The sequence below is a fragment of the Elephas maximus genome, chromosome 7, assembly GCF_024166365.1.
Source record: "Elephas maximus indicus isolate mEleMax1 chromosome 7, mEleMax1 primary haplotype, whole genome shotgun sequence".
NCBI classification, from domain to species: Eukaryota; Metazoa; Chordata; class Mammalia; order Proboscidea; family Elephantidae; genus Elephas; species Elephas maximus.
This window is the reverse complement of record NC_064825.1, coordinates 128,707,781-128,844,059: the sequence shown is the minus strand read 5'-3', so window position 1 is coordinate 128,844,059 and position 136,279 is coordinate 128,707,781. Positions and strand designations below refer to the sequence as shown.

The window sequence follows — 136,279 nt, the reverse complement described above, 5'->3', positions numbered from 1 at the left end:
ATGTTCTTAGCTTCAATCTTCCCCCGGTTGAGGAGCTTCTCAGGCACAGGGATGCCATGTCCAAAGGGTGCGCTCTGCTTCTGGTGCTGCTTTCTTGGTGGTATGAGGTCCCCAAATCTGCTTGCTTCCCTTCCCTTTTTATCTCTTGAGAGATAAAAGGTGGTACAGGCCACACACCAGGGAAACTCCCTTTTCATTGGCTCAGGGATGTGACCTGGGTAAGGGTGGTGTTACAATCCCACCCTAATCCTTTTGACATAAAATTACAATCACATGATGGAGCACAACCACACAATACTGGAATTTCTGGCCTAACCAAGTTGATACGCACATTTTTGGGGGGACACAATTCAATCAGTGATACCAATGTTCATTGCAGCACTAGTCACAAAAGCCAAAAGGTGGAATCAGCCTGAATGCTCATCAACAGACAAATGGATAAACAGAGTATGGTACATACATACAACAGAACACTACTCAGCCAATAGAAGAAATGAAGTCTTGATACATGCTACAATATGGATGGAGCTTGAAGGCATTATTCCGAGGGAAATAAGTCAGTCACAGAAAGACAAATATTGTATTTTTTCACTTATATAAAAAGACAAGAAAAAGCAAATATATAGAGACCAAAGTTTATTAGTGGTTACCAGGGGCAGGAGGAAGAGGGAGAGGTGGTGGTTAACAGTGATGAAAATTATCACATGGATTAAGGGTAGGGTCACACAGTCGATTATGGTAATTGCCATCAAAAGTTATGTAATAGATACATTCACAACAATGACGAAAAAAAAAGAGTAGCTGCTAAGGCTGATTATGTACAACCAAGCACCTCATGAGATTTGGTTCTTTGGTTTGGAGGTTTAGGGTCACGGTTTCATAGGCATTCCAGTTAATTGGCCTAATAATGTGTTCAGTGATTCTGTTCTACCTCCTAGTTCAATAGCGTAGTGCCTGAGGTCTTAAAAGCTTGCAAAGTGCTATCCAAGGCACAACAATTTGCCTCTATTTGCCTGGAGCAACAGAGGAAGACGGAGAGTCAGGAATAGGAGGAGGACACGGAATGTGTGGCTAATTGCCTACATGAACAACTGCCTCCTTTGCCATGATACCAGAAGAACTGGATGGTGTCCGGGTACCAGTATTGAACATTTTGACCAAAGATTCCGTAGAAGAATTCTGATCAAAAGGAGGAAAATGCAAAACAGAATTTCAAATTTTCATGGACTTTAGACTTTCTGGAGCCAAAGGGGCTGGACGAACCCCTGAAACTATTGTCCTGAAATAATCTTTAAACCTTCAACCAAAAATATCCCCTGAAGTCTTCTTAAAACGATAGTTTAGCTTAATTAGTAAAAGACATCTGCCTTGAGCATTATGCTGTTTAAGAACTGTCTACATGAAATCAAAGTGGCAACTCAAAAGATTAGATAGGAAACTTAAGGGGCAGTGAATTTATGTTAATGGAAGAGGAACAATTCAGAAAAGAAGGGTAAGAATGGTTGGACAGGAGGTGGAGCTAACACGGCACTATGGACAGAAGCACCATGCCCTCCCTCCACAGCAAAGACCTGAAAAACTAAGTAAAACAGAGACAAACAGCAATCCTGGAACCCTAAGCATAAAATGAGGAGATAAAGAACTCAACCAAGCACTGAATGGAATAAGAAACTGACAGAATACAGAAAACAACGAGAGATACAGAGTGGAGGTCCCCTAGCAGCTAACACACCATGGATTCGCCATCTTGAACTCCTCAGCCACCAAGATCTGCGGACAGGGAGTAGTGGAAGACAGCTTCAAGTAGCTCCCAGCAGGAGACAGAGCACCCAGTAACCAGTGATATGCACTTTCCCACCTCCCATCCTTCGTCCCCCCGCTTGGCCTCTGCCACTTCCCAGCAGGCCACGGTTGCTCAGCTGGGGTGGTGCTACCTCCATGCTGCTTGGATTTACTCCACCCACACTGGCCAGCTCCTTCAGTGACATTTTCTTGTTGCCATTTTTGGTTTTTTCAGCTTCTTTTGGTTTCTTCTCTCCCTCTCACCTCCTACCCTTCCTTTGTCTCCAACACCTGGCTTTGTGCACCATTTCTGCTTCTTCTTGACAAGTCACGAAGTGTTGCTTGGCTGGGAACTGCTTCCCTGGTCTGCGCCACCACACCAGTAGGATCCCTGGGGTCATTTTTTTCTTTTTTCCTTTCTGTTTTCTCCATTTCTCGGTTTCTCGTCTCTCTCTCTCTACTTTTCTTCTTTTCCTGTCTCCTGAATACCTGGTGCTGTGTTTCATCTCTACCCCTTCTACATGGGCTGTGCTGTGAAGCTTGAGAGCTGCTTCCCCAGTCCTTGCCATCAAGCCAGTGGGTTCCCCTGGGGATTTTTTTTTCTTATTTCTTGTCTCTCTCTGCCATCCTTCCCTTCTTTTCTTCTGGACACCTGGTGCTGTGTGCCATCTCTGGTCTTTCTAGATGGGCTGTGCAGTGCCATGTGGCTGAGGAACCACTTCCCCGGTCCATACCACCACATCAGAAGGCTCCTTCAGACATCTTTTCTTTCCTTTTTTTTTTCCTCTCTTCTTTTCTCAATTTCTTGTCTCCCTCTGCCTTCCTTCCTTACACTTCTCCTGAATACCTGGCACCATGTGCAATCTCTGCTGCTTCTTGATAGGCTGTGCAGTGCCATTCACCTGGGGACCCACTTCTAGTGGGCTCCCTTGGTCCGTATTTTTTTTTTCTTCTTTTTTTTTCTCTCCATTTCTTGTCTCTTTCTACCACCCTTCCTTTCCTTTCTCCCAGTGAACTGGTGTCTTTTTTTCCCTCAGTTTCTTGTCTATCTCTACATTCCTCCCATTCCTTTCTCCCAGCCACCTAGCCACATGTGTCTTTCTCCCTCCTTTTTTTAAAAAATCTAGTTTCTTATTTTTCTCCCTTCCTTCCTTTCCTTTCTCCTGCACATCTAGCTGTCCCTTCTTGATGGGCTGTGCCTCACCATCTGGCTAGAAAGCCACCAGCACACTGCTTCTGTGGGTCTGCGCCACTCCAATGGCAGGCTCCGTCAGCACTTTTTTTTTGGCTCCTGTTTCTCTTTCTCTTCTTTTCCATGTCCACTTAACTCCTCACATCACAACCTCCCCACTCCTTCTTGTCTATCTGCACCATGCATTGAACATCACACCTACAAGCAGCACAGGCACTGTCTACAGGAACCTGCCCTGCACTGATCACCGGCCCCACCCTGTCATCCCCAGTATGTGCCAAAAAAAAAAACCCATCCCAGCTCCTCCCCTTCTGCTGGACCTGCCCTGTTGAACTGTAGCTGATTGATTGGCCCTGCCCATGGAACAAGATATTGAGAAGTATTGTGCCTTTAAAAAACAAAGAACACCCAGCCCACCTGCTCAGAAATAACCAAATGAAACAAAAAAGCAGGATGAAACAAACAAATCTACAATCAGTAAATGAAGAAAATAACTACTGAATGTCCTAAAGACAGCAGACAATATCAAAACATATTTTTTTTAAAAAAAGGAGAGGCTCGTTCCAGTAGGTGTCCAAAATAAAACACCAGATATCCTTCCAGCAGAAGAAAAGGCACTGGAACTACCTGAAAAGGAATTCAGATCTATAATATTCAGAGCTATCCAAGAGATGAAGCACAAGCAGACAAAAATGAGGAAAAAATAGATAAAATCATGGAAAAGACAGACAAAATCATGGAAAAGAAAAACAAAACAAGGGAATGATTCAGGAAAATAATACAGGAACAAAATGTCAAAATAAATTCACAACTAGAAATCATACAAAAACAGCAATTAGATATCCAAAACATAAACAACAAGATTTCAGAAATAGTGTCATAGAAGGTCCGAGGAGCAGGTTTGAAACAATGGAAGACAGGATCAGCAAAATTGAAGACAAATATTTGGATACCAATTTGTGTGAGGAAAAATCAGAGAGAGGATCAAAGAAAAATGAAGAAACCCTGAGAATGATGTGGGATCCAATCAAAAGCAAAAATCTGTGACTGATCAGAGTTCCAGAATAGGGAGAGAAAATGTAAAACACAGAAGGGATCATTGAAGAATCGCTGACAGGAAGCTTCCCTAATATCATGAAAGATGAAAAGCTGACCATCCAAGAAGCTCAATGAACCCCATATAGGATAGACCCCAAAAGAAAATCACCAAAGCATATTATAATCACCCTTGCTGTCATGGGTTGAATCAGGTCCCCCCAAAATATCTATCAACTTGGTTAGGTCATGATTCCCAGTATTGTTTGATTGGTTACCATTTTGTCATCTGCTATGATTCCGCTATGTGTTGTAAATCCTATCACTATGATGTAATAAGATGGATTAGCGGCAGTCATATTGATTAGATCTACAAGATTAGATAGTATCTTAAGCCAATCTCTTTTGAGCTGGTGCTGTGAATTTGGACTTGTAGCATACTACTGTAGGGAAAAACATCAAAAAGTTTAGTAAAGCAAAATGAAAGTTTTATTCGGCATATATTCAAAAAGACAAAAGCGGGAAGCAGACAAGCATGCTGCCAGAGTTAATGTCTGCCCAAAACCAAGGAAATATTACAGAGTAAGCAAGAATGGGAAAACGGACAAGCATGCTGCCACAGCCATGTCTGCCCAAGTCCTAGAAACATTACAGAATAAATAAGAATGGGAAAACAAACAAGCATGCTGCCACAGACATGTCTGTCCAAGTCCAGGGAATATTACAGAACAAGAACGGGAAAACAGACAAGCATGGTGCCACAGCCATGTCTGCCCGAGTCCAAGGAAGGTTACAGAGTCATCAGTATGTATTAACATTACAAATAGGCAAAACCATTGAAAGCTTCACCTTTTCACAGATTGGCTGGAAACTGTCGTCCTACATTTTGAATTGTCTTTCTTAAAGATCATTGGTACAGGTTTCAGTAGCGACAGTCAGGAGGGTCTTCATTGGTCCAACAAATTTCGATTCACTAAATGTTAATAGAAAAAGACAAGAGTGGAAAGTCTTTTGTGTCCTGGTTTATGGGAAAGCTTTCCTAAAAGATATTTTCCAAGATTATTCTATCTATTGTCTTTATACCTCAGGGCCCATTTGATGTGTTCTTGTGAGTCTTGTTGAGCTCTTGCGAGTCCAACTCCAGCTGGGTTACATTCTCTATGCTCAAGGATAGGGAATAATGACTCCAATATTATTTCCTAAATCACTACTAGACAGTGAGAGAATAAATTTCTCTTTGTTAAAGCCAACCACTTGTGGTATTTCTGTTATAGAAGCAGTAGATAACTAAGACACTCACTAAAACCAAAGACAAAGAAAGAATCCTGAGGTCAGCTTGAGAAAAATGAAAAGTCATATACAGAGGGGAAACAATAAGACTAAGCTCTTGGGGGGACCTCATACCACCAAGAAATCAGCACCAAGAGCAGAGCACATCCTTTGAACCTCAGGTCCCTGGGACTGAGGAGCTCCTCAACCAGGGGAAGATTGATGACAAGGAATCATCCTCCAGAACTGACACAGAGAGAAAGCCTTTCCCTGGAGCTGACACCCTGAATTTGGACTAGTAACTTACTAGGCTGTAAGAGAATAAATTTCTCTTTGTTAAAGCCATCCACTTGTGGTATTTGTTATAGCAGCACTAGATGACTAAGACAGAATTTGGTACTGAAAGAGTGGGCTGCTGCTCTAACAGATACCTAAAAAATGTGAAAAAGTTCTGAAACTGTGAATGGATAGAGAAGCAGCAGAGACAGAGGGCCAGCAGCAGCAGAGAACCTGCAGCAGCAGAGTGGCGGCAATGACAGAGAAGCAGTAGCAGCAGAACCAGGAGACCAGCACCGGACAGAACTGGAGCTGACCCACAGAACCAGAGAGCAGAGTGCCTGTGCAGGAGGCTTCCTGGTGGAGTGGGGTGCCTCCAGGCACTTAATTGGTGGAGCTACAGAGCTTTGGAACACTTGCCCCAGCAGGGCAGATGTGGGCATGAGGCCAAGAAACCAGGAAGTAGAAGCTGAAGAGACACAGAACACAAGAAGCTGAGCTGCCTCAGTCTCAAAAGGTATGGCCATGACCTCAAGGGTTTCAAAGGGCAGAGCCATAGCCTCTAGTGTTTCTAAGGGTGGAGCTGCCACTCAGATGGACTAGGAGAATTGCGCACCTAAAGCTGAGGGAGCAGAGCTGCTGTCCCAGTGGGCCTGGAAGGTAGAGCTCAAGCCCAGGGCTTAAGGGCTTCCACACAGAATCTGGAGAGCGGTGTCCAATACCTAGAGTCTGGAGGGCAAAGCTATTGTGTAAATGGTCTCAGAGAACACAGGATTATTTTCAAAGCCCTGAGGGCTAATGTAATGGTGTTCTGCTGACCTTCTCAGTGCCTGTTATCCCTTGCTTCCTTCCAGTTCTCCTTTTGTAACGGAGATATCTAACTTGTGCCTGTTCTGCCATTGTACCTATGGAAGCAGATAACTTGTATTCTAGATTTTACAGATGAAGAGGAATTTTTGGATTTTGGACTTAGAGTTAAGACTTTTGCTACAATATGATGGGATGAATATGTTTTGCATGTTGCAAGGATATGATTTTTGGGGGGCCAAATGGTGGAATGTCACAGATTAAATTATGTCCACCCAAAAATGTGTGTTTCAATTTGGTTAGTCCATGATTCTCAGTATTGTGTGGTTGTCCTCCATTTTGTGATTGTAATTTTATGTCGAGAGGATTAGGGTGGGATTGTAACATCACTCTTACTCAGGTCACTTCCCTGAGCCAAGGTAAAGGGAGTTTCCCTGGTGTGTGGCCTGCACCACCTTTTATCTCTCAAGAGATAAAAGGAAAGGGAAGCAAGCAGAGAGTTGGGGACTTCATGCCACCAAGAAAGCTGCACCAGGATCACAGCACATCCTTTGGACCTGGGGTCCCTGTGCCTGAGGAGCTCCTTGACCAGGAGAAGATTGAGAACAAAGGAACCTTTCTCGAGAGCTGACAGAGAAAGGAAGCCTTCCCCTGGAGCTGACACCCTGAATTTGGTCTTGTAACCTACTAGACTGTGAGAGAATAAATTTCTCTTTGTTTAAAAAAAAAAAAAAAAAGACTAAACTCTGATTACTCAGCAGAAACTATGCAGGCAAGAAAGCAATGGAATGACATATATAAAACTTTGAAAGAAAAACGTCGCCAATCAAGAGTAATATATCCTGCAAAACTCTCAAATATGATGGCAAAATTAGGATGTTTCCAGAAAAAGAGAAATTAAGGGCGTATGTAAAAACCAAACCAAACTCAGAAGAATTATTAAAGGGAGTCCTTTGATTTGAGAACAAACAACATCAGATGACAGCCTGAATTTAGCATGCAAGACCGCATCAGCCAGAAACCAGTCTAGGTCATGAACTCTCAAGGATTAATCAAAACTAAAAGACTTACAACAGGGAACCAAGGAGGTTAACCTGTAAGTGACAACAGCATCAGAACAATAAAAGAGAGAATAAACAGTGTAGGTATAGAACTTTCAAATGGAGAGGAAGGCAAGGTGATACCAAGTAATAAAAGACTGGCTCAAACTTAGGAAGATAAGGGTAAAATTCAATATAACCACAAAGAAAGTTAACAAACCTACTCATCAAAATAAAGAAGGAAAACAAAGTCTCAGTAGACACAAAATCTATAAAAAACAAAAGAAAAAAAAACCCCACAAACAAAAGGAATTCAGCACAGGAAAGTAAGAGGAACAAAGAAAATGTCAGCACCACAAAAAAAAAAAAAAAGGGTACTACAAAATGACAGCAATAAACTCACACCTATCAATAATTCCACTGAACGTAAATGGCCTAAATGCACCCATACAGAGACAGAGAGTGATAGAATGGATTAAAAAAACTGGATCCATCAACATGTTGTCTACAAGAGACACAACTTAGAAACAAAGATATAAATTTACTAAAAATCAAAATATGGAAAAAAATATGTCAAGCAAACAGCTACCAAAAAAGAGCAGGAGTGGTAATACTAGCCTCAGATAAAAAAGACTTTAAAACAAAATCCACCATAAAAGACAAAGAAAGGCGTTATATAATGATTAAAGGGATGATCCATCATAAAGACATAAACATAATAAATATCTACCCACTCAATGACAGGGCTCCAAAATATATAAGACAAACTGTAAAAGCACTGAAAAGACAAATTGACAGTCCCATAATAATAATAGAATACTTCAACACACCACTGTCTGTAAAGGCCAGAACATCTAGAAAGAAACTCGACAAGGATACAGAAGACCTAAAGGCCGCAATTAGCCAACCTGACCTCACAGACATGTATAAAATACTCCACCCCAACAGCTGCAAAGTACACATTCTTTTCTAACACACATGGAATGTTCTCCAAAATAGACCACCTCTTAGGCCACAAAGCAGCCCTCAACAAAACCCAAAGCATTGAGATAATGCAAAGTATCATCTCTGATCACAACACCATCAAAGTAGAATTTAACAACAGGAAGAGCGAGGAAAAAAAAGTCAATTTCATGGAAACTGAATAACACCCTTCTTAAAAACCACTGGGTAGTAGAAGTACTCAAAGATGGAATAAAAAATTCCTAGAATGAAAACACATCATACCAAAACCTTTGGGACACAGCAAAGGCAGTGCTCAGAGGTCAATTTGGCAATCGATGCACACATTCAAAAAAAAAAAGAAAGAAAGGGACAAAATCAAAACATTAGCTACACAAGTCAAACAAATAGAAAGAGAACAGCAAAAGGAGCCTACAGCCACCAGAAGAAAGGAAATAATAAAGATCAGAGCAGAAATAAATGAAATAGAGAAGAGAAAAACAAAAGAAAGAATCAACAAAACCAAAAATTTGTTCTTTGAAAGGATCAACAAAATTGACACTCTGACAAAGGAAAAACAGGAGAGGATGCAAATAACCCAAATAAAAATGAAATGAGGACATTACAACAGACCCAACTGAAATAAAAAGGATCATAACAGAGTACTATGAAAAACTATACTCCAACAAATTTGAAAACCTAGAGGAAACAGACAAATTTCTAGAAACATACAACCTACCCAAACTAACACAAAATGATGTCGAAAATTTGAACAGACCCACGACAAGAGAAGAGACTGAAAAAGAAATTTAAAAAAAGAGAAAAAAAACTCCCAACAACAAAAAAAAAGCTCCAGCCCAGATGGCTTCACTGGAGAATTCTACCAAAAGTTCAGTGAAGAGCTCACACCTGTACTGCTCAAACTTTTTCAGAACACAGAAAAGGAAGGGATACTTCCAAATTCATTTTATGAAGACAGCATAGCCCTGATACCAAAACCAGGCAAAGACACCACAAAAAAATAAAATTACAGACCAATATCTCTCATGAATATAGATGTAAAAATTCTCAACAAAATTCTAGCCAATAGAACTCAGTGTCATATCAAAAAAAGCAAAAATACACCACAACCAAGTAGAATTCATACCAGGTATGCAAGGATGGTTCAACATTAGAAAATCAATCAGCGTAAACCACCACATAAATAAAATAATAGAATCACATGATCATCTCAGTTGACACAGGAAAGGCATTTGACAAAGTCCAACACCCATTCCTGACTTAAAAAAAAAAAAAACTCTCAATAAAATAAGTATAGAAAAGAAATACCTCAACGTAATAAAGGGCATCTTTTTTTATAGAAAACCGATAGCCAACATCGTTCTTAATGGAGAGAGGCTGAAAACATTCCCCTTGAGAATAGGAACAAGACAAGGATGCCCTTTATCACCACTCCTATTTAACATTGTGACGGAAGTCCTAGCTAGAGCAATAAGGCAAAAAGAAATACAAGGCATCCAAATTGGTAATGAAGGAGTAAAACTGTCCCCATTTGCGGATGATGTACTATACATAGAAAACCCAAAAGACTCCATGAGAGAATTACTGGAACTAATGGAAAGATTCAGCAGAGTAGTAGGATATAGGATAAAGATACAAAAATCAGTTGGATTCCTATGTACCAACAAAGAAAACTACAAAAAGAAAATCAGGAAAACAATACCACTTATAATAACCCCTAAAAAAAAAAAAAAACCTTAGGAATAAATCTAACCAGGGAAGTAAAAGATCTATACAAAGAAAACTACAAAATACTACTGCAAGAAACCAAAAGAAATTCTACACAAATGGAAAAATATACCATGGTCATGGGTAGGTAGACTCAACATTGTGAAAATGTCAATTCTACTCAAAGCAATCCACAAATACAATGCAATCCTGATCCAAACACCAAGAACATTCTTTAACAAGATGGAAAAACTAATTATTAACTTTATGTGGAAAAGGAAGAGCCCCCAGATAAGTAAACTACTATTGAAGAAGAAGAATAAAGTAGGAGGACTCGCACTACCTGACCTCAGAACCTACTGTACACCTACAGTAGTCAAAACAGCCTCGTACTGGTACAACAACAGATACATTGACCAATGGGACAGAATTGAGAACCCAGATGTAAATCCATTCACCTACGGTCACTTGATTTCAACAAGGGCCCAAAATCCATCAAATGGGGAAAAGATAGTATTTTTTAACAAATGGTGTTGGCAAAACTGGACACCTGTCTGCAAAAAAAATGAAACAGGACCCACGCCTCACTTCATACACAAAAACTAATTCAAAATGGATCAAAGATCTAAATATAAAACCAAAAGTATAAAAATCATAGAAGAAAAAATAGGATCAATGCTAGAGGCCCTAATACATGGCATTAATAGGATACAAACCGTAACTAACAATGCACAAACCCCAAAGATAACTAGGATCTTCTAAAAATCAAACTTACGCTTGTCAAAAGACTTCACTAAGAGAGTAAAAAGAGAACCTGCAGACTGGGAAAAAAATTTGGCTATGACAAATCTGACAAAGGTCTAATCTCTAAAATCTATAGGAAAATCCAACACCTCTGCAACAAAAAGATGAATAATCCAATTAAAAAATGGGCAAAGGAAATGAACAGACACTTTACTGAAGAAGACATTCAAGCAGCTAACAGACACATGAGGATATGCTCTCCATCACCAGCCTTCAAAAAAAAGAAAAAAAAACCATTGCTGTCGGGTCAATTCCAACTCATAATGACCCTATAGGACAGAGTAGGACTGCCTCATAGAGTTTCCAAGGAGCACCTGGTGGATTTGAACTGCTGACCTTTTGATTAGCAGCTGTAGTACTTAGCCACTATGCCACCAGGGTTTCCCACTAGCCATTAGAAAAATGCAAATCAAAATCACAATGAGATACCATCTTACCCCAGCATTGCTGGCACGAATCAAAAAAACAGAAAATATCAAATGTTGGAGGGGCTGCAGGGAGATTGAAACACTTATGCACTGCTGGTGGGAATGCAAAATGGTACAACCATTTTGGAAAACGATATGGCGCTTCCTTAAAAAGCTAGAAATAGAAATACCTTATGATCCAACAATCGCACTCCTAGGAATATACCCTAGAGAAATAAGAGCTATCACATGAATAGACATATGCACACCCGTGTTCATTGCAGCATTGTTCATGATATCAAAAAGATGGAAACAACCTAGATGTCCATGAACAGATGAATGATTAAACAAACTTTGGAACATACACACAAATGGAGTGCTAAGAACAATGATGAATCTTCACAACATGGGTGAATTTGGAGGGCATTATGCTGAGTGAAATAAGTCAACCATGAAAGGACAAATATTGTATGAGACCTGTCATGGATTGAATTATGTCCCCCCAAAAATGTGCGTATCAATCTGGCTGGGCCATGATTCCCGGTATTGCGTGATTTTCCTATATGTTGTAAATCCTGCCTCTATGATGTTAATGAGGGAGGATGAGTGGCAGTTGTGTTAGTGAGGCAGGACTCAACCTACCAGATTGGATTGTGTCTTGAGGCAATTTCTTAAGATATAAAAGAAAGAAGCAAGCAGAGAGACAGGGGGACCTCATAACACCAAGAAAGCAGTGCCAGGAGCAGAGCACATCCTTTGGACCCAGAGTTCCTGCGCAAAGAAGCTCCTAGTTCTGGGGAAGACTGATGAAAAGGCCGACAGAGAGAGAGAGCTTTCACCTGGAGCTGACACCCTGAATTTGGATTTTAGACCCCTGGACTGTGAGACAATAAATTTTTCTTTGTTAAAGCCATCCACTTGTGGTATTTCTGTTATAACAGCATGAAAAGGTTTACACACAATCTTTGATGGTTACGAGGGAGGGGAGGAGTGGGGAGGGAAAAACTCTTAACCAAATTTACCACTTATTAGACAATAGATAAGTGGTAACTTTGGTGAAGGGCAAGACAGTACTGTAAGACAGTAGACAATATAGGTGAAGCCAGCACAACTTGTCCAAGGCAAGGTCATGGAAGCCCCATAGACACATCCAAACTCCCTGAGGAGCCAAATTATTAGGCTGAGGGCTGTGGGGACTGTGATCTCGGGGAACATCTAGCTCAATTGGCATACCTATTTTATTAAAAAAATGTTCTACAATCTACATTGGTGAGTAGTATCTGGAGTCTTAAAAGGTTGTGAGTGGCCATCTAAAATACTCCAGTGGTCTCACCCTTTCAGGAGCAAGACTGAATGGAGAAAACCAAAGATACAAGGGAAAGATTAGTCCAAAGGACTAACGAACCACAACTACAACAGCCTTCACCAGACTGAGTCCAGCACAAAGAGATGGTGCCCAGCTACCGCCACTGACTGCTCTGACAGGGATCACAATAGAGGGTCCTGGACAGAGCTGGAGAAAAATGTAGAACAAAATTCTAACTCACAAAAAAAGACCAGACTTACCGGCCTGACAGACACTAGAGAAACCCTGAGAATATGGCCCCAGACACCCTTTTAGCTCAGTCATGAAGTCACTCCTGAGGTTCAACCTTCAGCGAAAGATTAGAGAGGCCCATAAAACAAAATGAGACTAAAGGGGTACACCAACCCAGGGGCAAGGACTAGAAGGCAGGAAGGGACGGGAAAGCTGGTAATAGGGAACCCAAGGTTGAGAAGGGAGAGTGTTAACGTGTCGTGGGTTTGGCAACCAATGTCACAATACGTGTACTAATTGTTTAATGAGAAGCTAGTTTGTTCTGTAAACCTTCACCTAAAGTGTAATTAAAAAAAAAGAATAGTTGCACAACTCAAAAAAATGTAATTAATGTTACTGAATTGTATGTGCAGAAACTGTTGAATTGCTATATGTGTTGTGTGTATTCTCAACAACAACAGAAAAACAGACCTGGAGGGCCACTATGGGTCCTTCTAGCCCCAGTGTCTGGGATATGGCTCCTGGGTCACCGGAATCTGGTAGTGTCATAAACACACCAAAACCAAACCTGCTGCTGTCAAGTCTATTCCGACTCATAGCGACCCTATAGGACAGAGGAGAACTGCCCGATAGAGTTTCCAAGGAGCACCTGGTGGATTCGAACTGCCAGCTTCTTGGTTAGCAGCTATACCTCTTAACCACTATACCACCAGGGTTTCCTGGTAGTCCTAAATTCACAAGGAGGAGAGAGAATCAAGATCAGCTGATTCCTGTGAGGTAGAGGTCAGATACACCTCCACTATCCAGCCTTTTTTCCAATTCTGACACCAGCCATCCTCTCCCTGGCACTCTCTACTTCTCCGTTGGGTTCAATAATTTGTTGCAATGGCTACACAGAACTCACAGACCATACTCATGATTTTATGAGTCTATTTTTTTTTTATCAGGGAAGTAACAAACTACAACTCAGGATAAGGATCAACTTGGAGGTAACACAAACAACTCAGGAGACAGGATACAGTTTGTCAATCAGGACAGCTTCCAGTCAACACAGTGCTCAGCTCCTCAGCTGTGCCTGAAGGTAGGCCTTACTCTCAGCCTGGTATCAACCGCCCGGCCTCACTGCTCAGGCAAATGTTAGACCCCTTTAGCTTCACTGACAAGTGCGTGGAGGCATCCCACTCTACCAGCAAGCCTCCTTGCCCAAAAGTGCTCAGCTCTCTCACACCGCAGCCATCTCACACCAGTCTCCTGGTTCCCACTGTCTCGTGCTACTGCTGTGTCATCTTTCCCCATCTCTAGCCATCTTCAGTATTACAGCTCTTTCTCTCCTGGGTCTAGGAGGTTCTCAGTGCAGGGACCCCAGATACAAAGGATGTACTCTGCTCCTGGCTTTTCTTCTTGATGGTAGTGAGGTCCCCTTCAATCTCTGCAGGATTATCTCTTTTATAAACCTACTCCTCCCACCAAGACCACGAACTGACCAATCCCCTCTGTAGGCCGCCTAATTTGCTTAGTAAACTGTTTAATCCATTTGCAAGACTGTGGTTTAGCAAATCATCTTGGCAGAACTACAAATCCAGAGCCAGGAAGGCCACATATAAAGAGAAACCCATCTCACTGCAGTCACACTGTGGTAAAAAATAAAAAACTCGGAAACCCAGTGCCGTAGAGTTGATTCCGACTCACAGTGACCCTATAGGACAGAGTAGAACTGCCCCATAGAGTTTCCAAGGAGCGCCTGGTGGATTCAAACTGCCGACTCTTTGGTTAGCAGCCATAGCACTTAACTACTATGCCACCAAGGTTTCCATAGGCAACTGCAATAGAAATGGCAGGAAAGCCTAGTAGTTAAAGGCTGGCTCTAAGTTAGAACTTGATTTAAATCCTGACTCTTCCATTAAGCTGTGTGACCTTGGGCATGTTACTCAATGTCTCTTAATCTGTGACCTCATCTGTATGTGGAGATCCCAATGGTACAACGCCTACCTCAAAGGCTGGCTGTAAACATTAGATTCAAATAATAATCCAGGTATAGTATAGTATTTAGCTTAAGATCTGACACATGGCCAGTACTCAATAAACATTAGCTATTGTTTTTATTGTTATAGTGCTGGAGATGGGCCAGAGGTGGCTGGTTCCCAGGGCCCAGTGAACTAGGACGGACACAATTAAAGAACTGAATTGGTCAGCAGCCAGAAAGTTACATTGCAATGCTTTATTTAGACACCCAAAGTGCACTTTTCTTGTTTCATTTAATTTTGATTCATACACTTCCAAATTGTGACTGGTAGGACAACACTCAGAGATGGGGAAGGTGTTTTTTGTTTTTGTTTTTAATTTTTATTGTGCTTAAAGTGAAAGGTTACAAATCAAGTCAGCCTCTCACACAAAAACCTACATACACCTTGCTAAACCAAAAATACTCCCAATTGCTCTCCCGCAAATGAGACAGCCCACTCCCTCCCTCCTCTCTCTCTTTTTGTGTCCATTTTGCCAGCTTCTAGCCCCCTCTATCCTCTCATCTCCCCTCCAGGCAGGAGATGCCAACATAGTCTCAAGTGTCTACCTGATCCAAGAAGCTCTCTCCTCACCAGCATCCTTCTCCAACCCATTGTCCAGTCCAATTCCTGTCTGAAGAGTTGGCTTTGGGAATGGTTCCTGTCCCCTGGGCCAACAGAAGGTCTGGGGACCATGACCACCGGGGTCCTTCTAGTCTCAGTCAGACCATTAAATCTGGTCTTTTTATGAGAATTTGGGGTCTGCATCCCACTGCTCTCCTGCTCCCTCAGGGGTTCTCTGTTGTGTTTCCTGTCAGGGCAGTCATCAGTTGTAGCCGGGCACCATCCAGTTCTTCTGGTCTCAGGCTGATGTAGTCTCTGGTTTATGTGGTCCTTTCTGTCTCTTGGGCTCATAATTAGCTTGTGTCTTTGGTGTTCTTCATTCTCCTTTGCTCCAGGTGGGTTGAGACCAATTGATGCACCTTAGATGGCCACTTGCTAGCAATTAAGACCCCAGACGCCACTCTCCAAAGTGGTATGCAGAATGTTTTCTTAATAGATTTTATTATGCCAATTGATTTAGATGTCACCTGAAACCATGGTCCCCAAACCCCGCCCCTGCTACGCTGGCCTTCAAAGCATTCAGGGTATTCAGTAAACTTCTTTGCCTTTAGTTTAGTCCAGTTGTGCTGACCTCACCTGTATTATGTGATGTCTTTTCCTTCACCTAAAATAATTCTTATCTACTATCTGATTAGAGAATACCCCTCTCCCTCCGGCCCCTCATAACCATCAAAGAATATTTTCTTCTCTGTTTAAACCATTTCTCGAGTTCTTATAATAGTGGTCTTATACAAAATTTGTCCTTTTTGCAGCTGCCTAATTTCACTCAGCATAATGCCTTCCAGATTCCTGCATGTTATGAAATGTTTCACGGATTCATCATTGCTCTTTATCAATGCATACTATTTCATTGTGTGAATATACCATAATTTATTTATCTATTTATCTATCCATTGATTGGCACCTGGGCTGCTTCCACCTTTTTGCTTTGTAAACAGTGGTGCAATGAACATGGGTGCGCATGTATCTGTTCCTGTAAAGGCTCTTATTTCTCTAGGATATACTCCAAGGAGTGGGATTGCTGGATCATATGGTAGTTCTATTTCTAGCTTTTTAAGGAAGTGCCATATCGATTTCCAAAGTGGTTGTACCATTTTACATTCCCACCAGCAGTGTATAAGTTCTCCAGTCTGTCCACAAACTTTCCAAAATTTATTTTTTGTTGGAGTGAGATGGTATCTCATTGTAGTTTTGATTTGCATTTCTCTAATGGCTAATGATCGTGAGCACTTCCTCATGTATCTGTTAGCTACCTGAATGTCTTCTTTAGTGAAGTGTCTATTCATATCCTTTGCCCATTTTTTAACTGGGTTATTTGTCTTTTTGTTGTTGAGTTTTTGCAGTATCATGTAGATTTCAGAGATCAGGTGCTGATAAGAAATGTCATAGCTAAAAACTTTTTCCCAGTCTGTAGGTAATCTTTTTACTCTTTTGCTGAAGTCTTTGGATTAGCACAGGTGTTTGATTTTTAGGAGCTCCCAGTTGTCTTGGGAACCCTGGTGGCATAGTGGTTAAGTGCTACGGCTGCTAACCAAACGGTCAGCAGTTCGAAGCTGCCAGGCGCTCCTTGGAAATTCTATGGGGCAGTTCTACTCTGTCCTATAGGGTCGCCATGAGTCGGAATCAACTCGATGGCACTGGGTTTGGTTTTTCCCAGTTGTCTAGTTTCTCTTCTGCATTGTTAATAATGTTTTGTATACTGTTTATGCCATGTATTAGGGCTTCTAACATCCCTATTTTTTCTTCCATGATCTTTATCATTTTAGATTTTATATTTAGGTCTTTGATCAATTTTGAGTTTGTTTTTGTGCATGGTGTGAGGTATGGATCTTGTTTCACTTTTTTGCAGTTGGATATCCAGTTATGGCAGCACCATTTGTTAAAAAGACTGTCTCACTCATCAGACATGAAAGGGACTGGACAGTGGGTAGGAGAGAGATGCTGATGAAGAGTGAGCTAATTATATCAGGGGGACGCTTGAGACTGTGTTGGCATCTCCTGTCTGGAGGGGGGATGGGAGGATAGAGAGAGTTGGAAGCTGGCAAAATTGTCACGAAAGGAGAGACTGGAAGGGCTGACTCATTAGGGGGAGAGCAAGTAGGAGTACGGAGTAAGGTGTATATAAACTTATATGTGACAGTCTGACTTGATTTGTAAACGTTCACTTGAAGCTCAATAAAAGTTAATAAAAAAAAAAACTGTCTTTTCCCCATTTAACTGATTTGGGGCCTTTGTCAAATATCAGCTGCTCACGTACGGATGGATTTATGTCTGGATTCTCAATTCTGTTCCATTGGTCTATGTATCTGTTGTTGTACCAGTACCAGGCTGTTTTGACTACTGTGGCTGTATAATAGGTTCTAAAATCAGGCAGAGTGAGGCCTCCCACTTTGTTGTTCTTTTTCAGTAATGCTTTACTTATCTGGGGCCTCTTTCCCTTCCATATGAAGTTGGTGATTTGTTTCTCCATCTCATTAAAAATGTCATTGGAATTTGAATCGGAATTGCATTGTATCTATAGATCACTTTTGGTAGACATTTTTACAATGTTAAGTCTCCCTATTCATGAGTAAGGTATGTTTTTCCACTTATGTAGGTCTCTTTTGGTTTCTCGCAGTAGTGTCTTGTCGTTTTCTTTGTATAGGTCTTTTACATCTCTGTTAAGATTTATTTCTAAGTATTTTACCTTCTTGGGGGCTACTGTAAATGGTATTGATTTGTTGATTTCCTCCTCAATATTCTTTTTGTTGGTGTAGAGGAATCCAACTGATTTTTGTATGTTTATCTTTTATCCTGGTGCTCTGCTGAACTCTTCTATTAGCTTCAGTCGTTTTCTTGAGGATTCCTTAGGGTTTTCTGTGTGTAAGATCATGTCATCTGCAAATAGAGATACTTTTACTTCTTCCTTACCAATGTGGATGCCCTTTATTTCTTTATCAGCCTAATTGCTCTGGCTAGGGCCTCCAGCACAATGGTGAATAAGAGTGGTGATAAAGGGCATCCTTGTCTGGTTCCCGTTCTCAAGGGGAATGCTTTCAGACTCTCTCCATTTAGGACGATGTTGGCTGTTGGCTTTGTATAAATGCCCTTATTATGTTGAGGAATTTTCCTTCTATTCCTATTTTGCTGAGAGTTTTTATCAAGAATGGGTGTTGAACTTTTTCAAATGCCTTTTCTGCATCAGTTGATAAGATCATGTGGTTCTTGTCTTTTGTTTTATTTATGTGGTGGATTACATTAATTGTTTTTTCTAATGTTGAACCATCCCTGCATACCTGGTAAATCCCACTTGGTCGTGGTGAATTATTTTTTGATATGTTGTTGAATTCTACTGGCTAGAATTTTGTGGAGGATTTTTGCATCTAAGTTCATGAGGGGTATAAGTCTGTAATTTTCTTTTTTGTGGAGTCTTTACCTGGTTTTGGTATCAGGGATATGCTGGCTTCATAGAATGAGTTTGGTAGTATTCCATTCTTTTCTATGCTCTGAAATACCTTTAGTAGTAGTGGTGTTAACTTTTCTCTGAAAGTTTGGTAGAACTCTGGAGTGGAGTTGTCCAGGCCAGGGGTTTTTTTTGTTGGGAGTGTTTTGATTACCTTTTCAATCTCCTCTTTTGTTATGGATCTATTTAGTTGTTCTACCTCTGTTCGTGTTAGTTTAGGTAGGTAGTGTGTTTCTAGGAATTCATCCATTTCATCTAGGTTTTCAAATTTGTTAGTGTACAATTTTTCATAGTAAATTGATATCATTCTTTGAATTTCAGTTGGGTCTGTTGTAATATCGCCTATCTCATTTCTTATTTGGGTTATTTGCTTCCTTTCCTGGTTTTCTTTCTTCAGTATGGCCAAGGATTTATCAATTTTTTCAAAGAACCAGCTTTTGGCCTTGTTAACTCTTTCAATTGTTTTTCTGTTTTCTTTTCATTTAATTCTGCTCTATTTTTTATTATTTGCTTTCTTCTGGTGCCTGAGGGTTTCTTTTGTTGCTCTCTTTCTATTTGTTCAAGTTGTAGGGATAATTCTTTGATTTGGCCCTTTCTTGTTTTTGTGTGCGTGCATTTATTGATATAAATAGACCTCTGAGCACTGCTTTCGCCATGTCCCAAAGGTTCTGGTAGGAAATGTTTTCATTCTCATTGGAGTCTAAGAATTTTTTTATTTCATCCCAGCCATTTTTGAGCAGGGTATTGTTCTGTTTCTAAGTGTTTGATTTCTTTTCCCTGCTTTTTCTGTTATTGATTTCTACTTTTATGGCCTTATGGTCACAGAAGATGCTTTGTAATATTTCGATGTTTTGGATTCTGCTAAGGCTTGCTTTATGACCTAATATGTGGTCTATCCTCGGGAATGTTCCATGTGCACTAGAAGAGAAAGTATACTTGGCTGCTGTTGGGTGGAGTGTTCTGTATATGTCTATGAGGTCAATTTGGTTGATTGTGGCATTTAGATCTCCCGTGTCTTTATTGAGCTTCTTTCTGGATGTCCTGTCTTTCACTGAAAGTGGTGTGTTGAAGTCTCCTACTGTAATTGTGGAGCTGTCTATCTCACTTTTCAATGGTGTTAGAGTTTGTTTTATGTATCTTGCAGCCCTGTCATTGGGTGCATAAATATTTAATATGGTTATATCCTTCTAGTATATTGTCCCTTTAATCATTATGTAGTGTCCTTTCTTGTCCCTTGTGGTGGATTTAACTTTAAAGTCTATTTTGTCAGAAATTAACACTGCCACTCCTGCTCTTTGATTGTTTGCTTGATATATTTTTTTCCATCCTTTAAGTTTTAGTTTGTTTGTGTCTCCAAGTCTAAGGTGTGTCTCTTGTAGGCAGCATATAGATGGATCGTGTTTTTTAATCCATTCTGCCACTCTCTGTCTCTTTATTGGTGCATTTAGTCCATTTACATTCAGCGTAATTAGAGATAGATATGAGTTTAGTGCTGTCATTTTGATGTCTTTTTTTGTGTGTTGTTGACAGTTTCTTTTTCCCACTTAGTTTTTTGTGCTGAGTTGTTTATCTTTACATATTGTCTTTTCCTCTTATTCATTGTTGTTGATTTTGTTTCTGCTAAGTCTCTATTTTTTTGTTGTATTTTATTTTGATGTGTAGGGTAGTTTGTCTCCTTTATGGTTACCTTATTATTTACCCCTATTTTTCTAAATTTAAACCTAACTTTTATTTCCTTCTATTGCCTTGTCTTCCTCTTCATATGGAAGATCTATGACTACATTTCTTAGTCCCTCTTTATTGTTTTAATGTTGTCTTCTTTTACATAATAACATCACTGTTTCCCTGTTTTGAGTGTTTTATCTTGATTTATTTTTGTGAGTTCCTTGTCTGAGTTGACTTCTGATTGCTCTGTCCACTGTTCTAGTCTTGGGTTGATACCTGATATTATTAATTTTCTAACCAAAGAACTCCCTTTAGTATTTCTTGTGGTTTTGGTTTGTTTTTTAAGAATTCCCTAAACTTCTGTTTATCTGGAAATGTCCTAATTTCACCTTCAAATTTGATAGACAGTTTTGCTGGATGTAAGATTCTTGGCTGGCAATTTTTTTCCTTCAATTTTTTTTATATAAGTCATCCCATTGCCTTCTTGCCTGCATGGTTTCTGCCGAGTAGTCTGAGCGTATTCTTACTGACTCTTCTTTGTAAGTGACTTTTTATTTATCCCTAAATAAAAATTTTTTTTATCCCTAGCTGCCCTTAAAATTCTCTATTTTTGGTTTTGGCAAGTTTGATTATAATACGTCTTGGTGACTTTCTTTTAAAATCTACCTTATGTGGAGGTTAATGAGCATTTTGGATAGATATCTTCTCATCTTTCATGGTATCAGGGAAGTTTTCTGCCAACAATTCTCTCTGTATTTTCTTTTGTCACTCCCTGTTCTGGTACTCGTAGGTTATTTCTCTTGATAGAGTCTGACATGATTCTTAGGGTTTCTTCATTTTTTTTTTTTAATTCTTTTATCTAATTTTTCTTCAAATATATTGGTGCCAAGTGCTTTATCTTCAATCTCACCAGCTCTGCCTTCCACTTGCTCAATTCTGCTCCTCTGACCTTCTATTGAGTTGTCTAATTCTGTAATTTTATTGCTAATCTTCTGAATTTCTGATTGCTCTCTCCCTATGGATTCTTGCAGCTTATTAAATTTTTCATTATATTCTTGAATAACCTTTTTAATTTCTTCAACTGCTTAATCTGTGTGTTCCTTGACTTGTTCTGCATATTGCCTGATCTCCTTCCTAATCTCGCTCGTGATGTCTTGAGGAGTTCTGTATATTAATCTTTTGTATTCCTCATCTGGCAATTCCAGGAAGGCACCTACATCCAGAAGATCCCCTGATTCTTTGTTTTGAGAGCTTGTTGAAGTGATCATGGTCTGCTTCTTTATGTGATTTGATATTTACTTTTGTCTCCAAGCCATCCGTAAGTTATTTTATTATGTATTATGTAAGTTATGTTTGCTTACTGTATCCTAGTTCTTGCTTTTTTTTTTTTTTTTGATATGCCCAAATAGGTTGCTTGAGTGAGCTAGCTTGATTATTTTCATCTTTTAAGCTCTAATGTCCTGTTACCAAGTGGCTAGAGCTGTTATCAAGTATATCAGCCTAGGAATCCATTCACTTTTTTTGAATGAATTCAGCTCAGGTGTCCAGGTAGTTGGTCATCAAGTGTGTGGTACAGGCTCTCTCTTACAGTCTTAGAGTGCAGAGGTGATTGGTATAGGTACCAGTATCTGGTTGCAGCAGGGGGGGTCACACTCTGAACAAGGCAGAGGGCGAGAACCACCCCCCGAGTGTCTGTGAGGAAAACACACCCCTGTTCCCTACGGTGCACAGGTGGGTGGATTCTGCAGATGGACCACAGGCACCCGGTGTTTTGGTTGTAAGGACTGGGAGGTACCAGTTGTCCTTGGACCCCTGTCATGGATGGCTGGGTGACCTGAGTGGAGGCATCAGTCCTTATGCCCCTGATGTGGGTAGGTGAGGACCCTGTTTAATAGGCAAAACTGGGTCAAACATCAAACAGACCCCTCTCCCCTGCACAGCTGAAACAGTTGCAGTCTGCCAACAAGGGTCTATTCTCCTGAAATAGGCCCACACAGGTCCATGCAGGGGTGAAAGGTATTCAAAATCCATGGACCATTTATGCCTGGGCAGGAGCCACTTCTGTCCTGAGCTCCTCAGGTTAGTGCAGCTGACAAATTATCTTTTCCCTCAAGTGTGAATTTATTCCTTCTCCAAGGCCAAGAGAATGGCTCGGAGCACTCAGCAGGACCTATCTCAGGCCCAGGGAAATCGACAGCCACTGAAGGGGGCTTGGAGCACAGTAAAATACACACAAGTACTTAGTTTTTGCCAAGAGCGCCATTCTTCTCTGGTTCCAGAGGTGTGAGTAGGCTGTGCAGCTGGCTGTTTCTCCCTGAGGAAACCGTGGCCAAAGGCTACCGCCAGCCCACAGCAGTTGTTCCCGGGAATGGTGCCTGGTGGATCCTGGCAATTCAGGTCTGGCAACTCCTCTCCACTTCTGAACTGTCTCTCCATCCCCTGCCACTCAGTCTGTTTTCTAACTTTGCCTTGTTGTTCAGGGCTCCTAGCTTGTCATAAGTATAATCATCTCACTTGTTTTTTCAGGTCTTTGTTGTAACAGGGATCACTGGAAGCATCTGGCTACTCTGCCACCTTGGCCCCACCTCCTAGAAGCTGCTTTTTGACGCGAGAATAGTTCTCTCCTGCAGATCACCTTTGAGTTACAACTCTATTACCAGTGCTTGTCAGAGACTCCACATGGCATCTTTATCTTGCACAGATACCTCTAGCACTATGGCATCTGTTGAGTCACAAGGCCCACGTGGCGGGGATTCTTGTATGTCGCCAGAACATGTTGTAGAGCTTTCTCTTGCTCTGGGCCCTATTCAAATCTGACAGCCTTCAAGTTGCTCAGTAAATGGGTCAGATCAGAATTTCCACGGTATGTGCTGGCACTAAGTCCCCAAAAATCTACCAGACATTGTGCTTCTTTTCCAGTGGGAGGAGATGCAAGGTACAATAACTGAGTGTAGTCCATTGCACGTCTATACCACAATGTGTTTATCCACTCTCTTGTTGATGGACATTTAGGTAATTTACACCTTTTTCATATTGTGAAAAAAGTTATAAGCATCTTTGTACTTTTGTGGACACATTTTTTTTTAATTTATCTTGAGAAATTGCTGAGCCATAGGGTGAACAGAGATTTAACTTTACAAGACAGTGCCAAACAGTTCCCCAGAGTTTGCACCATTTATGCTTTCACCTGTAAGAGTTCCAGTTGCTCCACATCCTCTTCATCCTTTGGTGCTTTAGTCTTTTTTATTCTAGTTCTATGAAGTGGCTTCTCATTATAGTTTCAATCTGTATTTCCTTAGTGACTATTGATGAATACTTTACACATGTTAAAAAAAAAAAAAGCCACTTGCCATTGAGTCAATTCTGACTCATACTGACTTCATGTGTGTATGGTAGAGCTCCACTCCACAGGGTTTTCAAAGCTGTGACCTTTTGGAAGATTGTCAGAGCTTTCTTCTGAGGCATGAGCTGGTTGGAGCCAACAACCTTTTGGTTAGTAGCAGAGAGCTTATTGTGCCACCCAGGGACTCCTTTACTGACCACTTATTTGTACAGTAAAACCTGTGAAAGCTGGAACCTGTGTAAGGCAAAAACCTGTCAGAGAAGGAAAACTCAAATATTTTCCACTAAAACAAGTGATAGAAAAGTGGTAAGACTGCACCCGGGCAAAGGAGGAAAGCTTGCCAGATCTGGAAAAACGAGACAGTCTCGTCAAGTTCTGGCTCTCACAGGTTTCACTGTGTATCTTCCTTTGTGAAGTTTATGTTAAAGTTTTTTTGTATATTTTATTGGATTATCTTTTTATTGTTGATTTGTAGCAGACCTTTATATATCCTGGATAGAGGTATTTTGTCAGATATGTGTTGTAAACATTTTTTTCTGTGGCCTATCTAATCATTTTATCCATGAGTTCCAGAAAGCATATGAAAAGCATGGAGGAGAGATAATACAGTAACAGAAAATGGATAAGAATTTTTCACAACTCACGAAAAACATCAACCCACAGATCCAGGAAACACAATTTGTCTCAAGGAAGTTAATATATATAAAAGAGGATCATGTATGGACTAATCATGGTTGTACATCATTTTGCAAAGATTTTCAATAATCCATTCTTTCGACTTGAAGTCAGCTTCCTCCAAAAAAGTGAGTAGACTTTTCTAACTAGGTCCCCAGGAGAAACTGAAATGAGTGGGAGGGATGGTAACTTGTTTTCACTTTTCTCTTCCTGTTTTTTCAGAGCCTGGGAAAGCTAATCAGAATTTCCAGTCTTTTCCAATTCCCAAATGATTTCTTAATTTAAAACGAATTCCAAGAAAACAAAACTCTCTCCATGTGGAGAAGACTCCGCACCCCACCACGGACCATCATTCTAGAAAGAGGCAGTCTGGGGTAAGGGGTTGCCCAGCTCCAGTCCGTTACCCCCACCCGGCACGCATACGCCTTGGGCTTGGGGGCGATACCGGCGCCGAGGCGTCTCTAGACGCCGCGGTTAATGAATGGAAGCGCCCCACCGATGGCTGTGGCTGGACGTTAGCTGGAGACCCTGGGGGGGGGGGTCGGGCGGGGGACGTGTCCCCGTGGGTTCGAGCGGATCCTTGCAAGACGCAGGCGCCCTGCCATCCAGACGAGGATCACAACTGTACCCCTGAGCGTCCCTTGCCACCCACTGCTTCAGTCCGGCTGCATCCCAAACCAGCCCTTTAGCGGAGAGGTTCCGAGCCCTGGTCTCACTCGACCCGGCCCGCCGGCGTCAGGGACGCGGGCCTGAGCCTCGGCCACCCCTCTTTGCGGCAAGCTCCGCGAAGCTCCACTGTCAGATGTGGGGCCAGGGCGCTCTCTTGCCCCCCAACGGCATCTGACTGAGGTGAACAGGATATTAACAAGAGCTTCTGAAGCAACTACCATCAAAAGGCACCTTTACCGATGATGACAAAACCCGGGTCGAGTGCAGCCGCCCGGCCCTCTCGGGCGCCGCCAGCCCGGGCCTTCCCCGGCGCGGGCGGGCGGCCGCAGCCCAGCGGCCCTGGCTTCGCTCCAGACGGGACCTGGGTGACATCACCAACTCCTCCGATCGGCGGGAGGGGGCCCCGAAATCCCCTAAAAATATTGTGAGTAATCGCCGGGCCCGCCTCCAGGCGGGGCCGGACCTCGGGAGCGAGCGGAGCCGCCGCGCAGCGCCGGGAGCAGCTCTAGGCGGACGGCCTTCTCGTCCGTGCGCGGCGCGCGCTCGTTCCCGGCCCCAGCGGCGCGCGAGGCCTCCTGGGCCCCCAGCAGCGCGCACTCGCTCCCGGCGGCGGCGGCGCAGCGCGCAGGCGCAGCCGGGTTCCGGGCAGTGACGCGGTGTCGGGCGCGCGCGGCGCATTTCCGCCTCTGGCGAATGGCTCGGCTGTAGCGCGCGCTGCGGGCCCAGCTGCGACCCCGGCCCCGCCCCCGGGACCCCGGCCATGGAAGGTGAGGGCGCTCTCGGATCCCGGGGGGTGGCCGCGCGGGGCCACCGAGGCCGTGGCGGGAGCCCTCGCACGCCTTCCGCCCCTTCCTGCGCTGGCGGGTGCTGCGCAGGGAGCGGCCGAGCCGGATGGTGGCGCGGGGCGGGGCAGGCGGCGAGGGGTCTGACTCAGTTTCCCCTCGGGGTGGAAGGGGACCTTGACTCAGTTTCCTCCCTGGGTGGGGGTGCGAGTCAGACCCTGACTCAGTTTCCCTCCGTGGTCCATGGGGGTAACTCTAACTTTGTTTCCCTGTTAGGGGAACGTGTGCCTGAGTCGATTTCTCCTCAGCATAGGAGATGGGGAGAAACCTCCCTCAGCTCTCTTTATGAAACTAGAGAGGGTCCTGACTCAGTTTCCCTAAGTAAAGGGAGGAAGGACACCAGATCCAGTTTTCCCGTAGGAAACAGGTGTTTCTGGCTCCGTTACCCCACCCCTTAGCTTCACTGCAGGTTTGAGGAGCAGGCCCTGATTTAGTTTCCTTTGGTGGGCGCTTGGCTCCATATTCTCTTGGCGGGGATGGGGTCCAGAGGATGGACAGTGGCTTATGCTGACTCTTGGCCCCCTCGTCTTCCAGATCTGTTCCCTCTCATCTTCCCTTCGGGTAAGTGGACTGTCCTCCGTCAGTGGCTCGGGTGGATCTCCCCACAGCTGGGGCAGTGGGGCAGCCGCTAATAAGGGCTCACCATGTCCCCTGCAGAGCCGGCCCAGGCCACCGGCCCCTATGTGGAGATCATCGAGCAGCCCAAGCAGCGGGGCATGCGTTTCCGCTACAAGTGCGAGGGCCGCTCAGCGGGCAGCATCCCAGGCGAGAGGAGCACCGATACCACCAAGACCCACCCCACCATTAAGGTCAGCACTGCGTCACCAGCTCTCAGGGGTAGGCTGGGGGTATGGAGTGGTGGGGGAGTGGCCTGTTGAGCCCTGGCAGGCTTGCCTCCAGGTCACTATGCCCTCTGTGTCTGGGAGTCGGCTTTGGAATTCTTGGGCCTCTAGGGTGTTCTCTGTACTTTGGACAGATCAATGGCTACACAGGGCCAGGGACAGTTCGCATCTCCCTCGTCACCAAGGACCCCCCTCACCGGCCTCACCCACATGAGCTCGTGGGGAAGGACTGTCGAGATGGCTTCTATGAGGCTGAGCTCTGCCCAGACCGCTGTATCCACAGGTGAGCTCCCCACAGGCCCAGGGTGGGCTGGCAGGACAGGAGGTGGGGCTAGGCACAGGAGGCAGGGCAGCTGCATCCACGTGTGAGCCCCCCACAGGCCTGGGGTGGGCTGCGGGACAGGAGGCAGGGCAGTCACAAGCTGTTACAGTGTTACTCCTTTCTGGCCACAGGGCAGAGTTCCTCACCCCTTGTCCTGGGCCCAGCTTTACAAACAGACTTCCCTAGTCTTGGAACGATCTGTTCATGGACCCCCCTCTCTAGCAGATGTGAGCTCCTTGGGGCAGGGATGGGGCCTTAATCACCTCTGGACCCCTGCACTGTGGTTGGAACGGTGAGTCCGTCAGTGCCCCATCTCTTGTGCCAAGAAAGAAAACCAAGCCAGCAGTCTCCCTTGGAGCTGACTACCTCACAGTGCTGGGCCAAGTAAATATACGGGAAAGTAAATGAGAGAATGGTGGAGTGTAATCATTTCAGTGATGAAAATAAAACCGGCTAGTAGATAGGAAGGCGCCCTGGTGGTGCAATGGTTAAGCGCTCAACTGCCAACTGAATGGTGTGTGGTTTGAACCTACCAGCCGCTCCATGGGAGAAAAACCTGGCAATCTGCCCCCGTAAAGATGTACAGCCTAGAAAACCCCATGAGGTAGTTCTACTCTGTTCTGTATGGTCACTAGGAGTCGGAATCAATTCGACGGCATACGACAACATAACAACAGTAGATTAGGAGAATAACCCAGGGCAGGGGGTCATTGCTTTGGATTGGAAGCTCCGGGAAGCCCTTGCTCAGCTACGACTTCTATGGTGAGAAATAGAGAAGCAGGGAAAGGATGTTCCAAGCGGAAAGAACAAATACAAAGGCTCAGAACTGGGAATGAGTTTAGCGTCTTAAAAAAAATCAGCTGCTTAGGAGCAGAAAAAAAGCCCATGGGGCTGGAGGAAGCTGGCAAGGGCCTGGTCATCCAGCGCTTCTCAGCCAGGGTCAGGAATCGGGGTTTCATTGCAGCCCAGTGGGGAGCCACTGGGATGGTTAAGCAGAGGGCGATGATAGGGGATGGAGAGGGAGGGAGGAAGGGCAAATTGGGCAAGGCAGGAGGGCCCAGGCTCTGCTGGAGACAGCATACTGACGCCCGGAGGCCTCAGCTTCCAGAACCTGGGGATCCAGTGTGTAAAGAAGCGGGACCTGGAGCAGGCCATCAGTCAGCGCATCCAGACCAACAACAACCCCTTCCAAGGTGAGAGGTTGGGGGGCGAAGGCCTGGCCTGCCTGGTACACCCTCATCTCTGTCACCCTCCTGAGGCCACCTTTCCTGTGTCTTCCTCATTGACCAAGAATCACAGCACAGACAGGATTCTCATTCAGTACAGACTCCCACTTACCACTGAGGAAACAGTCCCAGACAGGACACGACGTCCAGGGTCATAGGTGGAGTCTGTGATGGGTCTAGAATCTTGTCTTTTTCCTTTTTGAGGATGCCGTCTATTGTTTCCCATGTTCTCAATCAGCCTTCCCAGCCCAGCGCTCCCTGCCTGTGCCCCTGCCCCCACTCTCCTGACCGCCTGTCCATCTGGCTCTCTTGCAGTCCCCATAGAGGAGCAGCGTGGGGACTACGACCTGAATGCTGTGCGGCTCTGCTTCCAGGTGACGGTGCGCGACCCGTCAGGCAGGCCCCTCCGCCTGCCGCCTGTCCTCTCTCATCCCATCTTTGACAACCGTGAGTGGCCAGGGAGCCATAGGAAGGGAAGAGGGGTTAGCTTGGGGAGGGGAAGGGGAAGCCGGGGGCTGTGGCCTGGGAGAGGTTCTCTGGCTTCACTTCATCATCTAGCAGGTTCACTGTTTTCTCTGTGCCCAGCTCTGTGCTGGCGGGGAGACCAGGCAAAGGGGACCCAGAGTTGCCAGGCTAGCAGGGAGTCAGTGGGGGATGGGTATTTCAATGTCATGTGATGAGAGGGTGGTCAAGGAAGGCCAGGGTCTGCTACCACCCTGTATGAAAACAGGCTAGGCGTTGTGTGCCCAGAACTGAGCCAGTGACACCAGGAACTGGACTTCAGGAACAAAATGATGTCAGAGAGTCATCTCAACAATGAGCTGGACTGACAGTGGTTGACAGCATTTTTAATTAAGTGTGTAGCAGGATGGATGAAACTAGAGGCCCCTGGGCCCCCACGGGTGGTACTTGTTTTTTGCCTTATTTGATAATAACAGTCACTCAGACTTACTGAGCTCTTCCTACATGCCTTGCCCTCTTCCTGAGCTGGGGGTCAAAGTGGGCATTGCTGCCAAGGTGGGTGTGAACTGGGCCTCAAACATTACCCGTGTCAGGTGGAGGAAGAGGTGCGATCAGATTAGTTCCCCCTGGGCCGTGAGCTCCGTGAGGGCAGAGATGTTGAGGTTCTGTGCCTTGTTGTGTCTGAGCATCCACAGTGGTGCTGGGCACGTGGTAGGTGCTGGTGGACAGTTTCTGGCCTGGCTGGGGTGAGGAGCCAGTGGGGATGGTCTGACTTGGTCAGGAAGCTGTGGGCAAGCCCTTGCCTGTGGGCTGAGCAGGGCGGCAGTGGCTCCTACAGGCCAGCCCCCGGGACCTCTGGTGGTTCAAGGCTTCCTTCCTTACCACCCCCTTCAGGTGCCCCTAATACTGCTGAGCTCAAGATCTGCCGAGTGAACCGAAACTCTGGGAGCTGCCTTGGCGGGGATGAGATCTTCTTGCTGTGTGACAAGGTGCAGAAAGGTACACACCAGGGGGCAGGGCTGGGCTCTTTGGAGCAGGAGGTGGGGGAAACGTGGGGCAGAGATGGCAAGCATCACAGAACTGGCTCTAAACCCCCTACAAAACCTTGGGAGTCTCAGGGCTACCAAGTTGATATATCTCCGGAGCAAGCATCAGCATTTGGGGGACTGTCAGGGGTTTCAAGCATGCTGTCTCTCACTGCTGCCCCGTCTCCTGCAGAGGACATTGAAGTGTGTTTCACGGGACCAGGCTGGGAGGCCCGAGGCTCCTTCTCACAAGCCGATGTGCACCGGCAAGTGGCCATCGTGTTCCGGACACCACCCTATGCAGATCCCAGCCTGCAGGCTCCCGTGCGCGTCTCCATGCAGCTGCGGCGGCCTTCCGATCGGGAGCTCAGCGAGCCTATGGAATTTCAGTACCTGCCAGACACAGGTAGCCAGCTGGGAAGGGCAGCCCAGAGAGAGAGAGTGGCCAGGACTGGGTATCCAAAGCTGTAGCTGGGAGACAGAAGTAGAGTCAGATTTGGGATGTACATCATATCTAGTTTTTGCCTCGTTTAATAGTAATAACAGCAACAGCCAAGACGTATGGAACTCTTCCTACCTGCTTGGTCCTATTCCAAGCACTTCAGTGAACTACCTGCTCTTACTCTCTCAGTAGCCTTTTGTGGTAGTTTAGAGGTAAGGAAGTTGAGACACACGAGGTTGACTTGTCCAAGGTCACGTACCGACTATTAGCAAGGCCAGCATTTGAACCCGGCCATCTGGCTCCTGGGTACAGTCGTCATGTTGTGCGTCTCTCCCACACTGCCGGGGCTGGGTCAGGTGGTCAGGCGTCTGAGCGCAGTAGGAACAGCCAGAAGGATCTTCATCCACAGCCCGTCCTCCAGCCCGGGGGCGATGCGTACTCTGGGAGCAGTCTAATAGGGCTCGGATGGCAGGGTAGCAAAAAAAAAAAAAAAATAGCCATGGGTTCATTCCACAAATAACCACTGGGTGCCAAGGGCTCATGCCAGGTATTGTGAATGTAAAGATGAGTAAGACATGAGGCCTGCCCTTTGGAAGCCCAGTCAAATGAGGAAGACAGACATGCAAAACAGATCCTGAAGTTGCAAGATGACATACAAAACCGAGGGCGGTGTGTGCTGAGTGTTATGGGAGCACAGAGGCAGAGTTGGGGAGGGTGCACAGAGGAGGTGACATTGGATTTGGAGGAGGACACATAGGAGCATTGTCAGGCAGGTGGGCCAGCATCTGGAAAGGCAAGGGTGGTGGGAAGTGCAACGTTGTGGTGGGAGGGGACGTTAGGCAGTGCGCAGGCCAGGCAGAGGAGGCCTTGAATGGTAAGCTCAAGGCATTCCCCAGGGTTTCACCCAAAGACAGCGGGGAGCCATCGAGGTTTGTGACCAGATCTGGAAGCTCTCTCTGGAGGCAGTGTGTCCTAGGGTCCAAGAGGGAGAGACTTGAGGTGGGACGGCGGTTTTGGAAGACGTTGCAGTGGCAGGGTTATCCAAGAGCTGAAGTTGGTAGTTCTGAAAGCCCCGAAGTAAATTATCAAATCATCAGAGGCAGAAGTAAGTCTTTTGAATCAGACCAGTCACACCAGGAAGAGAAGAGGCAGTGTGAGCCTCGCAGTGGGAATGGTAGCGTCTCCTGCACTTTCCTCCTTGGTTCCCCTCTCCAGCCCCACTGGCCTTTTTGTGTGTAACACACACCGAGCTCAGTCACACCTCAGGACCTGCACAGGAGCAGCTCCCTCTGCTTGATACGCGTGGCCCCAGGGTTTCACATGCTGGCCCACACCAGTCCTCCCCCGACCACCTCTAAACTGGCTCCCTCTGCCTCCCTTTCGGTGCTGCTAGAACCCTGTTTACCTTCCTCAGACCTCCTCGCACATCTTGAGATCTCGTTTGTGCGTGTGGCTGTGTTCTGTTTCTACCACAAGGATACCAGCGCTTTGACGGCAGGAACCTTGCGTGCATACTCATGGCTCTGTCCCCAGTGGCTAGGATGGAGCCTGGAGCATAGTGGGTGCTTGGTAGATACGTGTCGAGTTAGTGAGCAGGACCAATGAGAGAAAGAGAGACACTAAGTATGACTTCAAGGTTTCTAGCTTTGGAGGCAGCAGATGGAGGGTGAGGGAACCCAGGAGGAGAAAACCAGGTTTTGGAGGGGAGATGATTTGAGGTTGGCTTTGGACTGATGGATTGGGGTACTCTGGGGTTATCCAAGAGCTGAGGTTGTTAGACAGTTCTGAAAGCCCCAAACTATCAAACCATCAAAGACAGGATTAAGAGTCTGTTGAATTTTTAAGCAAACCAGTCGTACCGCAGCTGCCCCAGAGTATAGACAGATCAGGGCCAGCCTGGCTTGAGGCTGGAGATGCGCTAAGACATGGCAGTACAGGTGTAAGGAGCTGGAGGCTAGGGTCTCCATGAGTCCCCTGTCCCCCAGAGCATGGCCCTGTTACCTCGAGTCACCCGTGTGGCCTTTGGATGGATAAATTCAGGCAGCAGAGGCTTTTTGAGAAAGCCAAAGGCTTTCAGACCTGCCAAGTGTCCCAGTGGCCTTGTCATTACCTGCAGAGGTTGGGAGAGGGTCTGAGGAAAGCTCTGCCCGTCACCTTCCTCCTGAGGGGCTTCAGAGGAGAGCGAGACCCACTTTTCCCTGTCACTCTCCCAGATGATCGTCACCGGATTGAGGAGAAACGCAAGAGGACATACGAGACCTTCAGGAGCATCATGAAGAAGAGTCCTTTCAATGGTGAGAGGCGGAGGTGGGAGAGCCCGAAAGAGGGGGAGCAGGCAGGGCAGGGGGCGCAGGGCATTGAGAGCTGACCCAGACCTTGCCCTGCAGGACCCACGGACCCCCGGCCTCCAGCCCGACGCATCGCTGTGCCCTCCCGCAGCTCAGCTTCCATCCCCAAGCCAGGTAAGGCTTCCTTTTGCCCCCCCGGGACTGCTAGTTTGCTAGTTCGGATCTGGTCAGCCCATGGTGTCGACACCTCTTGGAGGGAGGTAGCCAGGAACGTGGGGCCCATTTTCTCAGAGGATGAGATGAGGCCTAGATTACCTCTGAGAGTCATCTGGGGTGCGGAGAAGGTGCAGATTCCTGGGCCCTGCTGGAGACCTACTGAACCAGAGCCTTTGGAACTGCGGCCCAGGAACTAGCAGCTTCCCGGGGAGGCTGATGCACAAAACGTCTGAGAACCAAGCAGTGATTGGATAGAAATAAAAAATGGCAGTCTCTGCTCTCAGCTCTCACCTGAATCAGGCAAACAAAAAAAGTCACCTCGAAAGGGGTAAATTGTATATGCTGCTGTGTGGCTCAAAGAAGACTAACCTGGTACCCACTGGGCTCATTCCCCCTGGGGACTTGGTTTTCCAGCTGTTAAATGAGGAGGTTGGTCTCAGAAAGTATCCTTCCCTCTAAGAGCTGGAAGCGTTTTAAAATGTGAAAGGAGAGTTCTGTGGGCTGGAGTAGTCAGGGAGGGCTCCGAGGAGGAGGTGAGGCTAGAACTGGACCCTACAGGCTAGGTCAGGTTGGGTAAGAGGAAGGAGCTAGGGCGTTGGCAGTGACTTCACAGGGTGGGTTCATCCTGAGCACTGTGAAGAGGGGCTGGGGTCCAGGGGTGGGTCTCTTGGGCTTTCTCTGACCCCACTTCTTTGTCTCTCTCCTCCAGCCCCCCAGCCCTACCCCTTTACGCCATCCCTCAGCACCATCAACTTTGAGGAATTCCCCCCCATGATCTTTTCTTCTGGGCAGATCCCAAGCCAGGCCCCAGCCCCAGTCCTAGCCCCGGCACCAGCTCCTGCCCCAGCCATGGCATCAACTCTGGCCCCGGCGCCAGCTTCCACCCCAGCCATGGCATCAGCTCTGGCCCCGGCGCCAGCTCCTGCCCCAGCCATGGCATCAGCTCTAGCCCAGGCCCCAACCCCTGGCCCAGTCCTAGCCCCAAGCCCTGCTCAGGCTGTGGGCCCACCAGCCCCCAAGACCGCCCAGGCCGGGGAAGGGACACTGACAGAGGCCCTGCTACAGCTGCAGTTTGATGCTGATGAAGATCTGGGTGCCCTGCTCGGCCACAGCACAGACCCAGCTGTGTTCACAGACCTGGCATCTGTCGACAACTCCGAGTTTCAGCAGCTGCTTAACCAGGGTGTGTCTATGGCCCCCCATGCAGCCGAGCCCATGCTGATGGAGTACCCTGAGGCTATAACCCGCCTGGTGACAGGGTCCCAGAGGGCCCCTGACCCAGTTCCCGCCCCCCTGGGTGCCTCAGGGCTTGCGAACGGCCTCCTCTCAGGGGATGAAGACTTCTCCTCCATCGCAGACATGGACTTCTCAGCCCTGCTAAGTCAGATCAGCTCCTAAGGCAGTGGGGGGGCGGTGACAGTGCCCTGCCTGGAGCACTGCGGCTGCAGGGGACTGAACCCTTCCAAAGGCACTTAATGGATTCCGGGGTGCATGTTCCTACTGCCCCCAATTCCTTTGGGCGATGTCTTGGGGGAACACATTTTATTCTTTTATCAGCAGTATCTATCTGTCTCTCTTTTTGGAGGTGCTTAAGCAGAAGCATTAACTTCTCTGGAGAAAGGGGAGCTGGAAGGACTCAAACTCTTTTCCTGTCCTGATGTTCTGCTCCCTTCTCTCTGTAGAGAACTCTGGGGGCCCCATCCCCACCCTCCCGCATCTAGTACTCCCCTAGAGAGAAGGGCAGACTGGAGCTATGGCCTTTAGGGCTACAAAGTCGTCTTATCAGGTGTCTTCCTCAAACCATGGATTTCATTTACTCCTTTAGCCAAAACAATGCCCTGCACCAGCTCCTCTGTGGCGCTAGCATTGTCCTTGTCCCTAACACCAGCGTCTGAGGCCCTGGCCTTCCTGCCAGCCCTTTCCTTGCTCAATTGTGGCTAAAGGGAACTGATGGGACAGCACTGGCCCTCTCCAGGATCCAGAGGGGGTTTGGGCTGAGATGCCCTCATTCCCCGTTTCCTCAAGTGCCTTAATGGTAGGGCAAGTGGTTTGGAGGATGGGGGAGGGCAGGCTGATGGCTCTCCAGTCAAGAGGCACAGTTTATACTGAAAAATCAAAGCAGTTGGACTCTTGCTCTTTCTACTCTGAACTAATAAATTCGCTGCCAAGCTGACCAGAGCTTCGCCTTCTTTCTGCAAACACAGCGCATACCCTTTGCTGGTTGTGTCACACGATGGTGAAAGATAGATGGATATGCACACTCATGGGGAGCTTGCGGTCTGAGGGTGCTTGGAAACCCCTAGTTACCTTGCAGTGGAGGAAAGCAGGCAGCGGAGGTGGGGTCCCAGTCCTGTGGCAGTGAGACCCAGCACTCCCCGCACCTGACCCTGACGGGATGGAGTCGTTTTAGCCGACTTCACAGGGGCTGCATACATTAGCTCCAGGCCTTAAGCAGAGGGGCTAGCTGGCGTTGGGAGGTGAGCAGGGTAAGAGACTGCCTGCAAAGGTTCGCTGGGGCCAGGCTGTGAAAGAGAAAAAACGCAGGGCTCAGAGGTTTGGACTTAATTTCCTGGGTGGCCTGTGGAGAGTTGGCCTTTTCGGGGTAAGGGGACATGCCAGGAAAGGTCTACGCCCGCCCCGCCATGAGCTTTGATGCACTGCTCTGGAAGGAGCGAAGGATTCTCAAACGCACCCCGTGAGGCCTGAACAAAAACCAGGCCACAGCCCACGGAGCGAGAGCAGGGCCTACTTCCGGTTTCGTCTGGCGCACGCGCACTAAAGCAGGGTCAGGGCAAGGCCTTGGAGGGGCGGACAGCGGCTTCTCTGGCGCGCATGCGTAGTGACAACGTTCTGAGCCCGGGCGCCCAGACGCGTTTCAGAACAGAAAAGCGGTCCTGAGACTGATGGCTTGTATGTTCCGGGCTTCGCACCGTGGCGGGAGGGTGAAGGCAGGATGCTTTGCAAAATACAGCGAGTCCTCTGGGAGAGCACTCTGGGTGCAGACTCAGGTGGACGGGGCCTGCGAGGAAGATGCCAGCGGCGGCCGAGTACTGGGGACAGGAACGCTCACGGGAGTCGCGCGCTACAGCGATCTCGCTCCCTGGGTCGGGGCCACTCCGGGCGAGGCCACGCTGGACATCCACATGATGTGCGGCACCCGAGCTGGTGGCACGAGGTTAGGCCTCGGCAACCCTGCCTGGCAGCGCTTGAGGTGGGGCCAGGCCAGGGCCCCCCGTCGACGCCACGCCCAACCCTGGGGGTCTAGAGGGGACCGAGTGAGCCCAGTTCTCCAGCCCAGACGGAGTCTCGCTCTTTTGGCTGTCCTCGCGTCCTGCAGTAACCTCCCATGACCCCCGGAAGCCCTTCCCACACTCCCTGAGCTCATCCTGCTCGTGGTTTACCAGTCCCAAATTCTTGTCCCTGGCCCGGCCCACCAGGCAGCTCCACTCTGCCTCCCTCCCAAATTCACCCTGCTCCAAATGACCTCAGCCGTCCTCAGCCGGCCCCTCCTCCTCCGTCTCAGGGTTCCAGCCAGAAACCTGGCCACCAGTGTGGAGGCCACCTCTCCCCTAGTCCCTGGTGTCTGATCCTTCACCATACTCTGGCAAGTCGGCCCATTTTCCCCGTGTGCATTCTATGCCCAAGTTTCAGTCACCACCACTCCCACCACGGCTGCGGCTGCAGCCTCCATGACCTCCCTGCCTTTCCTGCAGCCAAAGGGCTCTCAAACCTGAATCTCACCCCAGCACTCTCTCTTTGGACATCTGTCAATCACATGGCCAGACCCCAGTTTTCTGCAGCTACCCAGAGAGTATGACCAGAGCCTGCCACACTGCCTCAACAGCAAGCTAGGACACTGCTACTCTAAACCGAAAAAACCGAACCCAGGGCCGTCCAGTTGGAATCGACTCATAGCAACCCTATAGGACAGAGCAGAACTGCCCCATGGAGTTTTCAAGGAGCGCCTGGTGGATTTGAACTGCCGGCCCTGGTTAGCAGCGGTAGCACGGTAGCACTTTACCATTACGCCACCAGGGTTTCCACTGCTACACTAGGGTCCCTAAAGTCCTTTCTGATCCAGCTCCAGCCTCTTGGACCCTGGGTTCTCCCATGCACCGTGACTCCAGTCCAGCAGGTCCCCAGACTGGTCCTACACTAGGTACACTTCCTCTTCACCTTTCAAAACTCAGCCCTAACGTCACCTCCTTTATGAAGTCTTCCTGATTCTCCAGCATTCTGTTTCTCAGAGCCTAGCTCGTCCTGCCAGAGCCTCAGCCAGCCTGCGGAAGGGGCTGGACTAGGCATGGATGGTGGGCAAGTCAGTGCCCTCTCTGGGCCTCAGGCCCAGAAAATAAACAGTTTGGACAAAGTCCAAGCTTGAACCTCCTGATGCTACTCATGGGAAAGGCCCTGCCTGGGAAGGAGCAGAGGGGTGGTGGGCTGGTAATAACTGGGTCAAGGGCTGACTTCCTTGGGGGCATGGAGATACCCCCTAGGTGGCTAAGCTAGGACAGAGAAGCTACCACCTCTGGGACTGGGCCTGTGGTACTCGCAGGATCTGGGTGGCTGGTCAAGGGGGTGCCAGGCCGAGTGAGCACAGAAAGAAGACATAGGTCCTGCCTGGAGCACAGGGCCTTGCAAGAGGACAGGGCCTTCCAAGGGGGCATGGTCAGGCTCTCCTTGACCCCTAAGCTCTGCCCTCCCCTGCCCTGCAGGTGCACCCTCTGCCCCTGATCCCAGCACACGAGGTGTGGTCCCAGGACAGGGGTGTGGCTGGGCCTGGCTCTGAAGACTAAGCAAGGCAGGTGTGGGGGGTAGCTCCTTCCTTCCCAGAAGAAACAAATGAATGTTTGTCAGAGAAAAGCCAAAGGTGGCCTAGCTTCAGAGACCCCTGCAGTGAGTGCCAACCCAACCCTACACCAGTGCCCCCAGGGCTTGCCCTTCAAACTGGTCCTGGGAGCCAGGCTGGGGCCCCTGGGAGCAAAGCCCCATCCCTCTTCATGTCATGAACAGTTGCACCCCCAGACACATACAAATGGCAGTGGCTACTTTACTCCCTAAGTCCCCTTGTCTTTGAAGAGTATTTACAAACAGGGGCAGGATGGGGGCAAATTTGCCACCAGATAACGGACCAGGGAGTGGGGGCAGTGCTAAACACATCCTCCGCACAGGGAGAAAGTTCCTGAGGAGGGCCGAGGGCCCGGTGTGGCCCAGGTGCCTGCCAGGGCCTGGACAGCTCTGAGCTGGACCCACGTCAGGTCAGGTCGGTGGCGGGTGCGCCCAGCTGCTTGGAGGCCATGAGCAGGCGGGTGGCTGCGCTCTCCGACTCGGCCTGCAGCCGCCGGTTGTTGTGCCGCAGGCTCCGCACCTCCTCCTCCAGGGCTGCCTTGTCAGCCTTCTCCTGGGGGTGGGGCAGGAGTCAGAGCAGTCAGCCCCTTCCAAGGGGCAGCCCTGGCTCCCACCGCTGCCCAGCCCAGCCCCTCACCTTCTGCAGGTCCTCCTGCAGCTTCCTGAGCATGGACTCCAGGTGAGAGACCTTCTCTGACAGGCTCCCTGGCTCTGGCCTGGGGACATGGAGGTCAGGACTCAGCCCCAGGGGCAGAAGCAGCATCCCAGCCCCACCTGGGTGGGAGGAGCCCAACCTGTCTTCTTAGGCTTAGGCGTATGTCAAGTGGAGCCCTGGGGCAATGCTTAACCCCAAAGGACAGGCACAAATGGTGATCACACAGGCACAGCATGGGCAGTATCAGGTGAGAAACTTACTCAGCATCAGGTTTTGAGGTTCCCTTGGGGTCTCCGCTCTCTGGGACAGGGTGTCCTGTGGGGACAGAGGGGCTGTGTGGGCAGGTGGGTAAAGGGAGAAAGTCTCAGCCAGGCTCCTACCCCCAGTGCCTGGTGGCCTCACCCTCCCGAGACAGCGACTCCAGGATGGTGTTGCACGTGGTGGCGATCTCCGAGATGGACTGCCACTCGTCCTCCAGGGTCTCGCTGCCTGCCTCCGACATGACTGCGGGCACAGGATGGGGATCAGCAGGGAGCCGGGCTGTCCCCACCTGCCCTCCTCTAGTTCCCCTTGTCCAGACTCACTCTTGCTGATGGAGTTCCGCAGAGACAAGGTTCGTGGCAGGAAGGAGGCCCTCAGCTCCGGGGCCGGGTCACCCCTGTCCTCACAGCCACTGGGACCAGCTGGCCCATCCTGGGGGCCAGTAAAGGGTGCAGATGAGGTGACACCCACTGTCACCACTGTACCCACCCTCACCTGTTGGGCCAGAGCCTTGTTTCTGCTCACCTGGGTGGGGGGTGTCTCCCGGCCAGCACTGGGTGCTGATGGCTTGGCTGTAGTGGCTAGGAGGAGGTCCGGGGTGGTGTTGGGCAGAACAGGGGCCTCATCTGACAGCGAGCTGGGGAGAGCAGGGGCAGCTCAGCACTGGCAGCTATGCACCATGGCCGGGCTGGAAGGGAGTGAGGGCCAGGAGGGTGCACCTGCAGGGCGATGGCGAGTTCTGGCTGCGTAAGAACTCAGTCCTCTCCTCAGCCAGGTCCCCGGGCCCCGCAGGGCCTGCGCCATCGGGCAGGCACAGGTGCTGGAGCTGCTTTGTGGCTGGCGGCAGGGCCACCCCGGGGGCCTCCTCAGGCACTGGCTCGGGGGCGCCCCGCCGACTGGGTTCCTGCAGAGACATCGTGTACAGCTCCGAAAAGCTCCTGGTGGAAGAAGGGCACTGTCAGGCAGGAGCCCTCCCCAGCATCCTGCAACCCCTGCCAGATCCCAGCCGCCCGAGGCTCAGCTGCAGGAGAGCTCCCAAACTCCCTGACAACCACGAAAAAATGTTTGCCTGGCTGCTGGCCATTTTTCTGGATCTAAGTTTCTATCCCAGTGCTGCCTCTGTGCATCCTGGGCAAATTCATCATCTCTGAACTGGAGATACAGTACCAACCTCATAAGTTGCTGGAAACCCTGGTGGTTTAGTGGTTAAGTGCTACAACTGCTAACCCAAAGGTTGGCAGTTCGAATCCACCAGGTGCTCCTTGGAAACCCTATGAGGCAGTTCTACCCTGTCCTATGGGTCACTATGAGTTGGAATCAACTCGACCACAGCCAGTTTAGTTTTGGGTTCATAAATTGCTGGGAGGATTTAACAGCAAGACAGATAAATGCTTAGCATAGGGATCTAGCAACTACTGCCTCGGGGTTAAATCCAGCCCGTGTCCTGTGTGTATACTGCTTCAAGCTAAGAATGGCTTTCACATTTTTAAATGCTGGAAAAAAAAAGAAAATCAAAAGAATATTTCAAGACTCGTGAAAATTATAACACCCAAATCTCAGTCTCTACAAATAATATTTTGCTGGAACACTTCCATGTTCCTTCATCTCATATTGTCTACGGCTGTTTTGTGCTACAGGGACGGTGTAGCTGCCACAGAGACCAGACGACTAGAAAAGCCTAAAATATTTACTATCTGGCCCTTGATGGAAAAGTCTGCCAACTCCTGGCACAGTGAGTAATCAATAGCGTGTGTCTGGGGCAGGGAGAACTTAAAAAAGGAGAGTGATTGCGATCGATTCTATCTTCTGAGCAGGGAAGGCTGCGCGCTGAATTGGCCGCTCCATTTTCCAGCTGCGGTTAATGCGGCTCACTGAGACTGAGACGTCTAAGCCGCTACCGGGATTCCCGAGAGCACTCTATGGCGGTAGGGAAGGCCCAGACCCCACAGTGGCCAGAGGCACGGTTCCCTCTCCGAGTCCCAGCACCTGACCTGCGCGGCCGGCCGCTGTCGTCCGGGGGCAGCACGGTGACGCAGACCTTGGGCGCCGTGCGCAGCAGGTGGGCGGTGGCGCTGGGTCCGAGGCAAGGCAGCGTCTGGCCGCACACCCGCAGGAGACGCGCCCTGGGCCGCAGCCCGGCCGTCTCGGCAAATGTGAAGCGCTCCACGTGAGTGACGATGCCCTCGGCGTCCGCCTCGAAGCCCAGGCGGCCTTGGCCGTCTCGGGGCAGCGCCAGCTCGCGGGTCTCACAGCCACGGCTCACCAGCTGCAGGGGCGGGGCGGGATGTAGGTGTCTCGGTGAAGAGGCTCCAGGCCCTGCCTCCAGGGACCCCAACCCCAGGCCACACCGAGCTGTCCAGCCCCAGAGCAGAGCATAGCAACCCATTGGACAGATGGAGACCAGAGGCTCAGCGACCAGAGTCACTGGCCCGAGGACCCCAAGTTCCAACTCTGCCAAACACATGCTGGGTTTTCTCCCCCATATGCCCCCACCCCCACGTCCTCTTCGACAGGATAGAGGGATTGGAAAGTAGGCTTGGTCCGCAGAACCCTGGCGGGCAGCCGGCGCCCTTCCACCCCACCTGACCCCGGGCCTCAGTGGCCCACACGGGCTTACCTGCAGGCGTGCCACGATCTCGCCCACGGCCTGGCCGGGGGATCCGTCGAGCCGCAGGGTGATGGCCTCCCCGCGACCATGGTACAGGTCGAGTTGCTGCTCGGAAAAGGTCCAAGCCAGCACGTCACGACAGGCGCAGTTGAAGACTACACGTCCGTCACGCGGTGCCACCAGCACCAGCGCCTCTGCCGAGATGCCCAGCAGGCAGGGCACCTCAGAGCCATCGAGGCCACTCGCCTCACCCCCGGCAGCGCCCCGCGCTCCAGGTGCCGCGCGCACGCCCCACACCAGCGCACCCACAGCCTGCAGCTCTGCGCCAGGGCCTCGAGGGGGTGCCCGCCGCCTCCCGCCCAGTGAGGGCAGGCCGAAGCGCGAGGCGGAGTCCAGCGACGTCGTGGTCACCTCGTTGGTGGCCAGGTCCTGCAGGTACTGCTGGCGTGTGCGTGTGGCCATGGCGTGAAACTGGCGTGCATGGCTCGCTGCCTGCTCGCCATTGAGTGCCTTGGCTAGCAAGAAGGCCCGAAAGTCGGCGTTGGCCTGGAAAGGTCCTCCGCCGGGGGGCAGAGCTGGCCCAAAGGCCGGGGTGTCCTGGGTGCGGCTCACGGCCACCCTGAAGTGAGGCACCAGCGGTCAGGGGTAGGAAGGAGGGTCCAAGACCCCTGCCCATGAGAGACCTGGGGCCCCTGGGATGAGTACCTACCTGTAGGAGGTGTGTAGGGTGCAGGGTGCATGCACCTGAACCACCAGGAAGACATGCTGGAAGTGGGAGCGGATGGTGGTGGGGCAGAAGGGCTTGCTGCCTGGTTCCTGGAACACGATGGTCACTATGTTGTTGCCAATGTGACGCTTCCTCAAGAGCTGGGGGTTAGATGGTAGGGGGTGAGGGGAGGCTGTCTCCCCCCAAATACCTCCTCCTTCAGGCAGGGGAGAGCCTGGGCCGCCTGGCTCCCCACCTGCTCCTGGTGAAGCCCTCAGCGTTTGTCTTTGGGGAGGGAGCCATCAATGGGGAGGGTTGTTGGGGGTCAACAGAGCTCAGTCCCTCCATGGCTGCCCAGAAGCTCCTGGCCACCCCCAGCCCCTCTCACACCTGCTGCTGGTTATTGGGGGTGTAGGGCAGCATCGTGGACACGTGGAACATGATTTCATGGTCCTGGTACGTGGTGTAGAGGGAATGTGTGCCAGTGGAGTCCGCTGCAGCCAGGAGGGAGGCACAGGAGGAAAACAGGGGAATCTGAGGGGTTTGAACCTCCATCCTGGTCCACGCTCAGGAACCTGTGTCCTCCCACCCCCCAGAGCAGAGACCTCCCGACCACAGGTGGACAACCCCATGATGGTGCCACCACTCCCTCCAGCCTCCAGCCCCACACCAGGGCAAAGGGATGGGGCACTGAGATAGAATGAAGGCAGCAATGAGCTATGGTCTGCTAGGAGGGATCTGCTAAGCTGGTGTCTAGGAGAGGCCAGATGGTTGACCCAGGCATAAGCAGTCATATGAACACCAGAGGAGGGGAAGGCAGGCGGGAGATGCTCGATAAAAACCCCTCCCAGGGGCCCTGGGGTCATTCCACCACAGAAGCAGGGCTCCTGAAGAGGTGGGGCTGGTGGCATATGATGGAGGGGATGGTACCCCAAAATCCCCCCTGCCCCAGCTCAAGCAGTGGGGTACCAGGGCCTTGGGGGACAGTCTCAGCCCCTCCTCCCAGCCCATAGCTGGGCCTTCTGCAGCCCCCAGCCCACATCCTAGGCCTATCCAAAGAAGTTCCCTGCCTTAGCCCATGGACAATAGCGGACAGAGGAGTGAAAAGGTTCTCTCCAAGAAAGCCCACCCCTCAGCATGGGTCTGCCCTCCACCAGGCCCCTGGGCCTTACTTTTGGTGTCCAGCTGGGCCCGGTAGTTCTCAAAGCCTTTGAGCCGCACGACGTTGCCCAGCAGTTTGATGAACTGCGTGAAGGCTGGCCCCGCGTCCTGGTTGTTGTACATCTCCTCCTCAGAGCCCTGGCCTGCCCGGCAGTACAGGATGCCCACCTTTCGCTGGAAGCTCAGCTGGGGGGGGCGGCAGGCAAAGGCACAGGCTTCAGTCCATCCTCCCCCCACACTGTGCCTTGGGGAATGGACAGGACACTGGCCTGGGGGCTGGGCGGCCTCATGTGTGGGCCTGAGCACCAGCCCTACCTGAGACCTCTGTGTCCTTGCCTACCAGGTGGGTGTGCAATCTTTCCTGTTCCCAGCGCCCAGAGGGGTAGAGGAGGGTGGGAAGGGGCCAGGAGAGGGTTGGTTCTCCTGATTCACAGAGGACCCTACACATGGTGCGCTCGCTCGCTCCTAATAAATGTCCCATTGTCATTCTTCCCAGCACCCAGCCCAGCCTCTGGAGACCTTAAGCTGTACTCCAGCCCCGCTCACTCTCCCCTGCTTCTCTGTCTGGTTTACCCAGCACAGCCCCAGGCACTCTGACCTGGTTAAAACAAGCGGATTCCCCTCCAGCACCCGCCTTCCTTCTTCACTCGTTTGTCCACACCTACAGCCCGGTTTCACCTTCATTCTTCCCAACCTACTCACTCTCGACCTCAGCTCCTACTGCAGCCCATCAGCGTGGCCTCGTCCTGGCATCCTCTTGGCCATGGCTGGCACTGGGGACCGCTCACTTCTGTGCCTGGGGGCCTCAGGGACCCCTTACTCTTGTGCCTGGGCCTCTTCTCCACACATGCTTCTCACCCTCAGTGGCTGCAGGGATTACCTTCACAGGGTGACACCCACATCTCTGCCTCCAGCCCAGACTCTGCTCTGAGCTCAGGCGCATTTATTTCTCCAGCTGCTGAAGTCACCCTCTACCAGGATCCCTGGCTCCATAAAATCCAACCCCCAGGGGCCAAGAAGCCAGGGAATCTCACAGTGCCCTCTACCTTTCCATCAGTCACAAGGCTTCCCATTCCACCCTGCACTGTCATGTCTTACCCACCGCCATCTTCAACACTATAACTGGCCTGGATTACTGCGAAAGCCTCTCCAGTCTAGCCCACCCCCGCCGTGCTGCAGCCAGAAAATAGCTCTACTCTCAGATCTGCTTCGAATCCTTCCATGGCTCCTTTGTGTCCTCAGCACCAAATGCAAACCTTTCTCCACTCTCTTCCCACAAGCCCTACTCCAGCCACGCTGAACTACCTACAGGACTCCAAATGCCACCTGCTTTCAGTCTCTAAGCCTGTGCGCGAGCTGTTGCTTCTGCCAGAAAGCCCTGCTCAACCCTGTCTGCCCAGAAAATGCCTGCCCATCCAGGCTGAGGCGCTTGCATTTCCTCCATGATGCTAAGCCCTGGCTAAGGACTGAGCCCTCACCATTCCCTTCTGCTACCCTGTTCCTGTATCTCAGTGATCTGCTTGTGAGTCTGTTTCCCCCGCCAGCTGTGAGCTACTCAAAGACAGTCCCTGATCTGCACATGTCCCCAGGATTTGGGGCCTGGCACCGAGAAAGTGGGAGAAAAGTTTGTTGAATGACTGATGGATTGAATGGCAGCAAGGAGTACCAAGGCCAGTGGGCAGCTTTCAGCACAGGTTAGGAAAGGACTTCCAGTTCCACAGTAGAAAGGGCAACCCCAGGGAGGAGTGAGCACCCTATATTGGGAAGAGAGCAAGCAGGGGCTGGAGCTCAAATTGGCAGGAATGATGAGGAGATTGGAGGGGGGCAGTCAGAACAGTGTTTCCCAGACTGTGACGTGCACGTGAATCACTTTGGCGGCTCCTTAACGCACAGACTCTGATTCATTCACGTGCAACCTGAGAATGTGCGTATCTGTCTAGCTCCCAAGTGATATGGATGCTGCTCGTCCACAGACCTTACTTTGATCTCTTATGCCCTGTCTGAAAAGTTAGCTCTGCTGAAACCGCTGGGCCCAGGATCAAGGTCAGAGGCTAAGTGCTTGGGACCTGGACCGGCTGGTTGGGACAGGATCTAGCTGTAGGAGGCATCCTGGCCACTCACCACTTGCTCGTCCAGCGTGAGCAGCGTGCGCGGAACCTTGGGGGAGGCTGAGCCCAGGCGCAGGCAGGTCGGACTCAGCCGCGGCGCCACATGCTCCAGCAGCTTCCTTGGGGACAGGCCCCGCTGGGACCCCGGTGGGAGCGCATCCTCTGAGATGGTGCCGCGGAGAGTCCGGAGCTGAGGAGGGGGTGTAGGGGCTCTCAGAATCTGTACGGGGTGTGGGGAAGGCGACCCGCGGCCGGACCCCACGATCCCAGCCCACCTGCGTGGTCCGCACAATGATGCGGTAGCTGTGCAGGGTGCCCCCTCCGCTGCCCTCCTTCTCCTCCCGCCGCAGGCTCACGGCCACCGGGCCCAGCACTTCATCCAGGCCGAAGAAGTTCTGATGTTCTGAGGGGAGGGACGGCCATGGGCTCTAGGTCCGGTTCCCATCCACTACAGCCCCGCTCTCGGTCGACAATGTCCATTACAAGCCCCGCCCCCAGACCGGGACTAAGTCCCTCCTCCACTGAAGCCCCGCCCACACTACCTGGCTAAGTTCCTGACTTAGGCCTGTGCCCATAAACCTTACCCTATGCACCACCCCCTCCGTATTTCCGCCCTACCGCGGCCCCAGACCCAAGGGGTCTGCTCCCACGCCTAGATCCTGCCCTGGCCCCGCCCACCAGACCCATATTTTTTTTCTTCTCAAGGTTCTGGAGTCCTCTCTTCTGGGCGATGGTGGGGAACAACAGTTTCCCCTACATCAGAGGGGTATGAGGATGACTCAGACGGCGGCAGAAGGGCAGCCCTGGCTGTTGGTGGACGCCAGGGGTTGGTCCTCCTGAGGCAGTTAAAGCTGGCCCAGCAGGGTGGCTTCGCCTGGGAGGCAGAGGCTGACATTTTGCCCTGGCTCAGCGCCTGATCCTTCCTATGACCAGGGCCTTACAGGGAGCCCTACTGTGTCCACTGCATGTGACAAGAACCTCTGCCCCCAGGCCCCCTCTAGCACCTCCCTGGCAGGCTGCGGTCTCCCTGGGCCTGCCTTACCCTCACCTTTGCCATAGAAGTACTTTCGGTAGTAGCCGGCACCCAGGTCTGCATGCTCCAGGCTGTAGGCCGAGGTTCGGTTCTGTGGCTCCTCCAGCACAGAGACCGCAGCGTTGGGTAGCGCGGGGAGCACAGGTGGGGACACCGGTCCTCCCAGGCCTAGCTCGCCCTCACCCCCGAGCTCGCTTATGAAGCCAGGCGCTCCAAGCAGCAGGTCCGAGCCGGCGGCCTGGTTCTCACTGGGGGCCAGAGTACCAGGGACAGCCTCTGCGTGGCCCCCCAGCCTTGGCGCCCAGTCAAAGAGCAGGCTCTGCACGTCGTAGTGGGCGAACCAGCGGGGCTCGGGCACAGACGGGAAGGCCGCCTCTGGCTTCTCTGCCGGCAACCCCAGCAGCGCCAGTGGGTCCATGAAGAGCCGGGTGGGGGCTGCAGCAGGGCGGCTGGCCTCCTCGTGGCTGTGGGCCCGGGCCCGGGGGCTGGCTGGAGTGGAGGGCCGGGACTCGCCCGCATCACTGCCGCTGCGCAGGAGCGGGCCCCGGGCCGGCCTCGGCTCAAAGGTGTGGGGGGTTAGTGGGGGCCGGGCTGGCTGGCGCAGCTTGCGGGCGAAGAGGTCATCTGTGGGCGTCGGGACTGGGCCCCGACGAGGGCTCCCCGCGCCGCCGGCCCACATGGGCGTGCCGCGGGCCTGGCTCTCCGGGGGCCGGGCCGCATTGGCGGTGCGGGTGCTTGGTGCCCAGCTGGCGGGCCGAGGTGGTAGCAGCGGTTCCTGCCCTGAGGAAGATGGGGGCTGCTCACAGGGGCCTGGGGCGAAAACAGGAACCCAGGCCCCCAGCCTGGTCCTCCACCACCCGGGTTGACTTCCGGCCCCCTCCACGACCATCAAAGCCTGCTTCCGCTTTCCTGGCCACTTCCTTGTCTGCCTGGGGCTGAGGTTCCCAGCCCCCTCCCCCAGCTGAGCGCTGGCAGCGCCATGGGCTGCGCTGCTGGGCCCTTGGCCCTGAGAGTCCTGGAGCCCTGGGCTGCCATGGTCCCATGTTCACACTCACACACCTTGCCTTTGGCCTGGGCCCAGGATGAAGGTCCCACCAAAACCGAGCTGGAGAAAGGACTGTTTTGACTCGGCTGGGAAACCCATGGGGCTGCTGGGGTCTGGGTTCTGCCTGCTTGACAAAGGGAGGACGTCCTGTCCCCAGAGACTTTCCTCCCTGCCCCTCCCATTTCCTCCAGGGTCCCTGAGGAGCTGGACACCTAGAGGTAGGGTCTCAATACTCTGGCCTTCATGGCCTCGATACCTCAGCACCTCAAGGGTGCCAGCAGGGATGGACAAGTACTTCCTTCAGCGCAGGAAATGGCCCCAACTCTGGGCCCAGTCCCCGACCTGGCCCCACATCCTGAGGAAGGTGCTGGGGTCACAGCAGCTCAGTCATGGAACCCAAGTCACCCTGGCCTCAAGGACAGGCTCAAGCCTGCCCCTGGGAGGCCACTGTGGCCACATCTAGGGGCAGGGGAGGGGGCTGTGCTAGCTGGGCCTCTTTGCAGGACAGGGACCATGGAGACTTCTATCTTGCTCACTGATGCTGATGGGGAGATTTGAACCCCTTGACAGATGTTCAAACTGAGGTCCAGGGGAGGGGGTCTCTTCCTGAAGCAATTCCACATCAGTGCTGGGATTTGAACCTGGGTCTCTCAATCCCCAGGGCCTGCACAGTGCTGTACCTATCCCTGTGTGTGTTGGTGTGGTAGGTAGGGGATTGGGCTGAGGCTCAAGGTTTCACAGGATGTAAGACTGAGACACCCAAGACACCAGGGACCTGCTAAGTGCGGAAATGTGGTGAGGCCAGAGGCAGGTGCAAAGGTAGTGTGAGAACATGTGGGGAGCCACCTCCAGTCAAACCCAGGATGGAGCAGGCAGCTGGGGCAGGGCCATGAGACCCTCCACTGGGGGTGCAATTATGTGATACAGGCTATTGTGTGGGGCTGAGCCAGTGAGCCAAGAAGGGGTGGGGGCAAGGGGCAGGTCTCCAAAGCTCAGGGAACTTTCTCCCTTGGCTGCTCCTAAGACAAGCTCTGACCCTGACCCCGAAACTCGGTTTTCTCATCTCTAAGATGGGGTTGATGATTCCTATTTCCTCTAAGGCTGTTGGGAGATTGAAGAGGGTGAAATGAGTAACTCCAGCCATGTGTTAAGCATGTGTGGTGGATGCAGGCTGGCTCCCTCCATGTGCCAAGCTCTGTGTGCATGTAGGCTGGGCCTGGGCTGGGGTGTACTGGGTGTATGATGGGGAGCACGAGGGGGTGCTCTGGCTGGCCCCTGCTCCGTGTGGGCTGAGCTCTGTATACACCAGTGAGTTCTGTGTGTGTCAACCCCTGGCTGCCTATTTATTGCTCTGGCTTCGTGCCGGGCTCTGGCCCTGCCTTGGGGGTGTTCTTGAGCTCTGCCCCCCACCCCGCAGCTTCACACAGGGCCCATTGAGGCCGGGACATTCCTCCAGGCCTGTGTCACCGAGGAGGAGGGGGTCGGCCCCGCCCCCACAGATCCGGAAGGGCTTTCGCCCCAGGGGGAGGCACTGGACACTTCCCAGCACATCTGGAGGTCATGACCCCGTTTCTGCTGCCAGGGGGCGCGACAGATGTTTCCTCCCAGGCCAGGCCGGGACTCCGGGGCGGTGTGCAAAGGCTGAGGAGGAGGCCGCCCGGGAGGAGGGGAGCCCCAGAACAGGGGGAGCCCCAAGACAGGGGAAGCCCCGCACACCCCGGCAGTGGGGGCAGCCGAAAGCGCCTCCGGGAGGAGCCACCGCGTCCACTCACCCGCACACCAGCCCCCCTGGGCCGTCACGCCGAGGAGGGAGTGGAGGCCGCCAGCCGGAGGCAGGGGACTGGAAGTGCTGGCTCGAGACTGGAGTTGGGACCCCCAGGGAGAGCGCAGGCGGCGTATGCGGCAAGACTCCCTCTCCCACCCCACAGCACCCGGCCCACCGCCAGGCCGCCTTCACCTCTGTCCAGCCCGGCCGCGATGCCTCCGGTCCCCCGCTCCCGCCGGTACCTCCGCCGCTCCCGCCGGCCGCCGCCTCCCGCGCTGGGAACCCCCCGCTGCCCGCTCTCCCGCGGCTGCTCAGGGCGCCGGATCCGCCTGGGGGCGGGGCCTGCAGGGGGCGGGGCCGCGACGGGGGGCGGGGCCAGGCCGGCGGGAAGCTCCGCGAGCCGGGACGCAGGGACCCAGGCCTGGCGGAAGGCAGTCGCGGGGCGTGAAAACGATTTACTGGACACCCTACTCAGAGCGCCCCACTGGAGCTGCGCCAGCCGAGACGAGCTGTATGGCCTTCCGCGGCTGTGCCGACTCACGGGCAGTTTCCTCGTCTGGGCAGCGGAACAAGTATACTTGTACCTCCTTCCAGGCCAGCGGGGAGGGCTAGCTGAGGCCACCTAGCGTCCATCCCTGCACCGCGTAGGTTAACGGCAGATGCTAGGGAGCACTTGCCAGGCGCTGGGCCCTGGGGACACTGCCACACACACACTGCCTCATTTATTAGCAGAACACCTTAAGCCCGTGTCATCTCTTTCCAGTTGCGGAAAGTGAGGCTCAGCGAAAGGCTTTGGCCAAGGTCAAGACTCTAAGTGTAGGAACGACTGAAACTGGAAGTCTCTGAACATACAACCTAGCGACCCTGAACATATAACAGGTAGAAAACTGAGCATAAACCACCTTTAGGGAAGGTCTGAGAAAGGGAATGGGCTTTGGGGAAGTGGACCCAGGCCTACCTGAACCTCATTCTCTGTCTGACCTTGATCTCCATGGTACCCCAGAGCCTGTCCTTTATTCCCCTCTGTGCTCATCCCCCGACAGCTACCTCTTCTTCCCTCCTCCAAACCACTCCCAGATAGAAGAAACTGCCAACCAAAATCAAAAATAGTGTTATTAATTCTGGTGTCTCCGAAGCACAAGAAAAAAAAAAAAAAAAGAAAAAAATGACCAAAAAAAAGAAACCACCCTTCCCACATTTCAGGCCCAGGCCCAGGCCCAGGCCCAGGGGGCCGAGCCTGCAGCACTGCAGGCCCAGGGGCCAAGTCGGTCCTGGCCACGGGCTCCAAGCAGGACTGGCCCATGGGTTTGGCTCTTAGGGCCTGGCTGAGATGCTGACTGCCTCAGTCTGAGGAGCCCAGGCCCTGGACTAGGCATGAGACCAGGAGTCAATGTCAGAGGTCAGGGCCACTGAGTTCTAGAGCTCTGGCCAAGGCAGCCAGAGGTCAGGGTTCAGACATGGAAGCCAAAGCCATTGAGCTCTGTGGTCCAGCAGAGAGGGCTGGAGGCCAGGGTCAGTCACTGAGTCTTGGGATAGGGTCCAGCAGGTGCCGGATACTCAGTACTGGTGCTCCAACAAGGGCTGGGCAGCAGGGCTCTCGCGTTCCTCGGTGGCGGCAAGCCAGTCGCCCAGGGCCCCCGTAGGGGTGTCATTCTCAGGGGCAATGCTGTCCAAGCAGGGAATGTCCTGGGATGCTCTGGGGGGTGAGGTGTCGGTGCTGACATCCGGGGATAGGCTGAGGTCCAGGGGCGCCTGGCATAGGGGAGATAGGTTGGCAGGACGGCAGACCTGAGCCACCCAGGACCCTGCTTCCCACAAGCCCCCTTACCTGAGATTTGGGGGTGCCTCCTTTGGGGCTCCCTGAGGCTGGCTCCCCCTCAGATCCCCCCAACCCCTTCCGACCCCCCAGGCTCCACTTCCCACTGAGGCCCTCAGAACTGAGGAGACCAGGGATGGGGGGCCGTGAGGGCCGGGGACCCTCGGTTGGGGCAGGGGAGGCAGGGGGCGGTCCAGGGAGCCGAGGGGGTGGCCACTGCAGCAGAGGAGGTGGCCGCCCATCACCAGAGCCGGTCAGGGAAGGCCGTGGCCCCCAACCAGGGCCCGGTGGGAAAGGTTGATCACCACTGCCTGTGGGAGACAGATAAGGGCAAAGACCTCAACTGGGCCGTCCTCCTCACCCACGGGTTCGGCCCAGCTATGCCTGCTCACCTGCAGTGTTCTCAGGCATGGGGTGTGCCAAGGGGGGGTTATTGCTGAAGGAGGTCAAGCCGCCGCCGCTGCCCCCACCACAGTCCGAGTCGTCCACATTCCCACCACTATTGCAACCCGCGCCACAGCCCTTATGAAGCCTGGGGGTGGGGAGGCAAAGTAGAGTTCAGAGAGGGAACGTGGCTGAGGCCAGAGGCCTCACAGGCACAAGTCCCCAACCCCAGAATGAGCCAGCTCGTATCTCTGAGCCCCAGGGTCTCGTCTCTCAGGATTCTGCTCCCTACATCGCACAGCTTTTGAGGGAGGCATCATCACAGTCACACCGCAGATAAAGGTTAAAATCCCGACTTCTGGCACTTCCTCCCTCTGAGACCCAGGAGGGAGCCACTCCACCTCTGTGAGCCCCGGCTTCCTCCTCTGTGAACCCAGCACACCTTCAGCTGGCCTCACGAGCTAGGGGCCAGTGGTCAGGGCTCACCTCTCCCAGCTGCGCAGGAGCCAGTGGGCGATGGCGCCCAGGCTGACGGGGCCACCCCACAGGGCCCGCAGCTGGGGGTGGCTGCCGGCCAGGGAGGTGGTCAGGGGTGACACGTAGATGGGGTAGCCCAGAGGCTGGTCACAGGAGGAGTTGATCATGTTGCGGAGCGCCTGCTTGGCATTCTGGATGCTGCCACGCTCAGGGTTGCGGTTGCGCAGGAACACCAGCTCCTGCTGCTGCCCAGCCCACAGGCCGCGCACACACTCACGGTTCACCTGCAGGCGCCATACACAAAGGTCAGGATGACAGCACCAGGAAGAGGGCCTGGGTCAGCATGGGTGGGGCCAAGCCCACCTTGATCACCCGGAAGCTGAGGTGGCGCCGGTTGAGCATGATGATCTTGTACTCGTCGGAGGCGTCGTCCATGACGTGGCGCAGAGCCAGCAGGGAGGGCGTGTTGCTGAGGATGGCGCTGCGCCAGGCTGGGTCGCCCTCGTGAGAGATGACGAGCCGCTCCTCGTTTGCCGCGATGGCATCATACAGGGCGGCGGGCTCCTCATACTCATCTGGGGATGTGAAGTGGTCCTGGTGGGATAGTGGAAGAGCCAGGTCAGCGGTCCCTGCCCTGGTAGAAGTGCTTCATCCCCCACCTGCCCACCCTGCCTGGGCTCTCCTTTCCCACCTGGTGTAGCTTGAGTGCCATGCGAACCCCAGGTGCCACCACACGGTGAAGCAGGTCCATATCGGCGAAGACCCACTCGTCACGTGGAGAAGTGATGCGGAAGTCCCCCTTGAACAGGGCATGCAGGCCATAGAGGAAGGGTTCCAGGCTGGCGAGGAAGGAATGGGAGGTGAGAAGAGGTGGGGGTGAGGAGAGGTGGGAAGGGGTGAGGGGGGGTAAGGAGTGGTGGGGGGAGAGGTGAGAAGAGATGGGGGTGAGGTGAGGGGAGGTGGGGGATGGTGAGGAGAGGAGGGGGAAGAAGTGAGGAGAGGTGGGGGAAAAATGAGGTGAGATAGGTGAGGTGAGAGGTGGGGGGAGGTGAGGTGAGGGGCCAAGAGGTGCAGAGAGGTGGGGGCGAGGTGAGGAGAAGTGGGGGGAGAGAAGGATAGATGGGGGTGAGGTGAAGAGAGGTGGGGGAAGGTGGGGAGAGGTGAAGAGGGGGGAGGCGCGAGGAGAGGTGGAAGAGATGAAGAGAGATGAGGAGAGGTGGGAAAAGGAGATGGGGAAGAGGTAAGGAGAGGTGGGAAGAGAGGTGGAGGAGAGGTGAAGGGAGGTGAAGAGAGGTAGGGGAGAGATGGGGGAGAGGTGAGGAAAGGTGGGGGAAGAAGTGAGGAGAGGTGGGGAAGAAATGAGGAGAGGTGGGGGGAAAGATGAGAAGTCGGAGGAGAGGTGAGGAGAGGTGGGAGGAGAAAAGTGAGGTAAAAAGAAGGAAGTGAGGAGAAGTAGAGGAGGCCAGGGTGCAGGGCTCCAGGCTGGGAGGGAAAGCCCACAGCTCCTCACGGAGCGGGGAGGGGAGAGCACCAGGCCTGGCTGGACCTGTGGGCACTCACCTGGCAGACATACTGTGCGAGGCTGTCCCCAGGGCCCGGCGGCCCAGCACACACAGACCAAAACACAGCGTGACCAGCGGCGAGTTCCAGTCCTGGTCCATGGGCTGCAGCACAAGGACCCCGCCCCCAGAGCCTGGCTCAGACCTAGGGCAGGGAACTGGGGGTGGCAGCTGGGGCCCAAGCCAGGGGAGGCTCAGGATGAGGGACGCCCACCCGGGGAGGGACGAGGAGTGGAGGGAGATGAACCCAGGTCTCTGGAACTGGTTGGGCAGTCCCAGGAGTGGTGGCAGACCTGGCCACGCCGAGAGGCGCAGTGCTGGATCCACTCAAGGTGCACCGCACAGAAGGAGGGCAGTGAGAGGCCCGAGAGTCGAAGGTCATAGTCCTCGTCCACGCTCAGTGAGAAGGTGGGGTCTGAGTCAGCATAGCCAGGTGCCCGCACGGGCCGAAGAGCCGCTGCAATGCCCTCATGGCTCAGCCACGCCTCCAGCTTCGGAGAGCGGCTCACGTAATAGATGATGCTCTGGAGGGGATGGCAGGCATCAGGGCTAGGGACAGCACTGGGCCCTGGGGCTGACAGTGCTTCTCGTCAATCCTGGCCACTGGAGCAGACAGCTTCAGGGTAGAGGCTTCTCCCCTAGATGGTGCTGAGGGAGGCTTCCTAGGACACCTACCCCTGTCAGTCCCACTTCAGCTCCCTGAAGCCACAGGGCACGTCCTCCCCAGCCTGAAGGCCACATCCACAGAGGGCTCTGGCCTGTGGCACAGGCTTCATGCTGCTCACACCACCCAGGAAGGTTTCCATCATTAGTGGACACTGAGGCTTAGACGGACAACAGACCTGCCCGAGTCACACAGCAGAACAGTGGGGCTCAGGCCCTGAGACCACAAGCACCATGACTCCGTGGGCTTCAGACCTCCAGGGCCTGGAAGAGTTGGCTGAGGGAACAGGACTGCCTGCAGGCCAGCATCCCTTCAGTGCCCCTGGGTCCCTTGCTAAGAGCCCCTTTGGTTTCTAAGCAGGATCTGGGAAAGTGGAGAGGTGCGTTTGGAAGATGGGGAGCTGGTGCAGCCAGGATGGACAGATGTGCAGGACTGGCAGCTGGTGGCCAACAAGGTGACTGGGATCCCGTATGCCACCCCAGGATGGAGCAGAGGGGCTGGCTTTCTGCCTCGGTAAGAGGTGGGGTAGCCCTGGCGTGGGGAGGGAGCGCAGCTCACAACAAGGGGCACCCAGGATCAGAGTGCCCAGCAGGGGGGTGGAGGTACCAAGAGCCTGGACAAAATGACCAGAGTGCAAGCTACTGGAAAGAACGGGGCTGGGGGAGCTCAAATAGCTCCTGGGGGCCATGGAGGGATGGCTGCAAGACGGGCCTCACCAGTCCCAACATGTAGGGGCTTGCCTGGCAGCCCCAGCCCCAGCTTGGCCATGGGCAGGTGGGTGCCCAGCCTGGGGAGGGGAGGGCTAGGCCACCTCTTACCAAGAGGCAGAGGATCCAGGGGCATAGTAGGTGAGTAGAACAGGATGGCCACAGGGCAGCTCCAGCCTGACCTTCTTGTCCAGGTACCATCACAGCCCCCAAGACCCAGAAAAGCTGAGGGGCAGGGGGAGCTAGCATAGCACACATTCAGTACTTGATAAGCTTTGGCCAGCGCCATCATTCTGAGGTGGGTTATCCTGGGACAGCGTGGCAGGCAGTTTCCCAGGAGGGAAACACAGACTCGGCCACAGCTGACAGCAGCTCTGTTCGGAGGCGGTTCACAGAGCTGGGCTCTGTTCAGATGGTCCCGTGCAGAGAGCTCTGGTTCCGCCCCACACCCACCCTCTGAGAGAGTTTCCCCAACTCGCAAGTGAGGCAATGGAGGCTCGGAAGCCAGATGGCTACCCGAAGCTCCCTGAGGGCAGACAGCAAAGCCACTATCCACTCTCCTCTGGCAGTCAACGTCCTCTCCCCCAAGATGCGGGGGAGTTTTGTGGGCTCAACAGTGCCTACAGGAGGAAGGGGATGTGCCAGGCAGAGGCTGGGGCAGAAGATGGACCCAGAATTCCAGCATCAGCCCAGGCTTGGTGGCGCCTCGTTCTGTCTCATCCACACCTGACTGCAGGGGCGGGGCTATGAGCCTCAGTTTCCCCAGCTGTACAAGGGGCCAGTGACATGGCCCTGCCTCTTCCAAGGGCTAGAGAGAGGATCAACATGGTAAGGACCACGCCTGGGCTGGGGAAAGTTGGGGGGGATGCCACGAGTGCCAAGGCCTGGCTGCGGGCGCAAGTCGAGGCCAGCGTCTCTGTGACGGGATTGAGTCTAATCCAACTGTGCTTAGTGACTCCTGGGGAGATGACAAGGTACAAAGGAGGCCTGGCAAGGGCGTGAGGCTGCCCACCTGGAAGGAGCACACACACCCCTCTATGACACTGCCCCGGGTCCACAGCGCTCCCACACACACCTCCCCAAGCTCCACCTCACAGCCCCAACCTGTCCTTCCAAACTTCACCCCACACTCCGTGTCTTCACCCATAGGTGTCCAGCCCTCACCCTCGCCCACGTCCCAGTCTACCTCCCCACGGGACAATAGCCTGGCTGGGGCGGGAGCTCACCTCGGCCTCCCCCCTGCCTGGCTGGGCACCTGGGGCCCGGCGATGAGGGGATGCTGGCCTGGAGCAGGGCTCATGGCAAGCAGGGTAACCTGGGCAAGAGAACACCTCTCTCAAGATGATGGGGGGGTGGGGGCGGGCAGGCAATGACCCCTGAGTGACCAGGGGGGGTCCCTCTCTGACCACAGCCATCTTTGTGGTGAAGTATGAGTGGGGGGATCACAAGCCCCCCTAGGAGTGGTTGACAGAGGAACAAGGGAGCAATTACTGTGTGACATGGATGGGATGTCCTCTGGAGCTAAAATCACAGCCGGAGGGTATGTAGGATGGTCCCAGAGAGGCCCAAGCAGGTGGGCTCACCTGAGCCCCAACAGGTCACCCCTCCAGGCCTCACATGGGGAGCCCCAAGGCGATGATAAAGCCCACAGTGCTCTCACCCTAGGGGCACCAAGCCTCACTGGTCCTGCCATCTCAGAATGCAACCATCCCCATTTTTCGGGGGGGGGTAAACTGAGGCTCAGCAAGGGGAGTACCATCACAGGCTGCCCCACTGGGGAAAAAAGCCCCCAGTCCAAGGCTCCTTCTGGGCCTCCCACTGCACCTCATCAACCCTACCCACTAAGAGATCTGAGACCCTCAAGCTGGCTTAGATCCCCAGGTTGAGGGAGAAAGCCCAGTGGCTGAGTTGGTGGGCCTAGGTTCAAGGCTGACTCTGCCACTTCCTCCTGGTTTAGAGCCTCAGGCAAATCCTTCCACCTGTGGAGGAACTAAGGCGCACCTGACCCAAGTCACGGTCTTTTCAATGATCTTATATACATGTGAAAGCTGAACAAGGAAAAACGAAGACAAAGGAAAAATTGCTGCGTTTGAATTATGGTGTTGGCAAAAATTATTGAACTTACCATGGACTGCCAAGAAAATGAACAAATCTGTCTTGGAAGAATACGCAAAGTGTTCCTTAAAATCAAGAATAGCAGGACGTCATTCATCTCACCTACTCTGGACATGTTATCAGGGGAGACCAGTCCCTGAAGAAGGACATCATGCTTGCCAAAGCAGACAGTCAGTGAAAAAGGGGAAGACCCACAACAAGATGAACACAGTGGCTACAACAATGGACTCAAACATAGCAACGATTACGAGAATGCCACAGGACTGGGCAATGTTTTGTTCTACTGCACACAGATTCACTACGAGTCAGAACTGACTCCATGGCACCTAACAACAACAACTGCAAGCCAGCCTCCTCCACACCTGGGACAGGCGGGGCCTCTGGGAGGTCAGGAGGGGGCTTAGCCCATAGCACACCAGATGGCAAGCACCAGGGGTTCACAGATACTCCTACGATCGCTGTTAACACTGTCATTGTCACCGTTATCATCATCCGTCTGGGCAATGCTGGGTGGGGCATGGGTGGTCTCTGGATGGCTAGCCTCAACAGCTGCTCTCCTGGACCAGCACCCTGGCCAAGGGACCACACACGCAATGCCACCTGCGCCCAGTGCTCATTGCCCCAGGAAAGCCTCCCGGAGGGGGTGATGGGAGCCCGACTCTAGGCACCCCATCGTCAGAGCACATGAGCCACCGGGGCCCCTGTGGCCGGTTGGAAGGGGGCACCTTGGAGGACATTTAAACTCTGAGGCCTCCACTTTCCTTGGGCCAAACAGAACGCGCGGGTGGATGGGTGAACACCCGCTGCCCTACCTTGACATAGTAGGTGATGAGGATCTTGCGGAGGTCGAAGACCTGAAGCATGGAAGCGGCATTGTTGTCACTGATGCTGTACCCCTCCAGCACGTATTTGCTGGCCGTCACCTCCCAGGCCAGCCAGCGCTGCCCAAAGGCAGCATTGAAGGACAGGACCCGAGGCAGGTGGCCTGGCTCACAGCAGCAGCAGCCTTCGTCCTCCTCCACACCCTCTGTGATGGCCTCCACCTCACGCTGCTGGCAGTACGTGCCTGGGTGGGGGGCAGGGGTGTTCAGTCAGGGGCCACGAGGAGACTCCTGACTGCTCCTCCCTGGCAGGTACCACAGGGTGGCATTCCAGGCCTCCTGCCATCCACACTATACCCCAAGACGCCGTGTGAATTGGGCCAAGCAGCTTAACCTTCTGGACCCTTCCCCAGGAGAACTCTGAGGGTCTCCCTCCTCCAGGGCTCCCAGGCAGGAGAGCAGAGGGGACAAGCATGTCCTCCAGCCAGGCTCTCTGGGCTCCAGCCTCAGGTCTGGCTCTTGGTTTTGCACTGTGTGATCCTGGAGAAGCTACATGACCTCTCTAAACCTCGGCGTCCTCATTTGCAAAATGGGAGTGTCGTTAGGTATCCCCTCCAAGGTCATGGTGAGGATTAATTGAGATGGCATGACGTTAAATACTTGACCTACTGTGCCTGGCCTGTGGTACTCAATGACGCTGGCAGCTAGCCCAGCCCTGTTTCCATGGCACAACCCCACTCCCACTTCCATCTCTTCAGCCTCAGGCCCCGGGTTAGGCCCCAGGGGACACGTGGCTTGCCTCGCCTGGCCCCAGGAAGCCAAACCCTGCTTGCATCACCAGGGCTCCCACCCTCTGGCCCCTATAACACCCATGCTTCCCTGAGGTGGAGACTCATCCCTATTCCCAAAGCTCCCCTCTCCTTAAGAGGCACTCAAAGCCCAGCTCTTCCTTAGGCCCACCGCCTGCCCCCCGGGCTCCCAGCCCTGTGAGGCACAGGCCCAGCCCAGCCCAGCCCTCTAGCCTCACCTCTCACCACGCTCCTCCTCCCAGTCTCTGTTCCCTGTTTCCCCTGCCCCAGGGCCCGTCCACATGCTGTTTCCTCGGCAGGAAGGCTGTCCTCCCTCCCTGGCTCAGCCTTTAGCTCAAGTATCAACTCTTCAAAGAAGCTCTCCTGGTGCCCCCAACAAGGTCAAATCTCTTCTCGGGGACTCTGAGTGCTGGGCACCTCTCCTCTGCACCTGCCATCATGGCAACCTGATATTTTTCTGTGGAATCCTTACTAACATAAGTCTTTCCACTAGGCTGTGAGCTCCCTTCCTCCGCTCCTGTTCCCGGTGCTGAGCTCGAGCTCAGCCAGATCAGGTGGGCAGTGAACATAACTCAATGACTGGATAAACACATGAGTCAACAAGCAGCCACGCAGCAGAGGTGGTGATCTGGTCGTCTGTAAAGGTTGAGACTAAAGCTCAAAGACGGGAAGTGACTTGCTCAAAGTCACAGAGCTCATGCGCTGTGCCCAGAGACCCCTGCCCTTTCAGAAGTGGGCACCTGACACGTATGTCTTCCTGAGGGCAGGGCACTAGCTCACACACCGGCGGTTGTGCCTGAGCAGAGAGCAGACCAGTGGGGGCTGGCATGAGACTTCAGAGCTCCAGACCATGGCAACCTGGGCAGTCATGACAGATTCAAGTCAGGGCAGGGTCAGGACTCAGCCAAGAGCCCCCACCTCACTGTTCAGACTGGGAATCCGGGGTGGAGGATGCTTTGCCCTAGGCCACTGGCAGGCCAGAGCCAACTGGACAAGACCCCAGCATCATGCACCATGACATTGAGCCTGCACAGGGCCCCTGCCCCACCTGCCACCCGAGATTGGCCCTGTGCTCACCCCGGAACTCCAGGCCACGCAGCTGGAAGGTGACCAGCCCGTTGCCGACCTCGATGAGGTGAACCAGGGCGTTGAGGTAGTCGGAGGCCAGGACGAAGCAGTCGCCGGGGCTGTAGTTGCCCCAGCGTCCCAGCACCAGGTCCCCACACAGTGTGTGCTGCAGCGAGCGTGTCAAGTGCTCGTAGAAGATGGAGTTCAGGTTGTTGTCGTCTGCGCCTGGAGCCCAGGATAGACAAGGACAGATGGACAAGGTGACGAGTGAGGCTGTCTCCCCAGGAAGGCCCCGCCCAGAGTCCCCTGGATGACTGAGTACCCACCAGGGTTCCGGTCCAGCTGTGTGACCAGACGGGTGTTGGAATGATCCACACGTTTAGTGCTGTTCAGAGAGGCACAGCATGGTTGGCCAAGAGGGTGAAGCTGCCAGAGGTCAAGTGACAGTCCCACCACCCTGACCCCACTTCCTCTCTGCCCCTGCTCTACCCAAGTCCTCTCCAGCCCACTGCCCATGCTGTGAGGCAGCTGCCAGAATAGCCCATTACCCAAACGGGAAGGCCAAGACCCCAAGAAGCACACACCAGGCCTCACTGCCTACAGGGTGAGCCCAAGGCTCGGGACTGGCTCTGGGTTTGCCCTCTGGGATCCCTCCATCTTAGCAGCCCCACCACACCGGCACCTCACACACCCACCACTGGCCCCTTCCAGGGCCCTGTCCAGCCTGAATTCCCTTCCTCCTGCACCCCTCCCGCCTGGCAGCCCCGCTCCACACAGGGTGCGGTGCCCACCGTCCCTAGGAGACTCACTTGTAGTCACGTTCCCAGAACTTGAGGGGCCGCGCATAGGACATGATGAAAACGGCGCTGCCCAGCAGGGGGTTGAGAGGAGTGGAGAAGAGCGCCGAGAGCAGGGCCTGGACAAACAGCATAGCCGAGTCTGGGCACAAGTCAAGGAGGCAGCTGGCACGCAGGACCTTCCCCAGCCACCCCCCGTACCTTTGACCCCTGCCTGTCCCCTGCCCCATCCTGCCCACCCTCCCTAGACCACTGCCCTCCCTGCATCCCAGCCCTGACAGCAGGAGTGGGCTGGGTACGTGGCACAGCGAAGGGCTGGGCAAAAGCATGGAAGGCTGAGCCCCAGGTGATCTGCCAGGGTGCGATGTAGGTAAGCACGAAACGCAGCTTGTACAGCAGGTCCCACAGCTGGCGGAGAGGAGGAGATAAAGACACCAGGTCACTCTTGGAGACGGGCTCTGCCAAGTCCCGATGCCAGGCCCATTTAGAGTCACCCATTCAGAGCCTTGGGGACCACACAAAGCCCTGCTACCAGCCTTCCCACTGGCCGCCCCCAACACCCAGCCCTCTTTCTCCAGACCTGGCTCCAAAAACCCAGTACCATTAACGACTGCAAACTGAACAACCCTCTACTCAACACTGGCCATTTAATCTGTACCACCAACCCTGGGAGGGTCCTACTGTGCCCATTTCACAGACGGCAAAGTTGAAATTCAGAGGATATAGAAAAGGTAAATGGTTTTCCTAGGTCATACCAGTCAGTCAGTAGTACTGAACATCAAGAGATAATCCTAGGCCCTGGCCTAGAGGGAAGAGAGTTGAGTCTCCACCCTCCTGGGCCAATCAGAAAACGAGAAAAGAAAGCCCACCTGAGTGAGCGAAAGGCCCCAGCACCACTCTGTGCCTCCAGAAGTGTGGGTCATAGACCTTTGACCAAAGTGGACCCCAGCCTCAATCAGGGAACCCCACAGCCTGCAGGTGGGCAGAGCCTGTGAGGGCCTTCTGACACTAACTCTCAACTGGCATCCAGGGCCATGATGGCAGGGGCAGAGCTCAGAGGCTGGTGCCCAGGAGACAAGGCCCATGCTGTTTTAACAACTGACAAGGAAGGTGGTTGGTGTAGCGATCCAGAGAGACGGCTCTGGGGTCAGACAGGCCTGGGCTCACATCTCTGGAGGCCTGAGGCAGGTCACTGAGCCTCTGCAAGCCTCTGCGTCCTCTGAGAGGATGGGGGCCGTCTACTCAAGGAGCTGCTGTGTGGGCCCAGGTGGGGCTGATACAAGCAGCCACCGCCAGGCCACAGGGCCTGGGGAGGGTCTCCCCCACCACACAAGGGCAGAACAGCTCTGCTCCAGTCCCACAGTCAAGGGCCTTGGCCGCGGCCACCGCTTACCTTGCTGCAGAGCAGGGACATGAGGAAGTAGTCAAGCAAAAAGCCCTGGGAGAGGCGCGGGTAGTCGAAGTGGAAGAGCAGGACAGTGAAGGCCAAGGTCAGGTACTGCTGGGGTGGGCAGCAGAAGGCAGAGCGCAGCAGCTTCAGCCCAGCCACAGTCATCAGCAGTGCCCGGCAGCTGCAGGTGAAAGTCAGGTGTTAGGAGTCCCACAGAGGAAGGTACGGGAGGCAGGGGGGTGGGTGCCCTACTCCTTGACTGCCCGGGCCCGACAGCAACCCCACCTGGGCTCTGCTGGGCTGGCCCCTACTCTTGGGCCAGTAACTCCCCATCTCTCCCCTCCCCAGAAGATGGTGGCAGGCACATTCACTTTTAAAGAAGCAACCGCTTCAATAAATAGTGTCAGGACCCTGAAGAATCCTCAAGAAAACTACTGAAACTAATACGAGAGTTCAACAGAGTATCAGGATACAAAATAAACATACAAAAATCAGTTGGGCTCCTCTACACCAACAAAAAGAATATGGAAGAGGAAATCACCAAATCAATACCATTTACAGTAATCCCCAAGAAAACAAAATACTTAAGAATGAATTTTACCAGAGATATAAAAGACCTATACAAAGAAAACTATAAAACGGTTCTGCAAGAAACGAAAAAAGACCTATATAAGTAGAAAAACATATCTTGCTCATGAGAAGAAAGGCTTAACATTGTAAAAACATCTATTCCACCAAAAGCAACCTATAGTTACAATGCAGTTCCGTTCCAAATCCCAATGACATTCTTTAATGAGACGGAAAAACAAATCACCAACTTCACATGGAAGGCAAAGAGGCCCGGATAAATAAAGCATTACTGAAAAAGAAGAACGAAGTGGAAGGCCTCACTCTACCTGGTTTTAGAACGTATCATACCACCACAGTAGTCAAAACAGCCTGAGACTGGTAAAACAACAGATACATGGACCAGTGGAACAGAATTGAGAATCCAAACATAAATCCATCCATATATAAACAGTTGATACTTGACAAAGGCCCCAAATCAGTTAAATGGGGAAAAGACAGTCTTTTTAACAAATGGTGCTGCCATAACTGGATATTCAATTGCAAAAAAGTGAAACAAGACTCGTACCTCACACCATGCACAAAAACTAACTCAAAATGGATCAAAGACCTAAATATAAAGCCTGAAACGATAAAGATCATGGAAAAAAAATAGGGATGTTAAAAGCCCTAATATCCAGCATAAACAATATACAAGACATTACTAACAATACAGAAAAAAAACTAGATAATTAACCAAAAAAAAAAAAACCCAGTGCCATTGAGTCGATTCCAACTCACAGCGACCTTATAGGGCAGAGTAGAACTGCCCCACAGAGTTTGCAAGGAGCACCTGGTGGATTCGAACTGCCGACCCTTTGGTTAGCAGCCGTAGCACTTAACCACTACGCCACCAGGGTTTCCTACTAGATAACTAGGAGCTCCTAAAAATCAAACATCTATGCTCATCCAAAAACTTGACCAAAAGAATAAAAAGATTACCTACAGACTGGAAAAAAGTTTCTAGCTATGACATTTCTGATCAATGCCTAACTTCTAAAATCTACTTCATGCTGCAAAAACTCAACTACAAAAAAACAACCCAATAAAAAAAATGGGCAAGGGATATGAACAGGCACTTCACTAGAGAAGACATTCAGATTGCTAACAGATATATGAGAAAATGCTCACAATTATTAGCCATCAGAAAAATGCAAATCAAAACTACAATCAGATTCCACCTCACTCCAACAAGGCTGGCACTAATCCAAAAAACACAAAATCATCAATGTTGGAGAGGCTGCGGAGAGACTGGAACACTTATACACTGCTGGTGGGAATATCAAATGGTACAAACACTTTGGAAATTGATTTGGCGCTTCCTTAAAAAGATAGAAATAGAACTACCATACGACCTAGGAATACCACTCCTTGGAATACATTCTAGAGAAATAAGAGCTCTTATATAAACAGATATGTGTACACCCAAGTTCATCGCAGCACTGTTTACAAGAGCAAAAAGATGGAAGCAACCAAAGTGCCCATCGATGGATGAATGAGTAAATAAATTATCGTATATTCACACAACGGAATACTACATATCGATAAAGAACAGTGATGAATCTGTAAAACATTTCACAAGAGGGGGAAGAGAGGGATGGAGGAAGAGGAATATTCACTAATTAGATTAAAAAAAATGTAGATAAATACTTTAGGTGAAGGGAAAGACAACACACGATACAGGCGGCGTCAGCACAACTGGACAAAACCAAAAGCAAAGCAGTTTCCTGAATAAACTGAATGCTTCGAAGGCCAGTATAGCAGGAGCAGATATTTGGGGACCACAGTTTCAGGCGACACCTAAGTCAATTGGCATAATAAAATCTATAAAGAAAACATTCTGCATACCACTTTGGAGAGTGGCATCTGGGGTCTTAAACACTAGCAAGTGGCCATCTAAGATGCATCAATTGGTCTCAACCGATCTGGAGCAAAGGAGAATGAAGAACACCAAGGACACAAGGTAATTATGAGCCCAAGAGGCAGAAGGGACCACATAAACCAGAGACTATATCGGCCTGAGACCAGAAGAGCTAGATGGTGCCCGGCTTCAAGTGATGACCGCCCTGACAGGGAACACAACAGAGAACCCCTGAGGGAGCAGGAGAGCAGTGGGATGCAGAACCCAAATTCTCATAAAAAGACCAGACTTAATGGTCTGACTGAGACTAGAAGGACCCCAGTGGTCACGGCCCCCAGACCTTCTGTTGGCCCAAGACAGGAACCATTCCCAAAGCCAACTCTTCAGACAGGGATTGGACTGGACAATGGGCTAGAAAAAGGTGCTGGTGAAGAATGAGCTTCTTGGATCAAGTAGACACTTGAGACTATGTTGGCATCTCCTACCTGGAGGGGAGATGAGAGGGCAGAGGGGGTCAGAAGCTGGTGCAATGGACACAAAGACAGCGGAGGGAAGATGCAGGCTGTCTCATTGGGGGGAGAACAATTAGGACTATATACCAAGATGTATATAACTTTTTGTATGACAGACTAACTTGATTTGTAAACTTTCACTTATAGCACAATAAAAATAAAATTAAAAAAAAAAATGTCAGGAGCCTGGGGTCCTACTTTAGCTTGCTGGGCAAACTTAGGCAGGCCTCATGTCCTCTGGTCCTCAGTTTCCCTGTGTCTCAGTGCCCTGAGGGCTAGTAAAGGTGGGGCAGGAGGGGGACTGGGGGCAGAGGCAGTTCTCACTAGAGGCAGAACTTGTCCGGGTGGCTGACAACAGTGTGGGCGTCCACTGTGAGGGCGTTGAGCACCACGGCGGGGTAGATGAGGTACTTCTCCACGCACTGCAGGCCAGCATACAGCTTCTCAAACCACATCACCTCTGCAGCACCTGCAAGGAGAAGGCTAGAGTGTGGCCAGTGCCTGGCCTTCCACACTACCCTCTGGGGCCAGGATGGATGCGCTCTCATGAGGGACCTAGGAGGGTGATCAAGCCACAGGCTGCGCTGTTCTGGGTCCCTAGGCTTTGGGGGCAAGGGTGCTGCTCTTTGGTGATGTGCCCCAGGCAGGGGCAGGGGCTCTGCATGCCAGTGAGGCCTCTGCTACTTATCTGGCAGGCGTTCTGGGCGAGGGCTTTTTGCCCCGTTTTGCTGGCTGTGAAAAAAAAGGCTGACAGGGAAACCTGAAATGCCCACAGGGGCCAGAGCCACGTAACACTGGACCAGGACACAGGAACGAAGTTGCAGGGCCCTCCTGAAGGGGCCACTGCCACTGGGCTCCAGCTGGTTGCTGCCCTGTGAGGAGGCTGGCCCAGGGGAGACAATCTGTCAATTGTTGGGAAAAAAAGGAAAGGGGACCTTCCCGTGACAGACCTAGACGTCAAATGTGGGCTCACAGTTTATCTACTGCACAGCCGAAAAGAAGACATGTGCGGGGCAGATTCTGTCTACAGGAAACCCATTTGCTATTTCAGACAAAAGATCCCTTTAACAACTGCGACTGTACAGAAAACAACAGATCTGTGCCATGAGGTTTCCAAGGCTGTAATCTTCACTAGAACAGACTGCCATCTCTTTCTCCTGTGGAACAGCTGGTGGGTTCAAACCATCAACCTTTTGGTTAGCAGCTGAGCACTTAACCACTGTGCCACCAGGGCTCCTCAGAAGTCCCTTTTTTGTTGTTGTCACGTCTGCTCGAGTCGCTTCCGACTCATAGCGACCCTACATACGACAGAAATCCCTTCAGAGTACTGGAGTTCCACTTCTTCCATCTCCTCAGAGATGACAACGAGAAGAGAAAAAGGGCAGAGCACGCCATTTACTAGCAGAGCAGGGCTGAATGGGGGCACACCAAGGGCTGCTCAGGGGCCACAAGGGCTGGTGGGTCAGCACCCATGCCTACAGGGTAGTATGGGCATTCCTCAGGCCACCATCTCCTCAGCCCGGCTCCAGCCTGGAGGCCTGGCGGAGCAGGAGTGCGGGGTGTGGAGGCTGTCGGCCCAGAGCGGACACTCACCGCGTACTTCGTACTGGCTGTACTCCAGTGGCTTCAGCACAGGCTGCGAGAGGCAGAACCAGGGCAGCTGTTTGCGGAGCTGTGGCAGCAGGTAATGTGTGAAGAAGCCCACGGCCCCAGCCAGTGCGTACAGCACAAATCCCAGCACCGACTGTGAGAGGGAGAGGGAGGCCAGGCACTCAGCCAAAGGGTGCAGGCCCCAGACCCTGGGGCCACCTGGGTTCAAGCAGGCACCTGCAAAGTCCGTGGTGGGGGGTAACCACACCAACCTTCAGGGCGATGAAGACAGTGCTGGCACTGATGGCAAAGGTGAGCACAGCGATCACCACACACATCACCAGGTCCGAGTGCAAGACCTCACGCTGCAGGGCCAGGACAGACAGCTTGGTGCCCACCAGCTCAGGGCTACACCCCCAGCTCTTGCACTGCCACCCAACTGAAACCCCACACTCCAGCCCCCTTACCACTGACTGGCGCATCTTGTCTGGCAGTGGGTCTGGGGGCTCAGCCCGGGCTGTCTCCAAGCTCCGCTCCTCCAGCTCAGGGAAGAGCTTGCTCCGGATCAGGGACCTAGGGGTGGGTGACACAGGGTGATGGGTCTGGGCCCAGGAGGCCTCTCCTTCTCCCACGGGCCCCAGGGTCCACTGGTCACAGGCACATGCACAGACCCAGACCGCCCCCCAGAGCACGCACACACGTGTGCGCACGGACAGGCACATGCAGACACCGACCAGAGCACGGTGGGGTCGCTGCTCTGCCGGCTCAGGTGGTAGGACAGCGCCACCAGGAGGCCACAGAAGACTGAGAAGAGGACGGGGACGTGCTGCTCCGGCCAAGGAGTCTGGGGAGACAACCCATGCTGGTCGGGCAGGTGAGGGTAAGCGCGGGGGCAGGAGGGGCCCCCAGGTGAAAAGCAACAGCTGAGCTCAACTCAACAGCCCTGCTCCACCACTCCCACGGGCCCCAGCACACCCCTATACCCCAGCCCCCCTACCTTGATGGCCCCAAGGCAGAAGCCATAGAGCAGGGCGGCAGCCAGTAAACTGCGGGAGAGGCTGAAGACTGCGGTGAGTGGGCTGGTAGCAGCTGCATAGTGGAATAGGGTAGGTAAAGGGCAACTCTTAACTGTGCTTACCTGCTAGCATACCCCTTTACCCCTGCCCTGCCACCACCTCACCTCCCAGAGGCTAAGTGTCCCTGGACACCACCCGCAGCCCAGCGCTCTCTGCTTTCCCAGCCCTACTTCCCCGGCCCTTTCAGAGCTTCTAGCATTCTCAGACTTAAACCACTTGCCAGGGCAGGTAGGGGCTCGAGTCCCTAGAACAGATGGGAACAGCTCATCAAGGGCTGGAGCCACAGACCCAACCTATGGTCCCACCAAGCCCCACACTGGCCCGGCTCCCAGGCCTCTGTGGGCTTAATACCTGTGCCCCCAAAGCCGTGCATATCTATCTGCTCCAGCAGGTACATAAGGCAGGTGTTGACCTGGGGCAGGAGACCCAGGAGGAAGACAAGCGGGAAGCACAGGGTGAACACTGTTGGGGAGAAGGCAAGGCCTAGTCAGCCTGCCGCCTTCTCCTGGTCCATTGTGGGGTCTCACTCCCATGCTGCCCCAGCCCTGCCTGGCCTCACCAGTGGCCACGTCTCGGGCGCAGAAGAAGAAGGAGGCAGAGAAGAGTGTGAGGCCATAGAGGGAGACGGGCGGGAAGGGCTGGGCTGAACCCAGGGCATCCAGCAGCCAGATGAGCAGGCAGCAGATGCAGAAGTAGACAGGCCGGCTGTATGCGATCACCCAATTGTGGCCCTGGGGAGCCGGGCCGTGAGGAGCCAGATCCCCAGTGCCCCCACAGGCATGTGCAAACACCCAGATGTGCACATGTCCCACAACTCCCGCCAGTCCCGGGGTCCAAGATGGGGACAAAGCCCAGCAGGGCGGGAGCAATGAAGGGTAAGAAGACCTGCCCTTCTCCTGGCCTCCCCAGGGCCCGAGCCTCCTGATGAGAGCTGACCCATGGGTACTCACATGCATGGGAGATGCGGCGTCAGGCTGGACGCTCTGGAAGACACAGGAGCCATGTTGGCAAAGAGCCCAAGGCCACAGGAGAGTCAGGGGCCCCAGGACCTGCTCACTGCTACCACTGGCAGGCTGAGTGACTAGGGCAGGATCTGAACTATCGTAGGCCTCAATTCTCTCATCTAGAAAATAGGCAGTTTGCTAGAAGACCTTAAGCATCTTACGCTTTCTAGCTTACATGCCTCAAAACTGGGGGAGTGGGAAGGGGTGTCTGTAAACAAGCAGGAGGAGCAAGAGACGGGGCAGCCTGACCTTGAGCAGGGAGTACTGGCAGGAAGCAATGACCAGGCAGAACTGGAAGACCCAGATGTCCGTGAAGAAGCCCTTGAGCAGCAACAGGTAGCCCAGGAAGGCAACAAGGCTGCTCAGCCCGACACCAAAGACGTTCTCCACCATCCCCCGTGTCCTGTGGAGACACCTGAGTCAGGCGGCATACCACCCCATGAGTGGTGCAAGGGATGATGGCAGAACAGGGAGACAGGGTCCTGCCATAAAGGCCCACTGCCAGGCATCTGCCCGTGCCAGCCTCTCAGCCTCTGAGTATCAAACCTACGCCCCGTCAGAGACAAGCCCAGCATGCACGCACTCCAGGAAGCCATCCCAGTTGCTCCCCTGCCTCCCAATCTTTGCCCCCTCTACACACTAAGGCCCCAGGCGCCAATGCTCATAGAACTTCCCAGCTCCAACTCAGCCTGACAAATTACTGCAAACGTGGTGGCATCATGCACACTACAGTGGGACAACAACTCACATAGCTAGCACCCAGCTGGCCAGGGCACACGCAGCCACCACCTGGCCAGCTGGGGCACACGCAGCTGGCACCCGACCGACCAGGGTACACACACAGGCAAAGCCCAACCGAGACCGGGGCACACACAGCTGGCACCTGACACCAGAGCACACACACAGCCGGCACCCGACTGACACCAGGACACACACAGCTGGCACCTAATTGACACCAGTTCATACACACAGCCGGTACCCGACCAACACCAAGTCACGGGGCTAACAGGAAGTTGGGACGTGAGCTTGAGGCCCAAGTCCTCCATAACAGACCTCAAAAGTCATCTGACTTCTCTGGGCCTGTTTTCCCTCTGAGAAACGGGAAAAGCGAGATGAACGATTTGTGACCTTTTTTAGAGTCCAGGACTTGGTTTTCAAACCCAGTCTAATACAGAAGCAAATGGAAGCAACAAACTAAGCAGGAAGCCTTGGTTTTGAGTGGAGCTTGGGGGCGGGGGGTTTCTTGAGTACCACCTACTTGCCACCCTTTGTCCCCAAAAGAACCTAGAGCAACCCCCCTGAAGACACCAGACCCCGATACACCCTCAGCTTCCTACGGTCCGCTTCTGAGGCGCTGATGCCTCCTCAGGCTCTGGGAATCCCGAAAGCCGGGGGCTGAGGCCCAGCGGGACACTCACCGGTCCAGCAGGGCCAGCAGGGCAAGCCTCTCATAGCGCACGGAGGTCCAGCGGCCAGGAAGAAGCCAGTACTTGTAGCTGTGCTGGGCACGGGGCGGCGCCTCCTCCATCAGCGTCTGCTCCTGGGATTCGTGCAGGGAGTCCTGGTCCGGCAGGTCAAACTGCAGCCCCCACAGCCACGTCCATCAGCCCTGCCACCCCCAGTGCGCACTGGCCTAGCCGGCCATTTTCCTTCAGCACAGAAAGCCCTCTGCCCAGCAGCTAGTGACCCTCTGACCTGCCCAACGTCCATCACAAGGACCAGCTTCTTTCTCGGGATCCCACGCCACAGCATGGTGGCCACCAGGTGCCAGTTACTACTTCTGTGTCTGTCTGCCCCGTTCAGACAGAACCTCCTGCCTCTTCCTGGACTAGGTAAAGTCCACTTTAGGCTTTGGGACTCTGGGCAGATGCTGCCCAAGTGCCCCAGACTGAGCCAGCTGCCATCACTCTGACCACTCCACAGGCCAGGGTGCCAATGCCAACACTGAGGCCTTGGCCGGCTCGGGGCTTTTTGTTTCTTCACTCCACAGATATTTAGGGGACACACTGTGGGCCTGACTCAGTGCTGGGCTCTCAGGATGCAATGAAGAGCCAAAGAACGCCCTGCCTCTGAAGTTACCATCAGCTGTGTAACGAGAACAACGCTGCCACTCGTTTGTCACAATCAAGGAAAAATGGACCAGGAAGGGGCATGTGAGGCTTCGGTGTGCTGCCTACAGTCTATCTATGGGCTCGTTAGCAGCGTGGGTGCTCCCGTTGTTGTTACCCCTTTAAGTTCTAAGTGTGGGCTTCCCGCAGTCTCAGTGCTTGTACCGTTACCAGGCTGACCACAGAACGACGGCCGGACAGCACACTTCCAGAGTGAGAGGCAGGCTATCTGCTTGTACCCAGGCAATCAGCACAAACCCCGAGCTCATGCAACGCTCAGCAGACACCTATTGTTCAGTAACCTTAACTACCATCTTTGTAGATGTCGTCACTAACACCCGTTGCTCCCTAGTCAACTGTGGCTCCTCCGAGTAAAGGAGGGACTCCACACACATCTGTCGAATGAGCCTGTCACCACCGGCCTCCTACCAAAGGTCAGGGCAGACACCTCCTGCCCAGCAGCCCTCACTCAAAGCAGCGGACACTGCTCCTCCCAAGCGCCTGGGTGAGTTCCTGCCCCCACCGTGACCCCCAGTCCTCACCTCTGGGATCTCCAGCGGCACCCGCCGCACCTGCATGCCCTGCACCACCACAGGCCGCGGCTGCAGTAGGTTCAGGCCGCCTGCTGCCTCGGGGACATCAGTCGAATGGAAGCTGGAGGAGTGTGAGTGGCGGTCCCTGTGGGAGCGGCAGCCATGAGCACCAGGGCCACAGGGGAACCTGGGACCAGAGCTGAGGCGTGGGACTGTCCTGTGATCGGGGGTCCAGGCGGCTGTCCCAAATGCCCACAAGGAACACTGGGGTCAGGAACAGGCACGTGGTAGAAGCGCCTCCCCCCCAGGCCCAGCCTGCCTCCCACTCCTATGCCTTCCTCACACTGGAAGTGTCCTGGAACGAGGAACTCAAGGGACTCCTGCGGGCCTACCCTGCATTGCTCCTACCCTTTCCTTTTCAAAGCTTTTGAGCTGTCCTGGTCCCAACACAGTTCAGGAAAACAACTCCAGATTTGTGATGCTCCCTGAAAATGGCAGTGCCCTGAGCCACTGGCCAGAAGAGATCAAGTTTGGTGACTCACCAGGCTCCATTGGCTGCCTGCTCCCCCTGCTGCACTACAGGGTTCTCGTAGCCCCCTCCAGCCAGACCAAAGGTATATGACCGTCGCACACCTGGGCAGGGGTGGGGAGAAAACACAGCATGTCAGGAACAGGAGCACCGAGGCCAGAGCCGCATGGTCATCAGAGCCAGTAAGTAAAAACTCTGTGCTCCATGTGCCTGGGGTGGCAGCCCAGCTCCCAGGGGGCCTAGAGCTGCAGAGGGCAGGCCTGGGGGGGTCAGGGTTCAGCCCTGTAGTCAGCTCGCCTTGGGTTTCAGCACATCAGAAGAGCGCCCTGCCCAGGCGCACCTCCTTCTCCTAGTGAACAGAACGAGGATGAGAAAGAAGCCAGGTCCCAAAGAAACTGCAAGGTGGATGCTCGGCAGCACGGGGAAGGCAAGGTCTCACCACAGGACCCAGGAGCTGTCGGTGCTCAGGAAGTGAGCACCAGGCCCGCTGGGATGGAGGAGGCTCCAGCCAGCCAGCCAGGGTCAGATGCTCACCGCTCTCATCGTAGAAGTAGTGTACGGCCCCCTCAGAGGTGTCATCGAAAGTGCACGCCTCGTGCACGTTGGCGCCGGCGCGGGTGAGCAGCAGCGAGGAGGCGAAGTGCAGGGCGGAGGGCAGTGTCAGTGCCCGTGAATGGGAGGCTGCCCGGCCCCGCTGAGCCTCCTGTAGGCTGCTAAAGGGGGCAGCGTGGTCAGTACCACTGCGAGTCAGGTGCCTGACCCCTCAGACCTGCTGGCTAGGTGCTCACCTGGGCGGCGAGCCCATGACAGAGGCTGGGGGTGTGGGGTTGCTGCCTGCGTTGTGGCGCCTGCGGATTGCCTGGGTCCGCCTCACGCTGCTCGAGCGGTCCCGCTTGCCTGTCTCCTCAGCTGCTGCCCAGAAAGACACCCCGGTGTGAGGGCAGAGGTTCGGGGTCAAGTGGCAGGCTCTCCTGCACGGGGCTACAGGTCAGGCTTCTCCCAACCACGCCCCAAACCATTCTCAGCTTTGGTTTCCTTATCTGGAAACCCAGACGATACTCAACCCCCCAACGCATTGAGTGTCGGGAAAATAACTGGATTCCGAGAGTTCTTCACGGCCCATGATCAGGTGCCCTACCTGCGAGACCTAGTACTGTGTGCCTGCGCTCTCAACCTCAGTCTCCCCATCGCTGCAGCCCTACTGATCTGACAGGACGGACAAACGCCCCTCAGCCACCTGCTGCCTGAGACCAGCCAACCAGGCTCCAACTGGTTCCACTCGAGCGTCCTCTGCCCAAACCCAATCCTCCACCGCGTGCCTCCTCCACCCCCAGGGCCAGCACTCACCTCCCCCCACAGCTCCTTCCTCCTGCAGCTCCCCCCGCCAGCCAGGCTGGTTGGCAGCAGGTCCCCTGCGGGCCTCAGCAGGCAGCACAGTGGGCTCCCCAGCAGCTAGCTCCACCCCTGCCTGGGCCTCCAGCTCAGCCTTGGAGCCAGCCAGGGGGGCCCTGAGGACGTCACCCCCCGCCCCATCCATGCTCAGCACCCGGGCATGCGTTTTGGCGCTGGCAGTGCTGGGAGTCCGCTGCGTCCCATAGGGCCGCTTGGGGGGCACGGCAGCCCCATCCTCAGCCCCATGGGGGGCCCGTCGCTTCCGGGGCCCCCCCGCTGCGCCCCGGGAGCTCTCTGGGGAGTAGCAGGAGGTAGACGAGGAACTGTCGGTGCTATAGCGGTGCTGCGAGCGCAGGCTGGAGGCTGGACTCAGCTCGCTCCCCTCACTGGTGTCCTCATCCTCAAAGAACCCCCCACCCTCGAGCAGAGGCCGCTGAGGGACACGGCTGGGTGGGGAATGTCTCCGCATGGGGGGTCGCCTCTTACTGGGCCGCAGGAGGGCCAAGTCCTTGGGCCTAACAACAAGAAGTGGCTCAGCCGGGCCCGGTGGCGTCCCAGCCCCGATGACTGTGTCAAAGGAGCGCAAGGTGTCATCTGAGGGGACCCCAGCATCGGGGGAGGCTGGCAGCTCAGCCTCCGAGGGCGGGTCTGTGTCGCTGCCCTCCGGAGCTGGCCCACTTGGAGGACTATCCAGTTGAGTAGAGTTGGTCTTTTCACTCTTGAAGCTGCTCAGCGTCTCCCTGTCAGTGCCGCTGAAGCAGGAATCCGAAGAGCCAGCTTTCTGGGGCATGGCTTCACCCGAGCCCCGCCGGTCCAGGGGCTGGTAGCCACCCGCGCCCCGTCGTTGTTCCCGCCGACTGCTGGTCCTCACCAGGGCCCGGTCAGGTCGGGTCAGGGTCAAGAAGCTCTTGCTCAGCTCCTGGCTGAGACTGCCCTTCAGCAAGGGGCTCATTGGCGTGTCAGCCACACTGCTCCCACTCCAAGGGACTCCGTCACCAGCCAGTGGGGACCGTTCTGAAGAGTCCGTGCTCGGGAGGGAGGGGTCCAGGGCAGCCCCTGGAGGTGTCTGGGGAAGGTCTCCAACTGTCCAAAAAAAAAAAAAAAAAAACCGGATGGAAAATGAAATAAAAGCAGTCTGCGACAAGAGCAAGAGCTAAAAGAGCAGGAGACTGAAAAGGCTCCATCCAGGAGCACACAAAGACCCCCAGAATGAAGAAGTTTGGACAACTGAAAGATGGCTGGCTCCCCCCAAGCCCTGGCCACAGAAGCCCACTCACTCAGTTTCTCCTGCGAACCAAGCTTCAGCATCTCCCGGTCGGCTGACGTCACGATCACGTTGTTGCTGCCCTGCTCCCGTACCAGCTCCTTAATGTCTGCAATTGTGGTCCCAAACACATCAGCAGGAGGACCCCAGGGCAGCCGCATGCCATCTCATTCCACAGCCCCGAGCAGCAGCCACCTACCTCTGAGGGGCCCAGAGTCTTCTATCCGGGGCAGCAACTCCTGAGTGGATAGAGAGAATCGTGAGAAAGCAAGCACACCAAAAAATAGGCTTAGGACGTACCGGAGGCAGGGTCCACTCCCAGGAGACGGGGAGGACGGAGGGCTGAGGGCCACTCACCGAGACCTGATTGAAGCCAAACACGGAATGCTGGGAGCTGCAGCGTACCGGGGGTGTGGAACTCACTTTCCGAAACACTGTCATCTCCACTCCTGGGTCCCTGGAGATAAAGAGCAGCAGTTCTAACCTAAATCCCCTTCTTTATCTACAATATGCTCCACCTTCACAGATCGTACCTTCTCAAACTGGCCCTTACAATCCTATGACCAACCATAAGAAAACTGCCCAAACTCAACCAGGGAGCCAACGTTCTGGAAGATCCTCCACCATGCTCCAATGCTCCAGCCCAGGGACCAATCCAGCACTGGCTCCACCCACCTGGGCGGACTGCTGTCCCCATGGGCAGGGTCTTCCTCAGGGTCTCCCATGGTAGAGTTTCGTTTCTCCACAATCTCACCCTGGTCGAACATTACATGTAGCCGATAGTTCACAGTCTTGATGGTTGCAAAGATGACAGCCACCACGAGGCAGTACACTCCAGCCACCAGCAAGCTGGGGGGCAGGACCTGGAGGTAGGCAGCAAGTCAGGCCCCTTCCTGCACAGCCTCTGCCACCGTGGATACGCCAAACACCACTGTTAAGTCTACAAACTAACAGCGAAACCTTGACACCCATTGCGTAGTTACTACAAAAACCCTAACACAGCACTGTATCTTCTACTTCACTAGAAACTAAAAAATTAAACGAGAAACTCAAGGTCACCCCACCCAGCTCAGGAGAGAAAAGAATTAGCCTTGTCTCCACACATCTCCAAACCTCGTCGCGACTCTTCCCACACCCCACTGCCCCAGGCACAGCCCTGAAGGTTGCCAGGCTGCCCTCTCCCATGCTATCTTGCCCTCCCTTCCCGGGCGACAGCTCCAGGCAGCGGCGGCGTCTCACCATGTACAGCAAGAAGGGAAAGGTGAGCAGGAAAATCCAGACATAGAGATGGAAGCAGTTGGAGAATGTGCTCTGGTGCGGGTCGAAGAACCAACCGCCGGTGAGCGAGGCCCACACCCCCTGGCGCAGGATCTGCAACACCTGCGACCCCATGGCCCCGCCGCTGAAGCGCGCGCCCCCCTCCCGGGACCCTCATGGGGGCGGCCCCTGGCCCATGCCCCGCCTGGCGCGCGAGGGCCCCGGGGCCCGGCCCCGCGCTCACGCCATGGCCTCCCCGGACGGGGGCGGGTGGTCAGTGGGACTGGGGTGCGGACAGGGGGCGGGGCCGGGACCGGCCTGGCAGTCAGCGGCGCAGGGCCTGGGCGCGGGGGTGGGGCCGCATCAGGGGCGGGTCCGGGCCCCTACCCCCCGCCCCAAAACTACTCCGAGAAGCCGAGCCGGCAGGCGGGCGGAGGGCACGGGCCGGGCACGGGCCGGCGGCATCCAGAGGTGGGCGTGGGGTGGGTACTCCTGAGGCGCAGGCGACGGCTCCCGAGGCTCCGGCCCGGGGAGAACCTCGGGACCCCGAGGTCCACTTCCGGGGTCACAGGTCCCTCTCCTCCGGCTCCGTGCTCGCCCCGCTGCGGCCGGTGCCGGCCCAAGGAGAGGCCGGAAGAAGGAGCCGCGAGCCGCCAGCCTGCAATGGCGCATGCGCTGACGGGCCCAGTTGGGACCCGGAAAAGGAAAGCCTGACGGCATGAATGCGCAAGCGCAGGAAAGTGATGAAAAGGTGAGAAGCGGGGAGAGCCCTTGGGGCGGAGTCTAAGGGATGCGACGGTCTCAAAACTGGAAGGGATTGGGCGCATGCGCTTACCCAGGCGTTGCCAAGCTAGCGAAGTCCACTGGGTGGAACCAAAGGAATAGTTAGATGGCCATTGGGTAACGACGGAGTAATTGGCTTAAAACTCTTCCAATGAGTTACAGGGGGCGGGGAAAAGTTTGCAGGCGTGGACTCCCCAGGGCCACAGCGAGAATTCTGCGCCCCTGCAGCACGCCCCTCTCGGCCCGCCCCTTTTAGTACTGGGCCAGTAAAGTTACACTGTCTCAGGCTCCCCGCAGGCTCTACTTCCGAGTCGGAGTTCAGACATAGTGTGTAGAGAGCGATCCTCTGGCACAGACAGGAAGAGTCAAAATAGGATCGCGTCGTCTTTCTTAAAGTGGCAGGCTCAAGGCAATTAGGGTCAACCCTAGCCAACGGTAGTGAGGGGCCTGCTCGGCTATTCTGAATCCAGTCGCTGGGCAGGATTCGGAACAACAGTGCCCGGCTTCCGCCCGCTAGGGAAAAGCCTTGGGAAGTGGATTGTTTCCCAGGTGAGGGAGAAGACGAGAGCCTTAGACAACCCCATTCCAAGAGCTTGAGTTGCAGCAAGTTCTGTCTCTCCTCCAGCCCACCCCCCAAATCCCCGCGGCAAGCCGAGCTTCTTGTCCCCATTTCAGAGATGGAAAGAATGAGGCTCAGAGAGAATCGGGCACACAACCCTGCAACCTGGTAGCCAAGACCAGACTCTGGTTCACCCTGCTCCCAAATCCGGTACTTCATTCCGCTCTGCGGATGCAGAAGGCCGGGGACAACCTGTCCTTGGCAGAGACCAGTCTCCACCGCAGGCAGGGGCGCAGCCAGCCTGGGGCTTTTCTTCCCAGACCCCCAAAGGCTGCTGAGATGGGCGTCCGGGGCTGCCCCACCCCTCCCTCTGCTCCCTCCTTGCCCGCCTGCTCGGGAACTTCCCCGGCCCTGCCGCCCAGAGCCTCCGGGAGGGGAGCGGTGCTGCCGTCCGCGTCATCTGATGCTGTTTCCTGAAGGAGGGAGAAGAGCGGAAAAAAGTGAAACTCCACCCTCCACCTCTGCCTCCCGCCCCCGGGGCCAAAGTACAAAGGGAGGAGGAAGAAGGGAACGGGGTCGGAGCCGTCGGGCCGAGGGATCCAGGCCGGGAAGAGGTAGCCTCGGTCGGGTTAGGGACGCTCCTGCCACCACTGCGCAGAAGGACGCAGCCGGAGCTCAGGCGCTGCCCCTTGTGGGCTCCACTTTACACTTGGCGGGCGCCGGAGCCAGGCTTCGAGGACTGCTTCGGACGAGAGCCTCGCGGGCCCCTCCGAGCCGGCCATGGTGAGGCGCCGGCGGCCCCGGGGCCCCACCCCCCGGGCCTGACCGAACTGCCTTAGGTCGCCCCCCTCAGAAGCCCGAGATGCGGGGGGCCGGGAGGCGACGCTCCTGGCTCCCCAGAGAGGCGTGGGTCTGGGACTGAGGGCCAGGGCCCGGATGCCCAAGTTCCGGGACTAGGGCCACAGGAGCCAGCGGGGGTGGGGGCCGGGGCACCCAAGGAAGGTCCCCCCAACGCCCAGACGCCAGCTCCCGGCCATGGAGCCCTTGAAGAACCTCTTTCTCAAGAGTCCCCTGGGGTCTTGGAATGGCAGTGGCAGTGGGGGCGGCGGGGGCGGTGGCGGGGGCCGGCCAGAGGGGTCGCCAAAGGCAGCGGCTTATGCCAACCCTGTGTGGACAGCCCTGTTCGACTATGAGCCCAACGGGCAGGATGAGCTGGCCCTGCGGAAAGGCGACCGAGTAGAGGTGCTTTCCCGGGATGCAGCCATCTCTGGTGATGAGGGCTGGTGGGCAGGCCAGGTGGGTGGCCAGGTGGGCATCTTTCCATCCAACTATGTGTCTCGGGGTGGTGGCCCGCCCCCCTGTGAGGTAGCCAGCTTCCAGGAGTTACGGCTGGAGGAGGTGATTGGCATTGGGGGCTTTGGCAAGGTGTACCGTGGCAGTTGGCGGGGCGAGCTGGTGGCCGTAAAGGCAGCTCGCCAGGACCCTGATGAGGACATCAGTGTGACAGCTGAGAGCGTGCGCCAGGAGGCCCGGCTTTTTGCCATGCTGGCGCACCCCAACATCATCGCTCTCAAGGCTGTGTGCCTGGAGGAGCCCAATCTGTGCCTGGTGATGGAGTATGCTGCCGGAGGACCCCTCAGCCGTGCCCTTGCTGGGCGGCGCGTGCCACCCCATGTGCTGGTCAACTGGGCTGTGCAGATCACCCGTGGGATGCACTACCTGCACTGCGAGGCCCTGGTGCCCGTCATCCACCGCGATCTCAAGTCCAACAACAGTGAGTTTTGCGGGGCGTGGCTGGGGGTGGCATGGCCAGGTACACAACTACTGCCAGCACTCAGCTGAGCCCATCTGGGGGTCTGCTCAAGGCAGGAGCTCCTGGCCTCAGGGAGTCTCAGTTGCCCAGGGTACCCAAGGGCCCACACTGGCCCCCCAAAGCAGGACGAGGCACTCAGCAGAATTGGTTACACCTTCCTGCCTGGGTCCCAGGAGTTCTTGACCTGCCCAAAGCTGTAGTTTGGACCATGTTTAGACCTTCCAGGTGGGCCGTTAGTGTCCTGCCCAAGCATGGCCATCACTCAGGGATGTCCCTGGATGCTGGTGTTCTCATCCCTTAAAGTTCATGTTTGTGGTTTTGGTGCCCCATTCTCTCCTTTCTCAGGGTGGGCAACTCCCCCAAAACAGAGAGCTCAGAGGGGAAAACTCCTGTGGTGATGGGGAGGGGGACCAGAGCTGGGATTCTGGCCTCACGCCTCCCTGGCTGCAGGACCTCTAGCTAGTTATTTTCACTCAGAGCCTCAATTTTAGGATCTGTAAAATGGGGTTAATGATACCTTCCAGAGTGACCACGAGAGCGTAGTGGCTTAATGGACCAGGCAAGCCCTGGTGTGCGCTGCCTGGCACACAGTGGGTCCTCAGTCAGCCATGTGTGAACATTTGAGGGCTGGATCATCAAGGGGGCCTAGCCTGGGATCAGTACTTGGGATGGGCATGGCTGGGCTAAGGGGGGCATGGCAGTGAGACGCCAATCTGCAGCCATTTCAGGATACCCATTCGCCCCACCATGGGCCCAAGACAAGCGAAGGGTAGGCTCAGGAGGGCTTCCTGAAGGAGGCAAGCTTCACACCAGGCCATGAGCAGGCAGAGTTTAGAGGGGCACCCAGTAGGTTGTCCGGACAGGGCCCAATAAGAGCAAAGGCACAAAGGCAGGACCAAGCCCAGCGGAGGGGCCCCCAGGGCTGGACCTCGCTGGAGCCCCAGGCACAGGCTGGAGAGCAGTGGAAAGTGCGGTGGGCGGGGTGGGCTGAAGCTCAGGAGAGTCACTGGAGAGGCGTGGAAGTTTTTTGGGGGGGGAGGAGGAGAGAGGATATTTTGAGCCTCCTGGCCTGGGCTAACCATGGACCAGGGGCTTGAGGGGAGCACAGCACCAGAACCCAGGGATATCTGGGACCTTGCCAGGGCTGGTGGGGTGGGGCAGGCATGGGGGGGGCCTGCCAGCCTCCCCACCCACTCCGCTCATCCCAGGCTGGAGGTCCATGGTAGGGGGCACTTCTCAGCCTGACCCTTGGGTCACAGCCATATAGGGTCCCCACTCCCCGCCTCAGCCTAAGGGGGATTCCCCGAAGGCCGGCAGGGGGAGGGGACTCCAGTCCTCTGTTTTTCGTCCGTTTTCTTTCCAGAAAAAAAATGGAACAATAGCCCAGGCCCCTGCTCCCCACCCTCCCCACAGCTTCCTGCGTTTCCTGCTGCCCCTGAGCCGGCTTCCTGCCCTTGCTCCAGCCCCTGCTCCCTCCCTGACCCAGCTGCCTGCAGGGGAGGAAAGAGTTGGGGGGGCTGCCAGAAAGGAAGAAGCCAGGGATTGTACCCCCACTGGTCCCAGTTCCCTGCTTCCTTCAGAGTCTGGGTGGTGGTGGAGGAGGACAGGCAAGGTGCCCGCAGCCTCCCTGAGCCTGGCATCCCACCTTACAGACCCAGTCCTAGGCCCAGGGTGCTGTTTGCGGGATGGGGCGGGGGGAGTCCCTGGGCTTGGGGGGGCCCTAGCAGGAAACAATGGCGTGATTTTCCTGGACAATGGAGGCCTTGTGAGGAGGCCTGGCAGGGAGAGGAGGACGAATTCTCCAGGCCCACGAGTCACAGGACTGACCAGCCAGCCCGGCCTGGGTCTGACCTCCCCCGATTCTGCCCCAAAGAACCCCCCTTCCATTTGGGGACCTGGCTCAGACCTCCCAGAAAGGAGAAGTAGGGCCCATGGGAAGGAAGCGGAAGAGGTGTGAGCCGCCTAAGCCACTCCAAGGCCCACAGTGGGCAGTCTAGGAGAGGATGGGAGGGGGCGGGAGCGGTGGTTAGATCCCTTTCAGAGGCCAGGGATCCAGCCTTGGTCTCCAGCCCTGTCCTCTCTGAGGGCCCTGACCTCCCCTGAGGTCTACATCAGACACGAACAGCAATTTGGGTTGGCACAAATTCAAGGCACAGGCGGGTAGCTGAGCTCCCTGGAGAAAAGAAAATGCAGGAGGTGAGGCTGAAGCTTAAGAGATGTCAGGTACAGTTGGAGAAGATAAGAGAAAGGCCACAAGTGCAAGAAGCTCTGAGACTTTGGGTGAGTTGATGCTCCTCTGGGCTTCAGTTTCCCTAACTGAAAAAGGAGGAGCCTGGCCTTCCAGCCTTGAGATACTGGTGCAGAAAGCACTTCGCTGGTCTGTGGGTACCACAAGTGGCTAGAGACCAGACCAGAAGTGGCAAGGGTTGGTGTTCAAGAGGACAGCTGAACCCTGGCACCACAGAAGGCAGGAGTCCCCCAGCCCCAGCACACAGACACCTTTGCCTTGTCTCACTTCACTCACCAGGCCCAGCTGTGCAGTGCCTCTTTGGGATGAACTTAAAAAAAAAAAAAAAAACCCTTTGCCCTCGAGTCAATTCTGACTCACAACAACCCTATAGGACGGAGCAGAACTGCCCCTTAGGGTTTCCAAGGCTGTCATCGTTACAGAAGCAGGCTGCCATACCTTTCTCCCGATGAGTGGCCGATGGGTTCGAACTGCTGACCTTTTGGTTAGCAGTGGAGCACTTAACCATTGTGCCCCCAGGGCTCCTTTAGGACGAGCTTCTGTAGGGCTTACTAAGTAAGTGGTCAGGTTCCAAGCCTGCAGCACCAGGCGAGAGGCTGCAGTGCAGCCGGAAGTAAGGCAGCGATTGCCGATAGAGGGGAGTCGATGTGAGAGATGTTGGCGGTAGAATCTTTAGGGCAACTGCGTTCATTAGGCTCCTCCTAGATGTCAGACCCTGTGCTAAGATGATAATGAGCGTTATCTCGTTTAATACTGGTGACAACTCAATGAGATGGGTTTTGTTGCCAAGTCTCAGTTTTATTAACCGTTTGGGACTCGGCCCCCATTTGATTGAGGGGAGCGGGTGGATTGCAGGGCCATTCTCTGAATTAGGTGCACTTGTGGGAAGATTTGCCAGGCACAGTGGGATAATGAAGGTGATTACTGAGGGCGAGTGGACATCAGGTGGGGGCTCTAATGTCTGACTCAGAGCTCCAGAGGTGGACGGGGTAGCAGGCACCTGGGAGAGGCTGAGAGCTGGGGAAAGGGGGTTGGAGGTTGAGGAAGGCTGGGCTTTGAGGAGCACCAGTCTTGAAAAGGCCAAGGGTGAACAGGCCCTGAAGGACAGAGCACAGTAGCAGCCAGAGGTAGAAGGAGCCCCAAATGGAGACCCTGGAAGCCAAGACAGGGAGCCTGGCAGGGAAGGAGTGGGCAGAAGTGTCAGACACCTCCATAACAGCTAGGGGTGCCCTCTGCCAGAGGGCTGTGGCTTTAGGCCCTGAGGCCTCTGGTGGGCCCAGCCCTGTGCTAATTCTCTGCAACCTCCTATGAGAAGTCTTCCCTGACTCACAGGCCTGTTAGGCTTCCTTCCCCTCTCTCCCCACCCCAACACCCTGTGGAGCCACCATCACAGCACCGTCCTCCTGGGGAGGAGAGCTGGGAGTGCGCCCTGAAATAACACACGTTCTCAAACCTAGTTTACTCGCAGTTAGCTATAACCACAAAGGTAGAGGGACCCTTTAAGACCCTTCATGATTCCAACTTTGTCCTCTTTCCATTCCTCCAAAACATCTCTCATTTGAGCCATGTTTGTCCTGGCCAGAGATCTGCAAGTTGCTGCCAAGTCTGTCTATCCACTCCTATGTTTGTCCCAAACTCCTCCTTTCTGGCCAAGAACCATCACTTTCTTAGCCCCCTCCCTTTCTCTTCACAGCCAACTGCATCAGTAGCTATCTTTTGGGGCCCCAACCCCCAAAGAAATCAAGTCTTTCTCTCCCCCCGGGAGTGACTGCACCAGACATGATGTGATGTGGGCACTGGGGGGCTGACTAGGCTTCCTTTTTCACCAAGGGGTTCCCTCCTACTCCTCACCCATGGAAGGTTATGACTAACTCTCCTGTCTCAGCAAAATGACAAGATTCGCACGGGTTTCTCTTGGAGTCACTTGCAAATGATCAAAGTCACAAATGCCAAGAGGCTGCCATGTTATCAGTTTCTAGTCAGGGCAGTCTTAGGTAGAAGTTAGAACACTGGCTTTGGAACCAACAGACCCGGTTGGAATCTCAGCTTTACTTGCTATGACCTTGGCCAAGTCCTTCCTTGTTCAGTTTTCTCATCTTTAAAGTGGGGGTAATAATATCTACCACCTAAGTTTTTTTGTGAGTGGGCTAGAAAGAGAGTGTAAAAAGTCTGCCCTCTAGTAGACCCTCAGCAAAGTTTCCCCAGCAGTATTGTTTTTGTTTGGTTCCTACCCCCACATAGCTGTGAGCTCTCTAGGGAAGGTCCAGACTCTTCACCTCTGTGCCCCCACCCCGTACCCAGCCAGGATGACTGTCAGCTCCTCCCCGTCCCCCTGCCTGAGCCTGAGCCTGAGCCTGAGCCTGAGCCTGAGCCTGAGCCTGAGCCTGAGCCTGAGCCTGAGCCTGGAGTACCCACAGCCTGCCCCTCCTCTTCCCCAGTTCTGCTGCTGCAGCCCATTGAAGGTGACGACATGGAGCATAGGACTCTGAAGATCACCGACTTCGGCCTGGCCCGGGAGTGGCACAAAACCACACAAATGAGCGCTGCAGGCACCTATGCCTGGATGGCTCCCGAGGTCATCAAGGCCTCCACCTTCTCAAAGGGCAGCGATGTCTGGAGGTGCGGCCTGGGCAGGGGCCAGACAGAGCCAGCTATAGGGCTGCAGAGGGCAGAGGTGGCTGCCAAAGCCTTGGCTGGGCAGATGGGCTGAGCCCAAGGGGAGGGATTCAGACTGTTTCTGACTCCTGCTTGCTTTGGTGCAGGGACAGATCACCAAATAAGCAAGGTATACACGGGCTTAATTGTGCTTACTTACTAATCTGTACTGCACAATTTCACATGGGTTTCACCACAAGTAAGCCCCGGCCGACTCGACGGCATCGGGTCATTGGGTTACCTTGCTTTCTGTAAATGGGTGCATACCGTGCTCACTGGTTAATCCTCCCTTGCTTTGGGGTGAAGCGATAATGAAAGGGCAGCAAAGGGGACACAGACTTTCTGTCTCACCCACAGCTTTGGGGTGCTGCTGTGGGAACTGCTGACTGGGGAGGTGCCCTACCGTGGCATCGACTGCCTTGCCGTGGCCTATGGTGTGGCGGTTAACAAGCTCACACTGCCCATCCCATCCACCTGCCCAGAGCCCTTCGCACAGCTCATGGCCGGTAAGGGGGCGGGGCCGACGGGGAGGGGCGGAGCTCCCTGGGCCAGGACACACCCACTCGCAGACGCCGTCTCATTTTGTGTCTCCCCCGCCCCTCTGCAACGCGGTGCCCCCAGACTGCTGGGCCCAGGACCCCCACCGGAGGCCCGACTTCGCCTCCATCCTGCAGCAGCTGGAGGCACTGGAAGCGCAGGTCCTGCGGGAAATGCCGCGGGACTCCTTCCATTCTATGCAGGAAGGCTGGAAGCGCGAGATCCAGGGCCTCTTCGACGAGCTGCGAGCCAAGGAAAAGGTGCAAAGGGCTCGGGTTCTGAAGTGGGGAAGAGCGTCTCCCGGTTCTCCATGGGGCAAAGTTGGGGGACGCCGGGCTCCGCGCTGGGCTAACCCACGTCTCCACTGCCCTGGGTGCAGGAACTACTAAGCCGCGAGGAGGAGCTGACACGCGCGGCGCGCGAGCAGCGGTCACAGGCAGAACAGCTGCGGCGGCGCGAGCACCTGCTGGCGCAGTGGGAGCTAGAAGTGTTCGAGCGCGAGCTGACGCTGCTGCTGCAGCAGGTAGACCGCGACCGGCCGCACGTGCGCCGCCGCCGGGGCACCTTCAAGCGCAGCAAACTCCGAGCGCGCGACGGCGGCGAGCGTATCAGCATGCCGCTCGGTAAGGGGCGGGGCCGGGCACGCCGCCCCGCCATTGGCTGCGGGCGCTCCGGGGCGGGGCCGTGGAGCTGCGTGACAGAGCGGTGGGGTCAGGCTTGTCGGCTGGTCGCTCTAGGATTGGTTTAGGGTTGGGGTGGGTGGGCGCGTGAGCTGAAGGCTGGAAGGGGTGGGACCAGGATTGTTTTTTCTGCCTGTGGGCGGGTTCTGGCGGAAATATTTGCATGTCGGTCTGGGAGTGGCTGTAGGCAGGAAAGGGCGCGGCTCCTGGCGGTTCTGGGAAGGCGGAGGGGCGGGGTGGCCCAGCGCAGGCATCTCCAACACCCGCGCGCTTCTCCCGGTGGTGGGGGCCGCCGGCTCGCTTTGGGACCGAGGGAGGCGGTGGGGCTCGCCCCAGCCACACGAGACCTGGGAGCCGGCTGAGGCCCCTCCGGGGTGGGATCTGACTCCCCTTCACCACAAACCGGTCCCCTGCTCCCCTCACCCCCAGACTTCAAGCACCGCATCACCGTGCAGGCGTCGCCCGGCCTTGACCGCAGGAGAAACGTCTTCGAGGTTGGGGCTGGGGACTCACCCACGTTCCCCCGGTTCCGGGCTATCCAGTGTAAGAGCCCCATGCCCTTCCCTAGTTCTTTGAGGTGGGTCTCGCCCACTGTCTGCCCCGTCCTCCCTGTCCTCTGGCTCCCTCCCGTCTCCTTCCAGACTGGTACCTCTGAGTCCCCCAGGGCGAGCATATCGGTTATTATTTTAATGAAATATTGTTTTGACACTATGTCACTTATTTTTTAAATGTTCTGCTAACGTTAACTTTGTGATTTTTCACAGTAACTCTGTGAAGTAGATATCATAGGTGGGAAAAGTGAAAAAAGTTTCTCACCTAAGTGTCACACAGCTAACCAGTGGCAGAGCCATAACGCCCCCCCTCCCCAGGCAGTTTGCGCCAGTGTCCCGTAGCTACTAAGCAGCCACTGTGGGCTGAAGGATGAGAAGAGATGCCCTCTATCACTGCTGGCCCCAGGACCGAAGCCCATCTCCCCGCCCCGGTGCTGTTCCAATTCTCTGTAGCCCACCACCCACCCTTAGAGAGGTGTGGGGCCTGTCCTGCTCCCCCTCCTCTAAGGGGTTGCGCCCAGGATCTGGTTGTCGTTATGGGGGAGGGGAAACAGGTGGGGCTCCTGACCTCAGCTCGGTCTCCATGGATTCCACCCCCACACAGTGGAACCTGTAGAGCCTGGCCAGGCTTGGGGCCGCCAGTCACCCCGACGGCTGGAGGACTCAAGCAACGGAGAGCGGCGAGCATACCGGGCCTGGGGCTCCAGCTCCCCCAAGCCTGGGGAAGCCCAGAATGGGAGGTGAGTGGCTGAATACTCACCACCCCCCAGTACCACCTGCTTCCCCAAAGTCCTGAGATTGAGCACCTCTCTGTCCCTTCCCCTTCTACCAGGAGAAGGTCCCGCATGGACGAGGCCACGTGGTACCTGGATTCAGATGACTCATCCCCCCTAGGATCTCCTTCCACGCCCCCCATGCTCAATGGTGAGTGGCCTTGTCTCCTTGTAGCAGGATCTTGTTGAGCCCCTTTTGTGGGCACCTTGGGGAGGCATCCTCATTCCAGAGATGAGGAAGCTGAGTCCAAGGTGGGGCAGAGCCAGGTCAAGAGCCCAGGTCTGACCTGTAGACCCATGAATAAGCTGGATCCAGCCCAGGCCTCAGGGCCCAGAGTCTGGTTCCCCTGTTCAGGCCTGGCCAGCAGAAGGACCCTTTCATAGTGCTGGACCCAGAGAGGGAAGAAAACTGCCCGTGCAGGGTGGGGTCAGACAAGTGGCTACCACACTGTGCTGCCCAGTACCCCTTCTGGGCCATACATGCGGGTGGGGATCCAGGGCCATTCCCACTACATCTGGGGCAGCTCTGAGCTTTTCTGAGCTGCATGATGATATAACTTAACCATGTGCCAGCCATTCCATCCAAGCAACAACTCTGGGAGGGATGTGTTGTTATTATTTCAGTTTTAGAGATGAGGAAACTGAGGCTCCAAGAGGTTAAGTAACCTGTCTAAAGGCCCCAACTGAGGGTTTGGAACCTAGAGAGGCTTTGGAGCCCATGGTTAGCAAGCTTCCTTGGAAGCTTTCATTTGAAAAAAGGGTTTCTCACATACAAACTACTTGGGAGACCAGCAGGACTCCTGTGTCAGGGATGAGGGTTGGTTTAACCCCGCTCGGCCTTGGCAGGGGCTAGAAGGTTGCACCCTCCCTCGTCTGTGGGTAAAACTTTTCTATGACAACCCAGGGATCATCTTCAGAGCCCCAGCCTTACCTGCTGCTCACAACTAGAAGGCAGGACCCAGCATAGCTGCTCTCAGACCAGCAACCTGGTCAACAAACCGTTTAGACTCACTCTTCCTGCCCCCATCCCAGTCTTCAGCTCCACCGTGACCCTGAGTCACATTCCATAGTTAACTTCTGAGGCTGGTAATAACAACTGGTGGCACTTAACGGGCACCACCTATGTGCCAGGAATGCTGTAAGGTGAGTATTGTTATCAGCTCTGTCTTACAGAGCAGGAAACAGAGACACACAGAGGTTAAGTGGTTTGATATAGGACATAGCAGAGCAGAGGTGCAAACTCAGGTCTGTCTGACTCCAGAGGCAGGGCTCTGAACTTCCATCTGCTGCACCGTTTTCTGCTCCACAGCTGGCCTGCCTCAAGCTGGCCATGCAGCGGGGTTGAACTGAAATTTGGGAGGCCAAGGAGGCTGCTTGGATTCACCTACTCTAGAATATTACAGGCCAGAAGGGTCAGTGGAGAGCTTGAGCCCCTGTCAACCCGGGTGTGTAGGTCAGAACAGGCCCTGGTCATGTTCTGAAGAGCCCTCTGGCCTTGTTCTCCCTGAGCTCCCAGGGGTAGGGGCATAATAGTCTGGACCCTGTTCTTAAGTTTGTCTCCTCGCCTGAGTGGATATCGGGCCTGTCCCAGCCCAGCTATTGGCTGAGTGCTTGGGTTTCCCTAGCCTAAGCCCATACTTACCTGCCCCCTGAGCTCCACCACGGTGCATGACCTTGAGCTCCCAGCTGCCCACAGTCAGAAGCCTGGCTGAGAATCAGAAAATGGGGCCTCATGGAGAACCCAGACCTTGTGAGACTGTTCCAGGCATAAGCCCCACCACTGGGGATTCACATCCCTCACCCACTCCCACCTGAATGTTCTGGCCCCTGGGGAACTGCATGGCCTGTGAGAAACTGCTCTGTGACAGTTATTGCAGGAGCCACTACCTGCCACATGACACGTCCTCTCTATGAACTCTCACGGAAGGAATTTCATCTTTATTTCATAGTCAGGAATGGTTATGCTGTTTCTCCTAAGGACAGAATGCCAGTTCTTACTACCAGGAAGCTTAGAGGCAAATTAAAAACCTTGTCAAGTAATTCTGAATAAGTCACAGTTTCTCAGGCCGTTGCCACTGGAGTTGGATCTAGCCCACTAACCAGTATTTAGATTCAGGGAAGGGGGAACATTAACAAGCTCAGAGTGGGGGCCTTGTGGGAGCACCCTTGTCTAGTGTTGACAGGCCTTCAGGTTGCCATGGCAACACAGGCCCTTCTGCAGCCTTCCACTGAGGAGACAGGCCCAGGTAGCTGCTCGTGCTCCCCCAGAGGCGGCATAGATCGGTACGGGCCTGATTTGTCATGTTGCTTCCCCATTCCTATGTTTTCTAGAATTGACAAACATACTGTAACAGGTTGAAATTTTAGAAGAATCCCCTCGGCCCTTTAGTGGCAGCAGCCAAGGGGGTATGAGACAAGGGGCAGAGAGACTGCGCAAGGGATGTGGCTGGGAGTTAGGACCCAGAGCCAGGCCCTGGCTCATAGTAGAAGCTCACTTTTCCCAGTCTTGATGTCATCCTCTTGACACCCAGCCCAGCGCTGCACTCCCAGGCAGGCATATTCCATGCCTGGCGCAGGAGGAGGGAAAGGCAGAAGGGGCAAGGCCAGGGAGGGCTTTGAGAGCCCAGCTGGGGAGCCTGGGCTTTCTTCTGGTAGTAGTGGAGACCCATGGAAGGTTCTAGAGCCACGGAGACACCTAACAAAATTGGGGCTTGTGGGAGGCCTTCCTAGACTCCCTACCTCTGCTTCAATCATGGGTTCCCCAGCCTCACCCCAGCATGATCTAGCATGGAGTTGGGCCAACTATAGGCCAATTCTAGGCCCAACTCTAGGCCCATCTAGGTACTGATGTCTTGAAATTGGGGAGGCACATCCCCTATCCCACTCCCATTTGGAAAGTCTAGCTGGGAAGAGCCAAGCCTCTGTGCCACTGCCTGGAGTGAGGCTGGCTCCACCTCTTTACTGGCTGTGTAGCTTTAGTCTAAGCCCTTAACCTCTCTGAGCCTGGAAACTCCTGAGGTGTGAGGATCAGGCAACATAACGCCCTGAATCGTTCAGCTGGGCTTGGCACGTACGTGTGCTCTGTGAGCTAGCCGTGACCTCCGACAAGGCACTGTTCTCTCAGCCCGAGTTTCCTCACCTTTGGGATGGGGATGGATGCCTCACAGGCTGCTGTGTGTGTCAGCATTGACTGTGTATCCCATGTGGGCTACTGCTGTCATCAGGCCGGGTGGGCAGAAGGGCTCAGGCTGCCCAGCCCAGGAAGGGGGTGGGTGCAGAGCACAGGGCACTGGCCCAATCAACGGGGCAAGTCCTGTCCCTGGGGCTGCATGATTGCCAACCTCAGCTCCATCTGTCCAGAGCCAGCCGACCCCTGGCTGGCTTTGAGGCCTGCATCCTTCCCACTCCCCTCCACAAACATGTGCAGACGGGGCGCACATAACCTCCCCAGGCTCCAGGCAGAACAACCCACGCCACCCTGTCTGCCAGGTTTTGCTCCTGCCAAGAGGACACTGCCTCCTTGCATCTCCATCTTCAAAGATGTTGGGTGGGCAGGGAGGAGCTGGACTTGGGAAGAGTGGAGCCAGGGGATAGTCAGGTGGGCAGCAGAACTCAGCCTTTATTCTAGGGGCGCTAGGGGGTCCCTGAGACCCTGCCCACAGACAGCCCCTGCGATTGGCAGGGGAACGGCAGCCTAGCCTCACCTGTGCCAATCCCACTGGCAGGGAACCCCCCTCGCCCCAGCCTGGAGCCCGAGGAGCCACGGCGAGGCCCGGTGGAACGAAGCGGGGGCAGCAGCGGCTCCGGGACACCCAAGCTGATCCAGCGCGCGCTACTGCGCGGCACCGCCCTGCTCGCCTCCCTGGGACTGGGCCGAGACCTGCAGCCACCGGGGGTCTCAGGCCGCGAGCGCGGGGAGCCCCTGCCAGCGTCCCCCCCACCCGTGCCCATGCTGTCCCCCACCGAACCACCCTCCTCCCCACTCATCCGCTTCCCGCCCAAGATGCCCAGCATGCCAGCCTCCCCACTGAGCCCCAAGGCCCCAGCCCCGCTGCTGTTGGACCTGGGCACCCCTGTGGGTCAGCCATCTGCCAAGAGCCCCCGACGTGAGGAGCGTGGTGAGTGCCACTGGGACCGGGGCCATGAGGGCTGGAGGTCTTGCAGGGAGGCAAGGCCAGGCCACAGCTATCCACTGGACCCCAAACCGGCCCTCAGGGTGCTGGGAACCACATAGGAAACTGGGTTCTAATTTCAGTTACCTGGCAGGGTGGGGCAGCTGTGAAGTCACAGAAGTAGTAAGAATGATGATGGTGGCAAGCTCTCCCAGGTTGCTTACCTGTGCAGCCACTGTTCCTAGTGCTTTAGAGAAGTTATCTCCTTTAATGGCACCAACCCTGTGGACTGTTAAGGAGCCCTGGTGGTGCAGTACCTAAGCACTCAGCTGTGAACCAGAAGGTTGGTAGTTTGAACCTACCAGCCACACCTTGTGAGAAAGATAATGGCAGTCTGCTTTCATAAAGATTGACAGCCTTGGAAACCCTATGGGTCAGTTCTACTGTCTGTCAGGGTCGCTGTTAGTTGGAATCAGCTCTGTGGTGGTGGGTTTGGTCTTGTGGGCTGGTGGTGTTAGTTACTATCAAGTTGATTCTAACTCGTGTTGCCCCATGAGTGCACAGTAGGATCATTCCGTAGGGTTTTCAAGGCTGCGACCTTTCAGAAGCCGATTGCCAGGCTTGTTTGAGGTGCCTCTGAATGGGTTCAAACAACCAACCTTTTAGCTAGGAGTTGAGCGCTTAACCGTTTGCGACACCCAGGGATTTCTCCCCGTGGACTAGATACTCTCATTGTGCCCATTTTACAGAGGAGGAAGTTGAAGGCACAAAGAGGTTCAGGGACAGCATCTCTCACACAGTGAGTAAAAGGCAGAACTGGGGCCAAAGCCTAGGCCTGTCCACTCCAGAGGCCTCCCTCTTAACCACCACATAATAAACTGACACAGATCAGAGAGGGTCATGGAAATTACGAATCCAGTAGCTCTCTGTACAGATTGGGAAACTGAGGACCATAGCAGGGCAGTGCCTCCGGAGATACCCAGGATCAGTGCCTGGCTGACCATGTGCCCCTTCCTCCTTCACAGGATTCACCGTCTCACCCCCGCCGGGGATATCACGCTCCGCTCCGGGTACCCCGGGCACCCCACGCTCACCACCTCTGGGCCTTATCAGCCGCCCACGGCCCTCACCTCTTCGCAGCCGCATTGACCCATGGAGCTTCGTGTCAGCTGGGCCACGGCCATCGCCCCTGCCCTCACCACAGTCTGCCCCCCGCCGGGCACCCTGGACCTTGTTCCCAGACTCAGACCCCTTCTGGGACTCTCCACCTGCCAATCCCTTCCGGGGAGGCCCCCAGGACTGCAGGGTGCAGACCAAAGACGTGGGTGCCCAGGCCCCTTGGGTGCCAGAGGCAAGACCATGAATGCACTGGGCCACTGTCACATGCTCCAGCCACCATGGAGGAGCCACAGCCTACACTGGAATAGGAGCCAGGCAGTCTCAGGAGCTGCCTCAGTTTCCCCCAGGGACCCGCCCCCTCTGGGCATTGGGAACACTACACTGCACAGGAAGCTCTCACACTGGATGGGGGGCCAGCAGCCCCCTACACCTGCAACCTGTGGGTTCCTCTGACTTACCTGCCCCGTTGGGGCCCAACACTGTACCCAGCTGGTTGGGAGGACCAGAGCCTGTCTCAGGGAATTGCCCGGGGGTGGTGCAGGGAGGAGGGGAGGTGCAGGGGAGAGGGTCCTCAGCTGTCACCAGCACTTTTGAACAAGTCCTATTGTGGCCCCTGCCCCAGGGATTAGTGCCTGGACCCTCCCTGTCCTGGGGGTGATGTGGGGTCCGAACTCTCTCGCCACCTTCCTGCTGCCCCTGCCAGGGCTGGGGCCTTGGCCTCGGGATCCAATGAAGCCAAATAAACTTGTAAGCTGTCTCCCCAAGTGCAACATGTCACCTTCCTGGGAGGTAACCAGGGAACCCGATCACACAACCCTGGTTCCCTCATGCCACCAGAGGAACTGCCAATGGGCCTCGGCCTCAGCTGGGAGGCCTAGCACCACACCCTTCTCCTGGGACCAAGTACACCAGCCTTGGCCATACATTCCAGGCCCTTCGCAGCCTTACCCACGTCCCCCCACTCTGGCTTCACTTACCTTGTCCCCAGCCAGGGCCCTTCACACGTCCACACCTGTGCACACTCCTTACCTCTCCAGGCCTGGATTCTTCTGGACCCTCCCTCGTGCTGGGTGCTCTCTGCTTAATCTCCACAACATCACCTCTCCTGCGAAGCCTTCCCTGGCATCACTGCCCCACACCAGGCAGATCTGAACACAGGAGCCCACAGCCCTCTGGGTGGCACCTTGGGGGGGGGTCCTGTCTAGACATAGCAGGGTTAAGACCCACCCACCTCCTGGCATGATAATCCACTGTAGCACCACTCAACAGGAGCATGGGTTTTCTGCAGACTACAACACCCAGAATCCCTGGGAGAAGGAGCCCTCAGCCTCTGGGGCTCAGTCCCTCGATGGTTTCTGGGAGTTGTAGTCCAGATTCCTCTCCCCTTCCCCCTACATGCGGCTTGGCAGCCAGACTCGCTGTGTCTCCTACGCTGAGCAGGGCCTGGAACTAGGAAAGTCAGACATAAAGGGTTCTCAGGAAGGACTGAGGGAACAGGGACTTGAGACCATCATCTCCAGGGCTGGCCCAGCACTGGGCTCCTTGACTCACCTCACCACCCCTACTCCACCTGATCCATCCAAAACCCCATCAATTCCTCTCCCTCTCCAGTGCCACTATCCTAGCCCAGGCTACCATCATTACCTGCTGGATGCCTGGGTAGCCTCCTTACAGGTCTCCATGGGCCACCTTTGTCCTCAGGCCCTGGGTCCCTAACCCATACTCACCCCTCCCTGTCGATTTACATGCGGCTCACACCCCTCTTCTTTTCCCACTCCGTCCACAGTCAGCCCCCTGTACCTCCCACACTCCAGGCTCTTTCCCACCCCAGGGCCTTTATACAGGCTGTGCTCTCTACCTGAAATGCTCTTCCCCAGATCTCGCCACAACTGGCCTCTTCATTCCCCAGCTGAAATGTCACCTCCTTAGAGGAGCTTTCCCAGTGAAGTGCCCCCCCCCCACTCATTACACAGGGCACTTCCTTCAGGAAACTTAAGACAATGGGAAGTTGTCACATTTCTGTGCTGACAGGTTTCTTGTGTCCCCCACCAGTGTGTGAGCCCCACTGTACCATGTCCTATTTCCTAATGTACTCAGGGACTCGTTGAAAGAATGAGTGTATAAGTTGATGGGATATTGTGAGGTGCTGTCAGGTCACTTCAGACTCACAGTGACCCTATGTACTGTACGACAGAATGAAACACTTCCCTCTCCTGTATCATCCTCACAATCGTTGTGCTTGAGCCCATCATGTCAATCCATCTCATTGAGGGTCTTCGTCTTTTTCGCTGACCTTCTCCTTTACCAAGCATGATGTCCTTTTCCAGGGACTGCTCCCTCCTGATAACATGTCCAAAGTATGTGAGACGAAGTCTCTCCATCCTTGCTTCTAAGGAACATTTTGGCTGTACTTCTTCCAAGACAGGCTTATTCATTCTTCTGGCAGTCCATGGTATATTCAATAGTCTTCACCAACACCATAATTCAAAGACATCAATTCTTCTTCCGTCTTCCTTGTTCATTCTCCAGCTTTTCGCATCCATATCAGGCGACTAAAAACACCATGGCTTGGTCAGGTACACCTGAGTCCTCAAAGTGACATATTTGCTTTTTAACAACTTAAAGAGGTCTTTTGCAGCAAATGTGGCCAATGCAATACGTCATTTGATTTCTTGATTGTTGCCTGAAATCCCTGACAACTTGAACGGGATATACGTATGAATAAGTGAGTGTGTCCTTGAATAAACCTCAGTGTGATTTTGAGTCAGTTGTTTAATTCTCTGGGCCTGGGTTCCTCACCCTGCCCTCACCACAGCTGCCTTCTCCTCCACCCCATCAGCAGTGAAATGAGCAAACAAACCCTTTCTTGCCCCCAAAACTAGGAGGAGTGATTCACCTGCAAACCTCTGCTGCTTCCTCCTCCTATTCACACCACGGCACTGTGTCTCAGGCTTCCCTCCCTCCTTAGCCACACACACCTCCTTCCAGCCCCGGCCTGCCCAGCCCCTCCCATGCATCTGTGGTAAAGCAGACCTTCTATGGCACCCCAGACTCTGGGCAGCACGAAATGGGGGCTCTGAGGCCCTGGGCCCGATATGGGCTCCTGGTTGTGGGCCACTTCCTGGCCCTGGTGCTTGGGGCTGCTGTGCTCCAGGCCCTGGAGGGGCCTCCAGCACACCAGCTCCAAGCCAAGCTCAGAGCCGAGCTGGCCACCTTCCAGGCAGACTACGGGGTCTGCCTGCCACCTGGGGCACTGGAAGGGCTACTGGGGACCGCCCTGGCAGCCCAGGCCCACGGGGTCTCCAGCCTGGGCAACGGCTCCGGGGACGGAAACTGGGACCTGCCCTCAGCCCTGCTCTTCACTGCTGGCATCCTTACCACCACAGGTAGGCTGGAGGGAACTCCTGAGACCATTGTTCCCTGGGGTCTCTTGGAGTGCAGCCCTTCCCCCAGCCCCCAAGTACCAGACAAAGCCCAGGGCCTATCAGCCCTGACATCACAGCTCAGGCTCCTCACACCAACGCGCCCCAACTGGTGCCTCCACTTCAGCTGCCAGGAGGGGTGCGGCCTCCCCAGCTCCATCCCCAGGCACCCTGTGAGGCCCAGGCGAGGTACCCAGGCCCCATAGTCCTGAGGTGAGGCAGGGAACACATACCGTGGGGTAGGATGGATTCTTGCACGGAGTTAGCTGGGGAGCACAGAGGAGCCCTGTGGTGCATGGTTAAAGTGCTTGGCTGCTAACTGAAAGGTCGATGGTTCGAATCCACCAGCCTTGGAAACCCTATGGGGCAGTTCTAATCTGTCCTATAGGGCTGCTATGAGATGGGATGGATTCCAAAGTAATGGGTTTGATTTTTTGGTTTGGGAAGCACAGACCAGGACCACCGACTCAAGAGGGGGTGTGAGAAAAGGCTTCTGGGAGAGGTAGTGCCTGATGAGATGTTAACCAAGGCAACAGAGCAGAAAGCCAAGGGATGAAAGAATTCCTGGCAGAGGAAACAGCATGTGCAAAGGCCCAGAGAAATGAAGCAAAGGGACCCAGAGTCCTGAAGTTTTTCGTCCTTTGAAGTGTCTACACAGTTTTTGAGTTGAAGTCTGTATTGCCAGCTTCTTTTGAAAAATTAGGAAACCTGTTCACACTGAGTGAGAATCTCCACAAGGGAACACACTGGCTGGAGTGGAAAAGGGCCTGCCTCTTGGGGCAGAGCACATGCTCTCCAGTCTGCCCCAGTCCCCACCACTCTCTCTTGTCTCACATCTAGCTCTGTAGATTTGAGTTTCAACCTCTGGACTAGTAGGTCTTGTTCTCCCAGCATGCCCTGCGCTCCCACCTTTGCACATGCTTTTCAGTTTCGAATGCTTCTCTTCTGCACGCTGTCTCTCTTACAGCCCTTTATGTCAAGTGTCATGACTGATTTCCTACTTGCCTCTCTCACCAAAGGCAGGGCACGGGCATGCTCAAAGGAGCCCTGGTGACACAGTGGTTAAGTGCTTGGCTGTTAACTGAAAGGTCAGCAGTTCAAACCCACCAGCCGCTCTGCGGGAGAAAGATGTGGTAGTTTGTGTCTGAAAAGATTACAGCCTTGGAAACCCTATGGGGCAGTTCTACTCTGTTCTACAGGGTCACTATGAGTGGCAATCCAGTCGACAGCTGTGGGTTTTGGGTTTGGGGCACACTCGATTCCAGCACCAGGCCTGGCCCACAGGGGGACCCAATACACCTTTGGAGAATGAACAAGCAGGTGACAGCTGAGGAATCTCTCAGAAAGCCAGGTTCCCACTGGAGGCAGGACAGCAGTTCTCAGAATCTCCCCAGCTCCAAGAGGCCTGAAGGAAATGTCTCCTTTAACCCCTCATTTTCCAGAAAAGGATGGAGATGCCTAGGAAGTTTAGTGGACTTGCCCAGAATTCCCAGTGAATGAGGGGCAGCCAGCGGCCTCCACAGCTCAGGTGTTTTCAGCCACCAGAGGGAGGCCCATTGCGGGAGGAGATGTTGGGGGCAGTGGTGACACTCTGCAGTCATCCCACTCGTGTCCACCCCCGCTGTTCCCTCTAGGTTACGGCAACACGGCCCCACTATCATCAGGTGGCAAGGTCTTCTGTATGGTCTATGCAACCCTGGGGCTGCCGGCCTCACTGGCACTTGTGGCCATGCTGCGCCACTACCTACTGCCTGTGCTCAGCCGCCCGGGGGCCTGGGCAGCAGCCCACTGGCAGTTGGTGCCAGCCCGGGCTGCGCTGCTGCACGCTGCTGGACTGAGCCTGCTGGTAGGTGGCATCTTTCTGCTGCTGCCAGCGCTGGCGCTGTGGCGGCTACAGGGCGACGTCAGCCTGCTGGGGGCGATCTACTTCTGCTTCGACTCGCTCAGCACCATCGGCTTTGGAGACCTGCTGCCCGGCCACGGCCGCGGCCTGCATCCAGCGATCCATCATCTTGGCCACGTTGCTCTTCTTGGTGAGTCTGGCGGCAAAGAGCGCTGGGGGCGGAGGAGGCAGAGCCTGGACTACAACTCCCATAAACCACTGCGCGGGGGGGGCTTGAACCCCAAAGGGGCGGAGGGATCCTGCCCTGTGGCGGTGTGGGAGTCGTAGTTCATAGGACCCCCTCTCCCCCGCCCACTCCGCCCCAGGCCATGTCAAGCGTAAGCCGCACCCTGTGCGGAAGGTGGACGCGGAGCGCCAACGTGCCCTAAGCGCTGCCTGGTCACCTCGCCTTTCCAGGTTATATGCTCTTCGGGCTCCTGGCCATGCTGCTGGTCGTGGAGACCTTGGCGGAGCTACCACAGGTCACTGCCATCGTGAGATTCTTCGAGTCCAGTGGCCCTTCGATCGCTGAGGATCAAGGTGGAATCGTAGAGCAGGATGGACTGGCTCTGAGCACCTTGCCGCCCGCAGCCCCCAGCCCAGAGCAAGCTTGCTAACAGGTGTCAGGTGGCTCAACTCCTTTAATTAAGGTGGACAGGTGGACGAGCGGAGGAGGTTAAGCTGTTAAGCGGTTAGAGGAAGCTTCTGGAGATGGGGGGAAGGGGCGTGGCCGCAGTGAGGGCCTCGGGGAATACTGTGTTAATAGAATAATAAAATGGGCAACAACTTCGATTGTTAATACCATCTCTTCTTTCGAAACGAGATTCCCTACGGCCATCAACAACACAAACCCCCCACCTCCGCCCTCCATCATCCTCCCTAGGCCAATGTCCAGCTCAGCTGCGTTTGGGAACCTCCAAGCCCCCTGTGGGGTCGAAGACAACCTTATCGGCCTCAGCCCCACCCTCTTCCGTCCACTGACAGCCCGAGCTGCCCAGAGGAAAGGCCCGCTGGTCTCTCGTCGTCTAACTTTATTGCTCCAACGAACAGAAAAGGGAGGAGGCCGGGCAACCCATGATCCAGTCCTCTGCCCGCGGCTGGCTCTCCGGTCCCTACCGTCGGGGAGGGGTCATCGGGACACTCCTGGAGACTCCCAGCCCCCCGCGGACACACGCACACACACTCACACAGACAAATAAATACGGCCCGACGGCGCGGCCACCCGGCGCTCCCGCCCGTCGGGCCCGAGGTCCGCCCCCACCGCTTCCGGTGAAGGGCGACAGCGGCCCCTAGCGGCCGCACCGCCTCCTGGAGGCCTGGTCCTCGGAGCGCAGCCCGGGGGCGCCCGACAACGCGCGGTGCGAGCCGGCCGGAAGGGGCGGTGCGAGCCGGCCGGAAGGGGCGGGCGGTGGCCGAGGCGCCGAGGCTGGGCCTCCCGTGCCGCCAGCCTCAGCTCAGCGCGCAGCGTTCGCGCCGGTTCGACTGCCGGCTCAGCTTGCGGCGCCGCTGCTCCAGCCCGCGCTCCAGGCGCTCGTCCTCCTCCAGGGCTCTAAGAGCGAACGGGTTCGAGTCAGCCCCGACGTCCGGGCCCCGGCCGAGCGTTCGTGGGGAGGGAGCCCCGGGACCCTCCCCAGCTCCCAGCGCCGCCCGGGCTTCCACTCACATCCGCTCCTTGTGATCCAGGTCCCGGACCAGCTTGTCGCGCTGGTTCACCAAGGACACCAGCTCCTCCAACAGGAGCTGCTCTCGGTGCTGCTGCGCGGCCGTTTTCAGCCAGTCTGCGGGCGGAGGGGGCTGAGTGTCAGGAGGCCTGTCCCCAAGCAGTCCTCGTCCCCCGCCCTTCGCGGCCTGTCCCCACCTTCGATGGCCAGTATGGCCCGCAGCTCCCGGCTCAGCAGCTCGAACCTCCGCTCCAAGTCCTGCTCCTCGATGCTGGGGGTGGGGACACGGTGGGTGTCAGGTTAGGGAAAGGGGTCGGGGAGGAAGTGCCCACCCCACCTCGCCCTGTTCCTGAGGAGGGCGGGGCAGAAGGCAGAGCACCCCAGGCCCCAGACCGCACATCTCTGGTTCCAAGGGTTCTCCGCCCGCAGCTGGGCTGTATGTTTCCGTTGTATTTCCCCTCCTTTTTGTTAATAAGAAACAATTCAGCAGGACTCAGCAACAGCAAGTATTAAAAAATTTTTTTTAAAAAAATTTTTTTTTTTTTTAGACTAACATTATTCTGACAAATGGGCCAAAATTCGAAAACAAAAACCCACTGCCGGCCAGTCAATTCCGACTCAAGGAAAGGGAGGCAAAACCGCCTCCACCACGCAGGACTATAAAAAACAATGACCCTGGAGAGTCGCTTTTGACCCCACCCAGCAGGCCAGCTGAGAGCTCTCTGGGCCTCTTTCCCTTACTGTAAAGGAACAGGGCCAAACTGGGGAGACTCAGGCACATTTTGCAATGGCTCTCAGCTTTCTCATTAGTAAAAACAGTACCAACTTGACATCTAAGTCAATTGGCATAATCTATTAAGAAAACATTCTGCATCCCACTTTGGAGAGTGGCGTCTGGGGTCTTAAACACTAGCAAGCAGTCATCTAAGATGCATCGATTGGTCTCAACCCACATGGAGCAAAGAATGAACGCCAAGGACACAAGGTAATTATGAGCCCAAGAGACAGAAAGGGCCACATAAACCAGAAACTACATCAGCCTGAGACCAGAAAAGCTAGATGGTGCCAGGCTACAACCGATGACTGCCCTGACAGGGAACACAACAGAGAACCCCTGAGGGAGCAGGAGAGCAGTGGGATGCAGAACCCAAATTCTCATAAAAAGACCAGACTTAATGGTCTGTGACTAGAAGGACGTTGGTGGTCACGGCCCCCAGACCTTCTGTTAGCCCAGGACGGGAACCATTCCCAAAGCCAACTCTTCAGACAGGGATTGGACTGGACAATGGGCTAGAAAAAGATGCTGGTGAAGAGTGAGCTTCTTGGATCAAGTAGACACTTGAGAGTATGTTGGCATCTCCTATCTGGAGGGGAGATGAGAGGTCAGAGGGGGTCAGAAGCTGGCAGAATGGACGTGAAAAGAGAGTGGAGGGAAGGAGCGGACTGTCTCAGGGAGAGAACAATTAGGAGTATATAAAAAAAAAAAAACCAAGGTGTATATAAATTTTTGTCTGAGAGACTGACTTGGTTTATAAACTTTCACTTTAAAACACAATGAAAATTAAAAAAAAAAAAGTACTAACTTAAGAGGTATATAGTTTATACAGGAATTAGGAAACATCACAGGTACTCCCTGACTTACACCACGGCCACACTTAGCACTGTCTTTTTTTTAGACATCTTATTGTTTAGTAATATGTATGTGTTAAAATATAACTAAGTTTATATCTAATGTTTCTAACCCCCAAAGACAGAGACCAAATTTATAAAGATTCTGATAATAAAAGGTAATAATAATGAAAAGTGGAAAAAAAAAAGTATTCGATTTACATCAGAACTGACTTAGGACACAGTCATTGGAATGGAACCCGTCGTAAATCGGGTACTACCTGTAATAAGATGGCTGAGCAATTTTTTAGAAAAAAAGATCTCCGTAGACAGAATAAAGCAGTAAATTTCTAGTCAAAATAGCCAAGTTTCCCTCTGCCCTGCGGGCCCTCACCCTGCTGTCTGGGGCGGGACGGGGACGGGGCCAGCACTCACAGCAGCTGCAGCTGGTCCTGCCTCCGGATGAGCGCGTTCTTCTTGTTCACCAGTGTGAACCACTCCTGGATCAGAAGCTCCTCCTGCAGCTTGTTGGCACCTGAACAGGGCCGGGGTGGTCACCAGGCCTGTCGCCTAGCCCCATGCCCCTTTGTGGCAACCCAGAAGCCAGAGCGGAAGGGCTGTGTGTCCCCAGCAAGCTCATTCCGGGCTCGGGGCCTCAGCATGTCCAGCTGTATAATGGGGACAATGACCTAGCTGTGCCTTCTCCCACCTCCCCCCAAGGTCAGGAAGAGCTGCAGGGCTGGGCAGATCTGGTGGCTGGTGTTGGGTACTGTACCCAGCCTGCCCACCTGACTCCATGAGGCTTCTCAGCTCTGTCTCCACCTCGGCTGCCCGCCCATCTATCTGCCTCTGCTCCTGTTCCAGGGCCTGCAGCTCTGCACACACGTACTGACTTGTGTCCTGGAACCGCTGCTGGAGTGGAATGGGGGACAAGGAGAGGGTGGGCTCAGTCCAGACCCCCTTAGGAAGTGCCCATATGGCCTATCCAACCACCTCAGCTCTCCTTACCAGCCCAGTCTCCTCCCCTGGGCTTGAAGGCGGCTCCTCTGATGGGGGCATCCCACCTGCAAACAGAGACCAGGCTAAGACACCCCCAACCGACACCCACCCCAGGAGGTCCCAGCCCAAGTTTTGTGAGCAGCCTGAGCTGAGCTGGATTCCCAACCCTCCCATGCTACTCACCAAGGGGTGGCTGCTGGGCTGCAGCTGGGGCTGGGCCAAGGGCAGAGCTGGGGTCAGGGCTCAGACCTTCCTGTGAAGGAAGGGGCCAGTGAGGCTGGGAGGGGTTCCCCGATAGCCCCTGCTCTGCCCAGCCAGAGCCTCACACACACACACACACGGAGGAGGGGTTCTCAATCCCGACCCGCCTGCCCCAGTTGCCTTTCCAGTCTTGCATGCAGAGAACCCCACCCCCTCTTCTAGGGAAGTGTGTCCTGGAGCAAAGGCCGTGGGCCAGGCGTGTGGTCCTGGGCCAGTTCACACCCACTCTCAGAGTCCTTCCTGGTACTGGGTGGATAACCCCAGCCCTACTCTTGTGAGAATTGGGGTAAGAGGCTGTGAAGGGCGAAGGGCCCCTCCTCCATGGAGCTCCCTCAGGCCGCCTCTGACTCCTGTCACCCCATGTTGGTTGGCACCATGACACTAAGCAGACGTGATGCTGTTTCATCTCAAGGTCTAGGCCATCCTGAGCCAGCACCTCCACCTCTTGGTAGAAAGGGGGCACCCTCCCACTTTATCAATTCCCACACCTGGTGGCTGCTGTCCTCTTCACACCACACTCAGGACTGGACCTGAGGCCAATGAACCTGAGAATTTTAGCTTGGAAGGCACGGACTGGCTCCAGATGTGCCCAAACCTTGGTTACTTGCAGGGGCCCCATCAGCCCTGGGGAGCCCCAACTTTTCGCCTAGCTGACTGCCTGGCTGTCCTTGATAGCTCTGGTTCTGGCCACTCTTCTGGCAGGTCACAGGGTGGGGAGAAGGGGTAGAGCTGCCCCACTGTTCCCCCAACCCTGCACCTCTCTGAGAGGCTGCCCTGGACATCCATGGCTCGGGGGCCATCTTCTGCCTGGGACAGAGGCAGTCTCCTCACCAGCAGCAACCAGGCCCTGCCTGCTGACTCTACCCTCATACTAGAACTGAGGGGTCTTCCTAAATCTTCACCTGCTAGGGCCATGCCCCCCTACACCCCTTCTCAGCTCCCAGCCCAGCAGCCAAGACCTGTTGGCTGCTCCAGCCTCAAATCTCCTCTTCCCCCAAGCCCCACCTAGACACTACCCTCTGGCCACAATGATGGACTTTCAGTTCCCTAAAGAGCTTCCTTAGCCTGGATTCGGCCTCCATCTTGGATTGCCCAACACCAGCTTGACCTTCACGACCCAGCTCAGCCCTGTCTCCTCCAGGGGTTCCTTCAGGCTCCCATGTGCTCTCTCTGCCTCCCTTCCTGACCTTCATGCCTCCTGAAGCCTCCCTGATCCCCAGGCTGGGGAGATGCTCCTCCCACAGCCTCCTGGACCTCCCCTATCACAGCTCCAACCCCTCTCCCCAACACATTCCTGTTGGTTACACATCTCCCAGACCAGAGGTGGCCCCTTCAGACAGGGCTGGGCCCCAAGTATGTGCTCAGGGTACACTGGTTGTTATTGTCATTAGGCGTGTCGAGTCGGTTCCGACTCATAGCAACCCTATGCACAACAGAATGGAACACTGCCCGGTCCTGCACCATCCTTACAATCGTTGTTATGCTTGAGTTCATTGTTGCAGCCACTATGTCAATCCACCTCATTGAGTGTCTGCCTCTTTTCCACTGACCCTGTACTGTGCTAAGCATGATGTCCTTCTCCAGGAACTGATGCCTCCTGACAACATGTCCGAAGTATGTAAGACGTAGTCTCACTATCCTTGCTTCTAAGGAGCATTCTGGTTTATATATTTCTTCTAAAACAAATTTGTTCATTCTTTTGGCAGTCCATGGTATATTAGTAATAGCTAATTACTAGGAGTCCTGGTGGTGCAGTGGTTAAGCATTCAGCTGCTAACTAAAAGATCAGCAGATTGAACCAACCAGCCACTCCATGGGAGAAAGATGTGGCAGTCTGCTTCTGTAAAGATTACAGCCTTAGAAACCCTATGGGGCAGTTCCGCTCTGTCCTACAGTGTTGCTATGAGTTGGAATCAACCTGATGGCCCACACAACACTAAGCATTTATGTATCAGGCACTCCAAAGCACTTTACATGTATTGACTTCTTTAGTTCTGAAACAACTCGGTGAGGCAGTGACTATTACCATCACCACTTTACAGATGAGAAAACTGAGGGCCAGAGAAGGAAGGTGAGGGTCAGAGGTGAGGGTGGACTGGTTGGTGGCTGAGGTTTTCTAATCCAAAGTCTGTTCCTAGGCTTGGCCACCAACTTGCTGTGTGCCTCTGGCTCAGTCATACCCACTGAGCCGCTGTGTCCTCGTATGTAAAATGAGGAGAAATCCCAGCCCTGTATAACCTAGGGCCTGCAGGGTTCCCAAAAGTCATCTAGGGGAATACACAGGTCCCCTTTTTTGATAGCACTCTGCAGTGGCCTCAATGCCACCTTGTAAAGGGCTTCCGTATGGTCACTTCTCATCCCCAGAGGGAGAGCACAAAGGTTAAGTGGGTTGCCCAGAGTCACACAGCCAGTCCAATGGGACTGGGCCCAGTAGAGGGTGTCATTTAAGAGCTCAAGCTCAGAGCCTGGGTTCACATCTGCAGCAACTCCTTTTACCTTCCCTTTTCCCTTAGCCTCAACACTCCCACCTGTAAACTAAGGTAATCATTCCTCCCTGGAAGGGGCATTGTGAGGAGTGAGTGAGGGGTCATCAGGACAGGTCAGGCACTCAGAGAGCACTCAAATGACAGCTGCAGTTGCTGTCGGGAGACAGAGGCAGGAGACTGGAGAAACCCCAACCTCAGCAGCAAATGTGCTTACTCACAGCAAGCCCTGATGGGAATTCCAAGTAACGTTTCCTCCTGTCTAACCCAAATTCCTCTTTCTATATCCTCCGGGGTGGCCCCTCCTCTAGGAAGCCTTCCGGGGCCACACCAGGGGCACCCTACCCTTGCTCCAGCAGGGGTTCAGCCTCACCTCAGCTTCAGAGTACCTGACCTCATCCCCCTCCCAGATTTTGGGAGCTCCTGAGGGTGGGGCCAGGCCCCACCACCTCCCACTGCATGCATGGAGCATGGGGGATGGAGTGGCCAAGGAGGAGTCCCCTCCAGCACCACAGATCAAATATCTTCTGTGGGACAAGGGCCAGAGGAGGGCCTGGCTTGGAAGAACCAGATGCTCGGCCTTGAGCCCAAAAGGGTAGTGGATGGACCTACCCCTTTAAGATTTAAAGAGCCACTGACACACTTCAATGGGGGTGCAGCCAGAGGCCAAGAGAGGGCCGGGGTGGATGTGTCCTGTTGACTCCTGCCTATCACATCTCCTGTGGGAGCCTCCCATGCCCTCTGTCTCTCATCCACAGAATCAACCCTGAGCCTCTGATCCTGGCACTCAAAGCTCCTGCTCTCCCCACTACCCCACCCCTCTCACAGGAGATGAGCAGCAGTTCCCTAAATGAGACCTGAGCATACCTGGTCCCTCCACTTGAGAACAGCCCCCTCCCATTTCTTGCCTGGGAAAACCTGTCTGCTCATCTTAACAGCTTCACAAAAATGGCTGCTTCTCTCAGGCAGGAAACCTTTCGCAACTCATCCCCTCTTCCCTGGAACTCAGCGCCATCCTTGGGGAGCTGAAGTCTTGAAGACGCCTGACAGCATGGTCCCACTGTTACAGGCAGGACGGTGCAGTGGCTGAAGCTGCCCTTCAAAAGCGTGTGCCCTGTATTTCAGTGGCTGTGGGCCCTTTAGCAAATCCCGACCTCACTGGGGCCACATCCCTCAGTCCAGGGATGACTGGACCCCCAGGAGACTCTGACCTGAGACCTGCAGGGGATAGGGGACTTGGGCTCTAGCATGGACTCCAACCTCCAACCTCCCATTATCAGAAAAAAAGAAACTGGTCTCCAGTGTTCGGGGTAAAGATCCAAGTTGGAGCACTTTAGGGGCCAGAAGTCCTGGAGGACCACCTTTGAGTATAGAAATTCAGCACCGGCTTATGGGGTGGGGTGGTTGCTGGTTGGCCCTGGGCCACCAGGTGGGGGAAAACACCCAAATCCAGTTCACAGCCCACCAAGGCGGGCTGCGCAGAGTGCTGACAACACAGGCCACAATCTTCTGCGAATGCCCTACTACGGCCCAGGGTTCCCCTAAGTGGGTGCCAAGTGTTAGAAACCATCAGCATGTATTCCAAGGCTGGCAACAGAATGCGGACCCTGCAGCCGCGGGGAGCCTAGCACCCTGCCATCTCCACCTCCCAGTACCTGGCCCTTCCCATCAAAAACCTAGCCACGTCCAGTCCAGCTGATTCCCGCCGCCCTGGAGCCACTACCCCGCAAGCCAGCTCTGCCGTCAGCCCCTCAGGGCCCGAAGCCCACCCCTGACAATGACCCCGGGGACTCACCGCGGCCCCAGCATCCGGCTCGTCCACCGAGAAGGAGCTGCTGTTCCGCAGCTGCGAGCGCCTCTTCTTCAGCAGGTCGGCGTCGCGCACGTGGGAGAAGGAGCCGTGCGCGCGCGGCGGGGGCACAGGCCCAGCCTCCCCGTTCACCGACGACCGTCGCAGCCTCACGCCGCTGCCGCTGCCGCCGCCCAGCGCCCCGTTCACCAGCCCCTCGGCCGGGGGCGCGGGTGGCCGGGCTCCGGGGCCGTAGACTGGCGCCTCGGCCGAGCGCACCTCCTGCGCGGCTTCCGCGCCGCGGTCCTTGGGGGCCGCCTCGAGGGCTGCCCCGGGGGCCGCCCCGTCCGCCCGGCTCGCCGCCTCCTTGGGTTCCCGGGGCCCGTCGAACCCGTGCTCGCGCAGCCGCCGCGCCAGGCCGCCAGCGTCCAGGTCGTCCTGCGGGCTGGGCGGGCTGCTGCCCACGCGGTAGGTGCCCGCACCGCCCCTGCCCTCCAGCTGCACCAGCTGCAGCTCCTGGTTGGTGCAGAAAGCGCGGATCTGACACAGGTAGGTCATGACGATGAGCTTGTCGGGAACCGACAGCAACACCATGTCCGCTGGTTCCAGCAGCCGTGACACGCCCAGGGCCGCGAAGCCATCGAAGGCCTAGGAACGGTGAAAACGGGATCAGCAGTGCCGCAGCCCCATCCTTGCTGAGAGGGTCCCGCGACTCTCACGCCTGGATTTCCTAGTGATGCCGTCACCCTCGGGTTAGGGTATCACTGGCAACAGGCCCCCACGCGTTCCCTAGCCACTGCTCACGACCACCCGGTGACCAAAGGGTGCTTTTGGAAAAACTGTCCATGCAAAATAGGCTTTAAATCAGAACAAAAATCTAAGGAAAACGAACAATTCAATGACCCAAAGGGTAAAAGCGGCAGAACTTTCAAAAGCCAGGCTGGGTCCTGCAGCCCTCTCCTATAGGCAGACCAAATCTCTGACCCCTGCCTGGCTCTCACCCTCCTTTATTCACCCCCCGCCCCACTTCTCCCTCCCCATCTCACCTGCTTGTTGTTCTCTTTGATGTTGAGCGGGTTGAGGGAGGCATAGTCACTGCAGAGGAAACACCAGTCAGGGTCCAGGGGCCTTGGTGGCTGGACCCACACTGCCCACTCTGCAGGCTCCCCACTTCCTTCCCACCCCTCCCCCGACAGCTCACATCTTGTCAGGGTGGAATCGGTGCAGGATGGCACAGAAGGCCAACCCGTTGCGCCAGGATGTGGTGAAGTTGGTGATGCGGACACCGCGGTAGCCAGCGGTGACTTCCTGGCACCATTCAAGCAGGGACTGGCTAGAGCTGATCAGGGCAGGTGGTGCCTGGAGAACACAGGGGTGGGTTCAGGGAATGTACCTGGGAACTGTGTCCTCTGCCCCTCGGGGAAGCTCAGGTCTGGCACCAAACAGCCCCTGGGTTTGCAGGGCTCATCAGAGCCCACTGGCTAGAGCCCTGGGGCCTGGCAAAAAGGTTTCCAGCTCTGGGGTCATCTGCCAAGGTCACCTAAAAGGTCAGTGGCCCACAGCCAAGATGAGAGGTCACCAGCAGCCACACCTCAGGGTCGGCCCAGAAAACCAGCACAGGGGTATCCAGCTCCATGCGGCCCAGGGAAGACAGGGTGGGAGAGCCAGGGCATCCTGAGTGGGGGGGAGGGAGGAGGCTCCTTGAAGCTGAGCCCCCCACCCCACCCCATCTCAGTCGACCAGGTGGGTCCATGCACAGCCGCCGATCGCTCAGCCCCAAGTTAGTGGGAAGCAGCAAACTGGGCCCTCGGCGGCCGCCATCCCTACCTGGCTGCCCAGCAGCCTCCTGTCCTCTTCAGGCTCCTCTGGAGAGGAGGCCCCCAAGGGCCTGGGCACCCCAGCCCCTGCCCCACTGGCTACCTGCACTTCAACCAGGCTGGCCTCTGGGGGGCTTCCCTCAGCTTCTTGTGCTTTCTTGGGCCCCAAGATCTGAGCCTCTGCTTCCTGGGTCTCAAAAATTCCAAATTTGTTTTCTGGGGGCCCTAAAACTTCTGTCTCTGCTTCCTGGGTCCCCAAAGCCTCAGATTTAGCTTCTGAGAGCTCCAATACCCTAGCCTCTGCCTCCCAGACTCTCAAAACTTTAGTCTCTGTCTTCTGTACTCCTGGAATCTCTGCCTGTGCCTCCTGGTGCCCTAAAACTTCATGTTTAGTCACTGAGGCCATGAAAGCCTCACGCTTGGTTTCTAGAGTCCCCCAAACCCCAGTGTCTGCCTCCTGAAGCCCCGAAATCTCAGCCTTTGCTTTTTCAGCCTCTGATACTCTTATCTTTTGGGTTCCCAGTACTTCACCATCTGCCATTACAGCCTCTGGCCTCAGGACCTCTGAACCCCCTATCTCTGCCTCCTGGGCCCCCAATACCTCAGACTCTGCTATCTCAGCTTCAATCTCTGGGACCCCTGAACCCTCATCTCCTACCTCTTGGGTCCCCGATATCTCACCTTTTGCTGTCCCAATCTCTATACTTGGGACCCCTGAACCTCCAATCTCTGCCTCCTGGGCCCCCAATATCTCAGACTCTACTCTCTCACCTTCAACCTCTGGAACACCTGAAGCCTTGTCTGCTACCTCCTGGGTCTCCGATATCTCAGCTTCTGCTGTCCCAATCTCTATACTTGGGACCCCTGAACCTCCAATCTCTGCCTCCTGGGACCCCAATATCTCAGACACTGCTATTTCAGCTTCCATATCTGGGACCTCTAAACCCTCATCTGCTACCTCCTCGGTCCCCAACATCTCAGCTTCTGCTGTCCCAATCTCTATATTTGGGATCCCTGAACTTCCAACCTCTGCCTCCTGGGGCCCCAATATCTCAGACTCTGCTGTCTCAGCTTCAATCTCTGGGACCCCTAAACCCTCATCTGCTACCTCCTGAGTCCCCAATATCTCAGCCTCTAGCCTTCCAGCCTCTGTCCCCTGTCCCCTCAAAGCCTCCACCTCTGTCTCCTGGGCACCCAAAACCTTAGTCTCTATTATCTCAACTTCTACCCTCGGTACCCCTGAACCCCCAGATATTTCCTGGGTCCTCAATATCTCAGGTTTTGCCACCTGAGCCTCTGTCCCCGGGCCCCCAGAAAACCCCACTTCTGTCTTCTGCAATACCTCTGACTCTGCTGTCCCAGCAGCCTCTGACCCCAGGACCCCTGATCTCACTCCCTCTGTCTCCTGGGTCCCCAATACTTCCAACTTTCCCATCCCAGTCTCGGTTCCCAGGACCCTTGAATCCCCAGCTTCTGCCTCCAAGATCCCCAGAGCCCTAGATATCGCCCCCTGGTCAGCTGCTGGTGGGGACCCCTGGCTCCTGCTCACCTGAGGCCTGGTGCTTGCTGCTCCAACAGAGGGGGCCTGCTCCAGGCCTGTCCCCCCAACACCAGGGGCTCCACCCCTCCCCTCTGTACCCTCTGTCGCCTGGCCTGCAGCAGCCCTGGCTCTCTGGAGGTCACTAAGATGCCCAGAGTGCCCTGCAGGCTCTGCCGGGGGTGGGCTCAGGCCTGTAGGTGCTTCACTCCTGGTCCTGACCCCCAGCCTCCCATGAGAGCCCCTTGGAGGAGCCTCAGGAGGCCTCTTGGATCTTGCTTCAGCGTGTGTTCCAGTGGCCTCTGATCCCTCAGGGTCCACATGCCTCATCTGGGGACTCTGCTCAGCAACAACGTCACCAGCGTCTGAGGTCGCTGCGGCCTCCCCAGTTCCGACCACCAGCCTCCTCACGTGCACCTCTCCAGCTTCTGCCCTATGCTCCATCTCCACCCCTCTGGCCTCCGGTCTGTCCCCAGTGCCCTCCTCCTCAACCTTGGGGCTCTGTTCTCCCAAAGGGTCTCTGGAGTCATCCTCAACGCCAGGGCCCTGCCTGGCTCCCTGGGCCTCTGTCCCTTCCTGAGGCTTTGCCCGGGCCTGCATCTCCCCAGCAGAACCCACTCCTGCTGGGGAAGCCCCTGAGGCTTCAGGAGCCTTGTCCTTCCCCTGGGGGACTGGGGGCTGGGGAGCATCGAGGCCTTTCCGGAACCGGGGGGCTGGGGTGGGGGCCACGTCCTGGCCTGGCTGTCTTGAGGACCTGAGGAGAGAGCAGGATAGAGTGTTGGGGTGCTCACTTGGACCCCACTCTCAGCCCCACCCCTACCCTTCAGATTGCCGGGCCCTGGAGAGGCAGGTGGGCAGGGTGGGGCTTCCTAGCAGTGGGTAGGTGGTAAGGTGGAGCTGGTTCCCATGCTCACCTCGTCTCCAGTGGGGTACCCAGGAGCTTGGGGGCTTCAGGCCCCACTCGGCCCCCTGCTACAGCTGCCTCTGACCCCTGGTCCCAGGAGGCCCTGGTTGGGGGCACAGGGACACTCACAGGGGCTGGGCTGGCATCCTTAGCATTAGAGGGGCTGGAAGCTGAGGAGCAAGGAAGGGAAGGAGTGCTAAGGCCCGGGTCCTATGACCAAGGCCCAGCTCCTGACCACACCCAGCCTGGGCCTAACCTGGCTGCGGGGGCTGGCCTCGGTTCTCCTCTTCTTCCTCACAAAGTGTCTTCAGCTCCCGAGAAGGATCTAAGATGGGGGCGAGGGAGGCAGAGTCAGCCCAGGGCCGGGCCCTGCTGGTCTGACCCCTCTCCCCTAGAGTGCTGGGCCTACCTGGAAAAGGCCCTGACCTCAGGGTACTACCAACCCAGCCTACGAGAAGAGACAGGCCCACGGATGCCAAGAAAAAGAGAACCACATAGCAGAGACAGAGAAAAAGCCTTAACAAGCAAAAGGGAGGGATGAAGACGCCAGCTACCAACTCACCGAGGGTGGGTGGTAAGGGCAGGTGGTGAGGGCAGAGGTAAGGGCAGAGGTGAGGGGCAGGTGGTGAGAGTGGAGGTGAGGTGCAGTCGGTGAGGATGGAGGTGAGGGGCAGGCAGTGAGGGTGGAGGTGAGGGGTAGGTGGTGAGGGTAGAGGTGAGGGTGGAGGTGAGGGGCAGGTGATGAGAGTGGGGATGAGTGCGGAGGTGAGGATGGAAGTGAAGAGCAGGTGGTGAAGGTGGAGGTGAGGGCCAGGGGCCTGGATTGCAGCCCCCTCTCTGGATTTGGATCTAGCTGTCTCATGTCAGGTATGGGCCTGGGCAGGCACCCACCCAGGGGTGAGGGGAGAGCCAGGGGTCTGGGGAGGCCTTGGGACTTCATCCCAAAGGACTCTCCTAAGGACCCAGGCCACCAGAGGACAATGGGCCAAGTTTGGACAATCAGGCTGCTGGGCAGGCTGAGACCACCTAGGTGGTGATTTGTACCCATAACTGGTTTTTTTTTTTTACTGGTTGTGTTCATGCTGGCCCTGCCCAACACAGCATGTGGCACGTGGCCCAAACCAACCCCACCCTCCCTAGGTGTTGGTGATCTAGTCCACGGCCGGCTCTGAGCTTACCAGGCTGGGGGACCCGGGCCCGGGCCTCAGGGGCCCCTGGGCCATTAGCCTCCTCGTCACTCTCAGCAAAGTCATCCAAGTTGCCCACATCACTAGGCTTCACACTCATGAGGCTCGCCAGACTCTGCATGTCATCATCCCTGAGGATCAGGAGTCAGGAGTAAGGGCTGGGGTCAGAGACAGCGGGCTTAGGCTGAGGCGGGCAGGTGGGCACTCACGTGGCACGGCCCTCCCGCAGCAGCACCCCTGAGAGGGTGAGGCTCAGCTCTGCGTGCACCACCTTCACCGACTTGGGCTTTAGCCGCAGCCGCAAGGGAACTTGGGTGGGCACAGGCCCCGCATGGCGGGCCAGGTCCACATCGGCTGTGGCCAACACCTTCCGCTGTCCCTTGGACTCCTATGGGCCAGGCGAAAGGGTCGGGCAGAGGAGCATCAGGGCTGCCCTAGAGGGCCTGGGACCTCAGGCCCCACCCACCATGGCCCACCCACCTGGCTACTCACATTCTCAATTATAAACGTCCACTCTTTGGCCTCGTACTGGTCCACATGGGGGTCCTGGGTAAAGGGGACACTGGTGAACAGGGGTCTGGGGTGGGGGCAGTGCAAAAAAGACCTGCCCTAGCTCAGTGGAGCTTGGCTGGGCCTGTACCCGTGTTGTTCCCACTTCCTAGGATGCTCCCAGCCCCTCCTGAGCCCAGCTATCTCACCTCTGTGTGTGCCGTTAAATATTACCTCCTCTACGGAGACACCGAGTAGTACCCCACGCCATGATTCTTGCTCTCATCCCTCTGTTCTTCCTATTTGGATGGCTACCCCACCAGGGGACCCCATGGCTGGCAGGATTGCAAACCCTGCTCATCCCTGTCTGTGCTGGAGACTGGTGCTTACCCTGTAGAGGGTCACAGCGATGTCCACGTTCTCAGGCACCATCCACACCACGGTGCCCCGGTACGGGTTCTGGATGCCCGGCTGCCAGCTGTGGGCCTACAATGAGCAGGCTGAGCCCCTCCGCACGCGCCCCCACCCCATGTCCTTATTCCCAACCCTGACCCCATCTTACTCCCCTCTCCTGGCATTCTGGTCTGAGCTGGAATCTGACCCACTCCTCCAGCAGCCTCACCTGCCTTCCCTGTCACCCCTCCCTGCCGACCCCCTACCCCAGCCCAGACCCTACTTGCCATCTCCCACCTTGGAGCAGATGCGACGGTTCCGCCGGGTCCACACCACCACCAGCTTATCCGGCTGCCTGGGGAATGGGCAAGGAGAAGGCGCTCAGTCAGGTCCCCTAGCCTCCCTCCTCCTCCTCCCCCTCCCCTAGCTCCCTTGGGGTCTCCCTTCTGCCCAGGTCCCCCTCCCCCTGGGGACTACTTAGGCAGGCCCTTATCTAGGGCCACAGGGTGCAGGGTGGGGCTACTGAGTGGGGCGGGGCCCAGGGCAGAAGGGCAAAGGGCCCAACTGCCTAGGCGGGCAGGAATTACCAGGAAAGACAGCCAGAGAGATAGAAACACAGACAGACAGACAGAAACACAGCCAGGACCCAGTAAGCCACAGACACACAGGGACAGGGAGAGACTCAGAGAAAGACGTCCATCAGTTACACATTTGTGGAGTGCCCACTCTCACCCCAGCCCAGGTCTGCGGACAGAGCAGCACAGGGGAGAGGCAGGCACTGGGCGGGGGGGGGGGTGGAGGGAGGAAGGGTACCAGTCAAGAAGGAACATCAATTAGCAAGCTAGCCTCTCTGGGGAGTAAAAAGCACTATGGAGTTGACGAAGCAGCATGCTGGGGAGAAAGCCACCGGGGTCTCCCTGAGGCTGGGTGCAGCTTGTGGCCCGCACCTCTACCACGAGAGACATGACAGGGGGAGACTTGGGCCTGTGAGGACCTGGAGAAGAAGAATCCAGGACAAAGGAATGCTAGTGCAAGGGGTGGGGGGGGAGCGAAAGGGGGGGTGGGTGGAGCAAGGGCAGGGGGGTGGAGCAAGGGGCAGGGGGTGGAGCAAGGGGCAGGAGGGTGGAGCAAGACGGGGAAGTAAGGGGGGCTGGAGAAAGGGGCAGAGTGGGTGAGGAGAGAGGCACCAGGTCAGCCTGTCATTCAGCAGCTCTCCCCATCCCAGCCTCCCCAACCCAGAGCCTTGGACTCTTGCTTTGCCAGGAGATGATGACAGGAGCCCAGGGACCACTGACCCCCACTGTGGGATCAGGGGAGGTTTCCAAGAGGTGACAGCTAAGCTGAACAGTGTATGCCAGGGCAGGCTCAGAGGAGAGCAGAGACAAAGGGAGAGGAACGAGCCAGCTGTGCAGGGCCCAGGCCCAGACATGGAGCTACACACGGCCTAACCAGATGAAGCGGGTTCGTTTAAGTTAGAAGGTCCAACCACTGCCCAGGAAGGAGTGGACGATCAGGCTGAGGCAGCATAGGCACCCTCCTCACCTGTACCAGCCCCAGGCCAGGATGCTGGGGTTGCCTGCTCATTGCCTCTGGAGGCTGAGCCCCCTGAGGATGCGGAAGTCCAGAGAGGATGGAGGCCAGGTAAGGTTGCAGAGCCTGTCCTGGAGCCCTCTGGCCTGAAGCCAGGCTCCCCTCTCTGACCCCAAACTGCAGATGATAGCCCAGCAAAGGCAGGCATGGGGCCTTCCCAGAAAGGGGAAGTGATCAGGGGGTGCCTGGGGAGGGTGGGGCCTGGCTGGGTAGCCTGACTCAGGCTGGGCACACCCTCCTAGGGAGCTTCAACCTGAGCAGAGGCAGTTTTCCAGACTGGGCTCCTGGCTAAGAAGCCCAGGAGGCCCTGCCTGTCGATGGTGACTCAGCCACGTTGACACTGCCTGCACCCTCGGCCTGCTCTCCAAGACCGTACCCAGAGTCCCCCTGGCTCACCCAGGATGCTGGGGCAGAAGCCAGAGGCCAGGGTTCAAGTCCCAGCCCTGTGCTGTGTGACCCCTGTCAGCCTCTGACATCTCTGGGTATCTTACAAACGGAGTGACCAGCCTCTGGCAGGCCCAGCGTGGGCGAGACCAGGGATGTGGCAGCTGCCCAAGGGACCCCGGTCTCCTCACTTCCCTCCCCTTGGCCCCTATGGTCTCTTCCTGTCCTGGCCCTTCCTTTCGGGAGCCTAAATTTAGCCCCGCCTGGCGGTGGAGGCCCCCACAGCTGTGCCCTAATCCCGCCAAGGGAAGCTGACACCAGCGATCACATATATTTAGGGTGTGACGCAGGGGCGGGCAGCTGCAGTGGGGGCATGTGAACAGGCCCTTCGCAGTCTGGGCCAGGCCTGTACCCCTTTACGTATCTGCTCCCCACCTGGCCACCCTCCTCATCCCAGGCCCTCTCCTCCGAGACTCACAATCTCCTAGGCCCTCCGCCCCTTTAAACTGGGCTCCTGCCTCACTCCTCATGCCTCCCGCACTCAGTTTCCCCTTTTAAGGACATTCTGAAGTGTTTTCCAGCCTCCCAGTGCCCTTCTGGCTGAAAGACAGACCCAACAAGAAAGCAGGGAAGGAGGGGGTGACATGCTTGTTCTGAGGTGGACTAAGGTCCATGGAACGTCCTGTCCCAGCCCGGCCACCTGCAGACCTGCTCCCTTTTCTGATGCCACCCTGAGCCATCTCACTGGCTGCAGACATGCGGTCTCCCTGCCCCCAGCCCTAAATGCAGCTGAAGAAGGTATGGACCCAGATGGAACTCTCAGGCCTGGAGGTTCTGAGCTTCACTCCTCCAAAAATGCCGGCACCTCCCAATTCTACTGAGTTGCAGCGCATTTTAAATCTTGGCACCCAGGACATCAGGGCCCAAGCTGAGGTGGGGGTCCCTCTGGCCATTGGCTGGGGGCAGGGTTCTCTCAGCTCAGCAGGCCGGATGGGGTCCCAGCCTGCCCTGGAACGTACCCCACATTTCCCACTACTCACCATTTCTTGGTGCACTCCACCACCAGCTCGTGGTAACAGGCCACAAACTGGAACTTGGCGGCCCGCTTGCCCACGCGTTGCAGGCGCTTCCACACCGAAGTCATGGTCCCCACCGCCCGATCCTCAGGCCCGGGGCTCCCTCTGGCCCGCGACCGCTGGCTGGGTTTGGGTCCCCATGGCCCCTGGGGACCCTCTCTGAGTTGCCGGCCCCGTCTGTGCGGAGTTGTCTGAGGCTGAGAGCCGGAGCCGTGCTCCCGTCGCCGTCGCTGGGGGCGCGGGTGGTCTGCCGAGTCGGTAGGGTCGTGCAGGGCGCGTCGGGTCGCGAGATAGAGCTGCGAGCGCGCCGTTTCCTGGAGCCGCACCCCCGACGGAAGGCGGGCGGGGCTCCGGCGGGGCGGGGGCTGGAGGGCTGAGGCGGGGCGCCGTGGCTTCCGGGGCCCCGCGCCCCGACGCGGGGGCGGGCAGGCTGTGAGGACGCGCTGGCGGGCAGGGGGCGCGCGGGCCCTGTAGAGGCAACCGGAGACTTGGTGCCGACCTCGGAGCGCTGCCCCGCCGGCCACCTCCCTTCCTGCCTCTTCAGGGGGAGGTGCGTACTGGCAGCCCCATTTCAAGGCTGGGGGAACAGGGACCCAGAAAGGGGAAGGGACTTGCCCAGGGTCACAAAGACACTCTTCGCCAGAGCCAACTGTCCTGGGGTCACAGGTTCCTGCCGCCACTCCACGTCTTAGCTAGAGCAGGAACAGCAGAGATCAGGGACCTCTGTGGCCCTACCACTGGACAGCACCCATCCCCTATCCTCTCAGAGCTTGTCTCCTTGGCTGTCAAATGGGAAGATAGTTCCAACCTGCCACAAGCAGCTGGAGGTTCAAATCCTGGCCTCCAAGTATGTGTGTTTAGGTGAAGCAGTAACGCTCTAAGCCTCAGTTTCGACATCTATTAAATGGGGATAATTATAGTTCGCCTTTCAAAGACCTGTCCAGAGGATGAACCCGTAAACCTCGGGAAGCGTTTAGCGCAGAACCTGACTGATTTTGCGAGGGCTCAGTAGATGGAACCCGTTATCACGGACAGGAACGCTTAAGTACTCGTGTGTGTTTGTTTATTCTCCCTCCCCTGGGAAGGCTACCCCTGGCCGTTAGCCGCCCTCCGTTCACACCTAGATTAGAGCCCTTATCACCGCCTTGCATGGTCATGAGCGCTGCAGGTATCAGGCTCAGAGTTAGGGAAGTAACCGTGGCAGCGAGTCAACAAGTCCCCTTCCCCTGGCGCTCTGCAGGGTTTGCGAATTGACCGACACCTGGTGCCTGATCAGGACTCGGTTTGAACGGGACGTCTGATCCACAGGGAGTGCGAACTGGGGAGCTGGGCGGCGTCTCCAGGAGCAAGGCACTGCAGCACGGTGTGGGAATGAGCTGCGGGGGAGCGGTGGGGCTAGGTGTGCAACTTCGCCGGCCTCTCATCTCTCCATCTCAGGATGTCGTGGGGTGCTGTGTACCTGAGGGTCTGAGCACCCACTGTCCCCAAATATGAAGGTTTCTCCCGGTGGGGCCTGACACCGGAGTCTTGGATCCCAGTCCCAGCGAAGCGGCCCTCGGTTTCCTTTGCAAGAGGAAATCTTCTACATGCAGGCCTAAGGGGCTCTGATGCTGTGGGAGGGACGGGGCACTCTCTGTAACGCTGTTAGGAATGGGGATGTCTGGGATCCAATAGCCCCCTCTCCCCCTACTGCCGGTATGAGCTTCCTGCTCATGAGCCCAGAGGCCTGGGGAGGCCCAGGCCCGGGGTCCGGCGACTTCACCCCTTTAGCCTCTGCAGTGCTTTCCTCCCACCCACAGGACTCGGCTCCCAGGCCCTTCCTGGCGGCACCTTCCCCTCTCCCGCCAAGGGGCCCCTTGGCCTCTAGTTGCGGCCCACCCATTTCCTGTGCCGCCTCAACTCCGCCCCACTCGGGTGGAAAGTTTCTCTCCTCCAGATGGGCAGCTCCTTCCCCTTCCTTTCCCGAGCAGGGAAAGCCGAAAGCGTGGGGCGGAGGGCTGGGGGTGTTTGGGCTCCGATGCCGCTGAACCAAGATGGGAAGTTCCTTGTTCGCAATCACAGAGCGCCGGGGGCCGAGCCAAGCTCTGCCTGCTTGAACGCTCCCCGCCTCCGCCCCTACCCGGCGAGGAGAGATTCGCACCCCGGCCCCACCAAGCCGTTCTTCCACTCGAGGTCTCGGGCGCCACCTGCCGGCGGAACTTGGGGCCGCACCTGCCAGAAACATCGCTCTATTCCCGCCAGAGTCATGCAGTCAGAAAGAAAATGACAACTCAGAATATTTATTTATCTACGCGCCAGGAAGCTGGCCCCTAAACTTAAATATCCAGCATAGAGCCTTGGCCTCCCGGCCGTCAGTGGGTACAGGGATAGGTCCTGGAGCCCTCGTCCAGGGCAATGGAACCCAGGGAACAGAGGTGGGATGCCCCTGAGTCAGCAGCTGCCAGTAGCAGTGAAAGGTGAAGAGAAGGCGGGAGCCAAGCACTCTCTTTCCAATCCGAAATGCCAAAGGAAGGACAAGATGCTTTGGACCCTGCCACCAGACAGAGGGTTGGGCAAACCGGGGGTGCACACATATGGGAGAGGTGGAGATCCTCCAGGTGCCACGGACAGAGGCTGCAGCCCAGGTGCCTGCCCCAAGACAGGTGAAGTGGTGTGGTAGTTTTGGTTCTGAGGGGCACAGATCTTGCCCTCCAGTCAGGTGAGGTGGTATGGGGGAACAGCAGGCACTGCAGTCGGAATACGTGCCAAGGGGTAAGTTTCGAGCCTTCTGCATGGGCACATGCCCACAGGCCCCCCCCCCCCAACTCTTCAGAGGCTGATGTGGAAGGCATCCTGCAGCCACTGGTCACGGGCATTGTGTGTCTGGGGCACAGTGAGAGGTGGCGGGTCAGGGGGCAGGCTGGCGTCCGGAGGCTCATCATCATCTGAGAGGCCGGCATCCGGTGGGTAGGAGCTGTCCGAGTGCAGGGACGAGGACAGGTCCTGGCATAGGCTCAGGTCTTGGCACAGGTGCTTATAATCCTGGATCGATTCATACAAGCCCCACAGCTGGCACAGCAAGGACATGTCCAGTTGTCGCAGCCCCACCTGCAGACAACTGAGGGTGGGCTGGGGTTGGGGTCCAGGCCACCCTCAGAGCCATCGTCCTGGAATCCAGAGCTCCCAACCCAGGCTGGAGAACTAGCCAAATCTTCCCATACATTTCTAAGCACAAGTTTTCATGGCCATCAGACCCCATGTGTAAGCTAAGAAACTTTTAGGTACAATGGGACTAACACCTAGCAGGATGAAACGAGGTACCACAAGTAAGGCAGCTATAGCGGTATGGTAACTATTGCCATAAGCAGTAACTATTACCAATTATTGTTACCATATGCTCTCTGACTCGGCCGGGTCCGCAGGTCCTCTGCGACCGAGGCCACCCGTTCCCGGTTGCATGCCCCTGCCCTACGCCCCTCCTGCTCCGCGGCAGCCCCTGCCCGGCCGGTCCAGCGCCCACCCACTCACCATCTCCTTGCGCAGCGCCGCTAACGCGGAGTCAAGGTTGACCGGGCGGCGCGGGCCGGCGGGGCCGGCGGCAGGGCCCGCGTTGGCAGCGCCGGCGGCGTGGCGGGGCCCGTCCGGAGCGCGGGCTGCGCGGCTCAGCTCGTCATGGATGCGACTCCGCTGGCTATAGACGCGCTCCAACTCCCGCCACGAGCCCCCGCTTGCGTTGAGAAGGCCGCTGAGGCCGCGCGGCAGCGGCGGGAGCCCAGCCAGGGAGCAGCCCGCGCCCCCCGGCGCCTCGGCCGAGGGCAGCCCATTCATGGCCGGAGCGGCGCGGACAGCGATGCCACCTCCCTCCCGCCAACGCCGCAGCCGGACCGCCGGCCGCAGGCCCCGCACCACGCGAGCCCCGCCGCCGCCTCCAGGCCGCGCTTTGTTCCTTCCACAGCGCCTCCGACTCCGCCCTGTCCCGCCCCCTCCGCAGGGGCGCGGCCCTTCTTAAAAGGGCAATGACTATGGGACCACATTGCTCAAAGCTGAGACTGGATTACGGAGGCACAGACAGAAGGAAGCGGAGCCCGAAAATGGGGGAAAAGAAGTCAAACGGAGAGGGCATGGCTCCTTATGATTCTTCTTGCTCCTCCCCACACACTGTTTTCAATTATTCCGCCCAATTACTATCCCAAGGAAACCAGAGACCTGGCATAGAAACCGTTCCCTCCCCACAATTAGATCTAGGAGTCAGGAGACTGGGGCAAATCTACACTCAGCCCCTAACATGCAATCTGACGCTGGGGCCACCACAACCTCCTTCCAGTGTCTGAGCACTTGGGATGGGCGAGATGTGGCCTAGAATGATGGAATCAGGATGCTCAGGGGAAAGGGGGAGTCACCAAAGGGGCTGGAGCCAAAAATCTTGCTCAGGTGTGGGGTATGAATACTGGATGGCTGAGGAAGCCACAGGCACAGGACTGCTGCCAAAGTCAAGGTTGGTGATCCACCCCTCTTGCCCTTTGAGGACACTTAGGTTGCAGCCCCCTAAAAGGATATCACATAGCCCCCTCCCTCTCCCCTCATCCTCTGACTAGGGAAGCAGAGCAGAAACAAGCCAACCCATCTCTCAGGGCATCAAGGAAAGCACAGTAGAAGGGTATGAGGCCACAACTAGGAAAAAGGAAAGTGGAGGCAAGCATGCACACCCAGAACCAAGGAAAGAACAAACCACACAGATGAACAGCTGTTTTTCTAGTGCGTTTTCCTCATGGGCTTCTTAGTGCTGCAGCTGCCGCACGCTTTGCAGAGCCTCAGCACAAGCCCGGATAAGGCTACACAGCTGAATGCTAGTCTCCAGGGAGCTGCTAGAGCTCAGCTCAGCTGAGGCCCAGGTTAGCTTCTGCAGGAGGGCTGTCTGTGTGCAGGCCAAGACATCTGCATTTGGTGGCACTGCAGGAGGGGGCGGCCCCTGGGCTGCTTTGAGCCCTGCTGCAGCTCCCTCACAGTGCTCCAGACGGGGTACTGAGGGCTGAGGGGTAGGCCGAGAGCCCGAGGGGGACTCCGAGGCAGAGGCCAGCTGGTGCTCACGAGCTTGGGAGAGGGCAGCCTGGGCATTCAGAGCTAAAAGAGAATAAAGTGGGTGAAATGGTCAGGAGGCCTGGCCCACCTCTGCCCCGAGCCACCTCCTTCTGTCCTTGAGGTGTTTTCTTGCCTCTCTACAAGATAACTCATCCACTCTCTATTTTGTAACATAATTACCTATGTCCTGGCTTCCTCTCCCTCATTAGGACTGTGCCTGATTGAGCTCAGACTCTCCCAGTGTCTGGCACACAGGAGGTGCTTAGTGCTCTTACTGAATGAATGGCCCTCTCTAGAACTGACAGGAGAAAGCGACTTACTCCTGTCCTACCCACAGACTCCTCTGTCACTCCCAGGCCTCCTGCTCCCAGACCTCCATCACCATGCTTCTTCACCAAGCACACCCGACCCCTCACCCGGATTATCTTTATCCACGTCTGAGTCGAGCTCCTGACAAGCCACGCAGTAGATTTTCCGCTGTTTGTCTTGGAGGAGGATCGTCTAGGAGCCAGAAAGCACATGGGCCGGGGTGAGAAGCTGGGCGATGGGGTCCAGAGAGGGGAGTTGTGAAAGGGCAGTGCAGCCTGGCCCGCGGCTCCATCCCTGGCCCTCGCCTCACCCCGCAGTCCGAGCACGTCTCCCCCAGCATGCGATAACCGCGCAACAGGTAGTCGCCCATGAGTCGGGAGATGCGATCCTGCCGTTCTCGACGCGCCTGCAGGACCTTCGTCTCCGCCTCAGTCGGAGGCTCCCAGGAAAAATCAACAACTTCTGGTGGAAGAGAGGCACAAGGGGCCGGGGGGTCTTGCCGGAGCGAGCTGCTTCCCGTACCCCGCAGCCACAGGCCCCCGCAGGCCAAGTCCTCACCAGCGCCATTCAGGGCCATGTTGCCGTTGCCTCCGCCCGGCTCATCGGCAGTGACGCGCAAGTAGAGCGTCTTCCGCTGAGGCTCCGCCCCCTCCGTGCTGTGCTGCCGATGAGGGCGGAAATGACGTTTACGGGTGGTCCTTAAGCCTCGAGTTGCCCAGAGTGGGGCGTGTCTGGCCGCAGGCTGGATCCTGCCCGTTGGAGCGCCCCAGAGCTGGATCCCAGTGGGCGGAGACTTTCGACTGGCTGGGCCCCAGAACAGGCGTCTCTATGGCAACTCCGCTCAAGTTGCAGGACCCGGAAGTAGCCTTGCTGGGTTGCCCTCCTTGCCCGCCGCGGACTGACGGTCCTTCCGAATTGGCTTGAGAAAACCTTGCTGGTCTCCGCCTCCCCAGGAGCTTCACTTTCGGGATAGGCCGGCCGGGAACAGGCGGGGCAGTGACGTAATCACAACACCACCAACCTTAGTAATAACGCACAGCGGTTTCCGAGCGCGTGGAGCCTGTCAAGCCTCAGTGCTTCTTATTTCAACCCGGCGAGGCAGGGCTCGTTTTCGCTTTCCGTCCTTCTCGGCCTCTTTCAGGGCACCTCCTCTTAGGTGTTCTAGTCTGCCTTCCCACCCCAACTCCCACTTTCCCCCGGGGAAGGCCTGGGACTGAAGCACAAGTCAGCCCCTAAGCCATTTGCGGGCTTAAGCCCTCGAAAAGCCTAAGAACTGAAAAGCGCTTACTGAGCATGGAAGTTCCAGGTTCCAGCTACGGCCGAGTGATGCAAACTGGGGGCGGGGGTGGAGTTTGTCATATATGGCTGTGACCCTTAAGCTCTCCTTGGGTGGATTGCAAATTAAAATTAACAGTGCTCCCTGAACGTTGGCCTTGGTGATTTTTTCAGTCTTCTGTATTCTTTTTCCATGCTCACCTAATGCCTTATTAGGTTTGAAAAAGACAGGACAGGCAGGGGTCTCCAGATGTTTAGCCTGTCCACCAGGGCAATAGGGAAGGAGCTAGGAGTTAGACCCCCATACTCTCATTGACCAACCTCCTTCTTTGTCTGGGCAGTAGATGCTTTCTCCATCTTACTGGAAGTGCCCTTCTCCTGATCCCATCTCCCTCCCTTGTAGACCCTCTGGAACTGCAATTTTCTGATCCTTGCTGCCTCCTGCTTCCCTGGAGAGCCCTGTTCACATCTTCACTCTCTCCATCTACCCAGCAGGCTTCTGGGCAGCACTGACTCCAGGGCTTATATAGACCAATTTCGAAAATTCAGTGTCCCACTTTGACCATTCCTGGGCATGGTGCTTCTTTCTTTCCCCTAACAGCAACCCCAATCAGGCCTTGTTGATGCACCCTCTGGGTGGCATCCCAGCTAAAAGGAAGCCTAGATGATTTAAATGTAATTGTGGTCCAGCCACCTGGATTCTGGTGTTGGATTGATGTAGTCTTAGATTATGAAGATAACTGGAACACTTGGTTGAGTACACCTCTCTCTGAGTGCCTCAACAGTGGCCCGCATGTAAAGTGGGGGACATAATAGTCTCAGTTTTGTAAAAATGCTCTTGTATGCCTTGCACCTGACACTTCCAGATGAACGGTCTGGGCTTAAGAAGGGGAATATGGCGGGGGGGCGGGGAGGTGAGCTCATAGCTACTGGAATGGGACACAGAATTTTTTTTTGTTTATCTTATTTTTATTGTTGAGAATATGCACAGCAGAACACACACCAGTTCAACAATTTCTACATGTACAATTCAGGGACATTGATTACATTCTTCAAGTTGTGCAAGCATTGTCACCCTCCTTGGGACACACAAATTTTGTGATAGTGGAGGGAGAACAACAACCTCAGCACCTGGGGAGGGAATACTTCAGACCCTGGGAGATATGGGGGGAGGAGGGACATAAATAATCTTTGTCTTTCAGAGCCACGCTTGGAGCCTTCCTCACTAAGGAAAATGCCCTAGTTCAACTCTCCCCTTAAATTTAACTGACTACTGGATCTTCCATCTGGCTGGTGGCATGGAGATTGGTTGATTAACTGCCCTCAGTAAGTCCCTCCAAAAGCAAAGACTAGACTCAGTTATTCAAACTGGACTCTGAACCCAAAGGCCTACCAACCAGCAGGGACACCACATTGCAGGCACAGTCCACTTGTGCCCTCTAACTGATGTAGGCCCCACTGGGGGGCACCATGTTCCTTTTCCAGGAGCACCATGTGAGACTATATTACTTGTGTGGAGGTCATGGATGAACATGCCTCTCTCCTGAAAACACAGTCACTTGAAATCTGCCCCTGACTTTAGTGGAAGTGATCAATGACACCACCTTAGCTTGAAAGGCATTTAGGTCAGCCTCAAGTCACTGACCAAAATTGTTATTGGTGATAGAATTTCCCTGGGCTTCTTCCATGCAGGCCAAGACAGAGTCTGTGCAATAGTTATATACCCTGCTGTATCTGGATTAATGCTTCAGGCCAAGTGGAAAGCCACCTGACTTTCTAAGGTAGATCTGAAGCTTTCTGGAATTTGTTCACCTGGGACCTTGTAGGGCATGGTGGAGGTCAATGTTCCAGGATGGCCTCATCCTGCTGCTTGAAGTCCTATTAATAGTAAAAAAAAAAAAAAAAATTTAAATGCTGTATGTGAAAAATGGAACAGGTTTGGTCCCAGGCTGTGTTGGTCAGATTAATCAGATTTGCCAACAGAGTGGTGTACTCATGGGAGGTTTTGCCAAAAGCTAAGAGTGTAAAAATGAGGGGTGTATATTGTTGGGAGACAATTTTCCATGAGTCTCTTGAGTTCTATATATTTTGCAAGTGAGGCACTAACTGCCTTTGTTGCAGGTTATGTTTTCAAGGATGTTTGTATAGTGAACAGCCTTGGACAACAGAGACAGTGTCTCTCTCCAGAGCCAAGAACAGACAAGTTTGCTGGCCATTATAAAAGATTTGAGTGCCCTAAACTCATGGTCCTCACCCATTATGCAGTCCACTGTGTGTGCAGACATCCATCTGAGCCCATCAGCACTGCCCCCGTGGTTCTTAGGGTCAAGGGGGACTGATGAAAACATGTTGATGCTCGTGCTGCTTGCCGTGCCATGAGGAACAAAGTTCTTTGTCTCTGACGCAGGAGCTTCATGTCTTCTGCCAGTATCCGTGAGACTGTGGCAGGCTAACTTCTTAGCGTCCAAGTAGAGTAAAATCTGAGATCCTCCACAGTTCCTAACGGAGGCAGGCACGTAGAAGGTCCTCAGAAATGTTGGTAAAGCCTATTCATGGCAGTCATGGTGGGTGGACCAGTTGTCTGGAAAGCAATGGGCTTGGGCTCTTTCAGATCCTTAACCCACCAAGAGAGTTTGTCACGCCCTCATGTGAGCAAGCCCAACATCTGTTCCTACCTCTAGTTAGGCCCATTCCTGGGTGATGGCATACACCATGGCGACATAGTCACACACAGCTCAGTTACAGTTCCCCCTTTAGTGGATCATCCAGTGGGACAGGTTCTCATAGCAATGAGTAGCTGTAAAAATGGTGTGGCGTCAGGCCTCTTCTAAGTTCAGGGGGAGGAGAGAGAATCACCATCAGCAACAGCCCAAAGCTGATGGTTCCTGTGTGGTGGAGGTGAGGCATACCTCCTCTCCCCAACCTTTCTACCAATTCTGACACCAGCCGTCCCTCCCACAGCACTCTATGCTCCTCTGCTGGGTTTGATAATTTGTTGCAATGGCCACACAGAACTCATAGTTCATACACACAGTTATGGGTTTATCAGGGAAGTAATAGGTTCAACTCAGGATCACCATCAACAGGCTACAACCCAGAATCAGGATCAAGAAGCATGTAGCCAAAGCCTGGAAGGCTTCCCTGAAGTGGAGAGCACAACTCTCCCATCTTTAGTGTAGGACAGCTCTCTCAGCTTGTAAAAAACAGTGTGGCAGGGATGTAGTCTGACCTCCTCTAACAACACAAAGAGGAAAGAGAATCAAGATCAACAGCCCAAGGCTGATTCCTGTGAGGCAGAGGTCAGACGTGCCTCCTCCACCACCTTTACCAATTCTGACACCAACCGTCCCTCTGATGGCACTCTCTACTTCTCTGCTGTGTTCGATAATTCATTGCAATGGCCACACAAAACTCACAGACAATGCTCACAATTATGGAGTTTATTAGGGAAGTTGTTGTTGTTGTTAGGTGCTGTCAAGTCAGTTCTGACTCGTAGCAATCCTAGGTACAACAGAACAAAATATTGCCCAGTCCTACTCCGTCCTCACAATCATTGCTATGTTTGAACCCATTGTTGCAGCCACTGTGTCAAGCCATCTTGTCGACGGTTTTCCACTGTTTCAATGACCCGCTACCTTACCAAGCGTAATGTCCTTGTCCAGGGACTGGTCCCTCCTGATAACACGTCCAAATTATGCAATATGTAGTCTCGCCATTCCCACTTCCAAGAAGCACTCTGGGTGTACTTGTTCCAAGACAGACTTGTTCATTCTTCTGGTGGTCCATGGTAGAATTTAATATTCTTCATGAACACCATAATTCAAAGGCATAAATTCTTTGGTCTTCCTTATTCATTGTCCAGTTTTCACATACATATGAGGCGATTGAAAATATCATGGTTTGGGTCAAGTACACCTTATTCCACAAAGTGACATCTTTGCTCTTCAACACTTTAAAGAGGTCCTTTGCAGCAGATCTGCCCAGTCCAATATCTTGCTTGATTTCTGGACTGCTGCTTCCATGGATGCTGATTGTGGAGCCAAGCAAAATAAAATCCTGGACAATGTCAATATTTTCTCGGTTTATCATGATGTTGCTTATTGGTCCAGTTGTGATCATTTTTGTTTTCTCTATGTTGAGGTGTAATCGATATAGAAGGCTATAGTCTTTGATCTTCATCAGTAATATGTTATGACCCACACAGTCAAATGCCTTCACATAGTCAATAAAACACAGGTAAACATCTTCCTGGTATTCTCTGCTTTCAGCCAAGATCCATCTGACATCAGCAATGATATCCCTTATTCCATGTCCTCTTCTGAATCCAGCTTGAATTTTTGGCAGTTCCCTGTCCATGTACTGCTGCAACCATTTTTTAAAATAATTTTTATTGTGCTTTAAGTGTAAGTTTACAAATCAAGTCAGTCTCTCACATATAAACTTATATACACCTTACTACATACTCCCATTTACTCTCCCCCTAATAAGTCAGCCCGCCCCCTCCTTCCAGTCTCTCCCTTCATGACCATTTTGCCAGGTTCTAACCCCTCTACTCTCCCGTCTCACCTCCAGACAGAAGATGCCAACATAGTCTCAAGTGTCCACATGGTGCAGGTAGCTCACTCCTCATCAGCATCTCTCTCCAACCCGTTGTCTAGTCCAATCCATGTCTGACGAGTTGGCTTCAGGAATGGTTCTTATCCTGGGCCAACAGGTTTGGGGACCCTGACCACCGGGGTCCTTCTAGTCTCAGTCAGACCAATAAGTCTGGTCTTTTTATGAGAATTTGGGGTCTGCATCCCACTGTTCTCCTGCTCCCTCAGGGGTTCTCTGCTGTGTTCCCTGTCAGGGTAGTCATCCATTGTGGCCGGGCACCATCTAGTTCTTCTGGTCTCAGGATGATGTAGTCTCTAGTTCATGTAGTGCTTTCTGTTTCTTGGGCTCATAATTACGTTGTGAGCTTGGTGTTCTTCATTCTCCTTTGATCCAGGTGGGTTGAAACTCATTGATGCATCTTAAATAGCCACTTGCTAGCGTTTAGGACCCCAGATGCCACACTTCAAAGTGGGATCCAGAGTGTTTTCTTGATAGATTTTATTATGCCAATTGACTTAGATGTCCCCTGAAGCCATAGTCCCCAAACCCCTGCCCCTGCTTTGCTGACCTTCGAACCATTCAGCTTATTCAGGAAACTTCTTTGCTTTTGGTTTAGTCCAGTTGTGTGCAACCATTTTTTAATTATCTTCAGCAAAATTTTACTTGATTGTGATATTAATGATATTGTTAAATTTCTGCATTCTGTTGGATCACCTTTCTTTGGAATGGGCGCAAATACAGATTTCTTCCAGTCGATTGTCCATGTAGCTATCTTCCAGATTTCCTGACATAAAGAAGAGAGCACCTCCAGCACTGCATCCTTTTGTTGAAACATCTCAGTTGGTATTGTGCCAATCCCTGGAACCTTGTTTTTCGCCAATTGCCTTCAGTGCAGCTTGAACTTCTTCCTTCAATACCATCTGTTCTTGATCATATGCTACCTCCTGAAATGGTTGAATGTTGACCAATGCTTTTTGATACAATGACTCTGTGTATTCCTTCCATCTTCTTTTGATGCTTCCCGCGTCATTCAATATTTTGCCCATAGAATCCTTCAGTATTGCAATCCAAGGCTTGAATTTTCTCTTCAGTTGTTTTGGCTTGAGAAATGCTGAGTGTGTTCTTCCCAAGTCTTTGCACATTTCATTATAATACTTTGTCTCGTTGAGCTGACCTTTGAAATCTTCTGTTCAGCTCTTTTACTTCATCATTTCTTCATTTAGCTACTCTATGTTCAAGAGCAAGTTTCAGAGTCTCTTATGACATTCATTTAGGTCTTTTCTTTCTTTCTCATCTTTTTAGTGACATTATGCTGTCTTCATGTATGATGTCCTTGATGTCATCCCACAACTCATCTTGTGTTCAATCATTAGTGTTCAATACGTCAAATCTATTCTTGAGGTGGTCTCTAAATTCAGGAGGGATATACTCAAGGTCGTACTTTGGCTCACGTCAGCTTGTAATTTTCTTCAGCTTCAACTTGAACTTGCACAGGAGCAATTGATGATCTGTTCTGCAGTCAGCCCCTGGCCTTGTTCTGACTGATGACGTTGAGCTTTTCCATCATTTCTCTCCACATAAGTAGTTGATTTAATTCCTGTGTTTTCCATCCAGTGAGATTCATATGTATAGTCACTGTTTATGTTATTGAAAAAAGGTATTTGCAATGAATTGGTCTTTGATCTTACAAAATTCTATTGTTCAATCTCTGGCATCGTTTCTATCGCCAAGGCCATGTTTTCCAGCTACCTCTTCTTCGTTTCCAACTTCCACATTCCTATCACCAGTAATTATCAATGCATCTTGATTGCAAGTTTGATCAATTTCATACTGCAAAAGTTGGTAAAAATCTTCAATTTCCTAATCTTTGGCATTGGTGGTTGGTGCATAAATTTGGATAATAGTCGTATTAATTGGTCTTCCTTGTAGGCATATGGATATTATCCTATCACCATCAGCTTTGTACTTCAGGATAGATCTCAAAATGTTCTTTTCAACAATTAATGTGATCACATTTCTCTTCAATTTGGCATTCCTGCCAAAATAGACAATATGCTTTCCAATTCGAAATGGCCAATACCAGTCCACTTCAGCTCACTATTGCCAAGGATAACAATCTTTATGCAGTCCATTTCATCAGGGAAGTCACAGGTTAAAATTCAGGTTCAGGAACACTCAGCGTACAGTTCTTCCATCAAGTCGGTCTCTTCTCAGCCGTGCCAACAGGCATGCCTCCCTCTGGCCTCTCAGCCTCTGCCCTGCCTGGGTAAGTGTTACAAAGCCCTTTTAGCTTTGCCTATAAGTACCCCAGAAACCCTGGTGGCGTAGTGGTTAAGTGCTACAGCTGCTAACCAAAAGGTCAGCAGTTTGAATCCACCAGGCACTCCTTGGAAACCCTGTGGGGCAGTTCTACTCTGTCCTGCAGGGTCGCTATGAGTTGGAAGAGACTCAGTGGCAAGCTTGGTTCAGTTTTTTTAAAAGTACCACAAGACACCCACTTGGCCCGAAGGAGCTCAGCTTTAGTCCTGTGGGTCAGAAAACCTAGTTCCACCAAGTGCCCAGTGGCACCCTACACCTCCAGCAAGCCTCCTGCCCAAAGGCACTCAGCTTTCTCACTCCATGGACTGGGAAGCCCACCCTGTGGTATCCTGCTGGTCTTTCCTGCCATTGTTTCTCTGCCACTGCTTTTCACCATCTTCAGTGGTTTCTCTGTCTCCTGGTTGCAGGAGCTTCTCACCATAGGGATCCCAGATCCAAAGGACACACTCTGCTCTTGGATTTTCTTCCTTGGTGGTGGTGAGATCCTCTCTTCCCACCTCTGGAATGGCTCATTTTAAGCATAGCGGGATGGCAAAACTGACCTGTTTATTCGGTAGGGTTTCATAGGCTTTATTTTTCTGGTCCCACCCCCATATGGGGTTCTGTGAATGTTATTACTTGCATTATTATCAAGCTTTTTTTTTTTTATCCAATCCCCTTGGTAGGCCACGATTACCTTATTTGTATAGTCCCACCCCACTTACAAGACCAGGGTGAGAAAGGCAACACAAAAGCAAGGCATCATGCCACACAGTTCTTGTTGGCTATACAGGAAGCAGGCCCTTCTCTCCGCCGAGCATGCCCCTGGGGGTAGGCTCCTCTCAGCCCTGGGCTCAGACAAGTGTTACAAAGCTCTTTAGCTCCCTCCACCTATAAGTACCTGGAGCCACTCCACTTTACCAAGCAGCCTCCTGCCCAAAGGTTCTCAGCTGTCTTGCTCAGTGGGCTGGAAGCTCACTGCGCCATTTCACATTGGTCTCCTGGGTTCTGCTGTCTGGTGCTGCTGTTGCCTACAGTGCCACCACTCTCTGTCTCCTGGGTCTAGTAGGTTCTCAGCACAGGGACCCTGGGTCCAAAAGACATGCTCCACACTCAGCTCTTCTTGATGGTAGTGAGGTCTCCACTTTGGCTGTCTGCGATTGGCTCATTTTAAGCCTAGCAAACTGACCAATCCCCAACAAGGGTTCCATATACATTATTTTTTTACCCCCACAGGTGTTCCATGCACTTTATTTGTATTAGCAGGCTGTCCAATTCCTTTGATGGGTTACAAGCACCTTATTTGCATAGTCCCACCCAATCATTTTGTGGGAGTCACAAGATCACGGCTCCATTGCCATCGAGTCAATTCTGACTCATAATGACCCTATAGGACAGAGTAGAACTAGAAAGCCCCATAGGGTTTTCTAGGCTGTCATCTTTACAGAAGCAGATGGCCACATCTTTCTCCTGTGAAACAGCTGGTGGGTTTGAATCACCTACTTTTTGGATAGCAGCAGAGCACTTAGCCACTGTGCTGCCAGTAGGCTCCAGACGATGGCTAGAAGGGCCATAATAAGTAATTCACTGCACCACAGTGGCCTGTGCCACATGGCTGGGACTCTGAAAAACAAAATGTACATTGCTGTATTTGCACACTAACAAGCATTGAAAAGGGGTCGGCTTTTCTTTTTCTTGTTTTTCACGGTAACATAAATTGACCTGATATTTCTGTGGAACAGGAAAGGGCTGGATGATACAGTGTAAAAAGCATAATACTCAACTTTTAGTACGGGTTTTCTTGGGGCCAAAAAAAAAAAAAAACCCGTTGCTGTTGAGTCGATTCTGACTCATAACAACCCTATAGGACAGAGTAGAACTGCCCCATAGGGTTTCCAAGGTTGTGATCTTTACAGAATCGGACTGCCACATCATCCTCCTGAGGAGCAGCTGGTGGGTTCGAACCACTGACCTTTCAGTTAGCAGCCAAGTGCTTTAACCAGTGCACCACCACGTCTCCTTTTCTTCGGGCCAGGCACCATGTTTTTCTTAAACTGTCTCATTTAGCCCTAAGACAACCCTGTGAGGCAGGTAGTAGTATCATCACCCCCAACTTGCAGATGTGGAAGCTGAGGCCTGGAGAAGTTAAGAGTTGTATCCACAGTCACACAGCTGGAAAGCGGCAGGGCTGGGACTCCATCCAGGCAGTGTAGCACCAGAGCCTGAGTTCTCACCAGTAGACTTTCTGTGATTAAAAGGTGGAGAAAAGTGGCTGGGCAGGAGATCTCTGATTTGTCAAATACGAAAATAGGTTTATTGCATTTTCCAATTCCATATCTTCAGTGCTTTTCATCTTGGTATCCCTGCCCCCCATACAGTACACAGCACGTCACAAGGATTCAGGACATTTTCAGTAAAGAGTCTTTGGGGAGAGACTTCTGGGCAGGATTGTCCCCTCCAGGCCACCATAGCTCCTAGCCCTCTGATTTAGAGCTTCCCCTCTCCACTCCCTACCCCACCCATGGAGCCATTTCTGGGCAGGGCTTTCCTCAGCCCAGAGTCCAAAACCTCCCCAAAGACATTCAGAACTGAGGTGATACAGGAGGATGGCATGGATTCTGGCACCCAGTCAGCCCCTTTAAATGGTCATTCTCCATCTCCCTACAACCAGCCCATCTCCCACAAGCAGGTCATCTCCTACCACAGGTCCATCATGTCTCCCAGCCCCAGATAATAAAAGATCTAACATATACTGAATATTTACTGTATGGCAGGCATCTATCTGCTAAGGGCTTCGTGAATATCAGCTCATGGATTCTCTGTTTAAAAATGAGGAAACTGAGTCACATAGCTGGTACACGATGCGGCCAAGACCATCCGATGCTAGAAAACAGCCATTCCACAGGCTACCTCTGGAATGCAGGCTGGTGCTGCCCTGCCCAGCCACTTCCTCTGACAAGGCCTCAGGAGTCCTGGGTTCAAGTCCTCACTCTGCCATTGGCGGGCTGTGTGACCTTAAAGCCAAGCACTTTCTGCTGAGTGCCTCAGAAAGCTAGCTGCACAGAGGCGATCACATCTGAAGACTCCTGAGAGCCTTTCCCTAGCAATTAAGGAGAAGGAATACTCCCTGGGCCTGGGTCCTGTGCCTCCTCTTTGTCCCGTTCCAGAAAAGCCCCTTGTTGCCCTCTAGGCCCCACCCACCTATCTTTGGGACATTTGGGGGACCCCCCCCACATTCTCCCAGGAACACTGCAGACAGGCTTAAGTTTACTCCCCCACCCTACTCACCAGATGGCCTGAGTCTAACTGCTTTCTCTTTCAGAGCCTCAGTTTCCCCTTTGCAGGGTCATTGGGAGGATGAAATGACATCACAGTGTAAAATACGTGGCAAATGGTCAGGGTTTTTTGGTTTCTCTCCACTCAGTCAACAAGCTCAACACTCTCTGTGTGTCAGACCCCGTTCTAGGATCTGGGGGCTGGATTGGGCCTTGCTGGAAGGGCAGTGAGACAGATGAGAAACAAGTAAAGAAGTCCGTAAAGAATGTTCCTGGCTGTGATGAGTGCCAGGGAGGAAACAAATAGGGTGAGGTGACCCAGAAGGTCAGGGGTGGCTATTTAAGGAAAGTTGTCAGAAAAGGCCTCCCGGAGGCAGGTGCACTTGCCCCTCAGCAGGAAGGACCATGAGGTCACAGGGGAAGAGCATCCCTAGGCAGAGGACAAGCCCACCACCTCTGAGGCACAGAGCACCCCGCAGGCCCAGCGAGCAAAGGAAAGCTAGTAGCACGGTTGGAATTAAGGCTTAAATTAGGTGACTCCTGGCACCAGGTGGAAGAGGGATTAGAGGAGGCAGAGGGACAGATGCGAGGCCCATTAGATGGCAGGAATGACCAGGAAGACTCCTTGGACTTACAGAAAAACTTGGAGGGATGGAAGCTTGTGGGCAGATTCTCAGGACCTGAGGGGCTGGGGATGGGGACACAGGAGAAGAGTTTAGCAAAGGTTGGCAGGACCAAGGGGACTGAGTGTACCTGACAATTCTAGTTTGCCCTGCACCCTGTCTTCCCGGCTTTTGTCCCAAGGCTGACGTCTGTGGGCCCCACCTCCAGGCTCCTGCCCACAGGTTTCTTTTTGGGTTCAGTCCATGGGAGATCCGGCAGCAGACCTGTGGACAGGAGGAGACTTAGGGAGACTATTTATTTCCCAGCCCCCCAGTCCCCAGGCTGCAGTGGACAGTGGCTGTAGGCCTCTGATGAGGCCACTGTGCCTGGTGGGCAGACCCTGCTATGGCTCCAGCTCTCTCAGTTCAGGTAATGGCTTCCTCCCCTTGTCCCTGTAGGTGCCAAGAGCTTCCTTCTGTGGCTAGCCTGGGGACTTCCCCAGTCCTAGGTGGTTTCCTTAACCCTTTGTCAACATTCCCTTCCTTCCACTCTCCTCAATTACCCCCATTTGAGGGTGCCTCTGTTTCCTGCAGAGCCTTGGTGGCACAGTGGTTAAAGTGCTTGGCCACTAACTGAAAGGTTGGCGGTTAGAACCCACCAGCAACTCTGGGAAGAAAAACGTGGCAGACTGCTTCTGCAAAGATTTGTTGCTATTGTTAGGTGCCATCCAGGCAATTCCGACTGGTAGTGACCCCATGTACAACAGAACAAAACACTGCCTGGTTCTGTACTATCCTCACAATCATTGCTATATTTGAGCCCATCGTTGTAGCTCCTGTGTCAATCCATCTCAATTTACAGCCTTGGAAACCCTGTGGGGAATTCTACTACATATACACATAAAATGGTCGCTATTAGTCAGAATCAACTCGACAGCAATAGGTTTGGTTTTTTTCAGGTTTTTTTTTTTTTTGGTCGTTTTTCTGTTTCCTGCAAGGTCCGTAGGTGGTGCAAGGAGTTTGCAATCAGCTGCTAAACTAAAGGTTGGCGGTTCAAGTCCACCCAGTGTGGCTCTCAGGGAGAAAGGCCTGATAAACTGCTTCCATAAAGATTACAGCCAAGAAAACTATGGAAATGGGGGAGGAACAATTTGGAAAAGGAGGGTGAGAATGGTTGTGCAACTTGAAGAATGTAATCAGTCACTGAATTGTACCTGTAGAAATTGTCCAATTGTGTATATTCTGCTGTGTTTTTTTTTTTTTTTAATATTCTCAACAACAATAAAATAAAAACTCTGGAGCAGTTCTACTCTGTAACTCATGGGGTCACCATGAGTCAAAACTGATTGGATTTTTTTTTTTCCTGTTTTCTGCTGGGAGCCTGGCTAGCCCAAGAAGTTTGGACTTTATCCTTGTAACTATGTAACACTGGGGACAACAACAGGTGACATCTGTTGAGCACTCATGTGCTAAGCACTGGGCTGGGGGCCTTAACTGCCTGGTGTGTCACCGAGTCCCCTCAGCAGCCCTTGAGGGAGGCTGTCATCACCTCCACTCCACTCTCATCAGCACTGGGCACCACTAGCCCCCCAAAACCAAACCACACCCACTGCTGTCCAGTCAACTCAACTTCTACTCATAGGTTGACCCTAGAGGACGGAGTAGAACTGCCCCATAGAGTTTCCAAGGAACGCCTGGAGGATTCAAACTGCCGACCTTTTGGTTAGCAGCCGTAGCACTTAACCACTATGCCGCCAGGGTTTACCTGCTAGCCACACGCTCCTGAAATCTCACTTCTCCTGGCTCTTCCTACATCACAGTTGTCCTCCCACTGCTCCCTCCAGCTGCTGCTTCTGACTCTCTTGTGACTCCACCTCCCCCCTGACCTGGGCATGGTGACACTCCCTGGGTTGGCCCTTTTCGTTCCTGTGGTCGTAAGTGCCGCCTGCACACTGAGAACCTGGAGCCTGTGTCTCCAGTCCAAATGTCCTGTCTGCGCTGAGCCCCTGGGCTCAGATGACTCACAAGCATCTCAAATTCCAAAATAGAGCCCTAGAGGCTGCCTGCGTCTGCTTCTCCTCCCCTGTCTTCCTCACCCACCCTGGGGTTTGAGCCAGAAAGTGGGGAGGAACCATTTTTCAACACCTTTTTTTTTTTTTTTTTTTTTACCTCTACTGTACTCTCGGCTTCCCCCAGTCTGCCGTTCTACCTACCTCCCAAGTACCTCTCCGCCCTGGTCCAAGCCACATCATCCCCTCAGGCTGAAGGCAACAACGCCCCCTACTGCCCTGCTGCAGTCTCACTGCGATGACGGTAAAACCCAATGCCTGCAAGGTTCCACTATCACCATAGGCTGTTCCCGCTCCGGCCCCACCCTGTTGTTCCACAGGCCGCCTTTCAGTTCCAGGAAGAACTGATTCCCTTTCTACCCATTAACCCTGCACGCCCCTTTATGAATTAAAAAAAAAAAAAAAAAAACCCACTGCCCTCGAGTGGATTCTGGCTCATAGCGACCCTACAGGTCAGAGTAGAACTGCCCCACAGGATTTCAAGGAGCGGATGGCGGATTTGAACTGCTGACCTTTTGGTTAGCAGCCAAGCACTGGGCTAGAGTGGGCGCTGACCTTAAACATTTCGCTGATTCCCGCAGCAAGGAGCCCCAGGGACCTGGGGACTGCCCCCCTCACCCCTGCCACACCAGGCTGTTGCTAAGAGGTCTCCCTCAGTTTCCGCAAAACTACTGTTATGGACGGAATTGTGTCCTCCGAAAATACCTCTATGCCTATGGTTAGAATCCCATTTGAGAATCCATTTTCTGTTGTATAAGGAGGCAGGATTACTGTGGGGAGTGTCTTGAGTCAATCTCTTAGAAGAGATAAAAAGAGCACATTAGGCAAGCAGAGATGGGGGAAGAGAGATGCCAAGCCACATGAAGATCGCCCAGGAGCAGAAACTCAGAGACAAGGACCTTCCTCCATAGCTGACAGAGAGAGAAAGCCTTCCCTTAGAGCCGGCACCCTGAATTCAGACTTTCAGCCTCCTAAACTGTGAGAAAATAAATTTCTGTTTGTTAAAGCCACCCACTTGTGATATTTCTGTTGTAGTGGCACTAGATAACTAAGACAGCTACCCAAATAAACCCCCTGTCAAAATAAAACCTGTAAGCTCCTTCGACCCCCATGTGTCTGTCAGTTTGTCGTACTGTAGGGGCTTGTGTTTTGCTGTGATGCTGGAAGCTATGCCACCAGTATTCAGATACCAGCAGGGTCACCCATGGAGGACAGGTTTCAGCTGAGCTTCCAGACTAAGACAGACTAGGAAGAAGGATCTGGCAGTCTACTTCTGAAAAGCACTAGCCAGTGAAAACCTTATGAATAGCAGCGGAACATTGTCTGATAGTAATGAAGATCAAAGACCACTGCATTCAGTGTGGATTACACCTCAACATAAAGAAAACAAAAATCCTCACAACTGGACCAATGAGCAACATCATGATAAATGGAGAAAAGATTGAAGTTGTCAAGGATTTCATTTTACTTGGACCCACAATCAACAGCCATGGAAGCAGCGGTCAAGAAATCAAAAGACATGTTGCATTGGGTAAATCTGCTGCAAAGGACCTCTTCAAAGTGTTGAAGAGCAAAGATGTCACCCTGAAGACTAAGGTGTGCCTGACCCAAGCCATGGTATTTTCAATCACATCATATGCATGTGAAAGCTGGACAATGAATAAGGAAGACCGAAGAAGAGTTGACACCTTTGAATTGTGGTGTTGGCGAAGAATATTGAATATACCATGGACTGCCAAAAGAACGAACAAATCTGTCTTGGAAGAAGTGTGGCCAGAATGCTCCTTAGAGGCAAGGATGGTGAGACTGCGCCTTACATACTTTGGACATGTTGTCAGGAGGGATCAGTCCCCGGAGAAGGACATCATGCTTGGCAGAGTACAGGGTCAGCAGAAAAGAGGAAGACCCTCAACGAGGTGGATTGACACAGTGGCTGCAGCAATGAGCTCAAGCATAACAACGATTGTAAAGCTGGCGCAGGACCCGGCAGTGTTTCGTTCTGTTGTGCATAGGGTCGCTACCAGTCGGAACCGACTCGAGGGCACCTAACAACA

At 54.3% G+C, this 136,279-nt stretch overlaps 8 protein-coding genes across 23 annotated transcripts; 3 read left to right on the top strand and 5 right to left on the bottom strand.

Annotated features, from left to right (window-relative positions):
• The first annotated feature begins 25,876 nt into the window (after positions 1–25,876).
• On the top strand, positions 25,877–35,075 carry RELA (RELA proto-oncogene, NF-kB subunit). The gene is made up of 11 exons (XM_049892506.1): positions 25,877–26,004; positions 26,614–26,640; positions 26,737–26,888; positions 27,056–27,204; positions 28,345–28,436; positions 28,785–28,916; positions 29,826–29,930; positions 30,150–30,362; positions 32,612–32,692; positions 32,786–32,860; positions 33,612–35,075. Exons 1-11 carry the CDS (start codon positions 25,998–26,000, stop codon positions 34,298–34,300), a joined length of 1,722 nt encoding a protein of 573 aa, XP_049748463.1. The 5' UTR covers positions 25,877–25,997; the 3' UTR covers positions 34,301–35,075.
• Positions 35,076–37,934: 2,859 nt separating this feature from the next.
• On the bottom strand, positions 37,935–49,360 carry SIPA1 (signal-induced proliferation-associated 1). Of its 6 annotated transcripts, none has more exons than XM_049892501.1 (17): positions 49,285–49,353; positions 47,342–47,451; positions 46,298–47,062; positions 45,525–45,652; positions 45,263–45,439; positions 43,153–43,327; positions 42,371–42,474; positions 41,984–42,141; positions 41,284–41,893; positions 40,658–40,932; positions 39,386–39,604; positions 39,192–39,303; positions 38,990–39,098; positions 38,808–38,909; positions 38,666–38,720; positions 38,388–38,466; positions 37,935–38,303 (listed from the first exon to the last, which is right to left on the bottom strand). In XM_049892501.1, the coding sequence occupies exons 2-17, from the start codon at positions 47,424–47,426 to the stop codon at positions 38,157–38,159; spliced, it is 3,300 nt and encodes a 1,099-aa protein (XP_049748458.1). In that variant the 5' UTR covers positions 47,427–47,451; positions 49,285–49,353; the 3' UTR covers positions 37,935–38,156. The 6 variants fall into 6 exon arrangements, with proteins under 6 accessions (XP_049748458.1, XP_049748459.1, XP_049748461.1 ...); XM_049892502.1 differs by lacking the exon at positions 49,285–49,353 and adding an exon at positions 49,100–49,277; XM_049892504.1 differs by lacking the exon at positions 47,342–47,451 and having other exon boundaries at positions 49,285–49,360.
• An 846-nt stretch (positions 49,361–50,206) lies between these two features.
• PCNX3 (pecanex 3) lies at positions 50,207–75,577 on the bottom strand. 7 transcript variants are annotated; one of them, XM_049892496.1, is made up of 35 exons: positions 75,414–75,577; positions 74,850–75,037; positions 74,532–74,631; positions 74,374–74,413; positions 74,188–74,283; positions 72,866–73,993; positions 72,307–72,430; positions 72,053–72,231; positions 71,532–71,622; positions 70,999–71,134; positions 69,767–69,927; positions 68,598–68,751; positions 68,295–68,327; positions 67,904–68,075; positions 67,696–67,806; positions 67,266–67,357; positions 67,003–67,112; positions 66,736–66,841; positions 66,541–66,633; positions 66,272–66,422; positions 65,003–65,147; positions 61,703–61,880; positions 60,609–60,717; positions 60,322–60,451; positions 59,839–59,897; positions 59,522–59,737; positions 57,627–57,880; positions 53,622–53,852; positions 53,330–53,433; positions 52,461–52,608; positions 52,133–52,363; positions 51,779–52,053; positions 51,301–51,440; positions 50,921–51,219; positions 50,207–50,844 (listed from the first exon to the last, which is right to left on the bottom strand). In XM_049892496.1, exons 1-35 carry the CDS (start codon positions 75,564–75,566, stop codon positions 50,650–50,652), a joined length of 6,132 nt encoding a protein of 2,043 aa, XP_049748453.1. In that variant the 5' UTR covers positions 75,567–75,577; the 3' UTR covers positions 50,207–50,649. The 7 variants fall into 7 exon arrangements, with proteins under 7 accessions (XP_049748453.1, XP_049748454.1, XP_049748448.1 ...); XM_049892497.1 differs by having other exon boundaries at positions 69,767–69,888; XM_049892491.1 differs by having other exon boundaries at positions 67,904–68,327.
• A 1,732-nt stretch (positions 75,578–77,309) lies between these two features.
• MAP3K11 (mitogen-activated protein kinase kinase kinase 11) lies at positions 77,310–92,018 on the top strand. The gene is made up of 10 exons (XM_049892499.1): positions 77,310–78,547; positions 83,273–83,453; positions 83,847–83,995; positions 84,111–84,286; positions 84,406–84,649; positions 85,136–85,249; positions 85,862–85,997; positions 86,090–86,181; positions 89,756–90,148; positions 91,168–92,018. The coding sequence occupies exons 1-10, from the start codon at positions 77,809–77,811 to the stop codon at positions 91,503–91,505; spliced, it is 2,562 nt and encodes an 853-aa protein (XP_049748456.1). The 5' UTR covers positions 77,310–77,808; the 3' UTR covers positions 91,506–92,018.
• Positions 92,019–94,312: 2,294 nt separating this feature from the next.
• KCNK7 (potassium two pore domain channel subfamily K member 7) lies at positions 94,313–97,343 on the top strand. The gene is made up of 3 exons (XM_049892490.1): positions 94,313–94,647; positions 96,318–96,716; positions 96,983–97,343. Exons 1-3 carry the CDS (start codon positions 94,329–94,331, stop codon positions 97,180–97,182), a joined length of 918 nt encoding a protein of 305 aa, XP_049748447.1. The 5' UTR covers positions 94,313–94,328; the 3' UTR covers positions 97,183–97,343.
• Positions 97,344–97,913: 570 nt separating this feature from the next.
• On the bottom strand, positions 97,914–115,280 carry EHBP1L1 (EH domain binding protein 1 like 1). Of its 4 annotated transcripts, none has more exons than XM_049892483.1 (19): positions 114,708–115,280; positions 111,991–112,048; positions 111,691–111,786; positions 111,304–111,357; positions 111,021–111,199; positions 110,803–110,942; positions 109,881–109,949; positions 109,635–109,794; positions 107,194–109,474; positions 106,568–106,725; positions 106,413–106,461; positions 105,373–106,014; positions 101,017–101,086; positions 100,843–100,898; positions 100,623–100,743; positions 100,270–100,369; positions 98,424–98,497; positions 98,229–98,343; positions 97,914–98,114 (listed from the first exon to the last, which is right to left on the bottom strand). In XM_049892483.1, the coding sequence occupies exons 1-19, from the start codon at positions 114,809–114,811 to the stop codon at positions 98,015–98,017; spliced, it is 4,626 nt and encodes a 1,541-aa protein (XP_049748440.1). In that variant the 5' UTR covers positions 114,812–115,280; the 3' UTR covers positions 97,914–98,014. The 4 variants fall into 4 exon arrangements, with proteins under 4 accessions (XP_049748440.1, XP_049748439.1, XP_049748441.1 ...); XM_049892482.1 differs by having other exon boundaries at positions 100,623–100,746; positions 114,708–115,279; XM_049892484.1 differs by having other exon boundaries at positions 100,623–100,746; positions 108,733–109,474; positions 114,708–115,273.
• Positions 115,281–117,006: 1,726 nt separating this feature from the next.
• On the bottom strand, positions 117,007–118,553 carry FAM89B (family with sequence similarity 89 member B). The gene is made up of 2 exons (XM_049892489.1): positions 118,251–118,553; positions 117,007–117,830 (listed from the first exon to the last, which is right to left on the bottom strand). Exons 1-2 carry the CDS (start codon positions 118,548–118,550, stop codon positions 117,552–117,554), a joined length of 579 nt encoding a protein of 192 aa, XP_049748446.1. The 5' UTR covers positions 118,551–118,553; the 3' UTR covers positions 117,007–117,551.
• A 946-nt stretch (positions 118,554–119,499) lies between these two features.
• On the bottom strand, positions 119,500–121,111 carry ZNRD2 (zinc ribbon domain containing 2). 2 transcript variants are annotated; one of them, XM_049892487.1, is made up of 4 exons: positions 120,669–121,111; positions 120,421–120,572; positions 120,218–120,302; positions 119,500–119,843 (listed from the first exon to the last, which is right to left on the bottom strand). In XM_049892487.1, exons 1-4 carry the CDS (start codon positions 120,685–120,687, stop codon positions 119,500–119,502), a joined length of 600 nt encoding a protein of 199 aa, XP_049748444.1. In that variant the 5' UTR covers positions 120,688–121,111. The 2 variants fall into 2 exon arrangements, with proteins under 2 accessions (XP_049748444.1, XP_049748443.1); XM_049892486.1 differs by having other exon boundaries at positions 120,421–121,108.
• Between the last annotated feature and the right edge of the window lie 15,168 nt (positions 121,112–136,279).

Bases quoted from the DNA above. Each gene is read 5' to 3' on its own strand.
- RELA (XM_049892506.1), top strand. The intron at 26,641-26,736 runs GTAAGTGGACTG...TGTCCCCTGCAG, and splicing joins CCCTCTCATCTTCCCTTCGG to AGCCGGCCCAGGCCACCGGC. The intron at 30,363-32,611 runs GTAGCCAGCTGG...TCACTCTCCCAG, and splicing joins TCAGTACCTGCCAGACACAG to ATGATCGTCACCGGATTGAG.
- SIPA1 (XM_049892500.1), bottom strand. From the start codon at position 47,171: ATGGTCGTGGAGGGGGCCGGAAGTCAACCCGGGTGGTGGAGGACCAGG. The intron at 42,142-42,370 runs GTGTGAGAGGGG...TCTAACCCCCAG, and splicing joins CCCCCAATAACCAGCAGCAG to CTCTTGAGGAAGCGTCACAT. The intron at 41,894-41,983 runs GTAGGTACTCAT...GCCTCACTTCAG, and splicing joins ACCCTACACACCTCCTACAG to GGTGGCCGTGAGCCGCACCC.
- PCNX3 (XM_049892491.1), bottom strand. From the start codon at position 75,566: ATGGGGTCGCAGGTGTTGCAGATCCTGCGCCAGGGGGTGTGGGCCTCG. The intron at 60,452-60,608 runs GTACCCAGCCCA...ACTTGTGCCCAG, and splicing joins CCAGCCCTTCGCTGTGCCAC to ACTCGGCTATGCTGTTTGTC. The intron at 51,220-51,300 runs GTGAGCAGGCAT...TGTCTCCCACAG, and splicing joins CATGCCTGAGAACACTGCAG to GCAGTGGTGATCAACCTTTC.
- MAP3K11 (XM_049892499.1), top strand. From the start codon at position 77,809: ATGGAGCCCTTGAAGAACCTCTTTCTCAAGAGTCCCCTGGGGTCTTGG. The intron at 83,454-83,846 runs GTGCGGCCTGGG...TCTCACCCACAG, and splicing joins AAGGGCAGCGATGTCTGGAG to CTTTGGGGTGCTGCTGTGGG. The intron at 85,250-85,861 runs GTAAGAGCCCCA...ACCCCCACACAG, and splicing joins CCGGTTCCGGGCTATCCAGT to TGGAACCTGTAGAGCCTGGC.
- KCNK7 (XM_049892490.1), top strand. From the start codon at position 94,329: ATGGGGGCTCTGAGGCCCTGGGCCCGATATGGGCTCCTGGTTGTGGGC. The intron at 94,648-96,317 runs GTAGGCTGGAGG...TGTTCCCTCTAG, and splicing joins TGGCATCCTTACCACCACAG to GTTACGGCAACACGGCCCCA. The intron at 96,717-96,982 runs GTGAGTCTGGCG...TCGCCTTTCCAG, and splicing joins TGGCCACGTTGCTCTTCTTG to GTTATATGCTCTTCGGGCTC.
- EHBP1L1 (XM_049892482.1), bottom strand. From the start codon at position 114,811: ATGACTTCGGTGTGGAAGCGCCTGCAACGCGTGGGCAAGCGGGCCGCC. The intron at 110,943-111,020 runs GTGAGTGCCCAC...CCTGATCCTCAG, and splicing joins CTGCGGGAGGGCCGTGCCAC to GGATGATGACATGCAGAGTC. The intron at 106,015-106,412 runs GTGAGATGGGGA...CACCGTTCCTAG, and splicing joins TCAAAGAGAACAACAAGCAG to GCCTTCGATGGCTTCGCGGC.
- FAM89B (XM_049892489.1), bottom strand. From the start codon at position 118,550: ATGAATGGGCTGCCCTCGGCCGAGGCGCCGGGGGGCGCGGGCTGCTCC. The intron at 117,831-118,250 runs GTGAGTGGGTGG...AGTTGTCTGCAG, and splicing joins CGGCGCTGCGCAAGGAGATG to GTGGGGCTGCGACAACTGGA.
- ZNRD2 (XM_049892486.1), bottom strand. From the start codon at position 120,687: ATGGCCCTGAATGGCGCTGGTGAGGACTTGGCCTGCGGGGGCCTGTGG. The intron at 120,303-120,420 runs GTGAGGCGAGGG...TCTGGCTCCTAG, and splicing joins AGACGTGCTCGGACTGCGGG to ACGATCCTCCTCCAAGACAA. The intron at 119,844-120,217 runs GTGAGGGGTCGG...ATTCTCTTTTAG, and splicing joins CGTGGATAAAGATAATCCGG to CTCTGAATGCCCAGGCTGCC.